We start from the raw sequence: 124,229 nt of genomic DNA on the forward strand, positions 1-124,229 counted from the left end.
TGTCAGGTGTGGCAGTTTCAAGATGGTCTGGGTGGGTCCTCAAAAGAAAATATCAGATTTTTCGGTATCTAGAGAATTCTTTTTTTTTTTTTTTTACTGTTCCTGTTTCTCTTGGAGTTGTTGGAATGATACAAATGTACCACAGACTTTCCACATTGAGCACTCTACACTCCCTTCATAATTTAAAGCCTCCATCTACAACAGAACGTGTGAATGATGAATTTGCTGATTGATATAATGTGCTTAGTTTTTGATGACGCATCATTTTTCTTTTTAATAGTCTCAAACCATTTTCTGCACACTGAAGCGCACTCAAAAATCAGGGCTTTGGGAATCATGACAACGTAGTCACTTCTCGACCTCAACTATTTTGAGATGTAGATGTAAGATGTAAGGTATGTTTGTGATGTCTTGTAAAATTTTTTGCACGCATCATCTCAACATTTTAACAATCATTTTCAATAAATCTCCACTTTCTGATAATAGCACATCTTTATTTTTGTTAAAATATATTTATGACATTCATTGAAACTTGAGACGATTGAGTTTATATCTTGTTCATGTAAACTAAGTCATTGTTTTTACTGCTTTTAAATGAGTAAATACAATAGTTTTCTTCTCGTAACAGAGGCGATACTTGACTCCTATTAATAAATATTCAATAAATGCACGGTTTGTGCAATTATACAGAGAAACAGCAGCACAAGCGAATCAATATAACTTAACTGAAAAGCTGGTTATATGACACTAGGCTGTTATGTGGGAGTCTGTTTTGGAGACTCGGGCAGGAGTAATGTGATTACAGTCATTAGAAGAGTCTGACTGGGCCAGTGAGGAACAGATGACAATGTTACCATGGCTAGGACAGTCAAATTATCAGAGACTGGAGAGTTCTCAACCCACACATGAGCAAATAACTGTGCAAGCAACTGAAGCCTCCATCACGTCTGAATCTCAGTAAACATATTTGAGCAAAAATTTCAAAGTGGCAGAAAAAACAATAAGCCTCATTTTTACGATAAACTTAAATGTATTTCTCAAGACAAGAGGTTAAAAAAAAAGAAAAGATTCCAGGGGGTCATTGAAGAGGGCACAAGGGGCAGGATAGGCCTGGAGGAGCTTTAACTTGAGCAACAGCGCCCCCTGCTGACGAGTACCAACGTACCTATAATGTCACGTTCCAACAATTCTAAATGATGAACTGTTTGTCGAGATGCAACACGTACAATTACTTTGTCTAATAGATTGAAACATATTCCGATGTTCAAAACAATCATGCACCTCACATTCCTTCTTAGTCACTTCTGGAATTCATCCTCAGCCTGAGACAAAGCACCAGATTTAACTCCAGCTGTGTCACGTCTGCCAGTTATCTTCGAAGTAAAATTCATCTTGGCATATCTATTCAAATGAAGAACACAAAATATTTAGAGTGCCACATAAAAGCACTGTGCATCATGAGCAATACACAATAATGACCAAAATACTGTATAGTATAGGAGGGTCACCCGTCTTTGTGATCCAGCCGTCTGCTTCATACCACTTCATTCAGTTGAGGAGGCAACTGGAGCCGACCCCAGCTGACAATCAGAAACCGGTTTATTCAGTGAAAAAACACGTGCATAGGCAGAACTTGCAGCTTCACATATAAATGCCCACAAGCTGGGAATCAAAATGGGGACAACCTTCCAACTACACCCCCCATTTGATTATATTGTAATCCACAAAAGACATGATTTGATTAACATTTATCATTTGCATCTCCTTGGACAAGGTCTTTTGCACAGGGGTTAAATACTGTGTTCATCCCTGTGGTATTTGAGTTTAAAGTTTCAGAATAACCAACAAGTCATTTGACTTGCTTGTTGAATCATTTTGATGACATAAACCAGAATTCCCTCCAGAAACCGACACAAATCAGATTATTTGTCAAATACCATTTTATTTCCTCTATCCATTTTAGAATTACTATATTAATGTCATTACAGATAAGTTCTCTCCGTGTTGAGATCATTTGTACAAAATTAATCAAAATCAGAGATGACACTCGTCAAGGTGACCGGTTCACGGGTCATTTGAAAAGCCAGGACAGCCCTCCTTGAGCTGGTGGTCATATGAAGAGTTGGACAATACAGTCAATACAGATAACAGCATGTGAAACAATCTTAAAAAAAAAAAAACAAAGACATGTCCCATACAAATATTATTTACAATGTAAAAACAAAGAAAATGCACAACCTTGTTTATAAGACAAATGAGGTGTGAGAAAAGTCAGAACAGGTCATCAGCTCACTAAAATTCACCACTAAATCAAGATTTCTCAGTCTGCAACTAATCCGACCAGAAGCTTTACAGTAGCACCTATTGACTTATTGGTTAATTGTCACTTTCAGGGAAAATCTGAGCCCCATCAGGCTCAAGATCGAGTCAGACATAAAAAAAAAAAAAAAAAAAAAAAACACCCGTAAGAAAATGATGTATCGAGTTCTCTTAAGTGATTCTGTGTTTTTCAAACAGGCCGAAGACGTAAAGAAAAGCAGCCGCGGTGGCATGCAGTAGCACTTTGACATTTGAGCAGAATTAAGCCATCGGCGTGCTAAAACTTCGTTTGGCTTCACTCGGCATCAAAGGGCAAATCAAAACACAACAATGGGCTCAAAAATATCATGCAGAGAAAAAAAATGGAAAATTAAGATTCAAAAATATATATTTGTGATTGAGGCTTATAATGCCGAGCCACTTGTCATGGACTCGGTATGTGTTGTGAGTCAGTAACTAAGTACTTTCATTTTACAGCGCTATTAAACCCAAGTAAATGCTTAAACTAATTAAAAGTTTTTTTTAAGTCTTTGCACTGAGAGTGAATGGAGGCCTGCTGTGCTCGCAACCTTCATTCCGATTGGCATTAGTGGTTAAAGTGTTGATCAGATCGTCGACTGTTAGCTGCTGTCACAGTAGTTAAACTTTTCTCATAAACAGAAAACTCCAGAAAGATCTAATCATTTCCAATATACATAAGAGTGTGTATGATTTTTCCAACATGATATATCCAAAAGATTAATTTTTTTTTTATAAAAAAAAATGGTCCAAACTGGGTTTCATAATAGTTACTATATCTAGTTGAATATAATGTGTCAGATATGTTGGTCTACAAAAGTGCCAGTATTTTAAGTTCTCTAAAAACATCAAGCTGGTCGACTACAGCGTGGCGATACCACAGTGACAACACTTCAAGTTGAACTCTGGAATATGTGGAAGTGGTGTGAGGAAACCGCCCACAATTCAGAGCTCGGCGACACACAGCCTCAACATTTTAACCCGAGTCCGGTCTTGCGTCTTATTACAACAACACTGAACTGTACCACTTTCAAAAGTAAAAAGCAGAGACGTGGAGCCTCGGCAGAGCTTTGGGGACGTTTCTAGTCGAAAGTACACTTCTTTGCGTGTCCCGAGTCTCTGCGTCATATCCTACTAAACATTTGGCAACACTGGCACAGCTAGATAATATGTCAAGTTGGTCTCGTACAGTTTGTCAGTGAGCAGATACGTGCAGATATCATGGAAAATATTTAAAAAAATAGAATCGACAGTACTCCGAAAAAAGAAATGATTCTTGGTGACTGTAGGTCCAAAACCCGACTGTGGAGTCAGACAGGGTTCAGTTGAATCAGAGCCACTCGGGGGGGGGGGGGGGGGGGGGGGGTCCGGAACGGTTGGTGCAAAGGCTGTTTCCCCCAGAAGGTGGAGAGGCCTGCAAACTGAAACGCAGGAGTCCCGTTAAGAAGCGTGGATCGTGTGCGACATGGAAAGGCAGCAAAAAAAACAAAGAAAAAGGACACGCGTGCAATTTTCTCTGTGCACACGTCTTCTTCCTCCCTCTTTCTCAATGTGCAATTCTCAACGTAATAACTAAGCAAAACAAAACGATGGGCGATTCTTGGTTCACGGTGGCGGTGTAGGCGGGGCCTCGGCCCGCAGCGGCTCAGAGAGGGAGGGGAGAGATGGTGAGGAGTTGTCGCGACACAGACAGACACCGCTTCTACCTGCATTACTCCACCAAAAAAAAAAAAAAACTGAAGAGAGAGGGGGTAAAAAAAAAAAAAAAAGTGATAATCTCTTATTCACTGAAGCTCCTTCTTCTCGTCTGCCCTCTCCACCCCGATTCCAAGCGCCTCTACAAGTTGACCAGCTCGTGTGCTACAAACTGTTTGAGCCTCTCCAGGTACTGTCCGTACAGCTCCACGTCGTTGTGCCCGGCGCCCTCCACCCAGAGCGGCTCCACGGGGCGCTGGCAGCGCTCGTACAAGGCCAAACCGTGAGAGAAGTCGATGACCTCGTCCTCCGTGCCGTGGATCACGAGCACTGGCGACGTTACCTTGGAGATCTTGTCGATGCTTTGGAAGGAGGGGGGGGGGGGGGGGGGGGAGACCAAACAAGGGACACGGAGACAAAATAGGGTTAGTTTGGGTGAATGTTTCAATACCAAAAACTTCAAATGTGAACTTTTCTGGTGGAACACAATGAAAGTTAGTTCGTCAACTGACCACCAGAGGGGGCACATTCATTCCTCAATTGTCTGGATTGCCTTGTGAAGTCTCATGTCTACATTTCTGATCTTGTGCTTGTGTAATTTGCCTTTTATTAATGCAAACTCAGTCCTTCAGTGCCATTGCGTCGAGATGTTTTATCCGTTATCTGAACTGCACAGGGATGCTGCATGTTGTTTTTTGCACGTCTGAGGCACATAGAGCCGGGGTTCCACATGCCATCTGTTCATACCAGCGGTCTGCAACCTTTACTATTGAAAGAAACCCTCTGACACTGAAAACCATATTTAAACCATCTCAATGAAAATGTTCCAGCTTTACACCTTTTAGTTTTAGTATGTAGACCAAAAAAAATTGCATTTATAATATTAAGAACTGATATTTCCAGCCTTTAGCTTGTTTTTATTCCAAACATACACACATTAAAAATAAAATCTTGGGGAACTCAGCATCACCTGCAGTAAAAGTCATTGATAACAGAGTATTCAGTATTTTTTTTTTTTGTAAAGCTGCAGGGAGCCAACAGGCCCCCGGTCCGTACGGGTCACTCACTTTGGGAACGCGTCGAAGCAGTAGGTCTTCTTGGTGTCGGGGAAAGCCACCCTCATGCCGGAGGTGAGCGGGGAGTGGAGGACGACCGCGGCGCTCTCGTAGCGAGACGCCAGGTCCACCGAGGGCACGGTGCCAATGCTCTGGCCGTACACGATCACATTCTCTGGACGGATGCCATACCTGGAAACGGGGGACAGAGAACATCACACCGTCACACTTTCTTTCCCTTATGAGCAGAATAGTTGCGTTCATATAAACCACACTTGATTAAAACCACTAAACACGGGTCCAACTGGACCGTCTGTGAAATAATACAAAGCAGAAAATCACTATTAAGTCTCACATTGTTCTTGCCATTTCACATACACCTGTGTGGAGTCAACTCAAATACTCCATTATCAGCGTGAACGTGGCCCCACAGTGACTCAGTGATTACAAGGCCTCCTAAAAACAGAAACACCAAGACGTGACACAGCCACAGTTGAGTGAAGCTGGCTTTCCGTTTCGAGCGGACCACCTCGGCGGTCTGACTCAGACAGGAAGGGAGGGGAATGAGAGTAATCCAAGTAGAAAGAGAGCAAAGAGAGACACTGGTAGGAGAGTGAGAGAGAGAAGGAAGAAAAAAAAAATTTAAACGGGGATGAGAAGACATTCCACAGCTGATTACGGAGAACGTGACCCAGTACAGCAGCAGTCAGCTGATGAGCTGAGAGCCAGAACACTGAATGGCTGTGTGCGCCGCTGCACTGCTGGGTAATACGTGGGCCACAGCCACACACCGGCCTGACGAAAACCTCTGCTCCACTCTATTATTAAAATTAGGCGCTCCAACACAAGGCTAACATTACGAGCTTAGCATTACAGCTGCACTCCTATAATCCACTGCGGTGGATGACTACATGAACACCGCCGTCTGGCTCCACTCTAAACTGCCGGGGTGGATTTTTGTGCTTTAAACCGTGGCTGTAATGTACGCTTGCAGCGAGGAGGCGGCAGACACAGCAACTTAAAAAAAAAAACAAACAAACATGGAAACCCTCACACAGCTTGCATCGAGTCATTAGAGGAAATATAGGAACTATTTACCATTGGTGTGTCAAGCTGGTCTTCTGGGATTATAAATAGGGGTGATAATACTGGCTCGGCATGATAAAGCGTGCAGACAGACGGGTGCTTCAGCTTTAACAGCACCATTAACTCGGACTGCGTTATGCACGGTTCGTGGAGCCTTGTCTTGGTTATTCAACAAAATGTGGCTGTTTAAGGAACGTGACTCACACTAAGGAGGAGGTCAACATTTCAAGTCTCTTTCCATGCAGGATAAAAAAAAAAATCACTGCCCCTTCCTAATGCGACAGTGGCTTAAAAAAAAAAACAACAAAAAAAGAAAGAAAAGAAAACTGCCTCAAACTGCTTTCATCGCCGGTAAATGTCACCATGCTTTTATAGCCATTTATGTTTGGAACCATTTTCACAATTTGCTTCACAATGACAAAAAAAAGCTGCAAATGTGGAGTCCACTGTGGTTTTACAGTAGTGTGTGTGGAAAGGGTCTTTCTCGAAATCTTTTAAAAGGCTCAGAGAGGCTTTATGGCTTTGATCACAATTAGCTGTATAAAAAAACTGTAATCACTGAAAGAGATTACTGAAGGCAGAGCTTTGTAGTGTTGCACACACATAAATTACATCTATCAAGAAAGAATAAATACACATGGGAAATACAAGCAATATTACAATTTTTGGAGGCAGATCAGAGATAAAAGTTTCACATTAAACTATACGATATTGAGATGCGTTTGCTTCAGGGGTCAAATCGGGAACAATTTAATCTGAAATACACAGGATTATGAAAAACAACTCTACATTCAATAAGATGCATGCGCACAAATCTTCAACTGTAAATATTTTACAGGTGAGTGCAATTTCAAAGTGTTATTTTTTTAGCAAAGCTTGCAACAATTGGGATGCTTCTTCTGAAAATGCAACAACCGACTTCACTGTGCTTTAGTCAACTCTTCAGTTCTGCTTAAAGATCTGACAATAACAAAAAAAAAAAGATCTGGTAAAATATGACATATAGGGACAGTGCATTTCCCATTCTCCAGTACTACATGTATAAAATCCTCAATATAAAATAAAATTAGATGATAAACTAAAGCTTTTTACTGTCTATTTTAGTCCCTATGAATCCCAAACGTAGATCTTTCAATGTGAAAATACTGGAAGTCCAGCTTCCCAACAGTATCAGCGCTGAAACATGCAAAATATTTGGCGAATATTGTTTTCAACATATGAGTTTGTAGTTTCATTACACTTCGATTAAAAAGGCATTTATTTATTTTACTACTTTCTTGCCTCTCCATCTGTTATTGAAGTACATTCAGTGCTTCAAGAACAAGAACAAGATACATTTAACCTTCGCTGTGGCCAAATTAGTCAAGCAGAAGATGTGGACCGCAGCCGAGAGAAATCCACCACACTCCTGCTCACGATCCCAGCAAATCACTCTCTAAATGTAATTAGACAATATATTTATTTATCCCATGTTTTCACTTTATTCAACGTGAAGTTGCAGGAAGCCAACAATGGAAGAAAAGCACAGTACACCCTAGAACGGCTCCATCACAAGGAAAACACAGTTTTTAAATCTCTCTTAATTTATATGACAAAATATACAATTCAGTCAGACAATGTATAGCGCATGGGGTCTGCTCCTGCATGCGCCGTCACAAAATTCTGTATAAACACACCGTTTTGTCTTGTTACTAATCGTGCACAGCAGAAACTCCTCCAAAAGGAGCCTTATCACGCAGTTCAAGTTGAAAAACGTGACACTTAAATCAGATGGGTGAAACGCAGCAGCCGGGTGACTCAGATCTTACTCGACAAACCGAGGTTATAAATGTCCACGATCCACAAACACAACTCTTACTCAACTTAGAAAGTCTCATGTGTTGAGACATTAATTATGTGTAACTTCACTGTGGGTCTCTGAGAAAGACCCTGGACTCCCATCAGGTCCCCAGAGTGCCATAATCCTGGAAATAGGATGGGGAAATGCAGAATAGGGAATTTCCCCCAAGGGGGGATAATGAAGTATGATTAGTTTTTGTTTAGTTTAGGTGGAGAGAGAGATCAACAACTACGAAGCGACGATGAATGTGCTCAACAGAAAAGGGATCCAATTGACTCGAAGTACTAAAATGGCCAAATGGCAAAACTGTCTGAAACACATGGAACTGGAATAACTGCTCAAAATAAGTGACCATCTGAAACAAATAAAATGGGATAAATTAGTAAAACAGAATTGCTTAAAGCAGCTAAAATGGCTAAAAGGAGTTAAAAAATTATAATGAAAAGTCAACAGTTCTTACATTTCAAAATTAACTACACTTTATGTAAATAAAGAAAAAACTATATATGTAGAGGTCTATAAGCTGTGGGATCTTCATGTTGATGGTCAAACAATGTTCTCTGACTTTAGATGTTTATTTGTTGGAAAAAAACAAAACAATAAACATGTTTTAGTCACAAGATATGACAACACGGTTAATATTCAAGTGATTCCCCATTGCCTTCAAAATCAAAATAAAACCTTTGTGGTTAGCCTGCAGCCTGTTTGTTTATAGTAATAAATATCCTTATCGGTCATTATCTTATCATTTTCTCAAGTGCAGCTTGAGCATATCTCATCCGTGCTCTTTGTCCCATCAGACCACTGAAACTAGGCCAACCACGAGAGGCGTAAACCTCACATGGTCGCCACAACAATGTACAGATTATGACCATGAGACTCATGTGGAAGCGTTACACAACTCTGGAGTCTTGAAGAAAGTCTCCAAGACAGTAAATGGACCCGACCCTAAAACTTAACTTGGCACCCTTTGCCTCGCACATCAGCGCCGTTATTACCATCTGTGGTCGGGGCGGTAAGGAGTGGATTCTCACGTAAACATGATGAATAATGCAAAGCTTGAATCCGCGACCTTCTCTTTCCAAGGTCACCAACTGCATGCCCACCCCGCTCGCCGGCTACAGTTCTGTTTTGGCTTACGCATGCATATCCAGGCAAGGCGCAGGAAAAGAGGAGGATGTTCGCAGAGCAGAGCTGCAGCTGCACTTGTGTTTAAACCGCAACATGACAGGCTCTGACCCACCCAGCTCCACACAAGATGCCCCCCCCCCCCCCCCCCCCCGGCCCCCACCTCTCCCTCCGCCCTCCTCCCAGGCCGACCGACACTACTATGCAATTTACTCCATTGCATTTCAGCTTGAATAGACCTCAACGGGCCATAGCCGGTCTTGCTCCCTGGTTACGCCCCCCCCCCACCTCTCCCCCTTTCAAACCTTCATCAATTTAGTCCCCTGACACAAATCCAATCTATTATGCATCACATCCTCCCTCATTCCTCCATCGCGTCGCTCGCGCTCTTTTGACGACCCACCTTGTGCTCGCCGAGGACCAAAAATGTTCTCATTCTACAGCAGTCGGTATGACTAATAGATATGTTCGGGGCTTCCTGAGCATATGTACAACAATTGTCACAGATTAGAGTACCATCTGCACCACAGCAGGGGGAGTCATCGCTGAAATGCTCACTGATCTGTCAGTATGCTTAGGAGCTCGTGACTTTGCTTGTTAAAAATAAATAAATAAATAAATTGAGATTTCGTTGCTCGCCCACAGTTTATTAAAACTGAATTTAAGTGATCTAAATATGCAAACTTGAGAACAATACCGGCCTGTGTGGAAGAGATCAGTCAGGTGAGCGGGTGATTTACCAAACAGAGCAGCCTTTGTGTGCGGGTTTCGTCACCCGAACCAATATTTCAACGTAGGAAAAGTAAACAATCCTAATGTCGGGCTACTGCTTCCCTCCCTCTCCTCTTCTCCACATTAATGAGAATTCCTCACCGCCAAGATACAAAACCATTTAGATTTCAATCAATAAGCTGATTGACCAGGAAGTCCCCCCCCCCTTTGTTTTTATTGGCCACAGTGACGGAAGACCTCAGTCTGAAAGCTTATTGCAAAGTGGTTGCTACGCTACTGCTCAATATTAGACCAGCAGGATCGACTGCTGGCCCGCCTCCACCTCTGAGCGGGAAAAGACAATTATACAGTGCCATTTTGTACTGGGAAACACACGCATGCACGTGGTCAAAAAGAGGAAGCGGATGGCTTCCGTCCGCTCGTTAAGTAACAGACTGCTTTTCTCGTCACGCTTGAGGTCTTCTCAAGCGCGACAACAAATAGCACACCTGTCACATTCTTGCATGATGTGTAATCCTCGGTATGACAATGGACGCCACCCGAGTGCGCACACCAGCTGACTCACACGGCGACGGTGTCAGACCACGGCCCAGGTGAAGGAAGTGCCTCGTCATCCACAGAGGCTGAACAGAAGCGAGCAGGACTACCGTGTGTCGGCGTCTCTCGCTGCGCGGCTGCGTTTTAGCTGTCAGCGAAGTGACGGGCGGCCGCGCTCAGCCACACAACTGTGGAGCGAGATGAAGGATCAAACAGCTCAGAAGAGCTCCGATGAAAGTCTCCTTGGAAGAAAAAAAAAAGAATACGCTTGACAAAACAAAAGCTGAAAATTCAAGATCGCCCGCGTTGGGGAAAAGTGAGATGAATCAGAGAAAAGGGGCACTGACAAATCCAACAACGGGAGAGCATGAGAGAAGCTCTATTCTTCAGGCTGTGTGTTTGATCTAACTTGAGAGACGAAGGCAGCCGACTAATGTGAGGCTGTGCAGAGAACCCTTTTGATCAGATAAACACAATCTACTTGATTCATGTTCACTGGGGTCAAAAGGCTGAGGGGCTGCACCCTCCGATCAAATAGGACAGTCCATTATGAAGTGGGCACCAACCAAGCAGCTGAATTATTTATATATGTTTTTAAAGACACATCTTACGAGATACAAGCAGCGTTACTTTCATCACGGAGCGGTCCTCCTGATTAAACCTGTGCACAAAATTGCACTCATGTTGCCTGTAAATAAATCCCTAAAATAATTTGACTACTTCAACCTTTTTCTAACTGTTGCAGTCAGCAAGTAACAAGCCCCGAGGATCTGTTTGTAATCCATCTGCTACCACCATTTAACTCTTCCGGGATTTAAAGCAGAAGTATCTGGTGAACAGATCTATTATAGCAATAAAGCAGTAATACAACGACGTCAGTGATCCAGCGACAAGATGTTTTTACATTGACAGTCCTCCATAGGTTAAGCCATTTAAAAAGCGAAACAAAAAAAAAAAGTTTGGTTGAGAGAGTGGGTCGTTTTCCATTTTCACTCAGTTTATATGTCAGAGTCTTTCAACAAGACACCGAACACCAAAATTACTCCCAAGAGAGGTCAAACACCTTGCAGTGCAGCTGTTTCCTTTGGTGTGTGGTTTTGTGTGTGAACAGGGGAATGGAATGGTACCACCGGTGTGAAAAGCTTCAAGACTATGTACAAGTAAGATAAGGGATAAGGAGCACCATGTGGGCTACAGGAGGCTGGAGCCGATCCTGCAAATAGTGGGGCAGCACGCACTCTAAACGTGTTGCCAATACATCACAAGGACAACAAATAGAGGCACGATGTATTCATCACAAAAAGCCATCTGTTGCGCAGCGGGTTGGTGACGGGACGAACTGCGTCCAATCACATCAGATTCAAACAAATGTATTCATTTACATATCGAGAGTCCAATTTGTAAAATAAAATCACACGTTTACACAAAGAAGCAAGACCGGTACTACAATCACACTGATCCTCAGCCAGGTATAAATGTCATTTGTACAGCTCAGGCACATTTCAAACAACATCATCAGTCTCACGGCGCAAAATGTTACGCAACGGTGCATCTTCCTGCTCGTCAGGAAAACCCAGCCGCTCCAGGCTGTGGTATTGTCGACCGCTTCTCAACGAGGCCCATTAACCCGGGACAGACAATGTTTGTGACACGCCCGCCGGCCCCACCCAACGCATCCACATTAGTAATCTGCGTGTGGCAAAGCAGGGTACCGGAGCAAAAATATCAATATTCGGATAGAAACATACTAGGAAAATGTCGAGGACTGTAGTGAACTTGTTCTGAGAGCTGCAGCAGGATCAATGCAGAGCAGCAAAGTAGATGGTATTGATCACCTTTAGCGACTCGCAACACATTTCAAGCCGATTGGTTTTCCAAGATAATATGCACATTACACTAGAATACGAAGACGTCACTTAATGATTTGCTTGTTTTTATTCTTTTAAAAAGTTGTAGATCTTATGGAACGACTCGTCACTGTAAACACATCCTAAAATAAGTGAAGCCATATCAAGCAGGACACAGGATGAAAGCGCCATCTTTTAAGAAATGGTTCATCATTTATTCAGTAATGGTGTAGAAACTTGTAGAATACTAAGAAGCCAAAGACCATAAAACACATTCTGATGTTTTGGTTTTCCTTTCAGTTTGAGACCAGTGTGCAGTTTAAAAATCACAGCTTACAACAAATTCGGGAGGGGGGGATACTTTAATGTCCTGCATTTCCTCTCCACTCCTGTCGCCTGCAGGAACAATTACCCGTTGATTTATAGCTTGTTTATCAACACCAGGCAGCGTTGTACAGATACTTCATTAGTGACTGCAATATCGGGATGGATGGGATAATCTCAACTGAGTGAACAAAGCGCTGCGTGGGAAAAAAAAAAAACAACAAGCACTCGCCCGTCGAACCCAGCTCAACTTGTCCGGGCTGCGAGAGCGAGGAGCCGCTCAGCTTCACGGTGCTGCAGGGCTGCGAGTCACAAGACGTACAGTACGCACCCAAGGTGAGGCTTCAAAAATGTCAAAACCATTCATTGTGCCTGAATGCTCCTCGTCTGATCTTGAATGGGTTTCTCCCTCGGTCTGACCTATAGAGTCATGTGAAGCTGAGAAAGACTAACAACAACCTATTGTTTTGCTTTCAGTGGCACACACACACACACGGCTTATTTATATCAGACAGAAAACCGAAGCCTTTTTTAGAAGCCATCACAAAATTGGACTCGACAAAAACATGCACTACATCAAAAAAAAAAAGAAAAAAAAGGAGACAGTCTGATCAAAACATGCTTGCTCGTGTGAAATCAAGTTTTCAAAGTCAGACTAAAACACAGACGATGGGATTTAAAGTGGACCTACTCCTGCATGTGGCCAGAGAGGTCGGACTGGAACAGCTTGAGGTGTTGAGTGAAGAGGCTGTAGCTCTGTGCCCAACGCTGATCCAAAAGTCCAACAGCACTTTACAAACGTAAAACAGGCTTCATTTAGGAGAAATCAACTGATTGTGAACGTCGCGAAAACTGGTGGAATTTGTTTTTGGAATGGATGCGGAGACGCTCTTTGAGCTGCCGACTGTTGTTGTGATCTACAACAGGAAATGCCCCAATACTGACCGGCTGGAAGAGTTCATATCACCACCTATCATCGTGCAGGCGACACCATTTCAACGCGCTCTGCTGAGCGACAGCTGCAGTAAATGTGCCGAGCGAAAGCCAACGACCTCGCACGTTGACTTGAAGGTAAAGGTTTAATGGCGTCAACAAACAGAAGCGGTATGGTATCTGCTCGTCTGTTTGTCACAGATTACAAATGACTTCAACTCAAAATATTCTACATTAGAAAAATGAACAGAAAGCGGATTGAAATGTTGTTTAGCAACATAGAAATGACAATTAAAGGTTTGATCTCTGAAGACACTTTAGATGAAGCCTGGGATATGCGTCGTGTAGAATAGAGAGAAATCTCACTTAATTTACGCAACTTTTCTTTGGTCAAATATGCAACTGTGGAAAGAGAAGGCGAGCGAAAAGACGAGTAAACATTTGAATAACTGCCATAAATGCTCCGTTGTCTTTAGGGTAGTCATTTGCTCGGCAAAATAAGCCCAGAAGAAAGATTTGCGTCGTCACTGATGCACTGGTAAAACCGTGCCAGTCGTATTGTTGAAAAACACGAGTGGAGAAAAAAAAAGCTCTTTTTACAGAAAGTTAAAAGAATACAAGCGATTCCCCAGTCGGAGAGAGCCACACGGAGCATCTGGTCACCAGAGAAGCAGGTTCTTTCTCACAGCAGTGGTCTATTTCTTGTGTGGCTCATGATGGAGTTTCCTGTTTGACCAGCCGGCTTCCTTATGTACAGATCCTTATTTAAACAAGCCGTCATTAAATTCAGCCAATGTGCCGAGAGACACTCTGAGCAAGTCGGTATCGAGTAAACCTTCACATTTGGATGCCGGTGGTTGCACCAATAGCAAAATTTCTATCTGCAATTCCAGCAGCAAGACGTACACCCACATCAGCGCCGACATAGGAGGTGTTCTCCACAATCAAAGCAGAATTGTTTCCACTTTCATTTGGTGGACTTGCATCTTACTGGCTCTTCGTTGTGCTTGGACGCTCTTTAAAAGTATGTTTTTGTCTGGCCAACAGGAACGACACAATCTGCTTCTAATTCACAAACAAGAAGGTCCCGAATATGAAGGACAAATTGGTTATAATCATACAATGGCATACACTCTTCCTCTATATCCTGTTATGTGAGAACAGGTGTGTGTGTGTGTGTGTGTGTGTGTGTGTGTGTGTGTGTGTGTGTGTGTGTGTGTGTGTGTGTGTGTGGATGTGTGTTATCTTGTTGGTGCGACGAGAGCTTTTGTTTTGTATGCATGTGTGCCGACCTGAAACTAACCAACAGTTACCGACAATTGATCGGTGAACAGCGCCTCGTCCAGAAAACGCCACACGTCGTCAAAGACGTCCATCACACTATGGTGCGACTGCCAACAAATGTATACTTTTAAGCAGACAAATCACACGCAGAGACTCTCTTGGCAAACAAGATCCAAAGGCACGAGTGTCTATAGTAAAAAGGACAAAAGGAGGAGATGACAAGAGGGTCGAGGACAATGAGCAGACGTCCTTCAGCAGGGATGGAAGGAAGTGAGGAACGTGGGGTGACAAAAACTGACTGATAAGCACTGCTTACATGCAGAAAGATCTTATCTGTGGGAAGGAACTGGAGCCGAGCAGAGTCCACACCTGATAGAAGCAGCGACAGACCGTACGAGACACCAATGACTCAGAATCGGTAAGCAACAAGTACCTGCACGCTCTGCCTGTTGTTGTGTCTGTTACTGGGTCATTTCTTTAAATATGTTTGCCATGAGTTTACAGATTTCCATTTTTATTTTCTCAGACCAGAAGACTCACAGCATTGTTAAAAAGGAGACATGTATATTATTAAAAAAGCCCACACCAGGACATCAGGCTATCGTTTTTATACCACTACGATGCAGAATATATCTGTATGAATAACACAAGGCCCCAAATAAAGATTCCTTGATAGTCATATCACAGCTACCCATGTTTTAGTCACGAGAGGTGTAATAACACACAACAAATATCAATCTATTCATAGCCTGGGACGCCGAGAGATGCAGCAGAGCGCCCGCTCAACACCTCCATACTCATAAAAACCCACGTTTCTTATCGCCCACAGGAACATCAAGTCATCCCTCCTAAATCATTCCTCATCATCTCCACCCATGAGTTTGTCAGCTCCAGTTCACTAATCATCCCTCCAACACTCGTCTTCTGCTCACGCTCTCTTCTCATTCCTCAACGATCTGCATCAGCCGTTTTTGTTTTTGGTTCTTCCAGTGAATCCCACTTCATTTATACATTTTTTCCTCAAATGGACTCATATCGGCATTTATCATTCGCAGCACAATCGGAATAATAAAAAAAAAAAAAAAAAAAAAAGTCCACTGTCTATAGTTCACATTATTATTTCTAACTGGCAACACAAAGCTGTCAACCAACAGGATTCTCGCCACACTGTCTGCACAAATGACAGCTTCTGAGACTTGTGATGTGCAGAGCAGGAAGAAGTATTTAAAAAAAAAAATATATATATATATATATATCACCATTCGCAACCCAATATAGTTTTGACAGTTTCATTTTTAATCCGTCAACAATTTCCCTTAAGATACAGCCGCTGCAACTTCCAACCATCTGAAGAGTTTTTGCACTTAATCGAAAGTTCAGGATGTCGAACCTGCCATGTTGCCAAAATCATTTCGACACCCTCAGGATCGGCAAAGCCTCAGCGCCCTCCGTAATCTCTGGAACGCCTCTCAAGCGGACCCCATTGGAAACCAGTGAACTGCAGGTTGTGTCAGCCTCAGTTTCTTATTATGCATCTATTTACGTCGCTCAGTCCACATGGGGTCATAGTGGCAATATTGAAAGCAAAATCATAAAACAAAAACCTCTAATGGGAGGGGCCGTTCTAATCAGATGGTCCAACAATTCCACTGGCTCCACGGGGAAGAACGGCAGCTCTACTTTGAGCGTCTCCTGGATACATAAACCAGCTCATGTTCACCCACAATAGTAATCTAGCGTCACGTGTGTTAAACTCAAGGCCTGCGGGCCAAATCCGACACTGTCATTTTATGTGGCCCCTGAGAACTTGAAATGTATATCATTGTCCTAAAATAAAAGCTCCATGCTGCTGCTGCACTGTGTGGACAGACTGCATTCACCAAAACACGTTTGTGACCAGTGAAATGACACGTTTCCATTTTGATATCCAACTTTCACAGTTTTCCATCAAGCCATTACGTTCTAATAGGTCAACGAAACAAAATCCCGAACTGTCCAAGAAGATAAAAATTCGTGCTCGGTGAAAGTTGGAAAATGAAACGTGAATGCATTTTATTTCAACAGAAACATGCAAGGTAAGCGATTTAGCCTTGAAGAAAAACATTTGAGTTCTCCAACAAAAAGGTAGACTTGCATTGTTTTTTTCATTGAAAAAAAATAAATCAGTTTCCAGTTCTTTGATAGTCATGTGGCTCGAAATAATTTAAAAAAAATGTTTTTGTTTTAATGAAGGAGAAATGCACTTGGATGCACTTTTCATATAAGCAAAGACGGAAACTGCAGAGAAACGTATTGACCTCTGCGTCATTTAACATGAACGTTACAACTGGTATAAAGACAACTATAACGGTGATGTGGCCACTGATGAAAAATAGTTAGGCGTCGGCGATGGTTGGGATGGAGAGCGACCGTTAAAGTGACCACTTTGCTTTAAAGCCCAGCTTCTTCTTCACTGCAACAGTACAGTATCGGAAACCTCACTTCTCCTAGATCACAAGTTCACCTGTACCACCTCCGTACAAATCTGTCCTTACCGTGATCGCAGGGCCTGCCAGGCAGCGTCGACGTCGGCGTACAGGTTCTTCTCCGAGGGCTTCCCGGAACTGGCCCCGTAGCCCGAGTAATCGTAGGAGAAGACGTTGCAGTTGATCCGGGAACCCAGGCCGATGTAAAAACTGCTCATCTGGCCCAAGTCCACTGCGTTCCCGTGGGAGAACAACAGAGTGTAGCGGGCACTCGGGGAGCAGCGCACAAACATGCAGGCGATGCGGTTCCCCCTGGAGGTGCGCGTCATGAAGCACTCGATGGCGTCCTTCTCGCGGGCCGAGTACTGCCAGTCGGCGCGCTCCGAGAGGTGCAGCGTCCACCGGCTGCCGCTGTCGTCACTCATGAGGCTGTAGGTCGGCTCGGGGGGCAGGAAGGCCAGCTTGGAGGCGATTTTGCTGGGGCACGGCGGACAGCAGAACAGGCAGCATAGCTCACTGATGGATAAATGGTTCATCCTCAACACTCTGCGACAAATAGAGAGAGAGACATTCGCCCGTTTAAGTATCTTTTTCCATCAAACAGGTAAATGTAAAGGGGAAGTTGGAGAAAACCAAATGTCACGGGGCTTTTTGAGCACTCAAAACTACTGGAACGCTGACTGGCCACTGCATCCCCTGCAGATTCCTCACAAGGAAAAACCAGACAAGACCAAATGCACACAACAGAGCTTCTTCAATGACTTTCTCTCTTGACAATAAGCTGTTGTCTTTGTTAAGTGGAAAGGCAGGGTGTTATACTTTCTCCATTTTATTGATATGCTATTATTCCCCCTTATAGAAAGCATGGGTCTCCTTGAGCAGGTAAAAAAAAAAAACAGCCTATAAGACAACCATACTTCCAGACCCTGGTTGAGTGCCTGAGGCTCCTCAATCACTCAGCCGGTATTGACCAAAGAGGCTTTTTCATTTCTACACTGCACCTGGAGCCCGACCTAAGGCTACCTCTTAGACATGCCAGGTGCTTTGGAATTGCCAGTTGCAGAGCTTGTTTAGTGACACATGAGTTGGTTGGTTGAAATGTCCCTCAGGAGTGACTTTTTTTTTTTAGGTCATTCTCAAATTTATCTTCGGTTGTAGCGCTGCTTTGTAACATGATGCCTTTTAACTACACATGCATTTTTTTTTTTTTTTTTTTTTTTTTTAAAGGGAAGAGGAGAAATGGCTCATTACATTCATGTTGTGACAAAACGTCCCAGGTTATATTTCCAAGTAAAACATCAGATCGCTTGCAACTACAGTAGAATGCCATTACATCAATGACTAGGTTACAATAACAGATTCCCATAAATCAAAAGACTGAAATTGAAAGTCTTGCCTCTGTATCTTGAGACTTCCCTCTATTACGTCGCCATAGTTTGAAACCACTGCTTATACTCATTTAAATAAAGGAAATCTTGACCTGGATTATACACTTCTCAAAAAGATTACAAAAAAAAAAAAAAAAGTCATGTCAGGATTAATGCATATTTTTGACTCCCATGTTGCTATTCTATGACAATATACATCCCTGTATTTGCTTGGAAAGGCAAGTTACAAGTGTGTTTCAAATCAAAGAAATTGAAAAAAAAAAAGACCTAAGCAACAACAGCCATGTTATCCACCGAGTGTAGGTTTGCTCCAGGCCTCAAACAGCCCCATTAAAGTGTTATGTGCATATAGTAGATTAGCATAGTTTATCAATACAAAACATTTTCAGACTCCAAATTCAATAAGTGTATTTTCTGGACGCTTTAGCCACATGGGGTAATACTGTTTATACGTCACGGCTTAGGACAAAGCAAGACACTTTGTGCTTTGCCAAATACATATTTGTTTCATCAAGCTTGTGATCCATTTAAAATAACAGCTCTCTCTGTCTTGTGATACCAGCCTAATCAAACTCAGATTTACCATCTAACTTAATTAGTGTGGCCCCAGTCAGAGATGATTCGGTTCAGAGAGGATTTCAGTGTGAACACATCTTAAAGACACAAAATGCTGGAGCATCAACTACAAAACCGTCCATAATCTCACAGGATCCCTGCAGGGGGGGTTTTGGTATAAAATGGAAGTGTGATGAGAAGAGATTACAATTAATCTCGGCTGGTTTGTTGAGTGTTTCATCTCCACCGGCTGGAGCCATCGTTCCCTGCCAAGTGTGTCTGGTCAATTAAGCGTCAACAGGCGTGAACGTGCGGCTCATTAGCGCCGACAGAGGAAGCGATGTGGCGGTTACCTGGACGGCGGCTGACCGCTCGCTGGGCTTCGATTACCGAGGTGACAGTCGCGGCCAAGGTCCCCGTATTCCCCGCTTGATCTTCACACCGCAGCCAACTAAACTTGCGAGGAGATTTGAGGAGGTTATCCTCGTCCAGATTATCCCCCGGCACCGTGTCCGACGTGTTTAACGGATGTCACGTTGAACGTGAGTCTCCCCACTGGCAACAAGAGTTACGATTTGCTGGAGCAGCCGCCTCGTCCTCCGTTTCCTTTTTCTCCTCCCTTCTGTTTTTGTCTCAGCATATGGTCCTGAATGACAACGAGATCGATTCAGCCACACGGTCCAGGTCTGCACAGCCACAGAGCGACATGGGTTTTAACGAAATGATAGTAGGAATCTCCGCGGTGTCTTCTCCAATCACTTCACTGCGGCGTCGCCTGTCTCAACATCACCTCTTATCGTGGTGAAAAATTACTCTGCTTGTTATCCTGGTTTTGGAAAGGAGGAGAGGTGTTGATTGACAGTTATGTGGACCAATGGCAAAGAGCCTCGGTGGAAACAATCCACCAATCATGCAGCGTTGTAGGCGGTGCTTGGCGAGACTACAGTGTTCCGGCCCAAAATTTTGATTGACAGCTGGTTAAACCAATAGATGATTACTATTGCCAAACAGCGACCAATCAGAGGTGACAAGGGTTGTCTTAGGGCTGCTAATTACGTCATCAACATGAACAATTTCATATACATTGACTAAAGTGCACATATATATACATATTTATAGCATAGTTTCAAAAATAAATGTCGTGATTTACAGTGTTTCTTAAAATGACTCGTTAAAAAAATATTTGCGATGATCGCGTTTTGATTATGACGTATACACGTAATACTTCCGGGTTAGGGCTCGTGTCCAGCATGGTGCTTGCGTTTGTTTAGTCGTTGAACGCGTGGAGTGGAAAAATAAAATCTCAATAAGATGAGTTCTCAGAAGGGTAATGCGTCTCGATCACGGGGTCAGAAACATCAAAACGCCATCGCCTACAAAAATGATAAATACGGAGCGACGGCACAAGTGAAGGTATGTGCGTGTTTAAGTAATCTGTCATGTGTAGGCAGCTCTGCCAAACCGAGACTAGATAACTTTAACAAGTCCAAGTGGCTTGACAACTTGTTTATTTGTTTACAATGATCTTAGTCTTATTTTACATTTCTTCACAAAAACCCACGTTCATGAATGACTTAAAAAAGCCACAGACAGCTGCACTGTCTTATGCAAGATAAGAATTCGAAAGATTCCTCATAAATGTATAACCCAATGAGTTTAGAAATGTGTCACTGGTGGATTGTATTATATTCTACTGTTATAAAGCATGTCTAATCTGATTCCATAAGTGTAAGTATGTCCATGAGCACCAACTTGCACTAAGTAAAGATGCTCTTTAAATGTATTAGGCGCTTTTACAAGAAACCAATAATCGAGCTAACACATTTTCTTACATCACGTGCAAACTTTAGATACACAAAAATGTAATTGAGGCACAAACTGCATAACCTAGATATCATAACAACCACAAGAACCTGCTTTACATTTTCCTCAATGTTTTCATTCATTCAACTTTGCTTGTACAATGTTGAATGAATATATATATATATATATATATATATATATATATATATATATATATATATATATATATATATATATATATAAAAACAAACCCCTCTTACAACACTCTTCATGTCAAAGCAGGACCCTCATCTCTCTGCTTATCTGATTTATTAAATATAGAAAGCAAATGCAAAGATCCACGATGGGCTCTGTCAACACTGTAAGGGTGTTCTGGAGTGGAAAGTGAAATACAACAAATACAAGTCTCTTACACAGGCCAAAAAATGGTGAGTACACTTCTGTTTACTATAGTCAATTACCTTTCCAAAGAGTATTTACTGTTTCTGCTAAACTCAGTGGACATTACAAATAGTAAATATTGGTCCTGAGTGCTTTTGCATTGATGTCCATGTCACCAAGGTAAATAATGAGTAAAGTACAAATCAAGGGAATCAACGGGAATGTTATTTATCAGTTAGTTCATCACATAATTTAAACCCCTCAAAGTAGCCACTTGAAATTTAATTAAAGCTTTTCTGCCACATACTTGCTTGTGATGATTTACTTCGTTGTGACAAATGGTACGAGACTTTAGGATGGCCAAGGAAAGTTATGTTTCGCATCAGTTCAACTCTTAATTCATTCTTTACTGTGTATATGGGTGAAGTATTTTGCTATTACACTCTGTCAATGGCATATTTACACATGTGATCTTTTCTTTACAGTGTGAGATGTTCTCAAAAGACTGTGAAAGATGCATATCACATAATCTGTAAGCCTTGCTCTCTGCAATTTGAGATTTGCTGCAAGTGTGGGAAGAAAGAGGACATTGTTGTTCCGTGAGTTGATTTTCTCGACTTCTGCTTTTAATTGAAAAAGACTCTGTGTTTCATGTAACCCATTTAATGTTTGACCTTTTCACTCATTACTACTGCAATGAATTTATACTAAAGAATAATTTCTTTTGTGAGATTTGTGGCATTTGCATTAATGCTCATGCAACTTGAAGTCCCTGGGTGCTGGAGCTGATCTCTGAACCCACCACATAGCCAACCCACCACACAGCTAACACAGAGAGACAAGACCCTCACATTTCGACCTCGTCCACACTGCAGAAGAATGCCAATTCAGATTTTTTTGGCCCACAATTGATCCATATCCTCCCTGTTTAGTGGCCTTATGAAAGCTCCAATTCAGATTTTTTCACACCAGACCCAGGCCTCCTTCCAATGTGGTGCCCATTCTGATATTTTTCGACATGTGACATCTACACATGCCGACCTGTGTTGCCCGCTATTGCAGGTATCGCACTATTGGGGAGCCACAATCTCTTACCTTTTCACTTTGTTCATTTTGTTTATTTTTGTTTATGGTGTGTTTTTTTATTATGCATATAATAGTTTTATGCTTTTAACATGGTTTCTATACAGGTGAGTGGGATTTTTGTTATTTGGAAGGAAACAGTGTATCACATCTGGCACATCTGGGGGCCCGAAACCATCGGGTTAGATCACATTGACACAGCAGTCTGATAGAAGTTGCGTTTAAAATATAATGTGAATAATCACGCAAAGAAATGGGATACCAGCAAAAAATGGGAACTGAGCATCAAGATCTGCAGTGTTAACGTCATGCGGCCATAGGGGCCACATGGAGTTCCCGATTAACCTCAAACACATGTTCTTGGACTGACGGAGGAAACTGGACTCTCCTGAGAAAAAGCAAAACATGCAAACTCCACACAGAAGGCCATAAAGCCCAGAATCCAACCCAGGACATTCTTGCTAAGAGGCCAGACTGCTGACCACTAAACTACTGTTTGGTTCCAATGACATTACAGTGTTTAAAATAATAGTTTTTAGTTTGCAATGAAGAAATGACAAAGAAATTACTTCAAGTCTGCCATCGTGTGGTCAACAGTGTGTATTACAAGTAATACTTAGAACTGCGGTTTATAGCCAACAATAATTTCAATAGTTAAAAATGTCAACATTTGATGATCTTTTTTTTTCCAGAGAGAAAATGTATAACTTTTATAATGCACCCACAATTTCCATATCATTCTGGCAAAAAAAAAAGTTTGTTTCCTGTATATTTGTTCACCATGGAGTTAAATTACATAAGAGTCGTGATCTTTCTGAAGAATGTGTTTTTCAGACACTTCTTATCGTGCATGTGTCCATTGTGGAAAGAGCAAAACTGAAAGGTAAATGTCTAAAGCATAACTTTTAAAATCTCTTTCAAGGATAAACTCGCATCTGGACAAGGAGGAAGAAGAAAATGAGCAAAGACCAAAAAAATGTGGAAGGAAGAAAGACGTGGACTTTGACAGTAATGATGATTTTGATGATGATGATGAGCTTGGAGATGAGGCAGATGAAGACCTTGACAGTGACTCGGGACCAAAAAGGACGCAAAACAAATCGCTGGCACCCCCCGATGTGTCAGAAGTAACTATTAAAGATTAAATATTGGATTTACTTTTGTACCAGGTGTTTTGTCTTCAAAGTGCAGTGAGTTTCATGGCGTGACTCTGAAAATTGCAAATAAACGACTCCTGTGATTTTATATTTGAACTTGAAAGCCAAACATTCCTCACCCTCGAGGCAGCTGGGAGAAGTAAAACCTTTGAGTTAATATTTCCCCAAAGAAAATTGCATGAGTTACTGTTAATTTGTCCAGGAAATGACTGACTTTATATTTGTTTATATATACTGTAGCCCAGACAGACTGTAAAGCATGTCAGCTGCTTCCTACCATAGACAGTAATTGCAGTTTGCTCTGTGGGTACCACACATTAATTACATTAACATTAATTTCTGGACTTATAGCCTGATGGGCAAAAAGAGCTCACTGAGTCTCTGAACTCTTTTTGAACTCACATTTTCTTCTGCTGTTCAGACATTGTTTTTTTTAAATGTAATACCAAAAAGTTTGGGATGATGCATGCAACTAAGTGAAAAGCAAGAGACACTGATGAAAAGATACTGCCTTATCTCAAAAATAGACCATTTTTACCCAATCTAGGTAGAAATGTTTTTTACGGCCTCGTTAAAATATATAAATAACATCTCGGCTAAAAGCCCATAACATAAAAGGAAGGCATACAAGAATTTCAGGATTTAAAAAACATAATTCTTTTATTCCGGGTTTTTTTCCCTTTTACTGTGGCAAAATAAACAACTAAAGATGTCAATCCCAAAAGTGATGAACCAAAAAGAGAGGAAGACTCCGGCCTAAAAGAGCAAGAGAGAGGAAAGCACAGGGCCAAGCACTGTGTGACCGTCGCATTGTGCACTTCCCTTAAACTAAGAAAATGAAAAATCCTGTTTACTCTGGGACCCAAAATACTGAACTACCAGTGATCTCCAGCTCAAACTAAAATAAACCAAAATCAGAAAACTGCCATCAAGGCCAGAGAAACAAATTCAGTTTATTTAAAAATGAATAAGCATTAAAAAAAAAAAAACCTCCTGATGCGACTGCCCTCAGAACAAGCGCATGCCCTCTCGGGCCTCCTTCCTCCTCCCCTTTCATTCCTGATGGCCAATTGACTGCAGGCTTGTAGAGGAGGGAACAAAGAGGATGAAGGAAGAGGGGGGAAAAAACTGCAGCAGAAAACACCTTGGCGTTTCGATCAGCCAGTATCTGGCCACTCGTAACACCCTTCACCCAGAGATGGAGAATAATGGGACGAGATTATTCACACGTCTTCAAAATTACAGGACGGTGTCGGCCAGAACATGTTACTGCCTTTAACATGGCGAACCGTGAAATTTAGGGACTGCAAAAACAATCAAGTCGGGAAACTGCAGTCGAAACAGTCCACAAGTACCCATTCAGACAGGAAATGGATATAACAGATTGGAATAACCTGGTTCTGTTTGCCAGAAACCCGACCGACATGACACGTTTTACAGAGCCGATGCACATCCCTCTTCTATCCCGGCCCAAATAAACAACCTATCGTCATAGGTTTTATTAAGCCCAGATTGACCAGCAAGAGGATTGTCATGGGCCAACATGAGCCCTTTTGCATTAGATAAATCAATGTCATCCGTTTCCCTGGCAGACGAAGCTGGATTCCTCGTCTCAGCAGCCGTTGTGCCCTTCAGCGCACACGGAGAACACACCTGGATACTCCTGCTCTAACTCGCCTGATTGCTCAAGAAATGGGATGACTGGCACATCTGGTTCAAGGTGAAGGGAGCGAAGCGGGACACACAAACCGTATGCTCCCAGCACACCTACTTTAATTTCTACATAATCAAGGCTGGCTTGTGACAACGACTCATCCTGGGTTCTTCCCGTGAAGACACGGGGGAAGCAATGGCTAAATTTGTTTAGGCCATCTCAGTGTGGTGGCGACGCGCTCGAAAATAATTATTTATACACAACCCTTATCATTAAACAGCGGAACCAAACAAAACCCTCTCGTTTAAAGTGATCGGCAATTTCCACCAACTGCTCTTTCATGCAGTGATTAAACGAGTCGAGCGTACACTTCTCGACAAAATGACTCGGCTTGAAGTCCATTTTCACACCAACAACACAAAGTGAGTATACGAACACACACACTAAAGCTGTCGTAAGCAAGAGAGCTCCCGGAAAAGAAAACGGAGTCTTAATCACGCTCAAACACACAAAAGGGAGCAACAATGCTGAGCTTGAATAAAAAACATTACTAGTGAGTATCAGTGAGGATGAGGATGTAAGCTCTCTGGTGTGTTGAGGACTCGGGGTGTTTCTCTGGATTTGTTCATCTTTAAATTCTATATGAGATCTAGTCATCTTTCAATCCAAGGTTTGGTGGTACGATCCCCCCCCAATCTCATCCTGTGTCCATTTGCTGAAGCGTCCTTGAGCAAGACGAGGAACCCCAAGTTGCTCTCGATGGAGGTCGGACACCTTGCATAGCAGCCGTCGCCATTAGTGTGGGAATGTGAATGACTAAGTATCAGTGAGTGAAGCAAACAATCTTCCACTTACTCTCTTATTGTTCTGATCTGCCTTCTGCTGTTCATTAAAATAATTGTAATCCTCATGATTGATCTAGATTAACAAGTTCACATGCATATATGTTCTTGGTTGCTTTTTTTTTTGGTTTGTTTGTTGTTTTTTTACATCCAAAGGAATAAGTTAGTGTACCTCAACTTAAAAAAACAAATTCAAATGTTGAGAGTGCACAAAATGTTAGTGAAATGTGCAAAATTCCCCATTTAAAACTACATCATCAATATTATAATACTCTACGTAAAACAGTGAAGAGGGGCTACCCACTGTGTGTACGATTAAATCAGCAAGAGTGTAATCTGGAGTGTTTTTTTATGAAATTTTGTGGCTTTTAATTAAAAAGTAGCAAAATGTAAAAATACTTGTGTTCCTGTTCCTCGTCTGACTCTCAGCCCATGGAACAAAAGCGCTTTGACGTGGCAAAAGAAACCTGAACCAATAGTGGTATTATAGCGGAATTATGTTCATTTTGTCATTTTTAAACATATAGTATAGAAAAATATTAGTATTATAGAAAAAAAATGAATCTATAGTATTACTTATACTGAGTCATTCTGACAAACAGTTAATCACCATGAATTTTAGAAGCATTACAAAACAGTCACTTCTCCATTGACAAAAAAAAAAACCCAAAAAACATTTGACACTGGTGAACAGTAATTCAGGCACAGCTACTTTTACACATGGTATTTAGGCCAGATTTTTAAAAGAAAATGGCCCTTTTTGAAAAAGCTTATGATATTTTTCATGCTGCCTTTCACCAACCTGAGGTTACTTGTACAAATAGACTTGCACGCAAACTGATGTCATACAAAATAAACGTATGCTGTCATATCACGCGGGTCAAATATATTTAAAATAATGTGGCAATAATGTGTAATTCCCCTTTAGAACATCTGTCATGTGAATTCATCTTTGAGCTCACAGGATCCCCTTTTGTGTCTCGTGTGTCTCACATGGTTGGGTTCTGCTTATGAGCGAAAGTTTAAAAAAATATTACCTGATGGTAACCCTGAAGAGGTGTGTGTGTGTGTGTGTGGGAGGGGGGGGGGGGGGGGGGGCAGAAACAATAGGAGTGCACACAGTGTACTTGATCTGCAATAAATCTGCAATAAATCCATATATTTAACAGGGTTCTAATGTCCTATTTCGAACATAAGAAGCTGGTTTGTATTTTATTATGACGAGAGAGATGAAGAAGCTGTTTGAGTTTGGCAATTTCTTCCTGTTTTTCCCAAATTAACAATCATGAGTTCAAGGCAGCCCTGTGACAGACTGGTGACATGTCCAGGGTGTAACGTACCCCCTTCTGGACCACAGTAGGCTGGGATCGGCTCCAGCACCCCGCGACCCTGAACTGGATAAGCAGGAAAGGCACATATATACTGTATTGATGCTGAGCCGCGTGTTTTGTCCTTTCGCCGTGTACAAGTTGACCTTCGTCCAACTTTGTGCACAGGGTCACCTCGCCAATGCTTTTTTGGGGGGAGAATCTGATAAACAAAAAAAAAGAAATTGGCACTATATCTACTCACAGTAGCCCTAGTACAAGTAGAAATAGACACGTGGGGGCAACTTTTATTACAAATAATGCATGGCATTGTAAGATAGTACTAAATACGATTTTATAACATCCAACAGAAGTCCTGTGAGGAATAGATCCAATTTTGACAAATTGATAAGCTAAATATCATGATGTATGTGTAATTTTTGTCATTTTTAAACTTAACTTACATAAATGACCCTAGGAATAACCCATACACAGTATTGAAGTTCTCAGATAGAAATGTTTCAATTTCAAAGATTTTTTTTTTTTAAGCAAAAAAATGTAATTATCTTTGCGCAAAACCAGTTTAAGAATGTATTATTTTATTAACACATTTCATGGATGTATATCCATCTTGTATCTCAAAGAGACATTTGTTTAGAAATACAAAATATTTAGAGAATAGATCTAACTAAAAGAGTAGAGAAATTATCTATCTATCTATCTATCTATCTATCTATCTATCTATCTATCTATCTATCTATCTATCTATCTATCTATCATTTATATAACAGGAAACTATACTTTGCCCTCCTTATGTGAAATGAATGATCCAAAGTCCGCTCAGGGGAGCTGGACTGTCCAGTAACAACAGCCGGGGTTCTACATCACAACAACAGACTTGTTGGAACCGTCACTTTAAATGAACAGGACTTTTATTTTGCATTATTCACCGCAAATCAAACGAAGAAACTCAAGTCGAGCCACTATCTATGAATCAAAAACAAAACCTGACGAGTGTTGTCAATGACTCAGTCGACCACAAAGGGTGTCGCCTGGATATTTCAGGTCACAACCCCGCCACACACACCTTCTCCTCTCATTGGCTGTGGCGCGTCTTTACGCACGTGGAGTCGTGAGTCCCCGGGGATGGCGTTCATAAAGCTGTCCGGTGCGCTCGTGCACAGCTGCCGCAGGTGTGTGTCACTGCTGCATACGACGAGACATGGCAAACTCCAGCACAGACGTGGCGATTGCGTGCGTCTTCAGGGGCACGTTTCTCCACTCAACGTGGGAAGCAGCGCTACAGATCCTGGAGGATGCGCTCCTGGGGGTGGGCGAGGATGGCAAGGTATGTTATCTTTGCACTGGCTGCCTGTCACTCAGACATTTAAATTTGAAACTCTACTACCTGTAAAAAAAAAAAAAAAAAATTTTTTTTTAAACATTGAAAAAAATCCATATTATGTGGCACTCTGGCTTTCAGCATTACATGTTATTCTTAATAGTTATTGAAAATGTTTTAATTATTACAATCGCTCGTTGTTTTTATTACCATTTCTAGTTATTCAGCCGCATTTGTTTTCTACCGTTCATGCTTGTTCATATAAAACACCCTGAAATCCCTAATTGCTCAAATGTGCTGTGCAAATAAAGTTCCTTTTCTTATCAGTCCACGTGATTATATAATTGTGCTGTTTTGTATGAGAGAGAGAGATAATAAAAAAAGATAATATTTAACTGTGAGTTGTTGTCTAACAAGTTTACATTACAGTTTCTCTTTTAACCTTTAGTGACATTCAGTACTTCTGAACAGACCCTACCAAACCCAGTGAAAAATATGGCATGCAAATATAAGTCAAGAGGCATGTGTTTGTGAGTGCATGATTGGTTAAAGAAACAACAACAACACACACAGGAAGCAAATAGATCGACTGGAGAGGGGATAACATTTAATACCTTCATGCTTCTCTTCCTACTCCTTTTTGAACATGTTCAGTTTTCCACTTCAGTGTATTAATTGTATGCACTGTTTTGTTTTATTCATTATGTTCAAAGTAACCAAAGAACAAATGTTTGATGTGGTAAATATTGACTTTGGTGCATTGAGCAAAGGTGTGGAAATAACTCATCAGCAGGAGCATAATTACAGTCCCTGACAGTCATCTGACAGCAGCTATGAATATACTGTGGGTGTAAAGTGCAAAGCAGCTTCGTCTCTAATCACTACAATATAGGGCTCACATTATACTGGAGTTGTGTTTGCAGCGTTTACAGCTTCATGGCGCTTGCAAACTCTGCAGGCATCATATTTTACCCACTATAACTCCCGATATCTCCCTTGCCATCAGATTGCTTTCATCGGGGAAGGAAAAGATGTTAAAAATCTCTCCCAGAAGTTTGGATTCATCCCTTCTGAAGTCAATCAACTGGCACAAAAGTATGTATATCATTATTAAAATGAATGTACATGTTGCACTTTTTTTTTTATCAATAATTCGAGCGTTTAGTGTGGAATAGCGTTAAAAGAGAGATTAACGCAATTTGCTCGGCAAATATTCCTAAAACATGACCCAGCCTCATTGCACAGTGAGTACTATATTATTCCCTGGTCATAAAATCATGCCAATACTTCTGCTGCTGCAGCGAGTTCTTCATGCCAGGAATGGTGGACACCCACATCCATGCATCCCAGTACAGCTACGCTGGCACGGCCCTGGACATGCCTTTACTGCAGTGGCTCAAAACATACACCTTTCCAGTGGAGGCACAGTTTGACAACTTGGAGTTTGCCCGCCGGGTTTACACTCAAGTTGTGGTGAGTTTGCTGAACTTTTTCCAAAACAAAAGCTAATAGAACATGTATTTTGCATGCATCATTCAGATGTTTGTCTTTTGGAAATGAAAGGCATTCACTGAGAAGCTATAATGGGAAATTACAGTCAGATAAAACTAAGCTGACTGCTGTCTCCATCTAGATCGGTATTTATTATGTGGTTTATGGTGTTTTGATGCTTTTACATGAAATACTCAGTGTGCTTTCGAATTGCCCCGAGGGGATGTATAAAGTTTTTTTAATTGAATTTCATGGAATTATACTTGTTTTTCAGTTACTATTTAGACCACATGTGAAATTTAAAAAAAAAATTAAAAAATGTAAAGCTGTGTGTGAAGCAGCCACTGTCTTAAAATGGGTGTGAACTATTCAACAATGTATAGGAAAGAGAAAACAACGTCTTAAACCTGTAACACGATCTCTCTACTTTACAGAAAAGGACTTTGAGGAATGGAACAACCACTGCATGTTACTTCGCAACCATACACACAGACGCCACTCTCTTGTTGGGCCAACTTGCAAGTAATATATCCTCCACACAAATACACACTTTTCCTAATTCTTTATTTGACCTCATTTATTTTGAACTCTGCTACATTCTTTTTCCAGTAGCGCAGATTTGAAATGTCTCCTGAGAAGGTGAAGTGTGTTGTCATGGTGTTCTTTAAGAGCACAGCAGTACAAATTGGGTCTGAACACTATTCACTTTAGGAATAATCCCGGCAAGCTGGGTAATAGGTTACATGACACCGGTACATGATTTCAAACCGTGAAAGCAATTTTGGTGATAGCTTTCACAAAATCCCCAAAAAGATCACTTATTTACACTTTTCAATTTTTTTGACTGTCACCTTGACAGGAAAGGTTCATTTCTATTTTTTTTTTCCTTTGAGGGTTGTAGAACTGATCTTTCACCTTCATGCCTTGTACTCCTCATCTCTGTGTCATATTGTGCAATGCTAAACACATGACATGTGCCTGAGAGACCGTACAACCAAACTCTGGCAGGTTTGTACAGCCATTTGTGTATTCAGGGTCATTGAGCTCTAACTCTGGCCTGTTCTGGGCAACTGCAACGGTTTAACTGAGAACGGCAGTGACGTAAACACACGTGTTGGCACGGACACGCGCCCCACATTGACCATACCTTGGCAAAGCAGTATCTCTCTAAACGTCCAAGCAAGAAATATTTCTGTGCACAACAATCTGGAGTGTAACTTCTGCAGGAAAGTTATTCGGATAACATAAAGAATCTAAGGTAAAAAAAAAAAAATAGTGAGGGAAACCTAATCTGGAGCTTTGTGCTAAAATAATCCAGCTGTCAGTGATGAGTAACTTTAGCCAGCAGATCACTTTGTGCCTAACCACAAATTGGACCAGAACGCTTCTTTGTTTAAACTTTAGCAGATCACGTTACCCATGACAGTAAACCAGCGGGATTAAGCAACATGGCAAGATGGTTGAACTGTTACTTGGGTTTGTCGTCTTTTCATTGTGACAAATCCAACCATGCGCTGCAAGAAGACCTCTCAGATCACACTGATTGTGGGTGGAATTGCATTGGGAAAACAATAAGAAATAATAACAGTATATTTTCCCGCTTAACCAACAAGATAAGGTGTGTGTTCTCACACTGGCAACAGCAACAACAAACTGGTTTTTCTCAACTCACATGTTACATTTCCTGCTGCAGTCACGCCTTAGCTGAATGATCTCTGTTGAGCTAATTTAGAAATAGATTCAGACCCACTGAACCATTCAGTCATTCTCTTTGTAACTCAGTCAACCTTCCTTCTTTTTTTTTTTTTCTCAGACGACCATGGACAGCGTGCATTAGTGGGCAAAGTGTGTATGGACCGGAATGATTCTGTCAAAAATTACAAAGAAACCTGTGAGAATTCTGAAGAGGAAACAGGCCGGTCAGTAAAAACCTTTCAACTCCAGCTGTACAGTTTTTAAACTCTTGATTACATTCACTGAAAGATTTTCAGTTTGGAGTAACTCTCTGAATGAAAACTTTAACTTTAACTGACTTCGTTCATTGAACCACCTTATATCAGCAATAGTGTGCACCTCAATCTGAATATATTTATATAAATTTAGACAACTGTGTAACTCTTTCTGAAGAAATTGCCACAATTTCATAGAAAGACATCTTCCAACAAAGTCTCCAACAGGAGAAAATTAAACATAAGTTATAGATATTGTTGGAAAAGGGAACGATTTCCATTTGATGAAGATGTCCCATTTGTTTTCCTCTTCCAAATATTTACCCAATGTCATTTTGTCTTCAGGTTTATTAGGGAGCTCTTAAAAAAAAAGGTAAGATTCTGAAGACCAACTCACACCCTCGTTTACAGATGTACAGTTACAGTTACATTGTGCAGTTGTGTTTATATAACGAGTGTTTGTCCCCTGTCTTTGTTTCTGGGCGTGATGGGGCAGTACCCCCTTGTGAGGCCAGTGGTGACCCCCCGCTTCGCTGTGACCTGCACCGAGCCCTTACTCAAGCAACTTGCAGCAATCGCTCGGAATAACAACGTGCACATTCAGGTTTGTTCAGTGTGGCAACCGATCCCCAGGAGACTGTTTCTATAGAGGCATTTTAATGTTGATCCCATGAGGTTTAACAACATGTATGCATGTGCTGCAGGGAAATAAAAAAGACAACATTCGGTGTTATTTACCTCAGAAACTCCTGATGAGCCAAAAACATCTATTGTTTTTTTTTATTTCCAGAGTCACATCAGTGAAACTGTCGATGAAGTGCAGCTTGTAAAGAAGCTGTTCCCTGACTCGGAGTCTTACACGGATGTTTACAACAAATGCAACCTTCTCACCAACAAGGTGAGCACACAGACATCTGTGGAACCAAAAAACACTGCATAACCCTGACAACTGTTGGTAATTGTTTCGTTTGCGGGGATGATTTTGCAGACTGTGATGGCTCATGGCTGCCACCTCAGTGACAAAGAGCTGGCCGTGTTCAGGGAGACTGGGACGTCTTTGGCTCACTGTCCTAATTCCAACATTTCGTAAGTCTCAGATTCGCAACACCTCAAACATCTGGATTATACGAAGATACTGACAAAAAATATGAAAACATATGATGTCATTTGAAGGCGATTAAACCCATTTTTAAAAAAAACAAAACAAACCAGTGGCAGAATATGATAAATAATTTAGGGAGTAGTCAGTGTGAATGTTTTTGGACTTTGTCAGTCTGACTCTGTGTACGCAGGTTGTGCAGTGGATTGTTAGACGTGCGCAATGCCCTGAAACACAAAGTGAAAGTGGGGCTGGGAACAGGTGAGAGCAGGACAGCTGCTGGCTCAAGCTCACGCTCCGACTCTTCACTCTGTGCACTGAAACTCATCCGGTGTTTTCTGGTGTGGCTTCGTCAGATGTTGCAGGGGGCTACTCTGCCTCAATGCTTGACGCTGTGAGGAGAGCTCTGGATACGTCCAAAGTCTTGACCATGCGGAATCCAAAAAATGAGACGCTCACCTTTGAGGAGGTGTTCAGACTGGCCACGCTGGGAGGCAGCCAAGGTACAAGGAGCCGTTAAGACCCAGTCAGAATGAAAACATCGTGGCTCCTTTTTGGTTTCACAGTCATTTCTCTTGTCGGGGACTGTGTTTTAGCCGTTCCGTAGCAGAAAACCCAGAAATATTTTTCAATTGAAAGAAATCAACAAGTTATTTTCTGATTTCTTTTGGCTGTAGCGTTGTCTCTGGATGACGAAACAGGGAATTTCCAGGTGGGCAAAAGCTTTGATGCCCTGAGGGTGAATGTGGCTGTTCCTGGAGGACCCATCGACCTGATCCAGCCTGAGGGACCAAAGGTTTGCATGGGATATAGTGTGGATAAACGAATATATCAAAGGAGCAAAAGGCATCTTTGTTTTAACTCTCATTTGTCATCACTTCCATTTTAGGTTCTTTTGGAAAAGTTTCTCAATTTGGGTAAGTGTCACTGATTACTTGCTCTTTTTGATGTCCTCTAAAGATGTTGGATTGTAGATTCCTGGTCCGGGAGGGTAAATGTTCTCGGTTAAGAACAGAGAAATGTGTTCTTTTTCTTGTGGTGGCCACAACAAAGACATAGTGAGTTCTCATCATTTCATACTACATGAACTCCAGGAACCCCATTTCAAATTTTGGACAACACAGTAGTTGTCACATGAGAAGAAACTGCAACAACTCCAAAACCTGGGCAAAGAAAAAAAACATGATTCTCTTCTTGCAGACGTGCAGGGGAGAGAATATATATAATGTGTAGACCTTTGAGGTGGATGCATCCCACACAAGAACAGACGCATCAGTTCTAGTTAAGGTGTGTCCCACTTCATGTGAAACCAAAATTAAAGAACCTCTGGGAGAAGATTGGAACAATAAGAGTCAATGGAGGTGACATGTTTGCTTTTCCAGTTTGGCAGCATGTTCGTGACACATCATCTGAGCAGAGCTTTTTGCATCGTGTGGTGTCCGACAACTAGAGTGAGATTGATCAGAAAATGTGTGGCATACATCTTCCTCTAAGTGTTATCCCATCTTTATTAGTTCTATTCTCCCCAACACAACCATGTTACCATGTTTGTCCTGCTTGTTTCTCTGCAGGTGATGATCGTAACATCGTGGAGGTGTTTGTCGCTGGAAAGAAAGTGGTGCCCTTCACAGAGTGAAAGTGAAACTACATGGAGACGCCTGCACAGTGTATTCCTGCCTGTAAGATAGAACGCAATACGCTGAAGAATCTTCATATCAAAAAATATAGACAAATACAATCCTGGGAATTGATAATGCCCTCAAGTGAGTTAAATTTTGCTTTATTCCTCAAAGATAAAGCATATGTTGGGTTTTTTTTAAATATAAAGTTTGCTAATATAAGAAAATAACGTTTTGTGTCGTGCTGTACATATGGTTTATGAAATCACTAACTTAACCAGCGAGTCCCGGCCTGTAAAATCTTTTGATTCTACTTAAAGACCAAATATGGGCAACTTTGATCATTGCAAGGGCTGAATAAATATTTTCCTCACTACCAGAATGCCCAGTTATGAATGAGCACTTCTGCCACAATGATGTATGAGAATGAAAGCTCCCATGTTTCTGAAAATAGCCTTTACTTTTTGATTTATAACTGTGATTTTTTTTTGTTTGTTTCTATTTTCAATTTGTGTTTAAAATTGACATCATATTAAAACGTGTTTCTTTCACGGGTGAACAAAATAACACATTGATCATAATTAGAGCTGGAAAACACGAAGAGGTGGTTTGGCAGCCACCAACAGAGGCAGGAGCTTTTAAAAATTACCGAGGGAAAAAAACAAATAACCCGTCAAAACACTGAGAGCCGGACTCAAAGCAAACAAAAAAATATAACTACAGGGACTCACTATTGTCATCTAATGCACACAAGTGGAATTACTTTAATTGTACATGCAGCACCTTTAAATTAAGAACTACAGTTTTTAGAAGCTTCTAGAAACCTTCTTATTGTGCAGTTACTGATTACCATCTCTGCTTCTTTATTCTTTTGATGTAAAGAAGACATTTTTTTCTTTTTTTTTTTAGCTGATTAAAATACACCTGCTTTTGACTACAGTCAATGAAATGTGTTAAAAAACACACACACACAGACTTATCATTGTAGATTGCTAATCACATGTCTACATACAGTATGCTTAGTAATGTTATAGTTTGGTTCCGGTGTGATTCCCCGTATGCCTGCCATGTCTAACTCATTTATGTTGTTATTGGCAGTGGCTGCATGGGGCATTATCCATAGTTATGATCTAAAGCCTGACACTGCCTGGCGTAATTCCTTTACTGTACACTCCATGTAAATCCAGGAAATGACGTGTTTCAGTAGCACACAAGCAGGAAAGAAGGGGTTTTTTTGTGTTGTTTTAGTAGAGCAGAATTTTCTCCTACTTCAGTGAAACTGGGGAATCATAGTGCAAAACTTATTGTACCTTTACTTTTAAGCTTTTCTATGTGCATAAAGGGAAATTTGATATTTTGATGATATAAATAAGCATTCGATTCACCCCAAACTTCAATCTGATTTCAGTGAACAACTTTTATGAAGAAATTCTTTATCTAAAGACTAATTCAATTAACTTCACTATTCAAATGTTTGATTTGATGGATCAGCCAATGAAAGCAACTTTGTATCTACTGTATGCACACTATATTTTAATTCTTGTTAAATGATGGAAAATCAAAGTGGACTCTGGGGTGAATATGAACTTCTATTAGGATGTATTCTAATTAATTTTTTTTTAGCACTGAGCATTAATAAATGGTTGTTTGGCCTGTTAATCAATGTGGAGTGAATCAAGGATCAGTGCTTTGGTAAATAGGACTCGCAATTATCTGTCCTACTCTGTGTGACTGTACTATCAATGTCTAAACTCGAGCCTCTCCCCATTTAACCAAACATGCTGATCTTGTCCTGAGTCATCCTGTGCCATCCATAAAAGTTGTTCAACTCAATAACACATGATGTACTTCTGGAAAGTTTAGTTACAGAATAACAGCTTGTTAACTTTGTTTTCTCTGAACAGAAATGGCCGTCGTACAAGATTCCAAATAAATGGTCAAAAGAGAAAAGTTGTTTGTCTTCCATCTCGGAGAAATGAACACGATACTTGTTACACCTTTGCGTTGAATTTAACTGTTTGTTCTCTTTATTCACTGTCAACTTCTCTTTTCATCATAACCTTTTATGTGATATTTAAAAAACAACATGATCAAGTGTTGCTGATTGTACTCTTTAATATGTGATAGGAAATTGAAATAAAGATGTCTGTCTGTCGTTTATCTGTTTGTAGTTTTTGGACTCACAGCCGTTGACCATAACACAAGATGTTGGTTAAGAAAACCCCCCAAAAAAACCAAAAAACGCACAATGAGTGATGAATGAAAACAATGTCACTTGTCACTCACTGACAGACCTCATTTCATCCAGAGTCTCCACCATCTGGGCCAGACAGATCGGATGGCAGACAGAAGACTTTAAGATGGTTCGTGTCATGTCTTGTTGACAGCAAGGACCATTATCAGGAGGTGAGAGGCAGGTCATTCACCTGGACGGGGACAATATGCTTCATATGTGACCTGCACCCAATATTCTGCAGCTTCACTGTGAGGAGTTCCCTTCTACAAGCTGACTTTATGCTCTCAGAAAAAAAAACTGCCAGGTGTGTGCATGTGATGGAGTAAACCCATTCACGTACAGACAACATAAAGGCAAATCAAGAGCCCCTGGGAGTATAAAAACAAAACAGCAAAAAAAAAAAGAGAAAAAGATACAAGTTTATTTCCCGGGGTACTTAAAATAATAACAAAAATAGTGTGTTGGTGCCAACTGGCCAATAGAGGACGCCAGGACACCACCGCCTTTGAGGGAAGGAAGGAGATTTCTTCTTTTTTTAATCAAATATATTGATAAACTCTAATACGATCGAAATATGTTGATGCCAACAACAAACTAGCAATGGGCTCTGAACTATATTCACTTCATTTTCCACAGATAATCTTTAATAAAAGAGAGGATTTCTTGATTTCTCTCTACCTAGTACCGGTAGTGTGTGTGTGTGTGTGTGTGTGTGTGTGTGTGTGTGTGTGTGTGTGTGTGTGTGTGTGTGTGTGTGTGTGTGTGTGTGTGTGTGTGTGTGTGAGTTGGCTTAAAGTCTGTTCTGATTTCTTCTCACCTGTTTCTACAGATTGTAGGACAACTCGTCCACAAAACTGCAACTCTGGAAAACTTGTCCATGGACAGCAGCCTCAGTGGACATCCAGGCCTTTTATTGTGGCCACCCGACGGCACACCTGTGCAAGAATCATGAAATGACCCATCATGCATTTGGCAATAGATAGCGGAGGAGATCCGCACTCCCGAGGACGGCCTGCAAGTAGATACTCATGGCATATTGAAGTACGCTCAGGCGTTCTAAGAATTAGAAAATTGCCCTATTTTTCCCGAGTATCAGTGAAACCATATGGTAGAAAATGGAGGGGAAAGCACAAGCATAATCAAGTTAAAATAATTCAACACATGTTGTTCTTTTAATCACGGCTATGCCGAATAATCTGTTTCACCTTATTTTGCTGTTTTAACCCTGAAGATTAGACCATTTTTGAACGTTTGTGGAATGCAAATGAAACAAAAATGAAAACAAATGTTTTTTTTGGTATTACATATTCTGAAAGCTCCATGGAGCCATTACAGAGGAGCCGCAGGTTGTAAACCCCTGAATTAACCCATAACATCTCTCATCAGGCCCAGGCCAGGACCATCCATGGATAAGCCTCTGTTCTTAGGCCGTGGTCCTCTGAAATCTGAATGTCCTCTCTGGACCTAAAAAAAAAACAAAAAACAAAAACAAAACAACCCTGATGACGCTCAATAGAATTTGCTTTCCCTAGTTGGAGCCACACAATGAAACAAACCACAGAGAGAGAAGACAGACTTTCTTCACTTCTGGGGCTTCGTTCCAAGGTATGGGGATGGTTATTACTATTGTTAAACAATTAAAAAGTGAATTTTGCATGATATGTCCTCTTTCATAAAAGAGTCATCTTAATAAGTGTTCTCTATTCACTAGATGTTTAAAAGTACAATAGCTTCCGTCACTGGTTGCCTCTCTCAATTAAAAAAAAAGAAGCTGAGCATGTTGTAATGTGGTTTATAAACGCACTGTATTTAAATGAAGTTAATATTGGCTGACATTTAATAATAACAATGACGAACCGCACCTAAGAAATTTACCATCAGCTGCCAGTGGTTGTTTGTTTTGTTTTTTTGTGTGTGTTTTTTTTGCATGTCCCTTTCGTAGAAATTGTATCTAATTTATCATGATTTCCTGAACAGATTAGAGAAAAGAGACACGCTCCGAATAAAAACAACAACAACTCTAGTTTCTTTCAAACAGGAAGCTTGGTTACTGTAGAGGAAATTCCATGCCTTGAAAGCTTTCGCTCGTTTCTGGTCTCTTCTGTGGGAGAATTTCACCCCTGCTTTTAGTCTTCCGGGAAGACACAAACACTTCAGATTCAGCTCCGACTTTTCCAGTGAAGATAAAACACTGCAAAATGTATTTTCTTTTTTTTTTTTTACCATGGTTCGAGATTCAGGCCATTTTTATGTGGTTTGACAAAACGGGTTTATTATTGACAGGCTTGGAATATGCCTGAAAGATCACGCTCAGGGGATAAAATCACCCACGAACCAGGAAGTAGTGCTGTGACTCTAGAGTAGAGGGAGTAAAGATCGCACACATTTCTTTTCACATGTTTCTAGTTTTAAAAGTGAAGCCAACTATCTATCTATTAGATCTCCAAGGTGGGTGTTCAGTGCGTGTACTGTGTCGGGATGACGGTTTATTAGGATTTATGTTTTGGAGGTTTTTACGTTACGTGAAAGAAAAGATAATCTGCACTTCCTGTTTGTAAGTTTGATACAGGTCTGATGTTAAGTAGACATTTGATATTGATCTGTCAAAGGAGAATCCTTCAGGGTTTTTTTTAAAATCTTTGACAGAAAATATACGACCCCATATTAACTCTGTACAAGTTTCATATTATTCAACAATAACATCATCACCAGTGTCGCTTGATGTGTTTGTTCAGAGGTTATGTTCATGTTATTATTCATCATGTTTTCCTTATCACTTAGTGAAAAGGCAAATTGCAGAGCAATATCCATATCCATATCCATATCCATGCTTCTGTGTCTTTTTTCCTCACTTCCCAAATGCAGAAGCCAGCCTCCACTGCAGCTCTGCACCCAGCTGAGGTCCAGCAATGCCTCTGTTTCGAGTTCTGGATGAAGGTTCTCTGACAAAGGCAGAGTGCAGGCGCAAGAGAAAGAGAAATGTGGAGTGGACGAGGACAGGCCGGAGACCTGACGAAGAAGGCTCGGTCCTCTCATTGAGTCGGCTGTGTCTGCTGAGCCTTGCGAACAACATGAACAAAGTGTGGGCCAAAGATTACACCGACAAATATCTGGATCACTATTCATTCAGATACATCATGGGGCCATTCAACGTCCTGCGTGAGTCTGTTATGGCTTTGTAAAACCAACAGCAGCAAAATGTTTGCCATCACTTTCAGTTGTCATGAAGCAATACACAGGTGTTATCACAGACATGGAACAGTATACAGGACTTATTGCAGGTATATGAAGCACTATAACTACCTTTTGTAACCTTTTTCTGTTTGCATGTCCAAAAATTGTGTGAACTTGAACCATTAATTAAAGCATAATTACTTCATTGGGAAATCTCCTGAATATAAAACCTTTAAGAGTCACTTACTCAGTCCGGCAGACTGACCCAGAGAGTAAATGTTCTGTTGTTTATGAATGCTACAGCTGCTTTTCAACTTTTTATGTAACGATGACGTGATTTACAAAGCTGATCGTCACATGTATTAGCTCGCCTTCTCATAATTTTATTTTCCTCCTCCACTTATTCATTCCGTTTGCAGCTGGTGACCTTGTGGAGGAGCTGATGTTGCTGCTGTGCTCCAGAAAGGAGTTGTCCCGGGCGGCACTCCACCTCCTGCTGGTCCCGCAGCTCCACAGTCTGTCTCTGGAAAGTTGTCCTGGTTTGGTCACCTCAGATCTCTGTGGTCACATTTCTGCACGTTGCCAGGTTAGGCAGAACCAGGCGTTTCCATGCTTCTACAGTGCAACAGGGTTTTTATATATATATATAGAGGGAACAAAAGTCTTATTTTCATGTTTATCCATGTATCCTAATGATATAAATAATTTAAATATAAGCATTGGGTTTCAATTAGCAGCGTATGTTATTCAAACGAGTATTTTTTTTTTTTTGTAGCACACAAGACTTGTTTGTAGTGGTGCATTTCCTGTGCATCCAATATGTTTCAAATTATTTCCTGAAATATCAACCCTTGTTGAATTCAGCGACTCACAAAACCCACAATTAAGAACCGGTGACATGTTGTCACTGCTTTTATCTCCTTTAAGGGTTTTTTTTGTTTGGTTTTTTTTTGTATTCGCAAGATTTGTTAGATATTCAAACTTGGCTTGACGGTTAACAGCATCGTCTTTCCTGCTTTAGCAAACTCAGAATACATATTTATTACGACTTTAGAAACGCCTTTAAATGTCCCTCTGTGTTTTCAGGGTCTGTGGAGTCTGGACCTGTCTGGAGCCCAGCAGCTACCTCTCAAGGTCCTTTGTCAAACCCTCCACAGTCTCCCCAGTTTGCGCTCGCTCGGCCTGGCTGGCATTCCCTGTGACAGATTTGTGATCAGGACGATCACCCTCTGTTGCCGTCTGTTGCGACACCTCGACGTTTCCCGCTGCCATCTGCTTTCCCCGGCCGCGCTCCTTCCCCTCGGAGGTGGGCCTTGCCGCTCGTCGTCCCCCAGTCCCTGTGGCTCGTCTTCACTCTGCGCCTCTACGCCTCAGCCCACCGTCTCGTCCCCCTCCTGTTCCTCTTCCTCTTCCTCGGCCTCGTCCCCGCTGCCGCTACGCAGTCTTCTGGCTTTGGACATTGGGTTCGAGGAAAAGGAGGGGGACGCCGTGGCGGCGGCGGCCTACCTTCTGCTCTCCCTGCCTTCTCTGGAGAGATTGGCCTTGGAGGGCGTCACACAGGCCTGCAGCCTCATTGAGCAGAAGAAGCTCGGCCAGACGGAAGAGTTCACCGACAGAGAAGGAGTTCCCAGGCTGGAGGATTTATGGGTGGAGAGAAGTCAACAAGAGGCGAAGGGTTGGAAGCCCATGAGAACGAGAGGCGATGGAGAAGACGAGGATGAAGAGGAGGAGGAGAGGGTGCTCTGGGAGGAGTGTGGTAGTGAGAGTGAGGAAGATGCAGGTCCAGACAAAGGGCCATTTTCAGCTCCGACGCAAACGGAGGAGAAACTTTCCCCTGGGCCGGGTCTGATGCTGCAGCTGAGGGACGTCAAGGGTGTGACTTGTGACTCTCTGGACAGCCTGTCGCGTTTGTGTCCGAGCATCTCCTCCTTATCTGTCAACGTCACCGGCGACAATGATGATGAGGATGCGAGATTTGGAGGAAGAACCCAGACCTCTGTGTTAGCCGCAGGCCTGCAGAGCTGGTCGGGCCAGCTGCGGAGCCTGTCGGTGCAGTTTCCCGGCCCCCTGGCGGAGCTCTCTCCTGCTTTGAAAATCGCGGGCCCTTCTTTGGTTTCCCTCACCCTCGAGGGCGTGAAAACCAGCGCTCAAACTCCTCTCCTGGAGGTCATCGCGACTTGCCACCGACTCAGAGAGCTGGTCATCGCTGCCGAGCCTCCCAGCAGAGCATGGGAGTGGGACATGCAAGAGATGTTCCGACAGGATGGAAATCTTCCCAGACTGCCTCACCTCTGCTCCCTGTCAATCAAGTAAGACACCGTTGATGGGCACTGCACCCAAACCACCGTCACCAATCTTCTGTGATGGATTTATAGTTAATTGAATGCAACACATAGCCACGTGTCTAATAGTTTGGGTAATGACTGATGTACATGAAAATATATTTAAGGCATTGTTCCTTCTTCTTTTGTGTTTCCCAAAAGTTTCTCCTATGAGCACAACCAACCCAAACCAGACATGTCCTGGATGTCCCTGGAGATGGTGCTGGGGTGTCTCTTGAAAGGCTCGCCCCTCCTGGAGAAGCTCTCGCTGGTCTCCCTGCCCTGCCCTTTGAACAACGTGTTACAGAGAATGCTATTGCCTCTCCGCATGAGGTTCTTTCGACCCTTGCCAGATTCAATGGGCTCGGCTCCCTCGCCACTCGCACGGCTGCAACACATTAACCTGCTGCGAACAGACGTGACAATGACGACTCTGAAAACTTTGATGGGCAGGAGCAAGAATCTGAAGTACGTCGACGTGAGCTACTGCTGGAATGTCAGCCAGCGTGAGTGGGAGAATCTAAACAAGTCCAATAAAGTCCAGTTTGTGTGGGTTTAGTGAAGTATATGCTGAGCCCCTCTTAAAAATTAATGGACATTGACTTTGTGTTCCAATAAAAACCTAATGCACCTTAAAAAGTACGAGGTCAGCTGAGGCTTAGTTGCTAGAGCATGTTGCTTGTCAATCCTACATTTGGTGGTTCGAAAGTGTCAAATTGTTCACGGGCAAGACTAATCCGCCAAATATATGCGAAGCAACTTGCAGACAGTGAAGTTGAACTTAGATGCAGTCACCATCGGTGTGTAAATACACTGAGTAAAGCACATTGAAAAGGGTAAAACTTTAAAATGTGCTATGTTCATTCATGGTGTCACATGAATTAGTTTCACAGCATCAATAACAATAATCTATATTTCTTACTGCACCAAGAACCTGACATTATTTTGTTTGTATTGACAGAAAACTTTTATATCAAAACATCTAAATGTATTGTATGTTTGTGGTGCCTTAAAGGAGCAATTTTGAGTGATTTGCATTTTAACAAAAATAAAAAAAGCACTGAACGTTGATTTTCCCATGTGTTTTGTTTCAGGAGAATTGGCTAAAGGCTTGGCACGGTGAATGTATTTATAGATATCACCATTCGGACACAAGATATCTCACAGTGCATCACAAGGGGGAAAAAGGGGGTAATACTGTATATTAAAACAACACAATTAAAAAAGGCATAAAAAGCAGAATAAATAAAAAATTAATTTAGACATCAGTTTAAAAAAAAAGTTGTTCATTCGAGGGGCTGGGTCAATAATAAACCGGGACTTCAGGGGTCTGGAGGTTTCATATTCAACAAGTAAATCTGAGATGCATTTAGGCCAGAGACCATCCTCTTTGTGTTGTTGACGACTCTGGATGAGCTGCTGCTGCTGTCCGAGTGAATTCTCCTCTCCAGAATATCTTCAGCGAATGTAATGGCATCAATGGCATCGTGCAACTTTCTCTGGGTAGATTATCAAAGCATGTGTCCTATTTTTGTTGGAGTCTCTACTACGCCACATTTAAGACGCCAGATGGCGGTGATGAGCCGGAGTCCCAGTTTCAACACGATAATAAACTGGAAGAAAGAAGACGAATGTTGGACGGTATGAGTTTTTCCACAGTTCTTTTACATCCGGGAAACCCGGAGACAAAAATCAAACGCACCCTGAGCTCGACAACCTCCACGTCACGAGCCGGAGTGGCTGCCTGCCTGCCTGCCTGCCTGGCCCTCGTTAGCCAGTGGTTAGCATCTGGCGACACAGAAATGGCTATTTCTGCAGAAAATGACGGATTTCAGCGGTTTCGTTAGTAAGTAGAGATTAAGCTTGCTGCTATGAACGTATAACTTCATTTGGTTGCGCTGTCGATGTGTAAAAGTGTATTAAAACGTGGGCTTTTAGCTGTTATCCGACGCGGTACTATCCGTCAGACGTGTAACTGCTAATGTGTAGAGCAGTGGGTTCTTGTGCCTGCCTAAAAAACAAGGTGCAGACTTGTCCTGCACCATTGGGAGAACATGCACACAAAGCACATCAAAACGTGGGGGAAATTCGGGAATAGTCCGCAATGACTTGTCAATGATTCGGCTCACCGTTTCCCAAAGAAAATCGCCAGAAACTGCTAAAGATTTCCCTTACAAAGCGGATGGAGATGTAATTTAAATGACACGGTATGTCATAACTTTGTGTCTGGCATGCAGTCGGCAGCGAGCGGCAGACACACTAAATATCCTACGAAATGTTCTCGGTTTATCTTGATGGTGTCCGCCTAATTTGTTATCCATACAATAAACGTCAACTTCAAGCCCGTTTCTCGCTCGTCCATCATGTAAAGGCTTTTTCCGATACAGATGCTCAATAGTTCATTCTCACAGAGCTTCAACAATACTTTTTTTTCTCTCCTTCAAAGGCCACAATGCTCAATAATGACAACATGATGGAGCGTGGGAACGAGTCACACGTCCCCTTATCAATTGCCACATTTGAGATTGTAATGAAAAAGTAAACCAACAAGAACAACGGCATTATGGGGAGGTAGGTATGACATCTCAGGAATCGCATGCCTTGCATACCTATGTGATATTTTTGGCCTCACTGAGACGCTCTGGTCCTTTGATTGCTGGCAGGATCAGCTTTTCGTGCCTTTTCCCAGCCTCCTGGCACTTCAGCCTGTCGTCCCAGGTTCTGCCTCGGCTTCTGGTGCCGTTCTTCAGACAGCTGCTGCTCATCGGCTTTGTGATCTGCCTTATTGGACTCGTCTACCTGCTGTTTGTGTCGGGTAAGGGCCACGCCAGCTGGATCCGAGAAGACAATCATTTCCACAGGTACCTTCAAACAGCCGCCGTTAAAGGCAAACCACAGTAATGACCACAGTCGACCATTGCGTTGACAAGTGTTTATTGTTTTCTAGGCACCTGGCGAGGGTTACTGACGTGGATGCAACGGATACAAGCAACCCCAATCTCAATTTTGGCCTGGTGGTGGATTGTGGCAGCAGTGGCTCCAGGGTATTTGTGTACTGTTGGCCTCGGCACAACGGCAATCCCCACGAACTGCTGGATATCAAACAAATGCGAGATCAACACCGCAAGCCAGTGGTCATGAAAATCAAGCCAGGTGTGGTGCCCAGTGTTCGGCTTCCCAATTAATCAACACATTCTATAAAGAAACCTTTTTGTTCACGTGACAACCTTTTGAATGAATGTTTTTATCATTACAGAAATGCAGTAAAATGTAATGGTTTCTGCTCTCACCTGTTATTTCTGTAGGTATAGCTGAATTAGCAAAAACACCAGAGAAAGCCAGCGACTATATCTCTCCCCTGCTGAGCTTCGCAGCACTGCACATCCCCAAAAACAAGCACCAAGAAACCCCGCTGTATATCCTGTGCACAGCTGGGATGAGAATCCTGCCTGACAGGTAAAGCGAGGCTCAATAAGAACCACTTGATCACGTGTACATAAAACCTTTCATTTTGCATATATGTTAAAGCTTGACAGTGACTACTCAATTGTTTTTAATGTAAACCTCAAGTATATGTTCATGAATGTAGTAGAAAATTACTAAATGTGGTCACACACATTTGTACACGTTACTTTGACCTCATGTAATAAAAGAGTAATAGAAGTCAAATGAAGCTTTCTCAGAAAAAAAGGTATGTCCAGGCTAAATTTACAATTAAGTTTGGTTAATAAAATAAATGCTGACTGTAAGGTGTTTATATATTTTTTTTCATTTCAGTCAACAAGAAGCACTTCTTGAGGATCTGCGCACTGACATCCCCGTTCACTTCAACTTTCTCTTCTCTGATTCCCATGTAGAAGTGATCTCTGGGAAACAAGAAGGTAACGGGATTTGAAAATGAAAAAAACATTTAGTAATATTGTTCGTCGGCCAGATTACATGCATGTAACATTAAAAACTTGTACACTTGTGACTTTTCAAAGTCATTATGGATCCTTGTATGCCATTACGATTGGATGAAATCTGTTGTGAACTCTTAAAGTGGCTCTACTCTTAACACATTACATCTTTTTATATTTTCTCTGAATGCACTAAATCCCCAAATGTATTTTTGCAGGACTTTCCCAATCCCGAAACACCACTGAGTGCTCCCGTCTTACAATATGCTCACATCATCCATTAGTCCAACAGTCACTAACTTTGTGGCATGCATTTGTAAAAGCATTCCTCAAGTGCACTTATGAGGATAAAGATGTGGTAAAATAATGCAAAAAAATAAAAAGCTTACAACACTGATGTAAGTTTAACATAACAATAACAAAATAATAGGAATGAAAACAGGTTAACAAATATTTTCACTTATCTGACGTCTTTAAATGCCGATATTATATACATTTAGTGATTGTTTGGGGGGGGGGGGGGGGGGGGGGATGTTTATATCCTAACCATGATCGTTATATTTCTAGGCGTCTATGCATGGATTGGAATAAACTTTGTCCTCGGAAGGTTTGACCATGTGACCACTGGTAAGTATCCATACAAAGAACTTCAGTGTGCAATCTTGTAAAGATTTGATTGTTTTGGCTGAAATGAAGATTTCTGTTAACGTGTACTAAAAAGATGTAAAAAAAAAAAAAAATACTAATAAGACTGCCTCTGGTGAGTATGTTTCTATTAGTTTAAATATACTTTGATGAACCGACACAACGCTTGACAGCAGGCTGAAACCTTAAAGCAAATTCAGTGACCTACTTTAAAGCGCAAGCTGCTGGTGATTGCTTTATTTCTTACAATCGTCTACTTGATTCTCATGAGGCAAGTAGACGATTTAGAATTGATGTTCAATCGGAGTTTACTTGGGTTTTGTACAAATAATATTTGGATCAGTTTAAAGTATTGCTTTTTTTGTAATTATCTGGCCTCGATATGACGTTTAAAAAATCTAGAAAGGAAACGTTCCTTAAGCCCCCCATGACTCCCTCTTCTCCGCTGTGAATTTCACAAGACCAGGACGACATCGTGGAGGTAAATGTCCCGGGCAGTGATCAGCAGGAAGCCCTGACAAGGAAAAGGACAGCCGGTGTCCTGGACATGGGCGGCGTCTCCACCCAGATCGCATACGAAGTGCCCAAAACTGTAAGCTTTGCTTCTCCACTGCAGGTCATTATCCACAACCAATTCTGTTCTTGTGCTGTCTTTGTTTTTTTTGGACACTCACCCTTTGTTCTTCCTCCCCTCCCCTCCAAACCGTCTCTCATTCCCCGGGTTAAACCTGTATGCACCATTTTTGTGTGCCTCTGGAGGCGATCTGCTCTCTGATCGTCACGGTTGAAGGCACACTGTGAGCCTGCTCCGTGTGTCCCGAGCAGGATTCAGGAGAGTAAACGTTGGGTTAATTGTGGAGGAACCGTCAAATGTAATGACGTTCATTCCTCAACACTAGTAGACCATGTACTTGTGACTCCTGCAGTAGCAGGCTAGTTATTCATTCACACCAAATGATGCTCAGGTACAGTTTCCCTGTCATCTTTTCAATAGATAGTCACAGCTTTCTTGATACTGTGAGTAGTTTAGACATGACTTGACTTGAATGTTACCCGTAACTCTATTGGACCTCCTGCAGTGAAAGTATGAGTGAGATCTGATCTGTGTTGTTTCGCCAGGAGGAAGTCGGCAAGAATTTACTGGCGGAGTTCAACTTGGGCTGCGACGCCCATCGTACAGAGCACGTTTATCGGGTGTATGTGTCCACCTTCTTGGGGTTTGGAGGAAATGCAGCTCGCCAAAGATATGAGGAGAACCTCAGAAGAAACATTTCCGCTCAGAACATGTGAGATTGACAGGGTTTTTTTTGGGGGGGTTTGTTTGTTTTTCTTCAGTTTTCTGGACCAACCATAACAGAGAGTTGGAGGTTGTGACCTTGTATTCCCGTGTCCATCAGGCTCTTGGGTCAGCACGTTGGTGAGACGGCAGACTCCGCCCTCCTGGATCCGTGTCTCCCGGCCGACCTGCAGGACGAGATCGGCCCGTCCACACAGAAGCTGCATCTGCGCGGCACCGGAGACTTCGACCAGTGTCGGCAGATCCTGCAGCCTTACCTGAACCGCACAAATGAGACGCAAACCTCCCTCAACGGCATCTACCAGCCGCCAATCGACTACAACAACAGTCAGTTTTACGGCTTCTCCGAGTTCTACTACTGCATGGAGGACGTCCTGCGCATGGGTGGCGATTATAACACTTCAAGTTACGGCCATGCCGCCAAGGTAAACGCCGCTGCCCGCACCAACTTTCACACTGAGGCTTAGTTTGTTGTTTTTTTTGTCTCTTGAAACGTTCCTGATGTTGTGATTTGAATCTTAGAGTTACTGCGCCACCCAGTGGAAGACTCTTAGACAACGCTTTGACTCCGGCTCGTTCGCCTCACATGCAGATCTTCACAGACTTAAGTGAGTCACGCAGGAATGTCACTGCATTTGTGGAGATCAGCCGTGAAAAAAAAAAAACGTGACCGTTTACCTGTGTTTTTCCACGTTTACATCTGCAGGTACCAGTGCTTTAAATCGGCATGGATGTATGAAGTTCTGCATTCCGGCTTCTCTTTCCCAACCAATTACAAAAACCTGAAGACGGCCCTGTTGGTCTACGATAAGGAGGTGCAGTGGACGCTGGGAGCTATTCTGTATCGGACACGGTTTCTTCCTTTGAGGTGAGTTGCTTTTATCAGTTTGTTCTTCCACATTTTAAAATGAAATACGTAGACGTGTTTAAATACGTTTGAGCAAAGTGAAATGAGCTTCTGTTTTGTACATGAGGGCCCACTGGGGTGGTTGAAGGCTGATGGAATGCAGCTTTAGCAACAGGCGGTACCTTTTGTCTGTTCTCAGAAGGGAAACTACAAACTAAATGCACAAGAAATGAAACTGAAACATAAAAAGAAGTAATTCTTGTTAATCTTATACAGTAGGGCATGCTCTAAAATGGTTTATTTACATTGCATGTTTGGTTCCTTGTACAGCTGTGGTTGACGTTAGATTGCGGTTTGAGCTCAAAACAGAGGAATTGTTTCTGTCAGTTATTTCAGATTTCTTTATCTTTTCAAGTATGTAATAAACTGACTCCCTTGTTTCAGCTTGCCGCTGGACTAACGTGCGAGTTTTGTTTTGACTTCCTCCAGGGACATCCAGCAAGAGACTCTGAAAGGCTTTCACTCCCACTGGAGACACAGCTTCTCCTTCGTCAACAACCACTACTTGTTCCTGGCTTGTTTCTTCGTGGTGTTCTTGTCCATCATGCTGTACTTGCTGCGACTCCGTCGCATCCATCGACGCACCGCGCAGCGCTACTCCCCTTCATCCGTGCCGTGGCTGGAAGGCGGCCTGGGCTCGCCAACGATCCCCATAAACCTCTGAGTCTGGACAGTGCGTCCGATTTCTGTGAGGAAGCTCGTCGCTCTTTTTCCTCTCTGGTGACACGCGCTCTATTAGCAAGCGTATGAAGGCTTCTTGGTACTGAAATCAGGACAAATGACGAAAATTCTTAAAGTTTTGCTTTTTTTTTTTTTTTATTATATTTTTCGCAGGATATATTATTACCTCCCACATTCTCTTGTCAAATTCAGAAGGCAGCTGCCTCCATGTGTTTACTTTTAATGTATTTCTGAAGAAGAAAAGCACACAGGTACTATTTACTTTAGATCAGGGGTGTCCAAACTCGGTCCTGGAGGGCCCCCGTGTCCTGCACGTTTCAGCTCTCTCCCTGCTTCAGCATGCCTGAATCTAATGATGATGTCATCACCGAGGATGTGAAAAAGCCCCAAAAACAAGCCCTACATTTCTGTGTTGCAACTGGGAGAGAGCTGAACCCTGCAGGACTCCGGCCCTCCAGGACCGAGGTTGGACTCCCCTGCTTTAGATCATCCGTATTCAAAAAATATGTAGTCTTGACTTGCTCCAATACTCATATGTGGTGGCTGCTTTTTTTTCTTTCTTTTTTTTATTGTTCTTGGGTCTTTGTCTTCCTGTATGCCTCTTTACATGGGTTTTATGTGCATGGTCACATCTTTGGTTGTAGGTGTTAAATGGAATAAGCACTCCCTGTTTACAGAGACTTCGAATGCAATATCATTAAGTAGTAGAAGGAGCACTTTGATGCAGTTGAGACGCACGTCCCGGCGGGTATAGACTTTGTGTATGTCTCTCAAACTGCTACGCCTCGTATTCATACCGCAAGACAAGTCGCCTTCAACAGCTATAATAGTGCAATACATGTCTTGTCACTGTTGGGGAAATTCTTTGGAAAACCTATCTGCCCTTTTTGTCTGGAGCGTTGCGCCGCCTTCGGGCCCTGCTGAAATCCCTGCGTTGGGTTATCCGACCGTTCAGTTGGATATTGTTGCGTATGTTCACGTCAGGCTTCATTTTTAGAAGCTGTCATATCACTGCTGTGAGGGGGATTGTAAATAAGAGCACACGCCCCATTATTTATAAGAAATGAAATGTTTTCACAGATGAATGCAAAGTAAATGTGACATTGCAGTTAAATAAAAACAGGTTTTACGGTAAACTTGTCTTTCATGAGACCAGGCTCGATTGTTGTCTGTATATTCGTAATGGAAGGTGTGAGAACTGGCCTCCTATGTGTCATATGACGTCTTCTCCAACCATGTCCATCCATCTTCTTTACCACTTCATTGATTTCAGGTTCACAAGAGCCAGAATGCAACTCTCCAAACCTGCTTCATACAGAATTAAAGTTTCCAATGAACCTGGCATAGATGTTCTTGGACAAGTGGATGAAAGAGGAGCACCCAAAGAAAACTGGTTGCACAGAGAGAGAGAGAACATGAAAACTCCACACAGAAAGGTCCACAAGGCCAGAATTGCCTAAATCTACATAAGGCCTTTTTTGATCCATTCACAAAGTTTATTGCCAGAAATGTGAAGAACACATGTTCAGTTAGACGTCTGATATGATGCCCAGTTTAAAAAATACGTTTCTAAAGTATGAGAAAGTCCAGTTGTCGAATTTATTTATTTCGGTTGAGAACTTTTACTCGATGTATTCTCGTCCTTTAGGGTGAGAGCGTTCGTACCTCCTGTACAATCAGGTTTCATGAGAGATGGATCAAATTTCTTCTGTGGTCTCAAACATCACTGCCGGTTTCTTACTTATTTTCAGAGGTAGGCCTTTTGGAAAGGGCTGATATATTTACCGGTACATTTAACTCCACATTACTACAGCTCAGCACTTTGCACTCTTTTTTTTTTTTGGTCAGTTCTCTGATTTCGTGCTCTTGCCAGCGAGACAAGTAGTCGAAGACTTACCAGAATTTGCTGTGAGAAGATAATTAGTGTAATGCGCCAAGTTGTTAATCCATGGCCAGTGAAACATGTCAAACTAATCCAGTGTTCATGCAGCTGCAGCAAACAGTGGGCTGTTTGTCAGCGGCGGGGTTTACATAAGTGGGTTATCAAAGCGAGCCTGTGAGCACTGAAATGATCCACATTAGAGCAGGGTTTTAACAATCATCCACTCGCCATGCAGTGCGTCGGACACAATGGAAGGCTGGTCATAGACGGCATGAACGAGTGTTTCAGCAGCGGCTCCAGTTTCAATTATGTACTGAAGACTGCAGCTGTAATAACGCTGCCAGAACAAGCGTCTCTTTAAGATGTCGGAGGCACAAAATGCTGAGTCACTCGTATGCCACCACCATGCTTCACCAACACACCCACAGTGACACTGCAATGTATCGCATGTAGAGGTTATGTTTCAGCCAGTGGAGGTCAGCAAACTGCGAAACTGATCAATCCAAACCCATTCATGCACGTTTAGATGTCATAATGCCTTCTCTCTCTTTTTAAAAAAAAAACCCTAATAGAATAAGACACGTTATGAAAAAAGAAATCTTGACAAGGTGTTTGCAAATAGAAAACCAGTGTATCTTGTATATTTTCAGTTGAATCAGATGCTATTCTTAACACAGGACAGTGGTCCATCTGAATATCAAAGTGAAATTCAAACTACTGGCATGCAACAGGAGACTGAAGGACACATCCAAAAACACGTATTGTAAATAATAAAAAAAAAAAAAGGTGCAAGGTGAGAAAATGTGACAGTCATTTTGGCTCATTAATCTAAGTGGCCTTCAACAAGCTCTCTGAACAATGTCAGTGTAGCATGTGAAGGCGACCAGTGCTATACTGCTTCTCCAGGAGCTGGAATTGAAGCAGGGAAGTGATATAGTCATTCACTAAGAGGCTCCTGTCTTCACTCTAGGCTATTTCATATGACTGTTCACATGATGTAAAGATCTGTAAGGCCCTTTTTTTTTGTTCTGGGTTAGCGCTGGGTGATTTTGCTGAGAGTTACTAAATGGCCAAATTATTTCTTCATTTACTGTATTTTGTATCAAGATTTTTGAAATATTGAAAAAAATAAACTCTTAACTCCTGACATTTCATGACACCACAAAGCAAAAAAAAAATTAAAAACATTTCCATGAGTAACAAATATGTCACATTTGTTAGATATTGACTGATATAAAATGAATGGGTTGTTTTATCTCTCTCTCTCTCTCTCTCTCTCTCTTACCCCTTATATATAATAAAGGACGTTCATAGGATGATCCCCCAAAAGGATCAAAGGGTTGAAATGTGAAACCTCAGTTAATTGTTTCAATTATTAAACTTATAAACATCTATAAGGTGCATAGAATATATATTGATTAAAACAGTCACCATAATTCAAATCATTCTGTTTACAATAATCATATTTCCTTTTTTTTTGTCATGAATGTTCACATTTAAATAGAATCCATGCTTCATACCTGTCTGGTATTGTCTATATAGGAATGTTTTGACAGAAACTCTATCAAAGGCATAATTGTGCAAAACTAATGCTGAAGTTTCTTTCTTTCTCTCTTTCTCTCTTTCTTTCTGATGACTAAATTACTGCACTCCTTCGTGGGCAGAAACCATAAGTTTGTAGATCTGCCCGTTTGGACAAAGGGAAGCCGCAGTGCGTTGTGTTATTGAGCAGATACCTCCTGATAGGGTCACCACACCTCCTCTATCTGCCCCTGCAGGACTGTGATTACACTTTAGTGGACAAGCCCACTGAAAAACTCCCTCAAGCAGGGACCAGCATGGACACACAAGTTCTTTTAACAGCAGGCTTGTGAAGTGTCAAAAGAACACAGCACGGGAACTTTTCATTGGCCGCCTCACTCCAAAAGCCCTCCCTAACACTCAGTGTCGGGCCGCTGATTGGTGGAGATCCAGCAAAGCCACGCCCCCTCTCGCAACGTCACACGGGCGCTGGAACTCCTGTAAGTAATGATGATGTTGTGGTCGTCCACGCCGCCGATGCCTCTCTGAGTGGCATCTTTGCAAAAGACGAGCGCCCGTGGGTGGGTGGGGAGGGGGGCGAAGAGAGAGAAGCTCCTCACGCATGGAGTTGAGCTCGGACCGTGCGGTGGCCGCGCTGGAGATGTCGCAGACCCAGAGCCAGGACGACGAGGCGTTCGGCGGCGACGGGGACTACGAGAGCTTGCCACCTCATGTCTCAGTGACGACCCACATGACAGCCGGAGCCGTGGCTGGCATCCTGGAGCACACGGTGATGTACCCGGTGGACTCCGTCAAGGTAAACGCCGCCGCAGGGCTCGGCTCGCCTGTTCCGTTTCATTCATGGAGCCGCTCCGCGGGGTCGCTCGGAGCGTCTGCCGCCGCCTGCTAACCAGCGTTAGCCGGAGTCTCGAGCAGCAGAACCAGCAGCAGCAGCAGCGCTGCCCATCCTTCAGTTAGCCTCGGCGCTAGCACCGCAGCCCCGCTGCCTGCCCGCGGACTGGACCGACCAGTTCAGCAGGCTGGCCCCAATCACCGTAGAATAAAACAAAACAAAAAAAACACCGTGCGTCACGTCAACACGGATAATAATGCCACTTTTTTTAATTTTTTAATTTTGACTGTTTCCCGCCTCTTTCCTGGTGGAACTAAACTTCGCTAAGCGTAGCTGGCTCGCTTCTCTCCAGAGTTTAACCTCAACTGACCTGCAAGTGCTTCAGGAAAACTGTCAGTTTAATCATGGACTTCTTCACGTGTTTGTCAATTATTGATCGCAAAAAAACTCCTGCTTTATCCTTTCCGGCGTCAATAAGTGAAGCGGCATGAGTATATGAGGATTTTCCCTTATTAAACGTAGATAAATTAAAGGTCAGGGCAGCTCTATAATACTTGTCGAACTTGATTGAGAAGAACATGTCATGACTAAAAGCTGAATAAAAACCATTACTCACGAAGTCTATTTGAAAAGTACACTTTGCTCTGACTCAAACTTAAACAAGTCTGTAAGTCATTACTTACTGAGCTTTGGGATTTCTTTTGTGGTGCTTTATGCATGAGTAGTAGACATTTCCCCCTACTTTTGCCATTTTAAAGACTTAATCATTCACGGATCATTTAATACGATGATCAACTGGTCAATAGATTGTCAAATAACCATAATTGTCAACAATCTGTAATAACCTCATTCATGTAAATGGTTCTTTATTGTCTTCCTATAGAAGTACCAGTATAGCAAAATGTCCTGGAACCAAGTTCAACTAATAGCAGCAAATTATAAATAAACCTAAAATGTAAAGGAATGCAAAAAAAAGAAATGTGGAGACAGTCAACATTGATACTGCATGCTTGCTGCTGAACAGCTCATGCAGTCCAGAAATACATCTCAAAGGCAGGTAATCAGTTAGTCGGATAAAAGCAAGTTATTTTACCAATCATCATTAGTCTTTCAGTGTTGACCAAATTGTGTTTATTTTTTTTGGACTGTTGGTCCAAAAACCAACAACCAAAAGTGTTAAGACATTATGAAGGGGACATGTTTTCAAGTTGTTTTGAACTTACGATTAATTAATAATGTACAGCTATAGAGTTGTGACCCGGCTTTGGATTTAAATAAGTAACTGTTTTAAAATATATATCAAAAATATTAATTGACATCAGCTCTGCCAGAACAAAAAGAACACATTTTATATTGTGGAAATCTTTCATCAAAAGGTATCCGTGTTAAGACCAGTGATTGGCCAAGTTATTAAAATGTTTAATATTTGGGTAAATCCACAGCTTTAAATAGCAAAATGGTCATTAATAATACTTTAAATAACACAAATCTCTTACATATAGGTACTGAATTTTTTTCTTTTAATACAAAGTTGTAAACAGTGAAAGTTGGAAAAGCAAATTCACTGATGTTGTCTTGATTTTTACGGCAGTTTCTGAGTGTGACTCTTGAAGAGGTGAAGCAAACAACGAGCTGGCTTTGAGCTTGTCAAGATGCTCCCAGGCAAAGAGCAAAATATTATGAGCATAAACTGTGGCGCTGTTGTGACCCTCTGGCAACCAACACTAACATGGGCACAGAAGCGCCGATTTAATTCCCACATTTTCACGAAAAGTCACCAAATCCTCTTTGTGTTGGAGTCGCAGTGTTGACGCACAGTGTTGACACAGATCCACTCTCAGCAGCCGTAGAGTTTCGTTACCAAAACCACTCTTGAGGTTTCTATGTTTTCACAAGCATCTTCCAGCTTTGGATTCCATTCATTTGTCAAGCATGTGTGCGGAGTTTACACAGTTGTGAAATTTCATAGGATCTGGAGTGATGAAAGAGTGACTGAGGAAAAAGAAAAAAAAAAATGCTTCGACAATTTCAAAGGGGATCCTATCTCAATCCAGCGTCTCTTTGTAAAAGCTGTAGGCGGGGGTCTCCGGGAGGGGCCTGGGCTGTTTTAAGGAGGGGCTCCTTATCGGTGTTGCACACATTTGGAATCGGTGCGGTTAAGGGTGCGCGTGTGCAATTACTCTTCTATTACTCTTCGGTGGTGTTGATTCATGAAACGGCCTCACATCCAGCAGTGACGGAGCTGAATTCAGGACTCATTGTGACGTAAAGGATGGGCCAGATTTATTGTCGAAACTTGTTTTAATGTCTGACTTTACAGTCTTATCAGACGTGTACTTGAAAGTGGCAGGAGCTGTAAAAATATTATTTTTATTTTTAAAAAGCAAAACTTAGTGTATCCACATATTCTGTTAACCACTGTTACTGATTCTTACAGTTTTATTGTCATCCCTGGTCTGGCTGATCCAACTTTAAATACGTTTTAAAGAAAAACGTTGATGTATTGGTGATTAGTCCTTTTACAGCTTTGAGAACAGCTAGAAATACTTGGTAGTCGCCAAAGATGAACAAGTGTTGATTGTCTGCATTTTAACTCGTATCATTGTACTTCTACTCTTTACTTGGCACATTCAGAGTTTGAGTGAACTGAACAAATCAGCTGATTATAAAAGTTATCCAGATAGAATAGAATAGAATAGACATACTATATTTATTCCTTGAAGGAAATTGTTTGTGGTGTTGCCCCACGTACATTAGAACACTCAGAATAAATAGAAATGAAAGTTAAAATATAAATAACACAGAATAAAGATGAAATAAATCATAATAAATATGCATACATGTGTATATATATACAGGGCCGAGTGATGACTGGTCTCAGCATAGAAGAATGAAATGATAAATAACGCAGTTGCGGAATTGTTTGACTTTGAGAGTGATTTAAGTTACATTAATGCTGACGCTTCCTGTTTCCATTTCACAAAAGCAAAAAGTTTCAAATGGATGCGATAGTATTTTAGTTGCTGACTCAAAGTTGAATCATGATGTATCTTGTTGCAGCTGGTCGGTGGTGAACATGGTGTTACAGCAGAACCATCACATCCTGGTCTTATTCAGCTTTTCAATCTTTAACCCCTCGAGGACTGTCCTCCCTGAGAACGGTGTATTTATACTGACCCAGTATTCCAGAGGTTTTCACATTCTCCACTATAGGCTTATTATACCTTGTTAGGTTTTAGTCACACACTTCCTATACACACCATCAGGCCCTAGAAGATTGAATTAGAATTAATTTCCATGTATTGCACAAGGACGTAGGTGATAAGCGCTGTAGATTTTGGCGTTTGGGCTTGTATAATCACCGACAATCAACTCAAAGTCGGTCGTCCTCAAGAAACAGACCTGAATCACAGGCCGTCGCTGCCACGTTTGGAGTGCCCCGCGTTCCCGAGTCCGTGTCTCCCGGAAATGTAATTGATATTTTATTGTCAAACCAAAGGAAGGAAGCCCAGGAGGGGACATGGCGAGGAAGATAGACTGGGCCTATCTCCCGAGCCGGTCCCAGATCTCCACGCAAATAAAAACATGCTTTGTGTTGTCCTGATAACTTGGCACCGCGGAGTAAAACAAAGCGCTGCCCCGGCCTCCCACACCAGCCTGGAAGGGACACGCATCGCTCAGCCGAGACCTCGCTGCCGACAAGAGCACTCCATGTCAGAACAGTGTGACGGCGTAACGAGGAACAATATATCAGGAAATCATGGTTCACCCGACACCAGGTGCCCTGCGCACAGTCACAGTCATCGTGTAATACTTGAGTCCTCAGCAAACGTTATCAGTATCTAATCGGCGCAGAACAAGCAGACACAGTTCATGTACGTCGCTTTATTTCTGTTTGTCAGACAAGAATGCAGAGTCTGCAGCCGGATCCGAACGCACAGTACAGGAGTGTGTACGGGGCGCTGAAACGAATCATCCGGACAGAGGGGATCTTCAGACCGCTGAGGGGCCTCAACATCACCATGATCGGCGCGGGGCCAGCCCACGCCCTCTACTTCGCCTGCTACGAACGGGTCAAACAGTCGCTGAGTGACGTCATACAGAGCGGACGCAACAGCCACTTGGCCAACGGTACGAGTCTCCCAAGCAGGCACGGCACAGAAGTATCGGTGTTAATGAGCATCGGGTCCTGGAGGAGAGTTACCGGGATGAGTCATGGTGCCATATCCTGTTTCCAACAGTGAGAAAGAGTGCTTGTGCCAAATATGAGGAATCCAAACATAGGGGAGGAGGAGGAGGGGGGGGGGGTCATTAGGAATCTGTGTTTTCTTTAGTCAGCACAGCTTGAAGTAAAGCTCACATTCAAAACAAAAGAAATAATTGTTGAAAATGATGGTAAACCCTCCCTAAGTTTTCCGACCTGCTGTGGCTGTTGCAGGTGTCGCTGGCAGCGTCGCCACTGTTCTCCATGATGCAGTCATGAATCCAGCTGAAGGTAACGAAAGCTTTTCTCAGAAGGATTTTCTTTCCCTCTTAAAGGAACCCTGGATTTACGCACTCCGTCCACATCGTGTGTTGTGATTGTGCTCTCATATGAACCCAAATTTATACTTTTACAACACTTATGATGCTGATATGCTATGATATAGCTCATGTTCCCCAGTACACTCTTTTCCTCATATCGTACGAGTTAATAAGTTAATAGTTGAACTGCTTTTAGCACGACTCTACTATCAGAAGGCAACAGTCTGATTGATTTGAGCCTACGGGAGCTTAAAAATACATGTACTTTTTGAAGTGCCAGCACTCCTGTGTACATTTGATCGATCCTGGGCAGACGGGAGTCGTAGACAGGAATCAGCTCATGCCAAAGTGTGCAGCAAGATGTGTCACGTGAACCTGCAGTTACTTGTAAACAAATGTTGCAAAACTTCCTTTGGCAAGGGTGAAAGTGAGCACCAATTCATCAGTCGTTGGATCCTTACTGATCTTGTTCATGTGTAGTCGACGCACAAGAAAACACACACTTCACAAGCGCAATCATCAACTTTAAGAAATACTGTGTCAGTAACAACACGCGATGAGATCTGAACCATCTGTCCATAAAGAGGCGTGCAGCACGACACACTACCAATAAAACATGGTTTCAGTTCACCGGAGGCATAATCGCCTTCGTTTGCATCCGTTGGGCCTTTGCTATTCAAAGTGCTTGAGCACTGGGCAGCAAAATGACAACTCTCCAGGTCAGACACATCCACGAAATGGCTGGAAAAAAAACCCAGATGTCTCTGTGACATTTGATTTCTGCATAATTACAACTTCGCCAACGCTTCACTATTAATTCCCACGGTTGTTGAAGACGCCTGTAGTGAATGCGTTGCTTTCTCTCCCGCAGTCGTGAAGCAGAGAATGCAGATGTACAACTCTCCCTACCGGGGGCTTCTGGACTGCGTCCGAACGGTGACGCACACCGAAGGCATCGGCGCCTTCTACCGCAGCTACAGCACGCAGCTGACCATGAACATCCCGTTCCAGGCCGTTCACTTCATCACCTACGAGCTGATGCAGGAGCAGCTGAACCCGCACAGACACTACCACCCCGGCAGCCACATCGTGTCGGGGGCGGCGGCGGGGGCCATCTCCGCCGCCATCACCACCCCCCTGGACGTGTGCAAGACGCTGCTCAACACGCAGGAGAACGTCGCCCTCAACTCCATGAACATCAGCGGCCACCTGTCGGGCATGGCCAACGCCTTCAGGACGGTGTACCGGCTCGGCGGCCCGGCGGCGTTCTTCAAGGGGATCCAGGCCCGCGTCATCTACCAGATGCCCTCCACCGCCATCGCCTGGTCGGTCTACGAGTTCTTCAAGTACTTTCTGACAAAGCAGCGGCTGGAAGAAGAGGCAGGCCCTCGCCCGCTGTAATTGGGGGAACGAGGTGTACCTTCCAGTGAGAGGAAGAATGCGCCAACCCGAGGGCGTGTCAGCACGGCGAGTTGCTCCCGCACCTCGTTCGAGGAAGCGGCCTCAGTTATTGTCTTACGAGGAAGTCACAGCGATGAAGGCGTGGCAGAGAAGGACACTCCAGTTTTGTTTTGTTTTTTTTAATCACCTATAACTTGATTTTGCACAACCAGAATATGCAAGAAAGATGACTATTTTTTAAAAGAACGAATACTAGTTGGTTTAACATTTTCCTCCTCCACTCTTCAAACGACCAAACATTTCTTTCTCTCTTTCTCTCTCTCTCTCTCTCTCTCTCTCTCTCTCTCTCTCTCTCTCTCTCTCTCTTTCTCTCTCGTCTACATGTGGTGAACACATGATTAAGTTATCTCGGAAAATGTTTGTACTTTTTAATATCGGAACTCCTTATTTATTTTGTTTAGCGTTCCTAAGCTTGTATTTTATGGATGCGGAAGAATGTCAGTGCTGTTTGTTTTATTTCATGGCGTGTTTATAAAGAACCGTCGCAACACATTCTTTAATTCCACTCCTCGCCGGATGAGTCGGATAAACTGAATTTTTTTTCACATTCCCTCACATCTTTTTTTTTTTCCCCCCTTCTTGCTCACCTCTGCTCAACATTATTATTATACATTTTTTTTTAAGTTAAAAATCATAGTTATAGTTTTTACATTTACACAGATGTTTTACCCCCCCGACGTGTCACGTCTGAGCACGAGTAGTGTTTTAATGTTTATTTGAACCAAAGTGTCACTGTGCGTCAACTCGTTCCATACGTACGATCATTTCCCCTGCTGAGAGATCCCCGCCGCCTCTCGGTGTCACACTCCGTAGGCCGTAGCGGTCCACTTTATTCACTTTGTAGAGTGCAAGACTCCTGAATCACGCACAACAATAGTCTTAAAGATCGCAAACTGTCGCAGAGAAACGGCGACTTGGTTCACGTGTTCAGAACATGGTGTCTATTTTATCCATGGAGCCTCATGAAGCCGGTCCACGCCTGGATCAGATGAGGCCCGTTACTTGAGGCGTCGCTATTAATGTTTTAGCTTTTGAGCGGCCAGTCATGCTGACCTTTGAAATCAAGTATGCAGCTTGTGTATATGAAAAATATTATAATGTGTGTTTTAGGGTAAAACTTTGCATTGTGACATCATAACTTCAACTTTGTTTGAGAAATGGCGTTGATGTTGGGGACATGAAGCCAGTGAGAGGCCGATCGGAGCGGCTGCCAGGCAGTGGACGATTTTCCTTCTCCTTCCACTCATCCTGTTGTAGTTCTACATTTCCTGTGTGCTTTCTGCAGTCTATTGTCTATTTTTGACACACCAGTGCAGAAACTTAGCCTGATATTGACGTAATCCGGCAAACGGGCAGATTTATTTGTTTTTAATTATGAAGAAGCTGGGTTTTTTTGTTTGTTTTGTTTGTTTTTTTTTTTTTTTTTTGCCAGATGAGAAATGACCTTGGTAACCATTTACTGGCAGATTTCTCATGCTTGTACAGTCTGGGTAAATTATTACTAAACCAAAGATATGCATTATGTTCTTTGCATACTACTTTTTTGTCTTTTGTCGCTCTTTGCCCGCTTGCCTTGAATTCAGCACTCTAGCTCTTTTCTACTCTCCATTATTGCTCAATTGAAATCTTCACGTTCAACCATTAAGCTCACGAGGTGGAACTTTCCTGCACGTTTTTGGAAGCTTACTAATATTCCTCGTAAAAGTCTTTAGAAGTGGGAATAGTACAATTCTGTGACTGACCTTGAACATTTTTCAGTCTGACTGCAAAAATCACACTGTGACCTAATTTTTATCGACTGATTCGGTGGCGCCTGTTGACAATTTAAACGGATTCTTGTGAATCCGGTTGCACGTGCGACACTGGGCCTCAAGTGAAGGAACGACACTTTTCACCAACGGGAATTTAAAAAGCCGCGTCATTCATTGTGACTTCGTCCACATTTCTGACGCGAATCTTAAAATCCAGCTGCTCAGTTAGTTGAAATGCTTCCCGCAGGAGGCGTCGCATTGACTAACATCTCCTTGGTTCAAATCATCCGACATGTTAGCCACGTGTAATATTTTGCGTCGTAAACTACTTAAATCGTTGTTCACATTCCACAAAGTGTAAAAGTAGCTCTGTTAAAATAAAATGTGTTTAATGTGCAGTCAGCACTGTTTCTTCACTCTATTACTATGAAATATCGTTGGATATTGTGAATCAGAGAAGCCGCGTTCATAAACAAATGTTTAGGTTTTAAAATGCAAAAGAGAGCTATTTTCATGTGGTATTTTCTGTAGTGTAAATATTTCTACGCTGATTACGCACAAATGAGTCTGGAGTGATTTATTTCTTTTCTCTCTTTTTTTTTTTTTTTTTGCCTATTGTCATCGCGAGAGCGTCCGACCATGCAAATATGAAATGATTGTGATAACGCTGCAACAGTTTGTAACACTGGAGCTGAAATAAACATGCAAGTGAAAAATCTTCTCTGTTTTGCTCTTGCATTATTGCATTTTTTTCATCGTTGTCTTGGGTCACCTTATATATGAGGGAGGATTATTTGATCAATTAGAAAACTCGTGGCTGCAGCTTCTTGGCCCTGCATGAGTGGTGACCCTCCAGCAGAGGGCGCCACGGTGTCAGATTTCAAGTTGTCATCCCAGTCAAACGTGTTTAATACCCAGAAGCTTGAAAATCTGCTGTCTTTTGGATTGAATCTCCCGCCACGTGCAATACTACTGTATCTGTCTACTATTACCTTTCACTATTCTTGAGGTCATTCTGGTGTCTAGAAACTGCAAACTGTTTTACTGTGGGAAAGTTTTTTTTTGTAGCTTATTGGGCAAAACCCCCACAGTTGAAAACATACAGCTTTCATTTTTTCTTTTATTTTTTCTATCTTTAAAGCATGAATGTGTTGCAATATAATGCAACAAACTACACAAATCTGTCAACTTTAACTGATTATAAAGACTATTCTTGATAGCTCTAAGAAAACAAAGCGATTGGATGTTTGTATTGAACCTATATCAGTCTGTGTTCTGTAAAGGTAATTATTCTGTTGTTTGTGTTTGGCTGAGGGGTCGTTACACACATTTTAGTTCAGGGGCCACATGCTTCACCTTGAGTGACCGGTGAAATAGTGCCATAATAATGATCATATTATACAGCTTTTCCACACTTTCACATGGGTCTCATTGGTTCAATAATGTTGTATTCGGAGAATCCAGCTTTTTATTAGTCCACATTTAATACATCTTGTCACTGGAAGCTGCCCAGTGCTGTAAAGGTACCATGCAGGGGGTGGGAGACGTTCTCCGTCAGTGATGATCCTCATCACCCTCCCGTCTCCCACCACCTCCAGAGGAAGCAGCCCGGGACAGAGCTGGCCTTCTTCACCAGTTTGTTCAGTTTCTTCCTGTCTGCAGCCGTGGTGCTGCTGCTCCAGCAGACCACTCCGTAGAAGATGGCTGATGCCGCCACAGAGAACTTCAGAGAACTTCTGCAGGTGACAGTGAAGTTGGCAAGGCAATTAAGGCAGTTTATTTTAGCTAAGAAGGATTTCTTTAAAAATTCTAATCATATCTTGTTTTCAATCAGTTTTCTTTGAGGATCCTTGAGGTTTTGGGCCTCAGCCCTGCTGTGTTTTGTCCTGTGGTCCAGTCAGCGGGACGTTAGCTTGTCTTGTTTACAGAGAGGCAGACGGTGCCGAGATTTATTTCAAACCAACATGCCTCGGGACACGTACACTTGTGCTGTTATCCACAAGTGTTTAGTGTTTGCCCTGTCCACGAACAGGTTGTTTATCTGAGGTGCACAATGAATGCCCTCCTTACCCATGTCCTTTTGCTGTTGTCATATGTTTCTCTCATCACTCTAATCTGCAGTAAACTGTCCCACTACTTTATATCTTCTTCACAAAGATAAGAAGCCTAAAAAATGTCCTCTTCTCTCTTTAGATCCACGTGCCTCTCTCTCTCTCTCTCACACACACACACACACACACACACACATACACACAGTTTGCAGCCACACAATCAGCGCTGGCCATCAGATGTGTCGTATGCTGCAGTGTATCTGCTGATGGAAGAAGAAAGGCAGCAGCTCTGCGGCGTCTGAAACATGAGGGATCCAGTTACACTACCTGAGGAAGTTTACGAGCGTTCCCATGAGAAGATCAGGGCTCTTTTAAGCGTCCTTATCGACTCTGACAAATTTGTCAGACAGTCACGGCATATTGGAGCACTGACAAAGGCTGTCTTTGTGGTCAGGGTTGGTTTTCTCCTCATCTGTTAAGACGATCTGCTTGTTTTTCAAAGCATCATTGGCCACCTTGAAGTGAACAACAACGGTTCCGCAACTACGCTTTTTCACTGCATCACAATCTCTGACCTCTGAAGACATAAAAGATGAGCTCAACTCTTAAGTTTGAAGACTTAAGATTGCATTATAGCTCATGTCTGAAAGTCACCAGCTCCTCCTCACTGCTTTATGCCATTAAGTTGCCAGATCCAGTTTAATCCAGGCGGCCCCGTCATGGCCTTTTTGGCACTCCCCCCCAAACCTGAAGAACTGAAATAGAAGGAAAGAGAGTGGCGGCAGTTGTTTTTGAGTCGTCTGCATTTGTGAATCAGCGTACCGTGTCTCTTTGAGCCTGCGGAAGTGCAGGTATTACAATGGCAAGTACAATAATAAGAGCTCTGCTCACCTTCAGCTTCACCCTTCAACAGGCTCCTTTATCTGATGTGTGTTCGCTCACAGCCTGAGACACCGAGAGACGCTGGGGAGATACAGTCAGATTCCCAGTGCCGTCAAAACAGATCCTATCGGCCCTCTTCAGTCTAATTACCTGTTTACTCTGAGGGCCTCCTGAATACTGAACCCAGTGGCACTGTTGATAAGAACTCACTTCAGGTCGAGGAAATCATTCAAATAAAAATAATAAACATAAGTATCTCAATATTTGCTTTTGATTTCACTTTCGTCAACTTTGATGTCAGTTGGTTGTATTTCCTGCTGATTTGACTATAAATGCACGTATTGCAGATCATTTTATATTGACGCTGACGCATGATGTTTTTACGTCAACATTCAGATTAAAAGAAGACTTAAAGAATATGTGTTATAATAATGTGGCGGCACTTATTGTCCAGGTCTCTCTGGGGACAGATTCTTCTCAAAGTCAGACAGATTAACGGCACGAGAGCTCTTAAACCTCCCTTTATCAATTCCATCAGTCCTCTGCTCACACTCTGCTTATGCTGCTGCAAACATGTTCTTATTAAATATGTAAAGCCCTAAATCCCGCGTGTCATCTTATCTGCACTGTTCGCCACTGCACTGAGTCGACCCAGCATACCAGCAGCATGAGGCTGTTATCACCTGTGAGGCCACATCGCTGGTATTCAACTTCATGTGAAGAGTTAATTGGAGATCTCAGTGGTTGTGTAATGTATTTTTCAAATATCTGTGGTATGATATTTTATTGAAGTTATTTGAATTCATTGAAGCTGCAGAAAAGTGAAAGTTTTAAATTGAATTCATAGTGGGATTTTTTTTTGTAATTCAAGTTTTTAATTGAATTGTTTTGCTTGGTACATGACAATCATTCAGTGCTTTTTAACATTATTAATCAGATCAGGGCTTTTATACATGTATATTTATACTCGTAAATCCACACTGATAAACATAGCGTTGTGATAACGATGGTTGTTGGGACCAATATGAAGTGTAATTGAAAAGATGAAATAACAGATTATATTAATAATGTCTATGTTTGTACTTGATCTGTGCTATTTGTTTGCAGAAACTGTAAAAAAAAAAAGAAAGAAAATTGATTGGATAATGTTGAACTTGTCGCTGCCTCTCTCGCTTTCTGAGATAATTGAAGGCTTGATGAAGGACACATGGGTGTCGAGGAGGAAAGCACCACAGTCTGACTGCAAAAAGCAGATCGTTGAATTGAAGTTAACATATTTCATTTATATTAAGCAGCTTTATTGTCATCAAGATTCACATTACAACAAACATTAAAGTTGAAGTGACAATCTCTCTGGCTCACGTTTAATATTCCCTCCGACATGTGTTATGTGTTATAATGTGTGTGCATTTAAAACCATTAAAACCATACAATATGACTGCCAACCCCTCCCACCACTTCCAAAACGAGCTAAAATATCAGTGTACTTCTCAGAACCTGTTCTATTTCACTTTTACTGAAGTAAAAAAGTAGAATTGGTACTATGACCAAATTGCTATTTGCACTTCTACTTAACCTGATACTAATAACTCGTCACCAATTATACTGAGGGTCTATAATGGTTGTTTTCCTCACAGTGAAAAGACCCCAGTTGAATTAAAGCCTCCGAGACTTTCTGGATGAATGTTTCACAATTGCAGCTCCCTGTAATCTACTTGCATTGTACATTTGCACAATGTCCAGCTGCAGCCCCTGGCAACTGTAACATAGAATATGTAGAAAATATTCATGTACATTATTACATTCACCACAGATCATTTGTTTTATTCACCTGTTTTGGAATATATGAGACACAATACATGTCATCTTAAAAATGACATCTTGACAAAAATGTGCAACAAAGAGTTTTATTTATTCAACCGGGATGTTCAGTAGGAACAATACTTGTGCGTGATACCCTTTACAAGTTGAAGTGTAGATATGAACAAACAGGTTGTGTTACAACACTATCTGTGATACTATCATACGTCAGATGTACTGATTTCTGCCCCATTGACACAAACTGGCAACACATGCTTGAACAGGTTTAGGTGAGACATAAAAAAAAAATTGTACTTTCCAAACTGAGGCGTCTATCTTTCTTTATCATTTTCTCTCGTGGTTCTTGGTAAAAGCACAATCATGTATGAGATCACTCCTCTTTAACTTTCACCCCCACTTTTCTCATCAAAAGTGTTGTTCTTTTTCTTTTTTTTTATTATCATTTCTCGGTTAAATTGCTGTCCATGATGTCATCTGCAGAAACTTGAGAGTCTCCATGACATCTTCTCTTTAAAAGTATTGGATCCCAATCTTTAGCCCTCATTCACAACATCAGTGCTATCTCAGTGCAGTCTAATCACCTCTGAGTTGAACTTCATGGTGAAGATAGTTTAAATGTTTTGAATAGAACATATTCATGTTGTTTTACACTTTACACTGGCATTTTTCAATTCAATATTTTTCCTAATTTCCTAATTGCTTCAGGCAGTGTAGTTTATAAAACTAACTGCCTGGGTGTGAATATCATACAGTTAAACTTTATTGAGAGAGGTGAAAAAAGTTTTAATTTAACAATCTTTGGAGTTTAAACACAAAGCATCAAGGAAAAATAGAATCTATCAACATGACTAATAATTGATAAATCGACAATGCCACCATTCAATCTGGCGATTCGCTGAATTGCCGTGCAAACCTGCATCGTGTACTCACAATAAGATTTAGAAAGAAAAAACCTATTCAACACGCAACGACGTACGGACACATGAGCGTACATTGATAGCAAATAAGTATGTTGAATGAAACAATGAATCATCTTTGATTGTGAAACAGCAGAGATGCTATTATTTGCATTGCGATTATAAATCAGAAGTCAGTTTCACCACAACACGGGGCCCCAGGGGCCCCTGTAGTCCCACAGGTAGGGCCTGTACTGGTAGGCCTTGCAGAAAGAAGTCAATAATGACGATCTGACCAAGTCCTCTCTCAGGCCCAGTCCCTCTGATTTGTACACGTCCTTGCAGGGCTCTGGCGTCTGCTGCTTCCGTTTGGTTTTGTACCTCCTGTTCTGAAACCAGATTTTCACCTGCGTCTCAGTGAGTCTCAAGGCGCTGGCCAGGTGAGCCCTCTCGGGGGCAGACAGGTATTTCTGGTGATTGAATTTCTTCTCCAGTTCGAGCACCTGCAGGTGTGTGAATGCAGCTCTGGAGCGCTTCTGTTTCCCCGGAGAGGAAAAACCTGAGTCCGAGGAGTTGGGAGACGTCCCGTCTGGAGACTCTGCAGAGGGAAGCACGGGTGTGAGCGGGGATTTAAACAGGTACAAAGCTTTGCAGCTGTCATTATGGTCAAGTACCCACATGGAAGTCACTCTTAATTTACTGCAAACTTCTGACATATATACAATAGTTTTCCCCCCCAAAATACCTGGAGACCATAGCTCACCTGTGTGTCTTTCTGCTGTCTCTTGAGGACAAAGCTGCTCTGGTAACTTTTCAGCTTCCTCCCTGCACACTGAACATTTCTCTGTCCTCTGTGTGCAGCAAGTGTTGGTTAATCCTGTGCTGTCCTTGATGGAGAGGATGTCCTCGATGAGAAAAGAGGTGACGGGCTTGACTGTGTGAGACATTGTCCATCCAGCTGTCCTCAAACCACAGACCTCTAAGTTTGAACGGTCGGTGCAGCGGAGTGTCACGCCGCGCTGTCATGCCTTCTGAATTTATAGAGGAGCAGAGGCGGGTTCCTCCACACGACACTGACGAGTGAAGGAGGCGGGTCCACTGAGCTCGTCTTCACTTCTGTCTTCAGCTACTTTCTTGACTGAATGATTTGCATTGTTTGATCAAAGAAAATCATCGGGCATATTTATTGTTTCACTTCAGAATATATTTTTCCTCTTTGGAAACTGGGCTTTTCAGGAAATGGACATGAAATTAAGTGAGACTAACCAAAACAGATAGTGAGTCAAATCGTTGCAATACAGCAGGGGTGTCAAACATGCGGCCCGGGGGCCAGAAGCGGCCCGCCAGACGATCTAATCCGGCCATGTGATTTTTGAGGTGTGAAGTATTAAAAATTAAAACTGGCAAGAGACTGATCTAAAAACACTCGATTGGCAAAAATGACATTCAAAACCAGCCTCGGTCCGAATTTGACTCCCGACATTAATGCATCTGTGGAGGTCACGTGACGCAATGCCTTTCACAATAAAACAACGAGTCCAACTTATGTGAAATGAGACTTTAGACATGTAAACTCAAAAAAATTTGCAGATGATGACAAATTGTTTTAATCCCGAATACGACATCCAGATACAGGTGACTGAGGGTTTTTTTTTTTGCAAATATAATAATATCTGATTAACTTTAATATGGATATTTCAGAATAGACTGGTAAATTCTTGCAGTTACAAAAGAATCAAAAGAAGGAAAGACTTTGCATTTGTCCATATCTGCAGTTTAATATGTTGCGTTTGACTTGTTCGGCCCTCCAGAGGTCAGATCAGGGTGGATGTGGCCCCTCAACTCAAATGAGTTTGACGCCCCTGCAATACAGTATCATCAAACACACAGTCTGGTCTCTTTGAAATTGATTTTTTGAATTGAATTTAAAATGTCTAGTCATTATTGGAGCTGTAAAGGTCTCAAAACAAAATCATTCACCATATATGATTCACTTGACAATCAAACAATACCCCTAAAAATTTGTATTTGTTTGGAATTCACACATTATATTAACCTGCAATCAAGTACAACACTTTGTGCTAGTTTCATACAATACCTCATCGTGTAATTGCAAGTTAATAAGATATTCTTACCTCCATATGTTAAATCGTACCCCATAATGACTTTTTGTTTATAAGGTAATGTATTTTTGTTGGCGTAAAGTTGGTATTGACATAGATTCACCAAATAGCTCTGGTGAGCTGCAATACGTTACACAAAAAACACATTATTACACGCATTCCATTGTAACACAGAGGAGTGCAGCAGGGTTGAAGAATCTTACATGTATTAAACTGCACCTATGTAAAACCTGTGTATACGTCTGAGTATAATATTGTTTTGAATTGTATACGACATATGTTTCAGATTGACTGGACAGTGTTTCTTTGTTCATTGGAAATCTCTTTTTCGGAACATGCAATTCAATTTAAAACAACAAAAGTGCTTCTTGTGAATCACGTGTAGAATGTGACTATTAAAAACCTCCCTTATAAGTAATTACATTAACTGTACAATTTTTTTTCTAAATCTTTTTCTGTTTTACAAAAAAAAAAACTACTATGTACTATGTTTCGTGGTCTAAATCAAATTTTTTTAATGACAAACTACTTGGAAAAAAATGGAAGAATGTATTCTCCCAAATTAAATAGTTGGAGTATTATTGCAGATTTGTTGATTGTCCAGTTTGAAGATTTGAAGAGAAGCAAAAAGTCCCCACAGAGAGATTTTAACGTTGTGCAGTAACCACACTTCGAATATTCTCGGTGTCACAGTTTCACTAATCCCAGTGTCCCATTAGCTCCGAGTGGCTTCAGGGAGACGACTGTGTCTGCTGGCGGAGGGCGGGAGAGGGTGGGGGTCAGGGTGGGTGGTCATACCTCCTGCAGCACTAATGAGTTGAACACATTTGGGCCGGCTCCTGGGCGGACACACTCATTGTTCACTGGCTGTTTATTTGTTGTTCTCTGTGGCTCGGCGTGACCTCTCCGTAGCCACTGAGATGTTTACCGGCGGCGTCCTCGCCGCTCGGGGATTTCATGCTTCATTTGGAAGGGGCGCGAATGCAGGTATGATAAACACGACCCTCTCAGTGGCCCCTGGTACGGCTGACGCCCCCAGCCTCCCTGCACCAGCCTTAATGAGCGTGTTCATAATGTGGCGAAAGTGCAACTATTCGGAAACAGATTGATCACCAGGTAGGTTTTCACTTCTTTGCTACAGTGTCGCTTAAAAACAGGTGTAAACACTGTGTTTACTAATGAAAAAGAAAGGGAAAAAATTACAGATTATTATTGTTAAGTAGATTAGAATTTCTTAAAAGCAGGAGTCATAAACGGTGCATTTGTGGGATGAGCTAGGATCAGTAGAGTTTAGCATTTAAGGCTGCACTCGTAAAAAAAAAATTACCCATGCTATTCATTTGTCAGCTTATTTTCACTCTTGTTTTACACCTCTGATATTCATACATGTCACCACTCCTCATGTTAACCTTAATGACCCCGTTATGGCCAAACCTTGATTTTCGCGGTTCATGGCAGCCATTGCTATTGTTGCATTAGAGCAGTGTTTTTCAACCACTGTGCCGCGGCACACTGGTGTTCCGCGAGATATAGTCAGGTGTGCCGTCGGAAATGATCCAATTTTACATTTTTTCTAAAAAAACATTTACTCTCACCACCTAACCGGAACTTCATAACAGGATGACACTCCACACAACACATTTATCACTCATGGTTGCACACCAACATCCAACAAACCTAACCAATATCGTAATATAAACAACCCACCAATGCCTGTCCCAGATCGAAGACAAAAGAAAAGAAAAACTCTTTTTTCCCCCCATACCTGAAAAATGACCTTTCAGCCGTACAGGCCACACAGTTTTTTGGCCCCAATAGAGAAATCCAGTTCGTTTTTTAATGCTTTAACCTGCTTTCAAACCACCTTCTTGTGTTATGACGAAGGTGTGAATCATAACTTTTACTCAAACTAGTCCAGAAGAAGTCAGGATTTTGATGAAGCCTTCCATTGCTAGCACAACATAACAGGATGAGACTCCACACAACACATATCTCACTCATGGTTGCACACCAACATCCAACAAACCAAACCAAACTAGAGGAAATAATTAACTATCTGAACCGAGGAACAAAAACACAACACAAGCACAAATCAACACACACAACAACCCCAACAATAACCCTCAATAACCTCCGGCAACACATAACCTGACCTCCCATCATGCCCTGCAGCGACCAACTCCGTGATGCTACAATACTCTTCACCACTAGATGGCAGCACAGAACGTTGCTGGTGAAATCGAAACTTAACAGACGTCAGTCTGGTTAATCTCCACCACCTGCGGCTCCCATTTTGTATCAAAGTACTGAGTCAGTGACAGTGATGGAGAAGTTTTTGAAAAGGAAGAATGTTAACCAGGATATCAGCTTGGTGTTCATCCATCAGGTCCAGGTTTCACACTGAGTGAGTAAAAATAAAAATAAAAAGAAATTGGGAAATACTTTTTTCTGTATTTATTTGATTCCTGTTGATAAAGCATTGATGAGAATGACTTTATATTGTTAATATAGGCTACAGAGTTTCACATTTTAACATTTTCGGTTGGTGGTGTGCCTCGAGATTTTTCCAAAGAAAAAAGTGTGCCTTGGCTCAAAAAAGGTTGAAAAACACTGCATTAGAATATGAATGATTGTGAGCATGACTGAGGAAATGTGACTGATCAAGTACAATTTGTGATTTAAAAATGTTAAAGAGGCTCCTGTTTGTTAAATAAATGAATTGCAAATATTTTGTTTTCTTCGTTTCTTCATACCTATAAAACAAATGTCCACTGCAGAATAAATTGATTAGCAGATAAGATTTGGTGCTCTAGTTTTTGAATGCAGTCCTCACTTGTTAGAAACTAATTCAACAGCTTTTCCACCTGTATAAGATTTCCAACAAGCCTTTTGTCAAGGAAGAATTCAATGCACTCATATTTTTATGGTGCCAATCATCTCGAGGCATTTTCACATAAACGCAAATATTCACATGAGTTAATGTATTTGTTGGGAGCAAATGTTTCATTTCACATTTGGTGTCTTTTGTCATTTTGACTCTGTCTTTCAATTCAGGCCCCTTGACTTCCTCTCTGATGTATTTCACCTGTGCCTGATTGTGTGATTGTCTTCACCTGGTTGCTCTGGTATATAATGGAACTTTTCCCGTGTGTCTTCTTTGCTGATTTGTCTGTTTCAGTGCTGGTTGTGTCCCTGTGATTTCTGTGCTCCCTATGCTCCAGGCTTTTCTCCGTGTTTGAATATCTGCCTCCTTCTTCTTTACGTCAGACAACTGAGTTGTTTTAAAGACGCTATACACATGAAGATAGATGCCGATGACATACGTATGTCTGCCGTACTCTGTCCTCTATTTTGGATCAAGAGATCATGAGAGCTTCTGTGTTCAGTCTCATGAACTTCCTCTTTCTGTGTCACCTGCTGTACCATCAACAAAGTATTAAGATCATGAAGATGATATGATTTACTTTGGATCCTTAGCCTGCCACTATCTGTTTGCCAAAGCATGCGATATAAGCACATAAAGTCTTTATCCGTCTGTCTAGACACAGTTTCTCTCACTTTAAGTCTCTTGTATTGGTGTTTTGGATCAGATGATACTAAATGTAAAGTAGAATAGAATTATGGGCTTCATTTAAAAGAAAATTTTAATTGTTACCAAGTGTTCAAGATCCTGAGAAGGTCCACACCGATCTGTGGGTCACAATGAAGTATAACGCAGTTCTCAAAAGCAAATTTGCTTTGCCACAGAGAAACCACGTTAACCGAGCCTGATGACAAGAACATAAACAAAGTGAGCAGTGAGAGTGAGCGTCTGTGTCCTGGAGACTCGCTGCTCATTTCACATGGCACTTTTACGACGCTGTCACCTTGCACCTTTCTCTCTCTGACAGTGCGCATGACTGCGCTTAGTGGAAAACAAGGACATTTCCTCTTTACTTATTGTTTGCTGAGCATTCGTTGCAGAGATTTGGGGCTGCAGAGATGTTCATCAGACGTGACGTAGTTGCACCTCTGACCTTTTAACCTAGGAAGGCATTCGTCTTCCACAGTAAAAACTACACGCTGACAATGTTTTCTTTGTTGTGCCATCAATCCTCCGCTCTTTTCCTGTGGTTTCACCGTCTGAGATGACGAGTCGCAGCTCTTTGTTGTAACGGTAGCTTTTGTCAGACTGCTCTTGTTATCTGCTTGTCATCAGAGTTGTTTTATACTGGATCCTGCACCTGGTTCCTACACAAGGATGCTGCATGACATAACAAATATGTCATCAGACCGCACGGGTCAGTCCGAGGTTTCCTACAGAGATCTCTATAAAATCTTCATGGGCTCAAGACGGAATATATATTTATATTAATAGAGAAGCTTTGACTCACGTCATCTAATCAGCAGAAGATAATTAACTTTATTTGTCAAATGTACCCAGTGGTTTGTTTTTTTCTTCTCATGTAAAACACATGGTGCCTGCTCTTCTGAATTCTGGACGTATCGTCTGATAAATCCCCTCTGTGGGCGTAATTGTTGTGATCCTATAGCAGGGGTTTGCAACCTTTGTGACCCAAAGAGCTTGACTTTTGTCATATTTCACAAAATCAAAAGTAATTGGAGCTGCAAAACACATTTAGCCTTTGAAATGAGGCTCAACACGGCTTCTACAGTTTTATATGTAGTTTTGGTATATGAACATAAACTGTGTTTATGAGAAGTATCAATTACCGTTTAGGAAGGTAAACATTTCATTACATTCTCTGCTGGTTTTGTACTTGATTTTAATGGTTTAAAATGAACTTTTCAGCATTTTCTTAGACAGTTTTGACATTTCGGCAGTATAACAAACATTTTTAACCTCTTTTCTTATAGAAATCCTAGTTGTTTTAGGTTTTTTTTTTTAAACCAATTGTTGCAGTTTCTTCCACATTTCTTAGGGTTTTAACTACCCCCCCAGCCCCCCACATCCAGGCCATTGTATTTGCGTAAATAAGACAGCCACTACAGAAGGGCCACAGAGCCACATGTGGCTCCAGAGCCTGTCATCCCAGAATGTAGAGATATGGGATTGCCACAGGAAGCATCACAGTTGATATCTCTCTGTGTTGAAAGGTTCAACTCAGACAACTGATTGTAAGTTACTGAGACAACCAGAAGCCAAAAACAAGAGTCAGTGGAAACATCGATGTAAAGCTGTGTGGCATTAACAGGAAAGATTTGGCAGAGTTGTCAAGAACACAACCCACATACCGAGCACTGCTGCTCATCCCTTAAATATATATTTAATTGATGAATAAATTGTTTGTGGACACTTGTGATTACTTGTGTGTGTGTGTGTCACATGTTGATTGTGATAAACTCCAACTTATCACGACCCAAAGGGAGTGGAAGAGGTAGATGAACAAGATGTGATTAAAACATTTCAACATTATCTGAACTATTGCACATCGTTTTAATTGTCAGACTGCATCACATTGGATCATATTATAGATCCTGCTGTTTCACATCTTGCACAAGTAAACATTGAAAATGTTTCTTAAATCAAATTATTCAAATATAGTTTGTTTTGTTCTACAGAATTATATTGCTGTTCAATCAATTCATAATAAATCACTGCAGCTTCTTCAGTCCCACTTAAAACAGTGTCATGTAAGGACATATTTACCCGGAGAAGAAGAAGAAGACCGTTTGACTCGACGTGAAAACATTGAATCAATATCGACACCTACTAAAAGCCTCCTTTGACCTGGGCAAGAGATATTGCACCGGGTTGTGTTTTTAATGATTTCTCAAGGCCAGACATGTTCTAAATTGCAGGCAGGAGCGCAGTCAATGTCTCAGTTTAATAACATGTTGATGGTTGTCCACTAGAGGGAGCTTCAAAACCACACATCAAGTCTAAAAGTAGCTCACCACATCAACAACATCAGCTATTTAAGAGATAATCTGTGAAATCTCGTGGTCAATAGGAAGATTATTCAGCTTCGTCACTGAGGCTTTTTGAGGTTGATGTAGTTGTTACTTGGTACATTTGTGACTGTGAATCATCTCCGCAGCAATCATAAACACCAGATTATCAGCCTGGTTCGAGAAAAAAAATAATAAAAAAATAAAACGCCGATTACATAGCCAGAGAAATATTTCTTTGTCAAGGTGACATAACTGCAAGATGACTTCAAATTATTTTGCTTCACGTCATCCTCTATTTAAACTGACCCTCATCACAACAAGTGTAATCAAGCACCTTCAGTTTGGGAGGAAAAACTCATTCAGACGTCTTTTCTTTTTTTCTTTTTTTTTAATCCCTTCTCAAACAACATAGCAAAACACAAATACTGAACAATAACTCATGGTGTTCATTTCCCAATTTAGCTTTGTGAGTTTTAATCAGAAATAAAAACTTTGCGCTCATCTATACATGTTGCATCTTTTTTAATAACAATCCAATAAACTTACTCAAATAGCAAAACAGCGGCGAAGTTTCAGTCATGGTCATTTGGGCTCTAAGTGATGTTAGCTGTACTATGAGAGGGGAATTAAACTCAAATCCGTAAGGAATCTGAACAGTAAGGTTGGGACGAGTCATATTGTAGGATTCATTTGATTTTCTTATTAAGTGAAGAATCATATGTTGAAGAAAACCATGTAATTGATGGGACAGCCATATGAAGCTTTATTCAATTCAGGGGTGAAAAGAGCCATTTTCAGCAAACCAGAGGTGAAGACAGACCCTAAACAGGTTATCACAGGGCAAAATGAGAGAAACAGATAGAAGTAAAATACTTCCACCATCACTCTTCAAGCTTGGCCTCAGGAATTAAATGGTTTCTCTGAGAGAGGGTTTATAAAAAATGAAAAGAAAAAAGAATATTTTGATTTCGCTTCATTTCAAGCAAAGATTTCACTTGTTAAGTCCACCGAATAGGAAAATATTGACCAAAGTCATTAAAAAAAACACCTCTTATAGTAGCAAACGAGAATTAGAATACCAGTAATTTTCAACTTAACTAACAAGTTCTTTTTAAACAAACATCAGACTTCAGTCAATGAAACAAGTCAATTTGAAGACTGACTCCAATAGACGATTGGAAAAGGAAAAGTCCATCATCCTCACAAAGGTGCTGGTAAGATGTTGGTAGAACTGGAACCAGGCAATTATGTATCTATCTATTCTAATGCAAACAAAAATATCAAAATGTATTTTTTTTCTTAAGAATGGGAATGAATATAAAATCTCTGTTAAAAAGCTAAATTCCATAAAAGGGCGCTAAAATCTTAATTTTTTTTCAGTGTACACACAAGGAGAATATGCAAATTTGGCACAGAAAGGCTCGCATTACTGGATCATCAGCATCACTATCCTGCCCTCAAGTCAAGAAAGCTCATGATCCGTGCTTTCAGCATCCATTAAGTCTGCAGTGAGACTGGCTTGCTCTCTGATTTCCACTTCTTTGCTCTTTGGTTCCGTCCCACTTCTCCCTATTCTCGCCATTCCCAAACCCTCGCACGCTCTGAGCCTGCAGGTTGTCAGCACCGTGGTTCTGCAGAGGATCTTTCTTCTGGGTAAATGGAGTTTTTCCATTCCTGTCCTTGATCTCAAATAACTGATAATGAATGGACGTGAGAAGCCGTATTCAGTGTCTTCACAAAGAAAGAGAATGGTCAAAACTGAAAAAAAGTTTAAAAAAAAGTGTAAATTTTCTTAGATATTTACTCAGAAGACTGCGCGACGAGTTGTTGTTGTTGTTTTTTAACACAATCATATAGAGTGAAACACAAGATTACATTTTCTTCCTCCATAAAAGATCAATATTACCTATTTATGTGAGAAAAGAATCAAATCCACATATCTTCTAGTGACGCAGCTGTCATTAACTCGTTCAAACCCTCTATCTCTTTCACACACACACACACACACACACACACACACACACACACACACACACACACACACACACACACACACACACACACACACACACACACACACACACACACACACACACACACACACACACACACACTCAGAGCAGGTTTATCTGATCTGTGGGTCTCCTCTCTGTCTACAGCTTTATCCTCCTTATCTCTGGCGTTCCTTCAGCTCGTCTCTCCCCTCTGAGGTGTCTCTGAAGCTCAGGTGACACAAACATAATATTTCTCATCATTAATCGAGAATCTATTCAGACAGGAAAGAAAACGAACCAGTAAAGTGTCTCCACATTCAGACTTGTTTTTTTTTTTTTTTTTTGGTGCGATGCGCGTCTCGTGGCGCATCATTGACTAACAGCTCGGACTCGAAGTGTTTCTGAGTTTGATTGAAAGTTTGAAAAAAAAAAGTTAAAGAGCCACTCTGTCTGCGGGTTTGTTTACCAAGCAGAGCTCCGGGACAGGACAAGCTCTCCAGCCTTATCAGTGGATTTGTGAATGGGGCAATAATGAGGAGGGTTTGATAGAGCAGTGCTGCCGGGTCAGATGTCACTTCAGCCATTCATGAAGTTAAGTAAAGCTCCATCACGACTCTCTAATCGTGCAATTTGCCTTTAATGGATCGGAACATTGCCCATTTAAACAGTTTGATGGGTTCTAATTTGAATGAAGTATGGTAAAAATATACATCTCAGTTTATATCTTGGGATATTGTTGGATTACTGCATGATCTTGAAAGTGTCAGCAGTTGATTGTTCTCAAGTAAAACTCCAGATAAATTCAAATTGCTTTTATTGTACTCAGTTACATTTAACGTTGGCCTACTTTACTACAGGGAAGTCTCGTGAAAATACCCTTTAATAGTAATTTCATTGATTGCCGTGTCAATTTAATTTACCTCTGTAAAATGTGTTCCAAGGCTTAGAGGGTACTTATGAGACACGTTATATGAAGACAGCTTGTTTTGTAAAGAAATATAAAACAATAAAAAAAGTTCTCTGTTGAATGACCACACTTACTGGCTACAAATTGGCAAATAATAAAGTTCGAATATGAAATAAAATTATAGGTGAACTATGGACATAGTGACTTGTAACTTTAGCGAAGTATTATACATTTTGTAAATTATCCATAAGTATGAGTAAAGTCACATTTAAACGCACTGATTTACGCAGGTAGACCCAAACCCTGCTTAATTACAACAATGTGTAATTCATTGCTTCTGTCTGGAGCATCACTTTCAAAAGTTTCTTTTTTTTCTTTCATTTTATTCTAAGGAAATACCATGAGCGAAATAAAATACGCCCAAAAAATTATCTCCCAAAAAACAGATTGTAAATGTTTTTTGCATGTTATTTTAATTTATCTTCACTTTTGTTTGCATGTTATCTAATTTTTCATGACACCGGTGTGTCATTTATATAAAACATTTAGCAGGCTAGTATTTTATTTTTCATCTTCAACTGAAATTATGTAACTATCCTCGTAAGTCCTCATAAGAACAGACTTATGCAACGTTTTTTTCTTTTTTATTATTATTATTTTTATTTTGTAGTCCGATATAACACAAACAATCCAGTGTCTTTAAAACACACACAAGTAAACACAAGTTGTAAATGAAGCCACAGAGGACGTCGAATAATGTTTGAAATACGTATTATAATTAATTTGAGAGAAATATAAAAATAGAAACGAAACAGAACATATACAACAAACGTCTTTCCTCTCACACCCTGTAAAGTGCCTGGAAATGTCCGTGGCTGAAGTGACCGTCACTGTTCCCAAGTAAATCGTTGGACACCTGCGCTGTGGGTGAAACGAAGCTGCAGGAATACAAGTTGCTGTTTCCATATCCAAACACGGCGTTGTGTCCAAAAGTCACATTGTACGGTGCCGGATTGGATCCCGCGCCGCAGAACTTTCCGTCCCGCACCAGCACCGGCACCGCCACCCTGCGGGGCGCGGCGGGGTAACCCGCCAGCTCCAGGGACTTGTCCTGCCTCTGCCGCTTGCACTTGTACCTCCTGTTCTGGAACCAGATCTTCACCTGCGTGGAGGTGAGCTTGAGCAGCAGGGCCAGGTGCTCTCTCTCCGGGGCGGACAGGTAGCGCTGCTGCCGGAAGCGTCTCTCCAGCTCGGACACCTGCGCCTGTGAGAAGAGGACGCGCGGCTTTCTGCGCAGTCTGGATCCGCCGTTTGCGCTTCTGTCGCACTCGGGTGGACTGTGGAGACCCTTCGTTTCTGCAGAGCGGATAAGAAACGCGATCAAACGTCAAGGAAGTTTGCGGGGGAGAAAAACAAATCAATTACATTTTATTGTTTCTAACAACAAATGTCTAAGATCTAATCTTAAGCGCAATAACTTTCATTTTCTTTTGGGCGAAGAGATACATTTCAAAAGAAAATTCTGAAACATTTGTACACTTTTATCACGTGAAATTATTTTAAAATATAAAAAAATAAAAGGTTATTTTTCGTTCAATTTTCATTTATTCAGGAAGCACTCCCCCAAGAAAAGTAAACATTTCTCTTCTTTTTATTTAGATATATGGATGTTGTTTTGGAGCCCCATGCAGAAAGTATGTTTCTGCAAACAGTATGAATTACTGAAGGTAAAATAAAGTTAAAAGTAAATTTCTTCGTCTTCTTCATGAGGAAAAATGTAAATAAAAATGAAATTTGTCAGGTCGGAGGCCTTGTCCAGTCAGGCTCATTGATTAGGGGCGGCCTAAACCCATTAGCACAAGTAAACAAGCCCCCAAAAAACAATGCATGTGACAGTGATGGAGATGCATCAACTCACCTTGTTCACTCATCTCCCCCTTTGCTTCGAGCTTACTTTGCATTTCAGAGACGCACGGCTCATAAAAGTCGCTGTTTGGAGGCGCCGCCTGCATTTGCTGATGGTGCAGCGGCACAACTTGGTCAGTCACGAAAAAATCACTCTCGTAGACATGGTGCTGCTCCAGTCTCAAAATATCCTTCACGGAAAAAGGTGTAGAGGTGGCTGAACCGGGATGCATCCCCGCTGCTTTGGTCGTGTCCAAAATGCGCTTTGGTGATTCCTGTGATGCTGCTGCTGCCGCCGGACGGATGTCTTAACTGGCTGGTGAGTGAGGGCCTCCGAAGACCTAAATCATTCAAGGGTCCGGGCTAATGAGCGAGTTTGACATATCTGCCCCTCTCTGAAACACCCAAACTGCCTGCGCGCACACTTCTGCAGCTCCAGTGCGTCTCACCTTACAGGAACACCTCTCATATCCGCCCTTCACGGTGTGAGGTGAGTAATTAACAGCCCCAACCAGGGAATAACACAAGCAAGTGACGTTTACGTGCACACTGGGCTATAACAATGGGAATTTCAGTCATCACGGCATTTACTTTAGTATACCATCACCTCTGGAGTTTTACGCTTGTTGTTTTTTGTTGTTGTTGTTGTCAGAAACGGGAGCTTCATTAAAATAATAGTTGAAACACAAATAAGTGACCATTAACAAACAAAGACACGAAACAAGTGAAACTGCCCCGGCTCAGTAATCACAGTTTAAAAAGTCGAACATTTATTCAGAGTGCTTCTGAAGAACCAATGATCCCCTTAATCAGCGCGCAGGTCCTGAGGGGTTGAGTGATCTCCGGTGATGTTGAACAGCTTTGCCATCGACATTGTTTTGCAGCCATGTTATGAGTGTTCTCAGGCCACAACAAACAGTAACATTACACCTGATGTTGTGGAAGTGGAGAGGCGGCGGCGCCAGCCCGCAATGCTTGACTGAGGCCGAAGACGCGCCTCCGCGCAGACAGGAACAGGGACAGACACCGCCTGTCCCTCCGCAGGAGATGTATGGAGGGACAGGCTGGCCGGGCACTCAGGGCTCTGGGCTTCAAACGCATTGGATGTGGCGATGGGGCTCATTAGTATTTCAAGAAAAGTGCACGTCTGATGCCCATAACGCAGCCGCTTTGGTGGATGAACTGCGATTGGATGCTGTTTAAATGTCAAGATTTCATCTGGTCAATTTTAATAGGTTAATGCCATGATCGTACAATTAATTCACCTGAACAAAACATTTCAAACACACTTTTATTAGAAAAAAAAAGTACTGTTAAAGTGTCTGAAAACTTTTTTTTTGCAGCCCCACTTCACAGTTTTAACCATATTGGTTCCACATCATTCAAACTGAATGTGTTTAAAAAAAAATCTTATTTAAAACGGAGATTTCTGTTTATTTTTATTTTGTTGAACATGGGATCACCTGTATGTCTCCAACATTGTAAAATAAAGTTTTTAACACCATGTGATCCATTTCCAAGGAAAGACACCTGTTGTTTTCCTGACTTTAATTATATATTTAGATTTTAATGTCTCTCTATTCCACTTAACATGACAGATATGTGCGTTTTATAAAACAAAATCAATAATCTTACATCCTACTTATTTATTTCATCACAATTTATTCTAAAAACAAAACAAACAACAAAATATATTCTGTACAACAACAAGATAATCGTCAATAAACATCAATGCAGTACTAAGAAGAGATAAAGCCCTCACATTATGTAGTTTGATTTAATATATTTCTCTGCTGTCTTAAAACAAAAAGTCAAATTACAATTGCAAGCATGGTGTGTTCAACAAATCCCGGGACCACAGGGCAATAACTCTTTTAGCTTTAAATTATTAATGGATGTCTCTAACGTTTGAGCCAGAAAATGCTGTTGTAGAGTTTTATTTAAATTAGGGTCACACTTGATGAGTTAAACAAAGAACACAAAGAGTTACAGTTCCAAACTCTACATCCCATTCCAAGTTGTGAAATAATTTTGGAACATCCTGAAGAAAAAAGCAGTAGAGTATTATAGAGACACCCTGGCTCATCACTTTAGGAAACAATGTTGGGCTGTGTGTCATGATGTTTGCTGTTGTTGTTGTTGTTTTTCCAATTTGCCACATCCCATCTGTATTTACTGGTTTGTTCAGATGCTGTTTCGTATCACAGTCACCAAAGTGTCCATCATCATATCATCCACTGTAATAATAGTTATGTTCCTTTTAAAAAAAAGTTGTTTTCTGTTGTTTACATGAGTTAATGGTTAATAAAGAATTAAGCAACTGTCCAGATCATTAAACTGCCATAAGGTCATCACCAGGAAGTGACCTGAAGGACCCATTAATTAATGGAGTGATATTTTCATCAAAATGTTCATTCATACTTCTGATACATTCTCCAGGTAAAGTCACATTCACAGGAGCAATGTGAGGAGACGCCACACATCCTCTTTATGTGTGCAAGTTAAATGCGACTGAGCTGTATTTACTGTATGTCCATGTTGAATCCTCAAACCACAATTCATCACGTCATTATTACTTATATGTTATTCACTGAAGAGCTCACTCAGTATCTCAAACAATGTCACTGGAGTCTCATATACATTGTTCTTGGATTTTTCTTTCAACTTTTCAGTGACAAACCGAACAAAAATAAAAGAACAAAGTCAACAAACAAGTTGCACATAGAGCAAGTTAACAAACAAGCAGTCCTTGTGGCTTAGTCTGGGACCTAACTGTAGTCCAAAAGATGAATATTACAATGGTTGATAAACCGTATTAATGCTAAAGTGACTGAAAATGGAAAACTAATTTGCTCCTCCCACAACACATAAAATATCACAAGTCATTCTAAAGTCATTGGATTCTTATTCTTATTCCTATTCTTATTCTTATTATTGTTGTTACTAATAATAGTAGTCAGTGTATGTGTCACCACTGGCTGCAATACTAAAGGTCAAACAAAGAAAATGGAATTGATACATATTATTTCAGTTGCATACTTAGACAATAAAGTACTGTTTGATCAATTGAGACACAAATGTCAAACATATGGCCCGTACGCCAAAACATGACATCCAGAAGGTCCCGTCTGGCCCACGAGGTGAAGTTAGAAAGTGTAAAAAGAGGAAAAAGAGGTTTACAATAGTTTTTCTAATCCATCAACGAGGGTTTTTTGCTGGTATGCATTACAGGGGATAGCAATGCTGCCGTAACAGCAGCTGATATAACGCACACTGAGTGATGGAGTAAAATGTTTATGACGACGTGGCATTGACATCAAAGATGTATTGGGAAGGGGAATTTGTAAATATACGTATTTCTGAGGTTTTTTTAAAAATAATTTTTATTTTACTTCTCACAGTGCTTTGCCCCAGAATGCATTGTGAAAAGGGAAAGAGTGTGTTGAATTGTTATTTGTTTTTTGAGGCACATTTATTTTTAAACTTATTTAGGTTTAAAATAAAACAGAATTAAATTTAAATCTTTTCATAATGTTTGCACTTAAACAAAAGAGAACATTCTTATTTATCTAAAGCATTGTCCTGTTGAATTATTCTACCTTCATTTTAATGGTCAGGCCAACACTTAAACTCAAATTGGACTAAAATGTATTTTTTGTGTATATACGGTACTTACTTATTTATGTATGTCGGCTCCAGGGTAGACGGCAAAAAAAGAATTTCATTCACTGTGAAACCTGGCTTTTACTGTTGAGATGACAATAAAAACACCTTGAACCTTGATGACACCCAAGATATAACAGGTTCACACAAATGTAGGAGATGAGCTTACATGAGGATATTCAGGTTTCTTTTTTAGTATCATAGTCCTTTTTGAAATGGACACATTTCTAATTCAATGTATCTTATTTTCTCTTTAACTTTCAAATATGCAAAGTAATAGTAAAACATGCACTGAATAGTGAAATAATGGCTTTAACCCAGAACTGATATATTTAATTCAGTTATTATTTCTTAAAGGGATTATATGGTTGTTGTTTTGTTTTTTTTTGTATTTGTCTGCTTTACCAATCTCTGTTCTAACTTATTCTGCAGAATAAAAGTTGATCTTCACTATATTTTGACACAGACCCTGAAAACCTGATCCAGACAAACAAAGAAACCTGAACTTTAAAAGCAGCTGCAGGAAAAACTCAAAGTCAAAGTGAGTTGTTTGACACTTCGGGGATTTCAAGGTGTCCAAGTTGATGGGTAAATTACTTAATCTCTGCAGCAGTGTCCTCCGAGGGCTCGGAGCAACACTCTCCCTTTACCTTCTGCGACTACTTTTACCAAAACTAAAAGCCTTTTTCACTGATTCTACCATGTGTCCTCGTCATTGTAACACGAGAAGCCCGCTAAGTAGAGTTTACCACAAATAGCCCTAATTTATCATACAGAAAAATAGGAGGGTGATAGCAGCTGAAAGGGGAGATAGTCTTGTTTTACACCCACTGAAACTGAACACAGCCTTCTTGTGGCCAATATGCAACTGAAGATGCTCATCAAGCTGCGATGTGACAGTAGCATTCAAGAGAGAGAGAGAGAGAGAGAGAGAGAGAGAGAGAGAGAGAGAGCTGTTTCAAGCGTTCACAAGATATAGACACATTTTCTTTTTAATCGCCACTGTGTGAGTGATTTATAGTGAAGAGTATCAGTGAAGCTGAAAGATGCAACTTCAGGCAGCAGAGTGCGCTAGTGACCAGAAAAAAAAAAAAACTTTACACCATGAACACAGTGGTTTCCGCTCTCCCTGCCAGCATGTATCCTTGTACCAGAGTGTCTTCAACCATTCATTCAAATTCTCCATGGCTTTCTCCATCATGGGGTCACAGGGCACTGGCGGGAATAAGGAACCACTGTGCACAGGTCACCGACCTATCGCGCTATAAACAGAGAGACAAACAAGAGCACATTTCACACCAACTCAACTCGTATCGATATTTTTTTGAACTGTGAAAGAAAACTGTAATATCCACAGAAAAACCCAGAACTGCACAGGGAGAACTTATAAACTTTACCCAGAAAGGTTCTGCCTCACAGTGCAGGAATATACCCATTTTGACTCTGGGCTTGGGGGGGGGGCTATTCTGAGTGGAGATTGCAGGGCCTCCCTGTGCATGCACAGGATTTCTTTGCATAAAATGTTCTATTGAGGTTAATGTATTGTGTGGATGTGGGGTTGCTTGTCTTTGTGTACGTCCTATTTTGACTTGTCTGGAGTGTAACCTGCCTTCACTCTTCAGATCACATCCACCTTCCTGCCATCCTGAATTGGACAAAGCCGCAGTACTGAAGACGGTTGGATGAATTTGGGGCCTTTTGCAATAGAACTCTAAATCTGCAATGTCACCCTGCTTCGATACTGTGCATGTTTGGGCTAAAGAGTGGAGTCTTGTTGTGCTTGTCTTTGCCAGAGAAACTCGTGTGAGTTGATGCTTTGTGAGCAGTATAAAGGAGGACATCAGAGTGTCGCCTGTTTGGAGCCACTAGATGTCTCTGTCATACTGTATTCAATTGAAAGAAGCTTCTATTGGGAATGAATTACCCACAACTGAGAGTATTATTATCTAATTGCACTGCTTTTAAAGTTATAGTCCGAGCACAAAATGTACAACCCAACGATGGATGAATAGCCCGGTGGCCCTGAGAGCTTTGGGGCTGACGCAAAACCAAATGGACGATCGTCGACTGCACGTCTCGGTCCCATCTTGTTCACTGTGTTTTCCTGACATCTGAACTAAATGTGAATTTCTTTCTGTGGATGATTTTACATGTGAGTTTTTCATCTGTGACCCAGTCTTGTGTAGGCGTGCTTCTTGTGTAGTCACAGCTTTTCCTCCAGGTCTTACAGGAAGGCAAGAGAACAACTGGTATCAAGGAAAGCTGCAAATTATCTCTGCTGCAAGCTAAAGCAAAGGGAAATGTGTTTGAACGGGCTGATGATTACTGGTTGAACCTGTGCGGTGCACGGAGTTGAGTTGTAGAGTTGTTAAAATAGTCAGGTGCGCCGTGAAAGAGCTGAGAGAGAGCAAGCTCTGTGTGAGAGCATTCAAGAGCATTTCAGCTGCACTGCTGAAGTAATTGACTGCTGCTCTGTTGGCTTCATTAGTTTCACTGGCCGGGGCGACACGAGGAGGACAAATCATATAGTGTTGTGGGACATTCAGGTGACATATGTATTGACCTGTGCTGTCTGTGCTATTGGATAGATTAATAATTTGATTCATGCAGTGTATTCGGAGCCAAAAAGCTGCCTTGCATTTGATTCCAAGACAAATGCTTTGAGAGAGATGCTTTGGCAGAGATGGAAAATGCTCTGTTTCATCTCTTTCCCCTGCCACTCCAGCTCTTTCTTCGGTAAAATTTGATCTAATTTTCTTTCCCGTCCTTGGGTATTTCCCCACAGAAATGAAGGGATAGTGATTGCTGGGTAAGATTGGAGTGGATCTAATCTTCCACTGCGCTCAGTCATACTCCATTTCACTGCACATCTAATTTGTCACACTGCTGATGAATATGCCACAAGTTTCATGGGAAAGAGAAGGACATAATGAATATAAAACACACTGGGAGAGGGGAGAAGTAATTGCTGTACCGCACTAACCACAGTGCATTGTTCATTTGTCCCATCAAATTGCTGACACTATGCATGCACTATGGATTCACTGCTTTCCTCCTTCTGAGTTTGATCAAGAGGCTAAAACAATGACAAACAATGGCAGTTTTGATTGGAAGCAGGAGCTTGATGGTCATTTATAATCACTGACCGTGAGGTCACATTTACCCCCAGGAGGGCATTCAGCACCTATAGACCCTTTGTGAATATGTCTGCTCTTTTAGACGGCAAGAGCCTCCATTTATGCTGATATTGTGTGTAGATTGCAGGCATATATATATATATATATATATATATATATATATATATATATATACAGTATATATATGTATACATGTTAAAGGCATGTGCAGAAGGTTTTACACAACATGATTTCAAGGCAGAAGGTATTGAAACGATGTGTCTGATGTAACACGGTAGGTTTAAAAAGCAGCAACATCAAATAAAAAAAAACCAAAAATAAAAACAGATGGGATGAATTACATCTGCATAATGATATTGTAATGACGTCATGAGTCATTAATGCTCTGGTTGTGATTGTCAGGGCGGCGATACACTCGGCAGCAGTCCAAGCAACAGGCAACAAAGTGAACCGACAGGGTCAAAAATCTGTGCAAATGTTTCCTGGCAACAAGATGTTCCTCTCTGTGTCGAAAGCAGCAAATCCATTCAATTTGCCTTTTTAAAAGTTGCCCCCCTTTATATTACTGCATCTGTGTAACTGGGCAGGAAGACACACAGAGAGGTCAGGGTTTTGTTGTGAAAAAATCCTAAAATCAATTAAATCAAGTGTTTGCGCAGTGTCCATTGTGCTTGTGCTACAACTCATTGATGAGTTTGAGAGTGAATGTCTCTTTAAAGATGGAGATGATAGAATGTGTGTGCAGAGCTGCTGCATCACCTATCCATGAGACTGGAGAGCGGCTGATGAGAAAGCCCTTCAGGACTCTTCTCTAAATAGGCATGAAATTATATCTCCCTCTGACTGAGATTAGCGTCCACAGAGCCTCTTGCGTTCTGCCCCCTCTTTTCCTCAGGCTGTCAAACCAAACAGTCACTTTGCAGTTTCAGCTCGTTTGTGCTGAAGTTTAAGAAAGTTCGCTTTCGTCAGGAGGTGCTCTCTGTGTCCTTCAGCTTCCTTCATGGGTCCCTCGGGACTGGTCGCACATACCGAGGGTATGTGGTGAACCACAACAACGTTCTGGTCTAACGGTTGCATTAGAATTCCCCTGGGCCGTTCGTTGATGTGGTGCCTCAGAATGGCTGGAGTCCGAGTCGGGTCTCTGGTCCTTTCTATATGGGATTGCATGTTCTCCCCGTGGACTGTTCATGCATGAGTTTTATCCCCACAGACCAAAAACAGTGCGATACACAGTCACATTCACAGAGGCACCATCTCGCTGTCGGTCACTGTGTGTTTGCCATCATGGCGTTTTAGGGGGTGACCCGTCGGATGTGCGCTGTCTTCGCCCCTCAGTCAGCTGGGATCAGCTCCAGCACCCCATGAGCCTGAACTGATGAAGCTGTATAGAAAATGGAAGGGAAAACCTCTTATGTTGGAATCAATTAATGACCCAATTTGAAGAATTGAATTGAAACGACGTGTCTGCAAGGTCAGATCACTTGCATGGAACCTCATGAGCTATGTGATGCCGCTAGAACCAAACAATAATGAAAGTAAATGGGAAATCAAGTCATTTGAATCAACAAAAAGGCAAATGGTTTACATATTATTCAGGTGCCATGGGTGACACATTTCTTTTGTAAACTTTGTTGCCAGATTGAATAGAGTCTATTCAATCTACGTCTCATGTACGTTTTCGCTTATTTCATAGCATGTAGACACACCAGAAAATAACAGGTTGTTTTTTAAACATGTGACTCTATTTGTTCATATGTTTTGGGTTATACGTGCAGCTGTACGTGTTTTCCAAATGTATTTTTTTTTTTACATTAAATATATCTCCACCAAAGCTTACTTTGGTGGAGATATGACGATGAAAACCTTCTCTTCATCAGTCTTCATTCAATCACTGTATTTGAAAGCCTTATTGTAGATTGACTGATTATACTACTGCAAGTTAGAATTTTTTATTTTTTTCCCCAAATGTCTAGTGTTCTAAAGCGATGAATGAGCCCCCCCATGCATCTCCAACCTCATCCCTCCATCACAGTCATTTTTGGTTGAATGTCAGTTTTCCTGTTTTTCACATGATGAGATAGTATTAGTACTAATTGTTAGGATCGATAAGAAAAAAGAACAACTCCTCTCAAGCTCGTGGGATTTTTTCTTTTTCATAACTGTTCCACTTATAGTTCTATACTAAAGCTTATATTGTGAGTTTGGCTCCATCAAGTGTGGATCATATTCAGTACTAAAAATGTATGCTTTAATAATTTTACATGGCTGATTCTTTTTAAAGTCCTATTTTTTTCCCCTCCTCAGTAAAAAGGGATAAATAATCCTGGGAAAAGGCATGTCCCTGACCCTCAGATTCTTCTTGCTGCAGTGTCCTCCCTGAAATCCTCCAGAGAGGCCTGCCCTAGAAGCGATCAGGGGAAAATGTAGGTCTGGAGTGTTTTATATTGGTGGATTTTCACGAATACCAAAGCAAACTACGATGAATCCAAATGAGTGAGACAAGAGCAAAGCAACATATTTCATACCATATGCCAGATATGATAAATATTTTATTTCCGATCAGCAAAAGACACACAATTGATGCATTTGTATCTTTCATGACTTTTCAGTACAGAAGAAAAAACCCAAACATATACACAGTATGGGCATATATGTGTATGGGTATATTTTAAAGTGCAAGTGATTCACAAGGGTCAATCATGCGTGACATAGCATCTGTATCAGGGACTTCAGTATTCTCATAAAGTCTGCAATAACTTTTTGACTCTGATAGTAAAATAACTGTCACTTATATATGAATACAAAATAAACTTTACTAGTCACTGAAGCTTTTTGATTTTGTTTAAGCACAACAACATATATCAATCTATTTCAAGTCTTGAGAGGACAGAGTACCATGAAGTGCCAGAAGTGAGGGAGATTTTAGTCTCTGGGATAGACGGGAACAGTTTCACAAAACTCACCATGGATTCAATTTAACAATATACTCCAGTACCACCTTGAGCGCCCTATCCTTGAAATCTGACACTGAAAGAAATCAAAAGCCTTTTGCTTGTCTCACTTGTGTTTGTCCCAATAGCCTTCATCGGTTGTCTAACTTGGGCATTTCCTAGTTAAAACAAACATTCAGTATACAGGTACATTCTCTGAAATTACCATTACATTTTACCTGGTGAGGAAACAGTCAATTTGCCCTTGCCAAATATGTTTGATACAAGGGATGTCATAGAAAATAAATATGAAGACATGGATAGACATAAAGATGTGTGGATGTGGACTGATGCTGAGCTCATTGTGTAGCGACAGATCAGAGCGGCCTCAGGAGAGGAGCGTCCAGACAGCATCATACAGGGTAGTAACAGTTTAGCAGCAGCTGTTGGGTTTTGGATTTACCCATGAACAACTAAGATACAGACATATGTATCAATAGTACATGAAGAAGCCCTGACCCTTCAGGATGCAAAAAAACCCCCATAAAACAAAACAAAAATAATAATAAAAAAAAACAAGACAAACAAAAACAAAGTCATCTCCACTCTAAATAAAACATGCCTCATTTGCAAATGTACTGAATGTTTCAATGCCCTTTATAGTGGTTAAGATGCAAAGTGCATAATGAACATAAAATATAAGCAAGGATATACTACAGTGTGACTATATCTCTTAACTTCCCAAGTGATTCCTTCAAAACAGCTGTCCCGCCATGCACACACAAGTGTGTACGCACGCAAATAAAGGATCATATTCACAGAACAGAAGAGTTTACAAAAAAAACCACAGGAACAGAAAGCATTATAGAGGAGCAATGCCTTCACACTGTGAGTGCAGTATGAGAGCACACGCGCTGCTGCTTTATTCACACAGCATCGCCTGGCACTGAATGAAGTAAAGGTCAATTTCCATGTTGCTGTGAATCCTTTGTGTGTGATTATTGCATAGTTTGGAAATCTTAACATAGCTAATAAGTTGACACTGAAAAATAAAACATCTCTTCTTCTGGTCTGTGCTTCAACCTCATTAATCCAGAACGATATAGAGACATACTTTTTCAAAGAAAGGCTGGGTTCAATTTTCAATATGAAGTCAGTGTGAAAAAGAAAAAAAACCAAAACAGAAATGTAATAATTTCTTACAGTCGTTTTTTTTTTTTCCTTAACAATTCAAACGGTGACAAAAATGTGCTAAGTCGAAGTAATTACCGAAATATAAATCAATACTGAACTGAAGTGAACCCAGCCCTGATCAAAAGTTAACCTCTATATTGCATTTTCACTGTGCACATATATTTTTCCTTAATTCACTGCGGACGAACTCAAGCCAGTGATTAGATCTGATACCCTCATGGTGCCAAACCACTATCTGCAAGATACAGATAAAAGCAAACACCAGCATGAAGACTATGCTCAGCAACCACAGCTCTGTTCTAAATTACTTCTATTCACTACTTGTTCTGCAATTTGTTAGTTTTGATTCTTGTAGTTCGGTTCTGATTTGATGGTAAAATGTTGTCGAGAACTCGCGGATGATTACCTGCTCGCTTCTTTTAGCTCTTCTAATCATGATGTGAGACATGTCTGCATCCGCTGACTGATTGTCTAGATCTCTAAAGGCCATTAAACAGATGACGACTTTAATGGGTAAAATGTACTGATGGTATTGTTACATTAATGTGTGTCTTATTGTAGTTTTGGAATAAATACAAATAGCCATATCAATGTGCAGAAACATCTCAAAGGAGGACTAAACTCAATTCACTTCCTGTTTTCACTCATTAGTCTTTACGAGGCAGTTTCGTGGGTGGATCCCCATCTCGTTCTGTTCTTATCAATGTCTTGGGGATATAAAATCTCGAGTTTCACCTGAAGAATGGTGAGCATATTTCACGGTAGCTCAGTCACCTGTGATATGTGATCATGTAAACCAAGGGATGCATGTTATATCTATTTATAGTCTAAAGCCTGAGATTCGGTCTCAATAAACACATAGTCTGATTAGCGAAAACAAAGTAACCAACACTTTCACTTTGTATGGAGAGTTTGTATGTTATGTGATATTAGAAACGAATTGGCATAGCCGTCTTTAAATGCCAAATAGGTCTTTGTCGAGAGCAAACCAAGTGTATGTGATCCTTAACCTTAAGCTATAAATAAGTTTCTAACCTCCAGTGATAAGGTTCTCAGATGTCAGTCACATTTCCTGCTCTATTGTGCGAGAAGAACCATCAACCATCACAGGGTTGTCCTCTGACGCAGCACTTGATGCTGGTGTTTGCGTCACTCTGAATATGACCTGGTCACTCTTGAATATTGTGCACGAACCTCCGGCTCTGAGCGTGTGCATATGGCAGCTGCAGAAACAAGCTTGTTCTTTCTTTTTCCTTTTACAACCAGAAATGGTGTCAAAACCTAGTTTTGTTGTGGTCCCTTGTAACACCCATAAAATAAATCACCGAACCTGAATGACCAACTTTGTTCCCCTATGGCCAGCACAGAGTCATGACATGGGTCCCATTCAGTCACCAGTGTCAGCTCACTTTTTTTTTTTTTTTGGCATAGAGCTCATGTTTAAATAGGAGCCATGACAGAACTGCTTTTTCAGTCTGTGAATGGATTAAAACTACAATAATGCATTAAAATAAAAATAAAAAACATTAAATAATATAGTAGGAAAATAAATATCATTCCAACAAGGCTTTTTTTTTTTTTAAATAGTCATTCTCCATCTTGACACTGGAAGCCAGTGTGTATGTGACATGATTCACCTCAGAGAATGATGATCATCAGTTCAAGAAGATGGCTGCTCTCACTCTCATTGGCGAATGCGCTAATCAGCTACTGCACATACACGACTGCTTCACACTCGGTTAAGAACATGGATACAGATCCCACTAAACATGGTCCCACATATACTGTAGAGCTCAACAGTCTTATGCATTGCAAGTGTCTGGATACAAGATATGCAAAAAAAGGACCTTTTTTTTTTCTGATAGACTTGGCCATGACCTTATGTGCAGGAAAATGATTTCAAACACATGACAATGGCTACATATGCCATCAGAAAAAAAGAAAAAAAAATATATATAAGTGCTATAGCTATACACAATTTTGGTATTTCATGAATAGCATTCAGGGCAGTTTGAAGTTTTTTGGTCAGTTTAAGGTAACCTCTCAAAGGTTGTCATGAAACCTCTACAGACCTCACTCCATAATGAGCACTCTCATTTCGACGGCGAGCTATGGCTGTCCCTGTTAACTCAGTATACAGTACATTTAAGTGTTTATGTTAGTGTCATAAAATTGCTATGAAACTCATTTCCACATCTCATGCTCAACATTTCACTGCTGAAATATTAGATATATTATCTACCAATAATTTCCCATTCCTAAAAATGCACCAATAATATATCCAACTACAGATTTTATATCCATGAACACATGTCTGAACTATGGAATCATGTTTTTTTTTTCTATTTTAATGTACTGGCTTGTGCTCTAGAGGCATGAACCACTATGGCTGTTTTTTTTTTTTCTTTTCTTTTTGCTTGGCATCAAAAGACTTCTTAAGGATTTATCTCTGCTGGAGGATGTAAAGAAGAGTGAACAGGACTGTGCCGCAAATGCAACAGCCACACGTTCAACACTAACTTTGAGCGGACACATTTGAAAACAGTCGATGGAAGAGGGAGTTCTCTCAAGCCTAAAGTGTAGGATATAGGATTTAACAACAATCAAACTGATATCGACTCTATGGGCGTTCCGGCATTCCCTAGAGGTGCACATTTCTGCAACTTCCAGTCTAGCAGAGGAAGAATTTGACCACCCCCAGGGAATAGAGGAGCTTTCATGATGTTTTCAAGAGAGTGTGGAGTTTTTCTTTTCTTTTCATTTTTTTTTCTTTTTTTCTAAATCTGAGCGAAAGTTAGGAGCTGTCACTAGCAGAGCGCTTTTTCCCAAAATGACTGGCGGAGTCTCTGTTTCGCAGATTAGGCTGGATCTTGTACATATGGGGACCCATGGACCAGCGCCAGCTCCCACGGCTCTCCACTCCAGTTGGGACGGCGGCAGCTGCAGCCGCAGCAGTGGAGGGGCAGGGCTTATTCTGCAGCAGCTGAATAAGCATGGTCATCTCTGGGCCCAGCCGCGACACCATACTGGTCCTGACACGATCCACCGTGTCCTCATCGCAGTCCATCAGGCTCTGTAGCAGCTTCCCGTAAAACCTGGGGCAACAAAGCACCTGATTATCAATTTGTTGAGTTGGCGAGTTGGAATTGAAAATGAAAAAAAAAGAGCATGAAGATGTGGAGCTGAGGAATCGTGTGGTATTTTTGTTCTATTGTACTCGTGCTTTATGCTGTGATACCATCCCCTAAGGGAGTGACCAGTTCAGGTTTAGTTTCCACAAAGCCGTGGGCTCCAGCTTTCTCTTCCTTTATATCCACACCGCAGCTATAATCCTTCATATTTTCAAGTAACAAAAGAAATGAAAAAATCCTGGCTTGATGTACCAGTTTGATGCTTTTGTCATCGAATGTGGATGTGTATGAAACTGCTCAAAGTACTATACAACATGCAATACAATGCAGGTGTATTCTGGGAGACGAGTCAGTCAAACCGGCATGTATTAATGATATTTTAGCTTTAATCAGCTTGGTCTAGGATGGATCACACTGTACATCTGGTCATGGAAGTGCTTACCTATTTGGAAAGTGGCTTGGTAGCTGTGCCACTTCCCCAATGGCATCTGGATTAGATCGGGCCACAGTGCAGATATCCAGCTTGCTGTAACACTCCTCCTGAACTTCAGATATCATTCTTTGGAAGGTGGAGCAGCGGCGGATGGTGGGGAATGCCTTGGAGGTGATGCCATTGGCAATGCACTTAAGGCTCTCCTTCACAAATGCTTTACCCTGTGAAACAAACAACGGTGCGATTGAGGCCCTCACAGTTCCATCCACTACGGCCCTTAATGGCTCACGTGCATTGTGCAAAGGAGGAAGAATGAAGTGCGTGTACCTGAGTGTCAAATTTAGCAGCACTGTATAGGAAGGACTTGCAGATGTCATGCATGCCATCTGTGTCACAAGTTGAGTTTTCCAGGCAGGCGAAGGCTCCGCAGCCAACTTGGAGGGCACTGTTGAGACAGCGTGCCACATCTGCTGTGGGCACAGAGAATCAACCGTCAGCAGGGAAGCCAACACTGGGTTCACTGGGAATCACTGCACACTCTCTGAGCTCATTAACACAGGGGTTGCCAGGGCCTCAGCGAAAAAATGCAGCGGACAAAAGAGAATTTTCATACTTTGGTGATTCACAAAAGACGTACAGTCACTCAGGGCAAACAGTGACTTGACCGGAGATTGGACACCTTACAAGTCTAAGAGTCTCAGACACTGTTTGGCACTACTGCACTTTTCTCTTGGCAGGGGCTTATATTCCACTGTTTGGTTCTTTTCAGCAGCACTTGGATGAGCAGCACCACAAATACCAAAGAGTTTCCTGAAAATTGTTGGCATGCCTGCAGAAACGCATACACATGTATCCTTTGTGCACACACAAGCCATACTGTACCGGCACCAGTCTCTGTGCACTTTATCTCTGTCGTGTTCAACAAAACACCATATTTTCAACTATTGATTAAACAGTCTTGTGAAATGTCCAGAAATGATACAATCTACACTCAGATAAGTGTGCATTCAGAAAAATGCTCATTTCAGGAGTGTCACGTGACTGCAATACGTAATATGATGATTAACCCACCAGCAACCCCAATCTCCATCTTAGTAAAATCACTGAAAAAAGCCCCACACACAACAGCATTCAGGCTTTCAATCCATATGTCAAAAACTGACCAGTCTATGTGTCTTCCTTGAAAATCTTCCATCAAATATGATCTGTAAATCATAGTGTCCAGATAGTTGGCCTTCTTTATTGCTCATCTGCAAATCCAGTGAAGTGGCAAGCAGCCTGACTCAAATCTTTTATAATAACCATTAGGAAATGTCACATAGGAGCCTAATAAGCCTACTTGGCAGCGTTTGAATCTGGGGCCCCATGTTGACCTGCACAGTCAGATAGTCTAGCTGCCATCAGGGACCAGAGATTGCTCTCAAAATACAGAGACCGAGCTGCTTATCTTATGATGATGAAGCAATTCCTGCAGAAAGGAATGAGCATCCCTGTCGCCCACTGGCTTTCATCACTGAGCTGTACCTTTGTGTTAAAGAGGAAAAGTCCACATTTGACAGAATCCATGCTGATTAATGCTATACAGTGTAATGTCTTGATGAGTATGACATAGAAAATTGCCATGAATTCATCAGAAATCTACACTGATATGATTGCATGCATTTATCAAAAAAAAAAAAAAAAAAAAGGCACAGCCCCAGTGACAAGCAGTTTATCTTTTTTTTTTTTCTATCACCCTGTTTCATGCTGAGAAATAAATGCACACTGGTGTAACCTACTTCTTTTTCTGACTTCAAGCCTGCACAGTGAAGCTCCTCATGAAATATTATTATTATTATTATTATTATTATTATTTGCACTGGATAATTGCTCCAAGTCCATGACAATGCTGCAGCCAAAGCTACTGACAGCATGACACAGCCTGCACTCTCAGGTGTCAGCTGCAAGCTCCATGCTCATCTGTTGCCGGCAGGACACCGGCAAAAAGCACCGCGTTAATCCCGCAGCCTCCTCCGCGAATCCACGCGCTCATTTTACACAGATAAAGGCTGCACAGGCCATACCTTTATGATACAGAAGAAGAAGAAGAGGGAAAAAAATCCCCACATAAATAGGTAAGGGTGTGCATTGCATAAACAGTGTGTATAAAAAGCAGCGTGTTACTTACAAGGGCTATTGGCAGAAAAGCGTGTTCTCCTGGGCGAATAGGACTCGTTCTGATCCAGTTCATATGCAGATGCATTCAGCACCATCAGGAGGAAAAGTCCGGTCCTCAAAGGCATCGTCCTCCCAACACAGATCAGACAACTAAATGTAAAGGGACGCCTCCCGCTTTGTGAGTAAATCATAAGAGTGACGCTCCACAAAAAAAAAAAAAAAAAAAAAAAAAGATTCTGCAGTGCAAAAAAAAAAAAAAAAGAAAAGAAAAAAAAAAAGAAAAAAAAGGATAGGATCAATGTAGGATGTTGGATATTACAAGTAGGTTTTGCCAGCAATTTCTCTACACTGGACTCTTCACTATCCTTTTGACTTGCATGACAGATAGCAGCGATGTCAAGTCTGCACGGGTTTATATGGGAGCGCTGCACGTTACGAGCTCCGCCGCTCGACCAATCAGAACGCAGCATTCAGAGCCGTGGTCCCAGTCGCTCCACTACTAATTGATAAAATGACCCAACACTGTTCATCACGCAGCTCTACATCCGATTTCTGGACATTTATTTTGCACATTTTATTTGATTAGGCGCTTTTTAAAGTCAGTTTTTATTTTCTTCTCTCAATGCAACTTGAAATTTTATAATGATTCTGAAAGCTTCTGTATTAGTTTCACTTCTCATCTATGTTCGACACTGAGGCCAATCTGCCTTGCGATAATAGAAACAATTCCCTGTTTTTGTACTGGCTGAAAGAAAGACACACGTACACAGAGAGAACATTCAAACTCCACACAGGACGGCACCGAATCACAGACTTGAATTCAGAATTCTCTCATTTGTGGGGCAAGAGTTATTTCCAATACACAATTGTGCACTCCACTCAATTTGCAACCATTACTAAATCCATCTTTAAATGAACCCTAAATGCATTTTTCTTTTCGGGGAAATCTTGGCGTAAACGCACACTGACATTATGGTACGAACATGCAGACTCCACACAGAGCAGCCCCCAAATTGATTTGATATGTTTGCAATGAAGTGGGAACACTAACCTCTACCTACTGTGCAGCAGCTTCCTTTGTCATACATCTTTAGACATTTCTAAACATATTGTTGAATAAGAACAGGATCGGAGAGCTATATTGAAGCGATGGGTTTTGTCAGCACTGTTGCATATGGTTTCCAGGTGAGCTTTGCAAGCTGACTGAGATCATATCTTTTATCGGGGCTTTAGATGTGAGTCAGAAAGACCCAACCACACCTGCCAGATGGATTTATGGTCAATTTTATCTCCCTCATTAATAATGACAGAAGCAATGTGCGTTGGGGGGCAGGAGGTATAGTGGTAGAGACAATGCCACTTTAAAGTTTATATCCCTATGTAGACTTACAATACAAAACTCACATTGAAGCGATTTGTGTTTTAATTTAATGCTCTTTAGTGGAGGTTTACCCACTCGTAACCTAACCTACCTGCCTTGTTTTCCAAACTAAACCATGAGCCACAGTGTGCTTTTTGTCACCATGTTTGTAAAAAAAAAATCTGGTTTGTCCATTTGTGTTCAGTGACTGCGAAGCCAGCTAGGAGGTGCAGGTGAGCCACTTTACATAAACCAAGGGTGGCCATCATATATGTGAAGACTTTGAGTCATCCAGCTCATGCTCTCGCAATCACTTTCTTGTCTTGTCTGAAATGATGAAGCCTGTTTAAAGAGAATTGGAATGTCTTCCGTCCAGTTGCTTTTTAAGACTAAAGCTAGGTCTCCTTCCAAAAAGAAGAAGACCTAGCAAATCAGTAGCACAGTCCTATTGTGAGCTTTAATTTGTTAAAAAAGAAAAATACTACTGAAATTGCTGCAGAGTTTAGCCAGTGCTGGTCTGAGGAGAAACACCACAGGACTACAAAACTCTCAGTGGAAAATTCAAAGATAGGTAGTTTGTTGGATTTTAAGAAGGGACAAAATATTAAGAGAAAACACATGTCACAAATAAACGGTGTTGTTTGTGGCCAATTTGTTCTATGTTACCCAAGGAAACATTAAAGTAGCATAATGTTGAATTTTTCTTCCTTTTCAAAACATTTTAATGTTTGTGTGAAAGTATTAAATTTAGACTTTTTCATTACGTGTCCTCTTGGACATTGGGAGCTGAAGGTTATGCTGTGATTTTCTCTTTGATACCTCCTGTCAAGACGCTGGATTTACATACCAAAACTAAACAGACAAGTTGGTTAACATCACTGCAGATATTTACACCAGGACTTCATCACCTCATGTTTTATGAATTCTTATACGTCAATAAATTGCATATTTTTCTTTTACCACATTTGAAGTAACAGCCACTAGTTTGTAATTACCATGTGCGTCAATAGTTAATTTTTAAGTAGGATATTTTTCCAAGGCGCTATATAGCAATATTATCCTCTCAAGTTGACAATTCAGTGATTGTTTCCCCAATCCAATTTTACAACAAATGCAAATCCCTCCAAAACTCTCACAACACTTCAACTAAATTTTAGTCAAATAAAAGAGTTAAGCCTTGTCCAAATATCAACCCAAATATTCAAATGACATGTCTTCTTTATCACTGTGACATTTCCCTGAAGCAGGCCTAATGATGTCGCCTGTGTTGCCTTGGCTTAGGGAATCTATTTAATATGGAAATGAATGACCTGCGTTGTTGATATGACTTATGAACGGTTGCTGCGGACTGTTTTCCTCTTACTAAACCTGCTCAAGTGTCGGCTGGGGGTGTCCTGACACACAGCTGCACGTGCTGTCATGCAGGAGATGATGTGTGCGTAAGTTATTCATCACAGAGGCCTCGTGCATTCTTAACCCATTAACCACGATGAACAATGTGAGACAGACTCGGCCTCTGTCGAGGCTGAAAAGTCCTGTTTTCCACTATGTGGGAAATTTAAGATGCACGCCAGGAACCTCTTTCTAAACTCCTGATAACATTTCAGGTTTATATTTATCATTTTGACACAGATGCACCTCATTGTCAAGAGGCTCTGTCTGCCAGGCATAAATTGTCACATTAAGTAGATTACCTTCAATATTTTCTTTGCATCTCCATCAAATAACTTCATCTTTCCTGCGCACATTTCCCTGTTGTCTTTGGCAGTCACTTTGCTATCGCCCTAATTTCTCCCTGTGTGTTGTCAGGAGCTGGGCGTGATGTCAAGCTTTTGGCACCTTGTCTCTGCCAGGGATTCCAAACATGGACCCGTGCCAGCTGAACAACGGCCTTGGAAATGGAAAGATAATATAAATTTAACAACCTTTCGCATGAGCTATTATCATCTGCCACAAACTGTTTTTGTGGAGCTCGACTTTGAAGGACATGAGTTGCATGTCCGAGAGCTAGATACTAGTCTATTTGTGGTATGTCCTTGATGATTTTTAATATTTCGACAGTCTTCCCTGGCTTTTTTTGGTTTTTAAAAAAAAATATTACTGTCACTTTCAATGTTGAGCCTTGTTCCCTGTTATGGTGAAAAGAAGCTTCTGGAGTGACGACTGCTCTCGTTTCTACAGATGCGTACGGGTGTGATATACAGTATGTTGAAGCTCAGACGGCGTTCTTTCTGGTTATGTCAGCACTCCTTAATAAAGAACAATGTGAACGATGTCAAATTTGAGTCAGATGTTGAGCTGGTTTGAATGAATATGCTGCAGCTCTTTTATTTATTGTTTCCACATTTCTGCTTCGCTGGTGTGGGTTGGGAGGGGGGTCAGAGGGTGGGGGTGAAACCAAAGACGTGAATTGAAAGTTTATTCATGAGTTTGGGAGTCAGTCTCACCCTTGTTAGCACATCACTACACTTTCTTCCTTTTTGGAATGTAGCCATGCCACAAATACATTTGAGAAGACAACTTGTGCGTCCTCTTGGGGGGGGGGGGGGAGAAAGGATAATGAAGTCCTTTGTCAGGTAGAAGAAGGTGATTCACCTTGTTTTCAGGAATATAACATGCAACATTGGCATGGTGCTGGAAATAGAGGACAGAGTTCACTGAAAGGACAAATATGTTACAGAGAATATCCATATGGTTAAAACGTCCTGCTGCAGCTTCATTTCCATTGTCCATTTCCATTGTCCATCAGATCATCCACCATTTCCAATGGTGGATGATCTGATTCCACCATTGGAGTTCACATTTCGTCCAAGTTGAATTTTGCCTCAAGCTTATTTATCTGTTGGCCTGGCAGCAACTTTCCCCGTAATTATAAGATTATGGGATTTGAAACTGGAGTAATAAATGTGGGTTTGATGAGTTATCAAGCACCAGCAAATTAATCGCGGGTTTTTGAGATGCAGGAAGTGTCTCGCAAGATGTCACCTGAAGGGCAGTACGAGCATTGTGTCCACTGGAGGGGCTTTGGTCAGACATATTAGTCTTGAACTGCAGCTTCATCGAAAGCAACAAGATGCATTTGGAAAGTTTCTTGCATGTTGATGATGGTGTGCTTCTTTCCTCCATGTGGGATTGTTTGTTTGTACTTTGATATGTGATGTTGAGATGTTTCATTCACACGGGAGTAACACCTAATTTAACATTACATTTTTTTGGGTGGGCTGCGGGGAGCAGCTCTGCTGAGAAATAACTGAAAGATCTATAGATTTTGTGCCATCGGCCATCAGAAGAGACCGACGAGTACCGGCTTTAAATGAAACACTCAACTCTCCATAAAGTTCTCATAATGCTAAGAAGTCGACTTCATTATAACAATACGTTTTTGTTTTTTTGTTTTTTAAGTTTTGAAACTGCCTCTATAAATCTAATCATGTCGTTAAAACCACAGTTATGAGTGTGTATTGTTTGAGGAAAGTCTATTGAAACACTAGAAGTGGAGCAGCCAAACTGAGATTTGGTTTCTGTGGGCGCAGTGAACAGCTAAACCCATTTACTATTGTGAGTGCTAGTCGCTACTCATAGAGGCTGAAATTAGCAGGCACCGCTGTGGATGGGGCTCTCGTTTTGTTGTGGGCTTGTGGAATTTACAATTCCGACAAGAAGAATGATCCTGACTGACAAAATACTCATTGTCCCTTCTCCAGTGGAGGAAGGTGCAATGCTGCAGTTTGTTTTCATACGAGTGCCAAATGTGTTCCTTCTTCCGCGGAGGCCAAGTGGATGGTGTTTTTGCCACAGACAGATGGATGCATGACTTTAACGTCATGCAAAAAGCTCAGAGGATCTGCATTCCTGAACTTGTATCCAGTACGAGTTGCATAGCAGAGTTATACATCTGGAGTCTGGAATGAAAACATGCTGCAGCTCTGCAGTCAGAAACCTTAATGACTATGAATTTTTTTTTCTTTTTTTCCAAGCAATAGAGTGAGATGGAGTTATGTGAGCTATTCAAGTTACTGGATAAGGGTTTGAAAATGTAAAAGTATCGTAATTAATATATGATATATACAGTACTCAGAGGGGCGATTAAAATTTTCTGTTTCACAAGCTCATTTTCAGCTTTTTCTAATTGTTTTCTCTGAGGCGTTTCCGTCCAAAGTATTAAATCCAGCATATATTTTAGAGGAGAACTATCTTGTGTTTTCCAAAGCTTTTTGCAAAGGTGAAAGTAATGAATTGCATATACTCACATTACAGGTAATTAAGTAGTATTTTGGGGTACAGGTACTTTTATCAGTATTTTTTTTCATGTAAATAACCTTACCCATGCCCATGTTAGCGGCACAGCCTTCATCCTGAGTTTAGGAGACCCTGGTTCGATGTCCAGTTGCAGTGGGAAGATCCTCAAGTTTAAAAAAAAAAAAATAAATTGTGGCAAGCATTTGGTGTTGTGTCCCCTATAAAATGGAGGAGCAAAATATCAAGTATTAGAATTTCGTCCATACTTGAGCACAGTGAGTCTGAGTTAACGGCAAAACCTTTATCCTAATCTTTGTAGCCACTAAGTTTATTCTTATAACAAACAAGATTCCTACCAATTAATCAAATGTGTTCATAAACCAAACTGCCATAGTGGAGGTTTTTTTTCTTTTCCCATAAGCTTGATATTGCATGAATACACATGTGAAAGCTGATTCTCAGGTTCTTTTCCTGAACTGGACTCTCACGACTTTTATTACCAGACATTATCGTAAGATGTTTTTCGATGCTGTACCCCTCCCTAGGTCTTGCGATCTTTTGTGAAATACTCCAATATGTTTGATAACTTCCTCCTCCAGCACGTCTCGCTCCATGGTATCACACTTCATTTTGTGCCTGTGGGGGCTCGGCGCTCATTCACTTCACGGTGGATGCAAGCAAATGAACCCGCGACCAAACCCGTTTCCAGTAGATTGTTTTCATGTAAACAGTGACTATTGCACGCAAGACGAAAATGTAATCGATCTGCGTGAGCATTTGACCCAGGATCTTAGTAAACCAGGTCCTTGGTTCTTGTTTTGTTAAATCTTTGCATTGTTTCCTGTCTTCAGTCTTCATGAGTTGCCCCCCCCCCCCCCACAGAGTTTCCCCATCATGGTTCCCTTCAGGGTTCTGCTTGTCTGCATGTTCACATCTTGTTACTGTTAAGTGTGTATGTTTAGGTTTATCTGAGGGAAAACTTATCCCTTTTCTCTGCTGTCCTCTGATTCTAGTTCCATGCTTTATGGGTAATTCGCATGTTGCTTGTGTTCTTAATGCTGTGATTGATATCTGAGTCCATGTCAGTAGCTGCGGTCACATACACCATAAGTAATCACACTGACTGCAGTCAACAATGACTGAAAAACGTCAAATTCATTCTTAATTAGATTAAGTCTGCATCATGTAAACTCTTCTGATTTGCTCTGTACAATTGAAATTTCGAGCACATCGACGGAGGTGGTTCAACCCCGTTTATCATCTAATCAGAGTCCAAGTAAATGGCCTCGGTGGGTTATTTCCAGCTGTGGGAGCTTTGTGAAAAATGGCAACTCACTATGAAGGAACAATAACAAGCTTGATTAGTTCAATTAACCAATCCATCATCAGCATTGGCAAGTTTCTGGGACAGATCATGTGTGCATGTCTCATACATCCAACATGGCAGGGCACAGCATACAACGACGTTCTTGGTGCTTAAAAACCTGTGCATCAATCTGATCAGGTTATCTATTATTTATTGTTAAACATCATGTGCTTAGCTGTTGTCAGTTGTGTGTCAAGGTTATGCCGGGTTGCCGCGGTCATGCCAGGAAATCATTGGAGGAAATCTTGCTGGAGAGCCAGACAGCTCCTGGTGTGACCATGGACCTGGAAGACAGCTGATCAGCACAACCGACGGCCTTCTTGAACCCCTGGAAGCAACATTCCTTCAAGAGCAGGAGATGCTTGTGGCTAAGCTTGTGGGATTCAAGCTGTACAAAGCATTGGAAATACGTTCAAAGCTTAGTGTAATTTTATGTGACTCCTTCCTTTTCCATCTTTTTTTTGCTCCTGATCCATTAATTGTTACTGATCTGTTTTAATGTAGTTTTAGCTCAGCCTTATTGCTCAAGCCTCCTTAGATTTGTCCATTTTCTGTTTAAATGTAAGCTAAATAATTCTGCTGGCACTCATTTTGTTCGGTTCTTTTTCAACAGTTTTTGGTTATAATTGTAGAATTCCATCCCGTATTTTTATGTTACGTCAGGTTGTAGCATTTATGCGAACATTCCAAGCTGATCCCTGAAATGGAACGGATTCAATCAGATTAACAAAAATAAACTAAAATGTATTGCCTCTGATGTGTTCCTCCAGCTGTCTTGTTGGTCAGTCCTGTGTTTCAGGCTAATTACCCTTGATTGTTGACAGCCTTACACTCCCCGTGTGTAGAAATGTGCCGTCCTCAGATTGTCTCTCCATGTCTTGTACCTTTACAGCCACTTTGTAGCATGTTAGTCCATCTTGTATCGCCTAGCTCATCATACAACCTTCGCTCGGTTATGAGGTCGTAGATGGAAATACTTACCTGTGCTTCTGCTTGTTTGGACAGTTTTTCTGTGTAGTGAAGCCACCTTCCCCTTATGAGAATCCATGCAGCTGCAGTGTCCTTGAGCAAGTTACTAGATCTCAGCTCTTGTTCTCCTCGTGGTGTTGTGCAGCTGACCCCATATTTTCACCAACTGCAATGACTAATTTCCCTTCAAGGAAGGAAAAGGACATGGCTCACCCGGATCAAGAGCCCAATGACGATATAAAAGAAAGGAACAAAATGTGTATTTGCCTTCATGTCAGCATGTTTTGTCTGCTCCAGTTTTCTGTTGCAAGCATCTGAAGCTGATTGGGAATGTTTTTAATGGGAATGCTTTTGAAGGTCCTTCAAATAACTTCTTCCCGACTGGCGTGGTCAGTGATGTCGCTAAAGCTTCAGTTTAGATGCATTCAATTTATCAGACACACATTATTTCCCAAAGGCTGAAGCATCTCACAGACCTCTGTGAATCTGTTCAGTTTAGTTTCATGAGCAGAATCGTGGGGAAAAATGTAACAGGTCCTTGTTACATTTGCTATTTAAACCACCTGCCATCTGTTTTTTTTTTTTTTTCTATCTTCAGATGCACAGGCGTGTTTGCAGTTTTGGTGCAGCAGCTGTGTTTTCGGTGTAATGATGAGATAATTTAGCACTTGTCGTGCACACTGTACATCAAGACACCTTTGTATGTTCAATCCAGAAAGAAAATTCAAGAAGATCCTCACAATACCCAAATTCAGAAAAGAAAAACAAAAAAAAAATGTGCCGAGTGACCTCTGTAACATGGACTCCAAGAATACAGTGAAATATGAAAAGCACATTTTGAGATGTGCTGTGTTTTCCATGATTTATTCCTTCTGTCAGGCCAGTGTCCCGGCTCCTCAGTTGAACATCAAATGCGTTCAATCGGGCCAGTATTTGGATCCCACAAGCAAAATTGTCAGCTTAAGAACAGCTGAGAATTTATCTATTTATTAGTTTGACTCGGGCTATCGCACAGGTTTTTCGTTACGCTCTCTAAAAACTAAAACTAGTTGTAATACCCTCATAAATGTCATTGAATTAAACTATATCGTTCAGATTTTTTCTTTTTGTAGCTAATTAGTGTAATTCCTTCTTACATCCCATCACCCATGCACACTTTTACATCTGTGCATTAATGCTTCGAACACACCCGCATGCCAACCTAATTCACTCTGCGTGTACCTCATAAGGAGACCGTCTATATGCAGCATGCAGTCGTACCTAGGCTGTGTTCCCTGCACCCGGCCATCTGGTTTCAGTTCAGACCCATCTGGATCTGACTCCAGCCCAGGCATCTCAGGAATACATTTTGGAGGGGTGCCCACATCCGTTCACACAGACAAGTGTTTTCAATTACTCAATTTTAAATGTCTCTAAAACCCAAGTGATTGAGCCCCCCCCCCCCTCTTTTTTTCTTTTTTTTTTCAGGCAGCAGCAGCAGTGGTAAACACAACTTTATTTCTTAAAAAAAAAAAAAAAGCTGCTTCAGAGGGCAATGGCTAACCAGAACATGGGACGTCGACTGAATTACACCTTGATGACTGACAGGGGCATGTCACTGCTGTGCTGTGCACTGCAAGCCAAGGCACAACCACAACCACAGCTCACTGAGTCTGGGATTGCAACACGGATTCGTTTGGCAATTTCAGAGCTACCACAAATATTCTCTGAGGTTCCACGAAGAAACTAAAGAGCTGAGACATGATGAGAACCATGCAAAGAACTCATCACATATGAAAACTGACAGCATGACTCCACAAGCTCCAACTCAAATAGGAATGGATAATCCTTTTTGTGTAGCCGAGGAGTGCATTGTGTAAACAAAAAAGCATTTTATGTTCATGGTGAGTTTTTTTTTTTTTTTTTTTTTTTTACAAATTTACAAGATCTTTAGGGTTTATAATGTGGATTGTTTTTCACATTATGAAGATGAAAGCAATTTACCCGTGACTGCAAAAACTCACACACGACGTCTAATTGTCTCAATTAGGATGCGTCATTAACGCATACTTGGCTGTATTAATGTAGTTTTGCTCTTACACAGTGGGGGGAACTCGTTCTATTAGCTGGATGTTTGCAGTTGTTGAGAGCAATAGATTTATGAACTGAGAAGAAGAAACAACTCAACAACCTGGAGAAACAATCAACGTCAAAAGTGAAGTTGATCCATGCTAATGTTAAAGTGTCTTACAGTCAAGTATTTGTCATGTCTTCACTTCGGACTGAGCTCTTTCAGGATTAATACGGTTTTCCTGCACTAGACAGTTCAGTTAGATTTTTTTTTTGGTGACTTGAGCTAACTGCTTGCTTGGAGACGGCAGCATTGCAGCTCTGCAGTTTTAATGTGTAACTAAAGTGATATAACCTGATTGAAATGTTAGGAATTCTAACAGTGTCACTAATTTAATCACAATGCTAAAACAAAATGTGATCATAAATGCTCGATGTTGGATGAGAGTAAAGCCAATCTGTCGGTACTCTGCATTCTTGTCATCTGTCTTTCTGTCGGCTCCTGGAAGCTTCCAGAGGCCGACCACTGGAAGCAGTATCAGTATCAGTTATTGTTGGGGCAGTTTTCAAGTCAGCAAAGCGAGACCACCACGGCCTGCAATGCAGCCTCCCATGATGCCTTCTACTCAGCATCAACATTCGTGCTCAATCCTGCTATCACCATCGTACAGTTATCGTTGACTTTCTTCATCTCTCTAATAAGGAACTTTACTCTTCTTCTAGGTATTTGGCCAGTATGTCGTTATCGAGCTATGTCTTTAGGGGGATCGAATAAAGGCAATATAAAGGCAGTCACACTGTTTACAGAGTATGTATCTGCATCCTCAAGCACGAATGAGCATGATTAAGTTGTCCCAGCCAAATGAATTAACATTACTGCAACATGTCTATGTTTAAATGTATTATTCAAAACAATGCCGACCCACCAAATCATTTTCAATCAACTGTTAGAAAACCAATTTCAACAACAACAAAAAACATGCTTACAAAATAAGAGAGATTAAACATAGTAGGTCTGTTTATAAGCAACTTAACTGTATTTTCCATCTATGATAAAGGCCTTTATCATTTTTGTTATAGTGCACGAAGTATGTATGTTTGTACTTGACGTCCTGGAGCGTCGTTCCACCCTGATAAATCCTGCTGGGCCAGAGTCATGATTGTACCTGAATCTATTTTAAATCATGACCAACAGCACATTTTAATGACTTGTATGACTAAACCAGAGGAGACCTTCCCCGGGATGCCCGCGGGCATGTACTCATGCAGCTTCTGTATTTCATACGGCTGTGCGATAAGGTCTGTAGAATAGCATTTATACATTGTCGCAAGCAGTGGCAGTTAATCCACAGGAAATACTGCCCCTTTTTTCAATTTGCATGTTAATACCATTGCTGATTTAATCTGTTATGAGCTGCACAGTGGTAGCCCTAATATAAGTTCCCTATCTTGCATACAGTCACTGTAGCAGCTCACCACAGTATCCTATTCAAATGTTTGAGGCCTCCTTCAGACCGACAATAACACTGCATTAAAAATGGAGCCTACTCATTAATTCCCAGTAACGAGCAGTCGGGGTTGGACAACGACTTGCCTTTGGCATTCAGGTTATTGTTCGGCCTATTTATTGATTTCAGATACTTAATTATTTGTTTCGTTGTGGTGGCAATAGCTGCTTCTCATAGTGTAATAAAATTACTTAACGTTCCCTTGTTCGTGGCAGAAATTCAGCCATGCATTACATGCGCTCTTGCCTGTGGGAGGTGGTAATGTAACTTTTCCAGTCAACGAGCAGACAGACCTGCTCTGTGCTTCTACCATATTTCTACACTCTGCTCTCAAAATGTTGAATGTACACGTATGAAAGTGAATTGCTGTGATGGCCATGCGACGCCTGCGATATATTGAATAACTCTCTCAGTTCCTTGAAAACTTGCTGAATATAAAAGTAACTGGTTGCTTAGAAACAAACAAACAGACTTATTTTGAGTATTATGATAATGTGCTCATGTGTGCAGGTCAGCATGTTAACTGGTTCACAAGTTCTCAGTCCACCACAGAGTCACACACATTTTACACCTACAAGCAGTTGTTCAGGACTGTGGGAGAAACCAGAGAACCTGCAAACGTCAGGCCCAGATTCAAGTTTGCTATATTCTGCCCGTCAGGTGAACGCAGTAACCATCATCATGTCACGTCAGCACCAGTACTACTGGTGCAGGTAGCTTCCGGGTGGCTCCAGCAGAGAGCGCAGAAGAAAAGGTCCATCTATTCCTCCACTTCAGCCATGACGAACATGATCTTGAATAAAGTTGCATCTATGTGTTTCTTAATCAAACATACCACTACATTTTCAGTTATGACTCTGTTTCAGTATCACTGACGTAGTCGAATATGTTTAATGAGCACGCATGCCCAGAAAAAACATTTGGGACTGATTGTGATCGTGAATTTTCTTGTAATAATTGAGCGAGCAGAGTTATGTGGTTAAAGTTAAGAATGACTTTAGTATTGAAAACAACATGTTGGAGCATGTGCTCTATTTTCCTTACACGGTAACTGAGAGATAGCGATGATGTATTTTAGAGTCCTGATTTGATAATTGTTATGAAAACAGGAGAAATCAGTTTTGCAGTGTGCGCCATCAGAATGAACTTTTTTCTCTGTGATTTGCTTCAGTCCAGTCGAGTATTGCTTTAACACATTGAATATTTGGCAAAGCTGCTCCCGCTTGGTTTGCTGTTCTTGTTAATACAATCATTACTCACATGAGCTGAAGGAAGTTTATGAAAAGCTTGTGTGATTTCCCCCCCCCCCCCCCCCCTCAAATTTTTCCCTATTGTTTGGGGCTTTCACGCACTTTTTACATTATCTAATGAATCGTCATCCACCTCATCCACGGCACTTTTACCGATTCACAGATATCGCCAACTAAAATGATTTCATGGCTTTCATTTGGAGAAAAGGTTTTTAAAAACACGTAACAAGAGACTAAAGCATTTGGAACAAACTCAAGGACAGAAAATTGTGATTTTCAGTCTGAATGACACTAAATATAAAAAAATCAATTAAAGAAATTGCTAAGCTAAGCATACTGTCCTGATTGCTGCTTCAAGATGCCACCCTCAATAAAAGTACTGTTGAGAGGACACTTTTTAATGTTACCCAACCTGGACTTTAACATCACCGATTCACTCAAAATGTTTCAGTTTACCAAGTTCATTTTTACAGCTGAACACCACTTTTAACGATTAATTTTGAGTCTTTTTTCATTTCTTTTATTTCATGAATACATAAATGTATTTAAAAAAACAAAAAAACAACACATTTCACAGAATGTCAGAGTAAAATATTAAATTGTTGAGAAACTTTAATTTGTACACAGCTGATGAAAACCTACACATCTGGCATCTTTAAGAATGTTTGAAGCTTTGAAGTTGAGTGGTGTTTTTTTTTGTTTTGTCGTGAAAAAAATATGGTAAATGAATAACTTGCAAATACATATCAATATACTAAATAATTTCATTTAGGAGCACACTTAAAACAAAGCTATGAGTATCAAGACATTTCCTTGGATCATTGAAAGCTTTGAAATGCGGAGAAAATGCAAGACAAACGTGGTACAATTGTCTGTACTTCTATACTGATATTTACAAGTACTGTATAAAATATTGATCTATGTTGTCAAGTAAAAATATATATATTTTTATTTACAGATCTTCCAGGTTGAAATTTTGTTTTCCAACTTGAACAAAAGCACCACTTTAAATTGCACTATATTGTTATTTAAAGATTTATCCATTAATATGTTTGTCAACAGCATCTTAAAGTAATCCCAAAGGTGCTCTTCTTGGCTGATAATGTTTCATTGTTTGTGCTTCATGCAAATAAGAATTCAAATCAATTCAACTTTATTTTTATGATATAAATTTATAATACAACAGTCATTTTGAAGTGCTTTTTACATAAAGAAACCCAACAAATCCACATGAGCAAGCATGAGTGACGGTGGAAAGGAAAACCCCCCTCAAACAGGAAGAAACGTTTGCGGAGCTAGGCTCAGAGCTGGCGGCTTTCTTCTATTCCAGTTGGGGGAGAGGATAGAGGAGAGAAAAGGACAGGACAGACAGACAGATCAGGGTTGGGATTCAGACCCTGGTTCGGGTAGGGGGGGTATAGATGGGTCACAACAATCTTTTCATTCCCATGTAGTTAAATGTGTTTTGCACATTTAACTAATGAGCAGCATTTTCAATCCACAGAGATGCTGTGGTTTTGATTTATGACACTGGAATCATTTTCAATGGCCGTACGGTACTCATTAGATCTACATTCATCAGAGTTATGCATGTAGACGTCATCAAGAGCTGTTGAGCATTGTTCAGTGAATGACTTGACAATTCAATTTGTGCAGAGCTCATCACAGGGGCATGGGCCAGATGCTTGGGATGTTTATGGATGTTTATGGTGCTGTTGCATTGTGGGCACCAATGTACACAACCTCTGCCTGTCAATGCAGTCAAATTTTCCACGTCAGGTGCATCTCTTTGGTCAGAAGCATCTCAAGTCAGTTCCATTCATAAAGACGGTGTTCGCAGAGCAATATATCAGGAATATGACTTAAAACACTGGACAAGAAGGCAGAATGGATGCTTTCTTTAAATGGGGACGATAAAAACACTAATTGACACCTTAAATATAATGCAAGGACTGATTTTGAAAATATATCCATTGTTATCTTTGAAAAACAAGACTAGAGTTCCTCCCTCCAACCTGTCGCTTACATGGCCTCTGATTGGATCTGATTGGATCATCATCTGATTGGATGATTACACCGCGTCCTCCAAACCGATCATGATTGTAATCACATTTGGTGAATTGAGTCAGACAGAGACATGATGTGATTTTAATCAGACTGGTATTTAGTCAGATTATTTATGAAGCATCCAACTGCAGCTAGTAATGCACATGTGATGTTCACCTTCTGAACTGGTTTTAGTCGATCATCCCTTATTTTCCACCTCCATGTTGAACTCTTTTATTGCCTTTACCGTACTTTTTTTAAATGGGCTCATATTATATTCAGTATTCATGCTGCATTTCTCACTGTCCGTTTTTGTTGATGTAAAACTCTTTGTTTATTGGTGACATTTATTGCAAGTAAGGTTGATTTCACAGTTGATGAGAGGCACTTTATAAGGTGGTTGACCTCCATTCAGAGCAACTTTGGAGGTAGAATGTCTCACTGGAGGAGTCTTCAGCACATTGAACTGATGGAAACAGGGATCCATCAAACTGTCAACAGAGCCACCAGATGACCAGCACAATACACAAGCAAGCAACATCCATCTAAATAAAAAGTTAATTTCGGGTTGACGTGCCCCGCCTAAAAAAACAACCTGATTATAAATAGAGAAAACAGTGTGAGGTCCAAATTAACTGGACAGACACGAACATAAAACAAACAGATCGAAAATATGGAATACTGCACCAACTAAAATTGATCGTCCAGCCACATCTGGACCCAGTTGTTTGTGTGTAAATGTTTTCTCTGTCAATTCAGGCTCATTGTTCCGTTAACATATCCCCGTTGCTTGAGCTAAATGTGTGCATTTCACTTACCCATTGTTCAATTAAGACTGATTACATAACTTGTTTTGGATCTTGCAAAAGTGTCCAGGCGAGGGGAAATTACGAGTAACAATGCTGGTAATTACAAAAGGATAATTGCTCACTCGCTGGCGACATAAACCACTCTGCTACGCTGCCCCGGTGATGTACAATGCAGACCCTGACCCGCTTTTAATAAGTCAAGTTTGAAGCACAAAAAACCACGGGCGAGAAATGTCCTACCCTGCTGCAGCCCGCTGGCTTCGTGGCAGACGCACAAACCACACAACCACTGCAATGGATGAGGGAGAAAGCGATGGGATTTGTAGTAAAAGTGCCGTGCATCTTTACTGAAATACAGCCTCCACGTCCTCCAGAGCCTCGGCAGCTTGGCTGATTGCTGTGAGTGAACGCAGATGGGAGAGATGCCCAGCAGTGGAAAACAGGGAATAAACTAGCTTAATGAAAGCATCATGGCACAGTGAAAAGCCAGTCTAAGCCATCAGTGAGAATACCCCGGGGGTAGGAAGATGGGCTGGTGTGCGTGCTGGGGGCTGGAAGCTTGCCTAGATCCAGGAGCTCTGTTGGCCCTCTGTGGGCTCGTGACAGCCCACTCCCTCACTGTACTGAACCTCCCGGGAGCAGCCGGTAAGCTGATATGCCATGTTACTGGTTAGGCCTTGGTACTAAGCACCATATCTGGCAAATTAGATGCTTAGTTGGGAATGGCTGAGGGCCAGGTTTGTCTTGGTGTCGGTTGTCTGCCCAACCAAGGACAGACAGACAAATTAAGCAACTGTTTTCTGAGCACATTCTACAAGTTTGCAGCGAAGAAGCAGCAGTGGATTTTGAGCACACCTTTGTGAGGAATGAGAGGAACAATGATAACGGAGCTCGCATTTTCAGAGTGAGAATTGTTGAAGGGTAGTCAAGAGATCAACATGTATGTATCAGACATAATGAAAACCTGGATAGTGCAGTTGCCTGCGCTTCAGTAACATTAAAGTCTTCCTCCTATAAAGCAGTCACTGTGTTTCCAGCACATTAAGTGGATATACTGCACAACATCATTTGTAATGAAGTGGTAAAATGCCAGAATTTTGACGTGAAGCCAACACTGGCATATGAAAAAGATCTAACTAACACAACCAGATATAGTTAACTTTAGTATACTATGTTTATATCACTGTCCACAAAGTCAAATGAGACCATGATAGGAACAATAAGACTGTTGCTTTCATTTAGAATGCCCCTTGCTTTGTAGTATTTTGGAAAGAGTGTGTGTCCACCGGTTCAGAGAGGGGGTCGGCAGTCTTTCTTCAAGGCAATCTGGCGAGAGATTACACGGTTTCTTTCTCCCAAATGGTCGTATGAACAAAAGTAAAGATGCTGAGACATCCTTGATGAAGCTACAACCTCTACGGCTTCCCTCAGATTGTCTGAATATGTAACCTGGATCAGATCACAGATCCTTTGTGGTCTGACCTATTTGATCTTTGCCTGGCACTTCTCCAAGAAGCAGCAACATAGATGCTTCTCAATCAGGTGTGTGAACCATCTCATCTCATTGCAGAGGATCAGGAACTCTATCAGTCTTCTCACCCTGCTTGTCGGGATCCACACCCAGGAAAGAAAGCTCATCTCAGCTGCTCGATCCAGAATGATCTTCTTGTTTATGACTCAGACTCCATGACCACAGGTGAGTGGGGAAGTATCCAGACCAGTAAAACAGAGAGCTTTGCTTTATGGCTCGCCATCGTTTACCACAACAGTGACTGCGTTAAAGCCACAACCGCAGCTTGTCCAGGCTGCGGTCGATCTCATCATCTCCACTGCCAATCACTGGTGAATAGAGTTTATACAGTCACCATATGAACTTTTAAAATTTGTTCATGCTCTATAGTGGTTTACAGTTTGTTCTTCAGTCGCCAACGGCCGGGAAAAAAGAGAAAATAAAGAGCCCGTTTGATGTATTTTATCTTCTTATGTGTCTTTTTAGTTTTCTTGGGGGTTTTCTTTTTGTTTTCACATTGAAAAGCTTTGTGAACCTGCCTCGCTTCTGCCAAGAGGCCTTCATTTAAATTCCTCCAGATGAGAAATAATAAATCCTCCTTGAAGCGGGTCAGCTGCTGCCACAACAGCTTATTGCATAAATGAGTTTTTTTTCTTTGCTATATTTAAATTCCATTCATTTCAGTTCCATTGTGCTTATGGGACACTAATGATGAAATCAGTATATGTACGCAGTGTTATGGGAGTTTACAGCTTATTACATAATTTTATACATATAAAACTTAATGGAAGCAGTGCTACCTGCTCAGGCTTCTAACTAAATAACTCCTTTTCCACCTTTTTCTCATCATTTTTATAGGAGTTACATAAATTCTAATTCACAGTCCTAGATAAAGGTTATTATAAAAAAAGAGAATAATCTCACATCTATTAGACCCGGTCAAAAGCTTTAATTCAATATACTTGGTATAAAGGATTTTCTTTCCCTTTATTCTCTCATCGTTTTTCATTCCTTTGACTATAAATAAAGTCAGTCAATAGAGGCCATTTTTCTCCCTCTGCAGGGTGAGAGCAACTTTCATGATGAAGTTATCTTCTCCAAGGCTCTGTTGCACAATGCTGCCTATTCACTCTTTTCTGCTGTCTCACTGTGACAGCGGTTTAGATCCTCGACTTACCTCAGCATCCATTTATATCCCTGCATTTGATTTTTCTACAAAGAACAAAACTGTATGCTGTGACTTGAATCTTAAATCCGGGATGTGAGGACACCATATACTTGGAACCGCATTATACAGACCCTGTTTAGGTTTCTATTCACATACAGCAGTACTCAACAAAAAACATCTGTTATTTGTTAGTGGCATGAACAGAAGGTTGTCCTCATATAAATCTGCAAAGAGGCTATTAATCCAAACAGATACTGCTGTATCCTGGCAAGATTGTGTGTCCGTGAGCTGCTGCGTGTCCTGTCAAACTGCCTTTAAGAGCCTGATGATGCTTTTTTTTTTCTTTTTTTAACTCTTTACAAAGTACTATGTGTAAGCTCAGTCCGCCAAAAGCCAACAATGTCATTGCTAATTTCCTTTCACCATATGTGAAGGTTTTCTGTTTAAAAAAAAAAAATTTTCAATGGCAATTTCACTGACAAACTGTACGTTTCGTTTCGCTATGTGTATCTCCCTGCACGTGCAACTGGCTAAGATGGTGAAGTTTTGTTGCATTTTCCATCAATCCATCAGCAGTGGAAGTGCAAACAAGGCAAGGCTGGTTGACAGCCTCTGCTCTTTGTCTTCGCTTGCAGCAGGACGGATATTAACACACCAATGGGAGATAAAGCAGGCAAATTAAAAGGTGACATGAAGAGAATTGATACACTCAGAGAAGACACGCCAAGTTATTTTCTATCTTATCACTCAATTATACCAAAACACTAATCCATCCAGGAGATTAACGGCCATTGTTGAGGGGATGTAATATTTTCCAGGATGTCAAAGTTTTACGAGAAAGCAAAGTGCAAATCTTTTTGGGTCAGCGTGCAGTCAGAACAAGTACTTTAACATTTAAGTTAATTTGTGTTACACATAGACTCAGACGACGTGAATCACGTCATGTGTTAGGGTTAGGGTTATTTGTAGCATGTCCAAGTTGCCAGAGTTTTCTATTTCAGTGCAATTTGGGTAAAGGATGTGCACAAGAAACCTTTGATTACTGGGCGAGGCCAACTTTTAGTGTATTCACAAGTTTTGAAACGCATACTTATAACTGTAATTGTTCTACTTTTTGCATGTGACAGGGAAGTAAGTGATCTCCACCCTGTAATTAGTGCTTAAGTTATAGATACCTGGTGGTTGTATTACAAATTGTTGTACTAAAAACAGCGAGAGACATACAGAGCAACTGTCTCTCTCTCCCTGCCCTTCTAACTAAGCTGCCAATACTTAGATACCTTTCGAACTGATTTAAACCAATACGTTCCATATTATACTCGAGACCTTGCCTCCAATTTGTACACTGCTGATTCTTGAGGGAAATATCAGTGTCTAAATGTTCCAGTGCATGTACCAGATACTTTGTCTGGTCATTTAGTGTTTGGGCAGGAAGTATAAAATCAAGGTCTTGCCTTGGAAAACATGCTGCTGCCCACTGTAACAACATTTAGGGAATTTAAACCCAAACTCCAAAGATGTGGGTGTAAACCAAAAACAACGAATGAAAGATACTAAACCTAGTTTTAAGAGGTGATATTATGTGGATTTGTCTCTATAAGTGAGACTTTTCACATATTATAAAGAGTTTACAGCTGCTTTACGAGGGAGTAATTACACACAGCTGTGCTTCACTGTGATGATATTTAATTATCATAATTGTTCTTCTGGTCTTGAGTATTGTGGCAACTTTCTAGTGGTTAAAGAGTCAGTATTCAGCCTTTTACCAGCATGCCCATTCTCATGTTGAGTAGAAGGAGGTAGGAATGAAGATTGAGGAAGGAAATATGCCACACATAGTTATAATTAGCAAATTGTTTATTGATTATTCGTCTTTCAGTTGCACGTTCAGCAGACATGCTTGATCAGTGGTTGAAAAGCTTGAGCCTAGTGGCTTTGGCACGTTCTCCCAACGTCTTTCATTCTTTTCCTTTGACCTGTTTTGGAAACTTTGAGGCCAGTTTACTCCCCACTGTCCACAACCATTAGACGTAGAAGAAAGGGGACAAGAAAGTCTTGCTCAAGGTATTTTCTTGCGTGGCTGGTGTATATGTGTGAGTCAAAGGGGAAAGTAAATGAGCGCTGTTTAATGACTTCTTTTCTGCGGCACTTTGGTCCCGTGGGTTTATATAACTTTGCCGGATAAACCACATCGAACAGTCACAGTGAGTGGGACGAATAACGAAAACAAGAGGGATCCTTGTAACCTTTCATGTGAGCATTCTTGGCAAATCCTCGTTCACTTCCCTTTGCACTTCCCCGGGACATTTTCAATCTGAGCTGCCGGCCTGGACAGCTCATGAAAGGGCTCGAGCAGTAATGTATTAATGTGTGTTGCCACAATCATAGATTTAGCAAAATATGGACGTCTAAGCAAAGAACAGGCCAGCGAGCTATTTCTCAAATTGAAACATACTGAAGTCACCATAAAGGTTTGATTCATTTATTTAACTTTGCAATGAACAATCTGAGCCCTCTCCAAACTTTGAAGCAGTGGTCAATTATTAGATCCCATCAATAATGTCTATGGTGTACCCTCCTGGTATTTGTTAGTACATGTATTTGCATTCTTGTCTGGGATGACAGATAAACGATCGTGCTTGTATGGAAAGCAAAATTGAAGAATGACTGTGTGCATAGTCGGGAATGTGTAAACCACCATGTCTGCAAATGTCCTTGCTGGACCCCAGTGAAGTCTTCTGGGCCCCTGCAGTTTCAAGATGTAATGGTTTACATACCCAGCTGGCAGCACGGTGGGTTGTCATTCAGAGTTCTATTTGAAACAAGTGGATTTTCTTGCAGTTTTTTCCCTGTATGACTGTGTTGGCCTGGAGGCGTTTTCAAAGTGTGATTATAATCAGGGACAATCTTTTACATCCTTGATGGACCGCAGAGATCCACATTGTGTTGGTATTTTGCCCGTGTCCAACATCAGGGACACAAATCTGGGACTGAAATGTATAAACATTTGGAATATTTTGCATATTTATGGTTGTTTGGTATGCAGTATGTGGAGCACATGGCAACACATTCTGCAGACAATGAACAGAAATGTTCAGTAAATCCATTTGTCATTTGTTGTTTTTGTTTTTTTTTTTCATTTTAAATATTAGACAAAGTGGATTAAAAAGCTGTGAGCCCAATAGAATAGCTGTTGTTTATTATTCCCCTCCCCAAACTCGGAAATGTAAAAAATCCAGACCTTTAGAAATATGGTCAAAGCAATTTAAACATGACAGAGAGAAAATATGGACAATGAAAGATCTTGTTACAAGGCCGATTGGACGGAAAACAGAGTTTCTCGATGAGGGAAATGTTCTTGTTTTGCTCATTTAAAAGTCTTAAACAATACAACTTGGACACTCTTACATGTTAGAAATACACAAACACAAACATTCTTCAGCCCATGCAGATCATGACCATGTTTAAAATTTCAGACAATATTTTAAATATGAGTTTACAAGCAATATGTCACAGTTACTTTGCCAAGTACTCGAATGCAACAAGCACAGGACACACCGTATCAAAACAACAGTTATTGCTCAGCCCATAATAAATGTAAAAGCATGTCTCTTGCAATCAACACAGATATGTCACATCACATACTTTAATAAAATCACTGACCATTACAGTAAAAAGCACCATGCAGCCACAAAGCTAACCAGTTTTATTACTTCGCTAATGAGAAATTATGTGACATCAGGTGTTTGTTATTGCTACTTAGGAAACAAGAAAGAAACAAGTATTTTCTGTAGTAATCGTCATGTTTTCCTAAACTTAACCAAATGGTTTTGGTGCCTGAAACTAAGTGACGAGGGCCCACCCAGCTCTCGCAACCCGTCGTCATTCGTGTGGATGGGTTGCAGTCAGCTGAGCTGACCACGACGAGGGACTGATCACTACATTCTCATGTGGACGGGGTTGATTCTACCATTCAGCTGCGTGTCAGGGAAGATAACGCTGTTGTCTGAGCTCGGCCTTTCTTTCAGGAGTTTCTAGTCTCTCAAATCAAATCAATCAATTAATCAGTTAAACTTAATTTGTAAAGGAATTAACCATTGTGACAACAGAACAACATAAATAAGCATGAGAAAATAGAGGGAGCAACAACAAGTACTCAAACAGAACAGTCAGTGCACTAAGGTTTACTGAAGTGAGTTACATAAGAATGTTGATCCATTTCATTACATTGCATTGCATTATGTCAGACATCACACGTTGCACTCAAAGAATTGTTATGATCTTTTCTTGCAGAAAATCTTGGACAAGGAATTTAAAAGACACTTAATCTTGACTCCCCAAATTTTAGAAGACCGCAGAACAGCAAGACCGTAATTCATGATAGAACTTTTGGGCATTTTCTCATTTCTCCGGCGTCCGTCCAAAACACACTCAGACAAGAACACACAGATACCAAACAGGAGGAAACATGATCATTCGGAGGACCTTTAACTGAAAACTGCACAATTTAGAGTGAGTTTTATGTGGAAAAGCAGAGGCGTGCACTTAGTAACACACCCAACAACATTGGCGGTGACTTTGTTGGGGGCAAATATTTTCCATTGAGAAATTCATGAGCTTGTAAACAGCTCGGGTCCTGGGAAGCATTGTTACATCTCTGACGATCACCAGTCCCCGTTTGGAGAAACTCCTCTCTCATTGTTTCTTTGTTTCTATATCTTGTCTTTCATTGGGGGGGGGGGTGTTGCAACAACAATGTCCTGCACTTTTCAGCACAACCAACCCTTACATTGATCTTTTACTTTTTCTTTTTAGAGAAAGTTCAAGTCAATTACACACAGATGTGTGTCCCGTGTACATTTCACGCTTCTCTCAATGCCCGGCATGACCGGGCATTGAGTGTGTGATCATGCAGGTGCACACGGGGACGTGTGCTGGTGAAGATGAGTCAGTACAAAGTCACTTAGCAGCTTTATAGAGGATGTTTGCAAACTTTAAAGGGCCACCTGTGAGCAGCCATAAAGCTGCCATTGTGCCAGCCCGTGTGCGAGCCGAGTCTCATCATTCTGCTTCTGCTTGCACTTCTCATGTCTTCATCTTTTATGGCTCGGACTCTTTGAGGTGATACTACTTACTATGAGTGATGCTGAGATCACAGAGAGAAATCCCTTAATCTTCAGATGACGTCTCCTCAAGTTGCACGCAAAGGACGTTAAATTTTGAAACATAAAACAGGCCAGACAGAATCATTCAGAGAATTATTGCCAAAGTCAGCCCTGATGTGAGTGCATGGGTGCAGGAATGATCTATTAAAAAGCCCAAACATCATTAATACCTGCCTAATGCATCCAGTCTGTGCTGAAAATGAACACCACCAAGTGAGATATTGGTCCTGTAGAATGTGGCTCTGCGAGTTATGATAATACCAGACCATCCGCGGGAAGTCAAGTCTGCACAGCAGGGCATTCACGTATTCTCGTGGGTGCTTATTTTATTTTAATTTTATGTTTTTAATTGAGTGTAAAAGTCTGGTATTTATTTCAGTTTCTCAGTTTCTGTGGTTTTCCCGCAGATTTTAAGCTCACCTTCCTGGAAAATGTTGATTATTTAACTCAATATGAAGCCCAGTCCTACTAACTGCTACAGGATGTACACAATTTCTATGTCTCCTGTGCGAGGTCTGGTTTTTATGATTGAAAATATAAAGCGATTTACTAAAATCCAACCCCAGAAGATTGTGAAATAACAGCAGCAAGCGAAATGCGGCTGGAACATGAGCTTTCTCATGTCGACTAAAATGACAAAGCGTCACATTGTTAGATTTCAGAGAATTACTGATAAATGAGAATAAATACCGAGAAGTTGTGAACAACTGGCCTTTCTGCACTCAGAATCATTAACACCAATTATCTACATCTTGAACGGGAAGCTGCTGCACTTCCCGTTCACTTGACTTCATTTCCTCCTGTTGCTGTTACTGTATTGTTTATCCGGTGTTTCTTCCTTTGCGCATTCTATTCACACGTAGATTCATACCAGCATCCGAGATGCCTTTCCAGGATAGAGACTATCCGTCATGAACACTTCAAACGGCTGGTCCTTCAGTCTTTGCGAAATCATCTTCCCCCTTTTCACACTTAAGTTAGTTCCCATGTGTTTGGAGGGCAGTTCAATCCTCACTTGCTCATACTGGGACTCATCAGCATCCCACATGCACTCTTTCCAGTCCTCCCAGGATGCACAGCTGCTTTTTTGTGCTCCACTTTCTGGAAAGTCTATCTTTGTGCAGATAATATTAGCTACATCCCTTGTTTACTCGATGCTGAAAACTGAACCATTGTATGCGGTGTGGTCAGGGTCCCTGGTGGCTCTGAGTTGCAGCTATTGACCATGTGAAGGGCGGACGATTGACTCCGACTCCGACAGCGACCAGACGGATGTTCGTCTTAGGGAATGGCGAGACCTGAGAGGCACATAAGTAATCGGTGACCCGTCCATTAAAATGATGGATATAAACTGATCAACAACAAAAAAAAAAAAGCATAATCGGAAGAATGAATTAAACACACATTTATCACATGCCATTTACTATTATCGCTTTTGGTTTTTCAAGAAAATGACGCGATAATGCTTTACTTTTGGATTCACTCAAGGTGAAATGAAGCTACATTTGACATCGCTGGATATTTGTTTTAGGGCCTCTTTTTCTCTCATTGTTATAATACTATTTATCATTTATAAGAAACTACAAGAGGTTGGTTTTTTTTTTAACTTGGACAAATAACTCCCGTATTTTTAATGGTTCTTTGGGGTGTTAATGTGGCACAGTGCAGCAGTTTTAGCGCTCAACACTTTGATGCTGGCGCCTGAATGAAAGAAAACATGGAAGTGATAAGTGGAAGCTTGGAGCTGCACCTCATCTCTGTTGAACGCCGCTTCCAAGAAAACCTGAATGAGTTATTTGTAAAAAAGGAAATATCTTTCCCTGTTGTTCTTTGTGACTCAACATGAATAAGGTGGAAGTGTTACAAGGCAACAGGGAGTGGCGCTTTCCTCTGGCTTATGAGTGCGAAGGTTTGGTGTGTGAGTTCTTGTTGAGTCACAGATCTGTTTCCAAACCAAACCACACTGAGGCCACTTTGCATGTTAAAACTGCCGGACAAATGATCCTCAAAGCTTCATTCTGGCTCACTGTGTCACCTCAATGTTGGCACAAGCTCTGGATCTGGAAGATTTCTGCAGTGTTTTACTAACTTGTCAGAAGTATAAGGACAGGGAGGACTGACTTTTCACTCATGAATGTTCCCCCTAGGTTATGGACAGTAAAGCTGCAGGGATGGAGATACATAAATATACTATAAATGTAGATGTGTTAATATGTACAACAAAAATGACATGATTTGTGTGAAATAAATCATTAAGCCACTGGGTTCAGCCTTTTCCTATTTTTGGTCAGTGAAAGTGAACGGAATCTGTTAGTGTGTGTTTGTATTCTCTATATGTTGAAATATGATTTCTTGTTTGTTTCTCAAACAGTCTGATTCTGATGCCGATGTTTGTTCGACCACCTTCGGCAGACCCGAGATCAGTAACGTCCTCCTTGATAGCTGAGGAACTGGCTGCTTTCCTTGGCCTGGTGTCATGCGCGGGGTGATATTTTTAGACCGTCCTGTATGAATTAGGCAGTGTTCCGTGTTCTCTCTGTGGGGCAGTTCAGATCTACCTGACTCTAGGGTTGCTATTAACCCTTCTAATAAAGGCCAGATTGTGGGAAAACTGGTAGTTAATGTGACCCGGCTGTGGCTTGCTGACAGACGTTCCCACCAGCGGTGGAGGACAGAGCCCCGCTCCATTTTCCTATCCACAGGAAAAATGCTATCAGCTCCCTCAGAGCTGCAGACTCTTCATTTGCATTATTTTCCCTTGAGAAATATAATAGCCTTCTTACTCTTGACATCAGCTGTGCGAGTCGATGACTCCATTCTCAATATGAGTCCATTCGTGGCTTCAGAAAGGCGAGCTCCACTCTTCAGACATGGATACAAAACCTTAGTCATACGCTAAGACAATACTGAAAGTGACTGTGATGAAAAACCTCCCCTATGAAAATCCCTTATAGTCCCATTAAAAATGATTATTGAACATCCTGTCATCACTAAGAACTTAACAGACATCACAGACGTCCTCGGTTGCACATGTTGGCACTCATTTGCGTTGAATATACCTGGACTGGCTCCTTGGGGTCTGGGGTTTTATCTCTCACATGTTTTATCTGATGATCTCGCGGCTCACATTAGGCATAAAAGTAGTATTGTGGAAATAATACACAATGTGTGTGAAGAAAGAAGGGGATGTCCACCTTTAAGTCTTAGGTCTTGGGTGGCCTGCTCAAATTTTTCAGCACATGTTGTCATTTTCTTGTCGGGATCCACAAACAATCCAAAACACAACTAATCCTAAAAAAAAAGTATAAGAACTGGTGACCCTAAAAAAAAATCAAGCATTGAGCTCGAATAGCTCAACTTGAAGACCAGAAGATGACTTATGATGCATTATGAGTGTGAGAATTTCAGCCCAAAATGTTTTGTCTGTATGGAAATAGCAATTTTTGAAATTATTATTTGGATTCTTAACAACCTTATTGTGTCATATTTATTGAAAGTACCCTTTATTTACTTGCAGTGTACAACCAACCATCCATCTTCTAAATGGCTGTTCCCAACTAAACATTGCTGTTTCTGCAGACTGAAA

At 41.2% G+C, this 124,229-nt stretch overlaps 9 protein-coding genes across 10 annotated transcripts; 5 read left to right on the forward strand and 4 right to left on the reverse strand.

Annotated features, from left to right (window-relative positions):
* Positions 1-1,972: 1,972 nt before the first annotated feature.
* Positions 1,973-19,865, reverse strand: abhd17b (abhydrolase domain containing 17B, depalmitoylase). The gene is made up of 4 exons (XM_080499373.1): positions 19,560-19,865; positions 17,333-17,809; positions 5,100-5,279; positions 1,973-4,394 (listed from the first exon to the last, which is right to left on the reverse strand). The coding sequence occupies exons 2-4, from the start codon at positions 17,797-17,799 to the stop codon at positions 4,175-4,177; spliced, it is 867 nt and encodes a 288-aa protein (XP_080355499.1). The 5' UTR covers positions 17,800-17,809; positions 19,560-19,865; the 3' UTR covers positions 1,973-4,174.
* A 599-nt stretch (positions 19,866-20,464) lies between these two features.
* Positions 20,465-23,656, forward strand: cUnh9orf85 (chromosome Un C9orf85 homolog). The gene is made up of 4 exons (XM_080500128.1): positions 20,465-20,619; positions 21,331-21,437; positions 21,876-21,989; positions 23,396-23,656. Exons 1-4 carry the CDS (start codon positions 20,518-20,520, stop codon positions 23,616-23,618), a joined length of 546 nt encoding a protein of 181 aa, XP_080356254.1. The 5' UTR covers positions 20,465-20,517; the 3' UTR covers positions 23,619-23,656.
* A 4,958-nt stretch (positions 23,657-28,614) lies between these two features.
* gda (guanine deaminase) lies at positions 28,615-37,055 on the forward strand. The gene is made up of 14 exons (XM_080499010.1): positions 28,615-28,781; positions 29,782-29,870; positions 30,077-30,248; positions 30,701-30,788; positions 32,080-32,185; positions 32,561-32,588; positions 32,712-32,819; positions 33,006-33,113; positions 33,204-33,301; positions 33,508-33,575; positions 33,671-33,817; positions 33,992-34,110; positions 34,204-34,231; positions 34,886-37,055. The coding sequence occupies exons 1-14, from the start codon at positions 28,656-28,658 to the stop codon at positions 34,948-34,950; spliced, it is 1,350 nt and encodes a 449-aa protein (XP_080355136.1). The 5' UTR covers positions 28,615-28,655; the 3' UTR covers positions 34,951-37,055.
* Positions 37,056-40,078: 3,023 nt separating this feature from the next.
* LOC308132859 (uncharacterized protein) lies at positions 40,079-43,677 on the forward strand (the record flags this gene model as incomplete). Its single annotated transcript, XM_080500043.1, has 4 exons — positions 40,079-40,328; positions 40,763-40,929; positions 41,430-42,652; positions 42,827-43,677. The coding sequence occupies 4 exons, from the start codon at positions 40,079-40,081 to the stop codon at positions 43,221-43,223; spliced, it is 2,037 nt and encodes a 678-aa protein (XP_080356169.1). The 3' UTR covers positions 43,224-43,677.
* A 697-nt stretch (positions 43,678-44,374) lies between these two features.
* Positions 44,375-51,207, forward strand: entpd4 (ectonucleoside triphosphate diphosphohydrolase 4). 2 transcript variants are annotated; one of them, XM_080498985.1, is made up of 13 exons: positions 44,375-44,510; positions 45,111-45,235; positions 45,328-45,525; positions 45,612-45,817; positions 45,970-46,120; positions 46,442-46,545; positions 47,131-47,190; positions 47,670-47,824; positions 48,328-48,494; positions 48,606-48,930; positions 49,028-49,113; positions 49,212-49,373; positions 49,842-51,207. In XM_080498985.1, exons 2-13 carry the CDS (start codon positions 45,228-45,230, stop codon positions 50,074-50,076), a joined length of 1,857 nt encoding a protein of 618 aa, XP_080355111.1. In that variant the 5' UTR covers positions 44,375-44,510; positions 45,111-45,227; the 3' UTR covers positions 50,077-51,207. The 2 variants fall into 2 exon arrangements, with proteins under 2 accessions (XP_080355111.1, XP_080355112.1); XM_080498986.1 differs by having other exon boundaries at positions 47,670-47,800.
* Positions 51,208-54,155: 2,948 nt separating this feature from the next.
* On the forward strand, positions 54,156-62,790 carry slc25a37 (solute carrier family 25 member 37). Its single transcript, XM_080498828.1, has 4 exons — positions 54,156-54,313; positions 58,252-58,480; positions 58,788-58,844; positions 59,745-62,790. Exons 1-4 carry the CDS (start codon positions 54,158-54,160, stop codon positions 60,272-60,274), a joined length of 972 nt encoding a protein of 323 aa, XP_080354954.1. The 5' UTR covers positions 54,156-54,157; the 3' UTR covers positions 60,275-62,790.
* A 5,145-nt stretch (positions 62,791-67,935) lies between these two features.
* nkx3-1 (NK3 homeobox 1) lies at positions 67,936-68,682 on the reverse strand (the record flags this gene model as incomplete). The annotated part of the gene is made up of 2 exons (XM_080499705.1): positions 67,936-68,333; positions 68,499-68,682. The coding sequence occupies 2 exons, from the start codon at positions 68,680-68,682 to the stop codon at positions 67,936-67,938; spliced, it is 582 nt and encodes a 193-aa protein (XP_080355831.1).
* Positions 68,683-79,495: 10,813 nt separating this feature from the next.
* Positions 79,496-80,792, reverse strand: nkx2.7 (NK2 transcription factor related 7; the record flags this gene model as incomplete). Its single annotated transcript, XM_080499191.1, has 2 exons — positions 79,496-80,010; positions 80,573-80,792. The coding sequence occupies 2 exons, from the start codon at positions 80,790-80,792 to the stop codon at positions 79,496-79,498; spliced, it is 735 nt and encodes a 244-aa protein (XP_080355317.1).
* A 12,977-nt stretch (positions 80,793-93,769) lies between these two features.
* Positions 93,770-97,395, reverse strand: stc1 (stanniocalcin 1; the record flags this gene model as incomplete). The annotated part of the gene is made up of 4 exons (XM_080499296.1): positions 93,770-94,578; positions 95,057-95,268; positions 95,375-95,517; positions 97,215-97,395. The coding sequence occupies 4 exons, from the start codon at positions 97,393-97,395 to the stop codon at positions 94,278-94,280; spliced, it is 837 nt and encodes a 278-aa protein (XP_080355422.1). The 3' UTR covers positions 93,770-94,277.
* Positions 97,396-124,229: the final 26,834 nt, after the last annotated feature.

The sequence above is a fragment of the Blennius ocellaris genome (assembly GCF_963422515.1).
Source record: "Blennius ocellaris genome assembly, chromosome: 7".
Taxonomy (NCBI): domain Eukaryota; kingdom Metazoa; phylum Chordata; class Actinopteri; order Blenniiformes; family Blenniidae; genus Blennius; species Blennius ocellaris.

What these genes read in the sequence shown, in the direction of transcription:
- abhd17b (XM_080499373.1), bottom strand. Translation starts at nt 17,799, where the DNA reads ATGAACCATTTATCCATCAGTGAGCTATGCTGCCTGTTCTGCTGTCCG. An exon ending in TGGCAGGCCCTGCGATCACG is followed by an intron (nt 5,280 to 17,332) that starts GTAAGGACAGAT and finishes CCCCGTTTCCAG; the next exon opens with GTATGGCATCCGTCCAGAGA. An exon ending in TGCTTCGACGCGTTCCCAAA is followed by an intron (nt 4,395 to 5,099) that starts GTGAGTGACCCG and finishes CTCCTTCCAAAG; the next exon opens with CATCGACAAGATCTCCAAGG.
- cUnh9orf85 (XM_080500128.1), top strand. Translation starts at nt 20,518, where the DNA reads ATGAGTTCTCAGAAGGGTAATGCGTCTCGATCACGGGGTCAGAAACAT. An exon ending in CTTACACAGGCCAAAAAATG is followed by an intron (nt 21,438 to 21,875) that starts GTGAGTACACTT and finishes TTTTCTTTACAG; the next exon opens with TGTGAGATGTTCTCAAAAGA. An exon ending in AAAGAGGACATTGTTGTTCC is followed by an intron (nt 21,990 to 23,395) that starts GTGAGTTGATTT and finishes ATCTCTTTCAAG; the next exon opens with GATAAACTCGCATCTGGACA.
- gda (XM_080499010.1), top strand. Translation starts at nt 28,656, where the DNA reads ATGGCAAACTCCAGCACAGACGTGGCGATTGCGTGCGTCTTCAGGGGC. An exon ending in GTCAATCAACTGGCACAAAA is followed by an intron (nt 29,871 to 30,076) that starts GTATGTATATCA and finishes CTGCTGCTGCAG; the next exon opens with CGAGTTCTTCATGCCAGGAA. An exon ending in GCAACCTTCTCACCAACAAG is followed by an intron (nt 33,114 to 33,203) that starts GTGAGCACACAG and finishes ATGATTTTGCAG; the next exon opens with ACTGTGATGGCTCATGGCTG.
- entpd4 (XM_080498985.1), top strand. An exon ending in GATCTCTGGGAAACAAGAAG is followed by an intron (nt 46,546 to 47,130) that starts GTAACGGGATTT and finishes TTATATTTCTAG; the next exon opens with GCGTCTATGCATGGATTGGA. An exon ending in ACACGGTTTCTTCCTTTGAG is followed by an intron (nt 49,374 to 49,841) that starts GTGAGTTGCTTT and finishes GACTTCCTCCAG; the next exon opens with GGACATCCAGCAAGAGACTC.
- slc25a37 (XM_080498828.1), top strand. Translation starts at nt 54,158, where the DNA reads ATGTCGCAGACCCAGAGCCAGGACGACGAGGCGTTCGGCGGCGACGGG. An exon ending in CAACAGCCACTTGGCCAACG is followed by an intron (nt 58,481 to 58,787) that starts GTACGAGTCTCC and finishes TGGCTGTTGCAG; the next exon opens with GTGTCGCTGGCAGCGTCGCC. An exon ending in AGTCATGAATCCAGCTGAAG is followed by an intron (nt 58,845 to 59,744) that starts GTAACGAAAGCT and finishes TCTCTCCCGCAG; the next exon opens with TCGTGAAGCAGAGAATGCAG.